General features: G+C 45.2%; 1 pseudogene; it reads right to left on the minus strand.

The window, feature by feature from the left end:
* Window positions 1-4,999: 4,999 nt before the first annotated feature.
* On the minus strand, window positions 5,000-65,410 carry LOC146821372 (MORN repeat-containing protein 2-like; annotated as a pseudogene).
* Between the last annotated feature and the right edge of the window lie 78,769 nt (window positions 65,411-144,179).

Raw genomic sequence — 144,179 nt, forward strand, 5'->3', positions numbered from 1 at the left:
AAGGGCCCTGGCTACACACAGGATAGGTCTGATCCACGTTTTTCTAACTCCTATTCAGTTACCACCTATTCAGTGGGAAAGTTATGTCAAAATTGTTTAAAACACTCAACACTAACGTCAGTAAAACAACATTTGTCGTTGCTATCAGGTGACATTGATTTGACAGACTTTATAAAAGGGCCTGCTGGTCCGAGATCGAAAAGATTTATTTATGCAGCTTACAACGAAATCTGGAAGCTATCCCAAGTTTAAGGGCAATAAACCAGGCTAATTTTGAAAAGGTACTTGCCGTTGTTAATAATAGTATTAACACACTTTCTTCCCGCATTTGCACATTGGATAATATTGTTTCATCTGTTGTTGATATTGTACAGGATGATGTTTCTGTTTTGTATCATGGTCAACATCAATTGCGTTCTGTTATGTAGTTTGCATGAACTTTACAAACGCTGAAGATGGGGAAAGTTCCATGGGATTATTTGAACGCATCATCTTTATTTTTGCCTTTTAACTTGACAGATAAACAACAGTTTATGTCCATGAAAGATGCTACATACACTCTTTTACATATTGAAAAGTTAGAACCTTTACCATTCTCTGTGGCCGAAACGGACTCTGCAGTCTGGCTCATCCTTGGGGTAATAGCCCTATCGTTTTCTTTGTTTAAATTTAGTTCATGCATGAAACATTATCCACTAGGCTGCTTTGAACCCCTGGGTACTGCATTCCTTCATGAGGTGTGGTCGTTACCATTCACAAACAGATGCCTACGGGATGAAAAAGAGGTTTACCTTACTGGGGAATCCTGCAATTCATACATGGGTCATTCCGGGTCATTCCGGAGTTTGCAAAAATATTCAGTTGCATGAAGCTTGTAAACCTTACGGAACCGAATCTTGCATGTGTTTTGAAGGGTAATCCAGTGCCAGATATTACACCTACTTTCACTCTGCTTACAAACGGGAGTTATCTGCCTTTAAATAATGAGGAATGCTGCGGCATGCTTGCTGGCATCCCTTACATTGTGTCAGTCTCACAACGTGTGGTTTGCTGTAAAAATGTACTTTTTCCACCCACACACGGGAGGCTCAATAACTCGATCTGGCCTTCCCTCCCGACCTTGAAGGCAGTCTTCAATAAGTTGAGCAGAGTCAGAGCATTGTTATCCCAAAAATAAGTTTCGCTCACATCTGCCCGTGAGACATTCGTCCTTCATGTAGCTAACATCCGGACCGAGGTGCAAGCACTTCTTAATACTGACCTCCCACTGCATTTCGGTGCTTGAATTCATACCATTTTCAATGCCTCGCATACTACAGGCTTGGCCCATCTTTTTAAAGTTGTGGGCTCTGGCCTTGTGTCTTCTTTCCAAACTATATTTGGTGTGATGCCAGCCTTTATTCATTCTATTTTTTCCAGCGTCTTCGGTGGTTTGCCACTGTTACTTGCCTTAGCTGGTGGAGTGCTGCTGTTAATTTGCCTACTACGAAATGGCTGCTCCTCTTGTGGTCCTACACAGCCCAGATCGGTTGCAGATGCTTCATAGCCGTATGCTTGAATGCTACGGTACTCTGCCCTTAGCCACACTGAGCGTGGCTTATGAATTATCCTTTTGTTTCACATACTACACTTGTGTGCAACCAGTCTTCACCTGCTTGGAATATTCATTTGAATGGGCACTGGATCTTTGCCTCTCCAATACGGTATTTCCTGCACCAGATATTGATCTGCTAATGAGTCCCTTATTGTCCCATGAGCAAGAGTGTTCCGGTGGTGGGATTATGGCTTGCGTGGCTGCGCATGGAGTTTTGGCGCAATGGGATATCTGTGTGGCTACACATGACTTTCTCCAACTGAGTTATATCGAGTATCGCACAAGTTGTCCTCTAATGGTGCTGGAGGCACCCATTATAGAAGAGCACATATGTTCGTTCTCTTTATTACACTGTATGGGGTCTCTTTTTTCTGGCAATAACAATGACTTCCTCTTGGAGGCTGTGGCAACTTACTGCTCATACACTCTAATGGATTGACTTGGCCTGCGCCCATCATCAGCCGGATTATTATTTTTTTTTTTGATGTTACCTTTTTACAAGATACTTTTCTGTTATTTGTGCAATATTTAAAATTAACTCTCTTTGTTGACATCTGAGGTCACATCACTGTTGATGCTCTTGATTCTTGCTCAAACTTCTTGAACTCTGTGTTCTCTACAAACCTCTGTCCGATGGCCTGACCAGGGGAGGGTGTAGTGAGGACATGGGATAGACTGCGGACATTGCTAAGTTAGCAAATGCTTGGCTGCCATTTTGCCGCTTTTTGCACGTGTTCCTACATGGTTCAGTTCTCGTAAATACTCTGCTTGCGCTTTTTCACATGAGAACTGTCTGTCTTTCACACATCTAGCTGTACACTGTGCTCCTCGTCTGCACAGTGTGTTCAAGGTCGAAAAACAATGTATGCTGTTGATTCACTTTGGTCAGTACCACGCCAGTAAACATAACATGGAACACAGCTGCGCTACTGAAACTCGGGTGCTTTTAATATGGCATTACATGCATGAAAAGGCACTGGAGAAAATCATTCCAACTAAGAAGACGTGTGCTTGTCCGGAGACGTAAAATCCTTGCATCTAACTTGGAGGTATGGGGTCCCCCTGCCAAAGCCTTGAGATCTTCTATTATTATAATAAACTAGCTCATAACACGGGGAGGGTGGGAAGGTGCTGTAGTCCTGTTTCCACTATCATTATAGTATGGTTTCCCCTTTTGTGCTTTATGAAATTGTAACAATGCTGATTATATTTTTCTTATGCATTCTGCTGCTAGTATTGGCTCGTGTACTGCATTATAGAGCACGTTAGTTAAAATAAACATTTTAAACTATACCATGTCTCTGTTTACTCACTTTGTGAACAAGTATGAGTGTTTGAACAGAGTGTCCTTTTTCCCGCGAGTCCTGAGAGGGTCGAAGTGACATGTTCTAGGAGGTCTAATCATTGGTAGCTTCGCTGTAGCACGGAGAACGAATGAGACACTATAGCTAGTCGGATTGGGGTTCTGGGCACCAAGGTGGGTTTTTTGGTACACCACTACACTCAGAGGTCCTGGTTTCCTGCGCATAGTTCTGTGTATGTGCAGAATCCCTGCAACAATTGTTTTCATTGATTCTGTCCAAGAAGAATATAGCCTTGAACAGGATGGCACAGGGGACACCTGATGAAGCAATGTACAAAAAAGGCCAAAGGCTGAGGTACACAGTACAGAGAGGTATAGAAGAAAGGGCAAGAAACAACAGGAGGACCTGGCAGACTGAGAATTAAAAGTGAATTATCTTCCTTTCCCGCCCATTGACATGATGCCCTGAGTCAACAGGCTGAGATTCTCTAAAGATGTTGTGTGATGGTCTCTGTTTGCATCCATATGTAGAGCTTTCTATTGGGATTAATTTTCTTTGTCTTCTTTAGGACTCTTTTAGACTTGGTTAAGGGATGCACATACAGGACATTCTATATCTGTAGAGGATTTTATAGTTTTGATACTTGTGAATAACATGTATGAAATGGAAATATCACACATTTAAAAAAAAATTGAAAACAGAGGAAAAGTGATCATGTAACACCAACTTTTAAATCACTTCACTGACTCCAAGTAGATCAAGATCCTGACCCTAATTTAAAAAGCTTAAAAGAGTAAAGATCTTTAGTACCAACAGAAAATGGAACTCCATTACTTGGTTAACTGCAATTCAGGTCCAGTAACTGAAGACAAATCTGTGAAACCAAGTCCAAAAGAAGCAACATGGGGCCAAACCTCTTAGACTAAAAGGCAGTTACCTAACTAAAGTTAGAGTACACTCCAGATACTCAATGTTCAAGCCTAGTGCTACTGACTGCACCATTAGTATTTTCCTCTCCTTTATACTTCTTAACTCAGGTGATCATAGTGTGCATTTCAAATATTAAGTGATGTTCATAATAAAAAGTATTGAAAAATAAAGCACATAAGGGAGGCCACAGTTCCACCAACATGTTTTCAACTTACAGAAAATGTTGAAATAAATCAAAGAGACATTAAAGGGCGTATGAACCACACTTAAAAGGAAAATGCAGTGACACAAAATACAAACACTTGATAAAAGTATAAGAATGTTAGTGCAATTTTGGGAACAGGAGACAAAGTCAAGAGTTTTCTGTAGGGAATGATATGCCTTTGGCTCTAGAGGAATGACAAAACCAACAAACTCAAATAAAATAAACATGATTTTTATCTCAATGCAGTCCTCATGTTCCCAGTCAAGAAGAAAGGAGTCAACTTACAGGTTTACCATGTGACATAAATGGAGGCATGGCAGGATGAGAAGCAGTGTCATATGACACAAGACAACATCTCAGCCAACACTGCAAATGGCCATTACCTCATCTGTACTTTTAAACAAATAACATTTAAAGCTAGAGTTTATGTTTAGACCACACATGATATGCACGTGTCCAGTTTTCCTATCACCCTAGTACTTTTATATTTTTCTTTTTTCTCCTGTCTCAGTCTTCCTACTTTTGTAATGTTAGCATATTTCACCATAAAACAATTCATTGTTCAAGATCATGCATAACAATGTTTAGGTAATAGTGGAGCAAAAGCAAAGATAACAAACTACACAACACATTGGTATAATTATGTTAACCACACTTTAATTTGCAATTTATGTTCACCAAAGACCACATTGTAAAACAGTGACCTAAAGTAATATAGAGTCTATCACAAACCATTTTCTTTAGTGAAAGATAACTTTGATGTGGGATGTCTACATTTCAATGCACAGTGTCTGCTTTCGATGCCTCAATTTTATTTATAATGTCCAGTGTCTGCATTTCAAGCTCCAGTCTCTTGCTTGATGCGTAGATTTCGAGGTTGGGCTCAATACTATTGTCTGATGTTTATCAAGCTTCAGTTTCAAAATCAAGGCACAATTTAAGCTTTATTTTGGTTTTGATGGAGATCTACATTGCAAGCTTCAGTTTCAGCCCCGGTGCTGCTCTCTTATGGAACATGCCTCTCCATTCAAGCCCCTGAGTATCAACAAAGTCCCCCTCTCCTTCCAATCTGCAAAAATAAAGAGACATCCTGTCTATTTACGTTAGGAGTTTGGTGTCTTTTAAAATGAAATGTTCACTGGCCAGTTCAGCATATTGTTATGTACAGTAATAATAAATGCAATAACCTTCATATATGCCAACATTAATCTCACAAAAACAGAAAAGTAGAGAGTTCCACGCATCAATCTTCACAAGCGACCTTTTTGAAAAAATTGACTTAAGTGAGTAGAACCATGCCTTTGTTGATTGTTCTTTTCACAGGTTTTAAATATTTCCCAGTCTATCTCAAGCTGTTTTCTAATTGTTTTCCTGCTGGTTTCAAATTATTTGAATTACCTGGAGTGGAAGGCTTCTTCCTGGTAAATCTATAAGTGGCAGGAGCAAACTTATTGACAGAATGTATGATAGCATGGTTCTTCTGATTATTGAGGGTTTTAGTAGAAAGTGGGATCAGAAACTTTGACAAGGCTTTAAGTTCTTGACATAGAAATGCTTATTAGTGGTTGTTGCATAATTTACATTGACCATTTCTCCTTATTGTGAAGGTTCAGCAGGGTAAAGTAGAATGCATAGCAGTCTTTTCAATTGAGTTTAACTGATTGCTAAGAATTATGATATTTGAATGAGAAAATATAAGATACAGGGTGTTACAACTGTAGTCAGTCAGTATGGACAGTGATTGAGAAAGATAATGAAGTAAGCAAGTTTCTTTTAGCTTTGAAGCAAATAGGTTTTTGCTGTTGTTCCTCTGGATATTGAGGTCTCCTAGGGGAACACTGACTGTTGTGAAACATCTTGGATGTAATGAGTTTGTTCAGTTTTCAAAAAGGGTAGCATTATGCTCTTGGGGATGGCAAATAATATGAATGAAGGCAAGCGGTATTGTGATCCAGTCTGATGATTACTGAAAGACAGTGGAAGTAGGAAAAGGAAAGGGAGTCACCTATTGTCACGAGCAGCTAGTGCAGGTAAAAACGGTGGGGCAGGGGAAGCAGTGGGGGATTCGACATACGACAACAAGAGAAACAAATAAAAAAAAAGAAAACCATGGTTTCTATTCTTTATAATGTAAGTTTCCCACATCATCATATGTCAAATCCCCATACCCCACACCCCTCCCCAACGCCCTTACCTGCATGGGCCACACCTGCATTTTGTGCAAATCTAGCTATGGTTGTGTATTAGAAGAGCAATGCTTAAACCATTTTTGAGGTCTATCTTGATGAGAATGAGAATAGCCATCTGCTAATAGGGTCAAACATGATGGTGGTGTTTGTGCACTGATGTTCAATGCCAGGAACATATGAACGCTGCTATTATTCTGTAATTTGTCTGTGGGATAGGTGGTGGGAGGGGGTAGTAGAAATCTTGGGGGAAATAATGTCAATTTGCTGTGTCTTGATGCGCCACAATATAATGTTGCTTTTTTCTAGTTTCTTCTTACTCACAATAAAAATAAAAATAAATAAATGGTGGTGGAGAAGAGGGAGATAGCTACATTTCGACAATGCATATGAAATCTAGACTGTGAGATGTAATGAGTTCAGTAATCTCACAAGTTTGTGAAGATCTTGTATTAATTAACATACATTTTCAGTTAATATCTTTGGAGAAAACAGTATGAAAGATGTAGGTGGCATCAGTTTGCATACGTAAGGCTATCTTTTGGAATACATTTGTTTCTTTATGGCCTCAAGGACGGGATGTGGGATCCTGAGTTTTTAGAAAGGTATAGATAGGTATTTTTGAAGGTAATAAAAGTGTGGGGAAAGGGTGTCAGGAGTCGATAAAGTCAATAAATGTGAAGTGTAACTAGTGAATGGGGGGGCGGAGCCAGCCACCATGCTCTGACTGAGTCGACCTCAGAGCACCTCTAAACCTGTGGCCTCCCTGGCCTCTTCCAGCAGCCTTCCTGTTTCTGAGGGAAGGACTTGAGGCACACTCTTGGACCTCTACGGTGCTGGTGATTGATGCTGTAAATTGGTGCCAGGAAAGCAGGAGTACCATCATCCCTAGAAGACAGCAGAATTTTAACATGGTGGCTTCCCTTGGAGACTGGGAGCCTCCCTGATCTCACCTAGAGTTGGGGTGAAGCAGCTCTTGGGAGGAATAGCTGCCCAGTCCTGAGAGTATTAACAGGGGGGGCAGTAGATATGGAGGCCCGCGACTACAGATGACCTCGGGAGTATGGCTCCTTGGACCCGCCCCCTTTCTCATCGGCACTACCCTGAATTGCTGAGACTGCAGTGACGGCTCTACTCTCATAGTGGGCGACACCCTATTCTCGCCTCCTGCAGTCCCAGCGGTGGTGCCTTTGTGCCTGAACATTGCTCCCCTCAGGAGTGTGATTTTGTGGGGCCAGTGGACTCGGGGCCTTCCCGCAACCGGGAACACTATTGAGTGTGATATTGCCTGGGCCCGTCCAATTTCCTCCCTGGCATGGTCCTGCAGCATGTCTTGTGTGCCTTGATTACTCGACTCCCTAGCGATTGCCAACTGCATGCACATCTATGACTAACACAGGGTGCTCCCTGATACCAACCCCTGTAGCAGATCCTTGCCTGCTGGGCCAGTGCTGGCACATGAATTGTAGATTGGATACTGTGGCCTATATTCTACAGCCTTGCAGGTATGCTGGTGGAGTATCAAGTTTACTTGTTTGGCGAGCTGGTGCCTTTTATTGTGGACTAATTTAGCTGACGTATGTACCTGTCAGCTATTTGGTGTTGGGACAGGCCTACTTGTGTGGAGGGTTAGGTTGCAATGTCGAGATATCTTGTGATGTTGCTGGTACTCTGGGCGGAGTGAGTCACTGATGACAATAGGACCTGCCTTGTTGCTACCTGCGATCCTGGAAGTGTATGACTGGTGACTTTGGGATAGCTGTGGAATTGGAGGGCCCAGGATGTTCTGGAGCTGCTACTGGGGACTACCTATCTGGGCTCGCCTTCTCTCTCCTGGTTGCTGTGGCTTGACTTTTGGTTGTGCACTAAGTCCCTTTACTGTTGTGCTACTGTGGGGGCTGTGACCCCTTACTGCACCCCTATTGGGATCTTAGCCTGGGACTTTCGTGCTGCATCAGAGCCATACTGGGAGGCAGTAGGCGTGCCAAGGATGACGATGCCACCAGCACCTCCCTGCAGGGGATCAGGCATGGCACCTGGTGGAGGCGACAGTGCCTACATGGACGACAAGTTTGATAAATTGCTGGCCACCATTGATGCATCAGGGGAGCACCTAGATGGAAAAATTGATTTCCTGTCCATGGACCTGGGTCTGATCCGTGAAGATTCGCTGAAGGTTTCACAGAGGGTCTTGGCCTTTTAGACCACGGTACAGTAATTTTCACCAGTAGTTCAGACAGCAGACCAACGTATTACTGCTCTGGAGGCCCCAACAAATCACCACCTTACCCGCTTGGATGACCAGGAGGCTCGGGCCAGGTGTAACAATGCCTGCATTGCAGGGTTTCCAGTCCCAGTTGAAGGGGACTCTCTTCTGGCCATCCTTGAGACCTGGCTGTAGGATATTTTGCCCCTGAGGGAATCTCCAACTTCCACGCCCTGAAACGGGTGAAAAGAGTCTCAGCATGTGAGCCCTGGCCCGGGGCTCCACTGCAGCCGCTGGTGGCCTGTCTTCTTCATTTTCTGGACCGAAATTATCTTCTGCAGCAGGCCCAGGCCCATGGCCCATTTGTGGTAGACAACCCTTAGGTGTCCTTGAGGCCAGATTGTATGTACAAATTCACATGCAGGGAGCGTCTTTTGTGTCAGTAAAGAAGAATCTGAATGAGCTGGGGCTCCTGTACTCTGTTCCTGGCCCACCTGGGGGCTCAATCGGAGGATAAGGTGCATTTTTCACAGACCCATCAGCGGCGTGGGACTGGATTGAATTGCACAACAAGGGTATGACACTTCCTGAGGCATCTGGGCCCAGCCACGCTCAGTGCCCCAGATGCCAGCGGTTCAAGCAGCGTGGAGCAACCCGCCCCTCAGGAACTCAGGTGGAGTTGGAACAATCTTGAGCAGCTGAGACAGCTGCTGCTCTATGGTCGAGTGGATAGATGGCCCGATCTGTGCCACCGGCGAGCTGTTCCACTGTGTCAGACTCTGCAAACTCTCTTCCCCCTGGCCTTGGAGAGATCTTACCAGGAGCTACTCCCCGGTCTGTAGAAGACTTGATTTGAGATGTTACTGCAATGCCTATGAAAATTCGCTTTACCTCATTGTTTTTTTTCAGGTTGTATGGCTCGCTAATTATCTATGATTGTTTCATTTCTTTACCTTTGTTATAAGAGGTTGATGAGGGGGCTTCTGGAACATTCTCTATTACCATACTGTCTTGTTGTGGTAAGTTCATACCTACTGCTGGCGGCTTATCTTCCTCTGTGGATCTGTTAGTCCCTTTGGCCCAATCTTTGTTTTTTGTGGGGGACCTCTATGTGGTGTTGTTTGGACAGGATGGTTGTGAGTCTCAGTCCTTGGGGGGTGGTGGGTATCACATTAAGTTGAAATTTTGTGTTAAGCTGTGTGTATTTTAGTATTCCAGCAACTATGTTTACAGTGTTGTAGTGTTGTAAGATTGGCACAGTGTTCAGCAGGGCTCCCCACAATTGTTGTGTTGATTGGCCTGCTTCAGCGGCTTCCCCCTCCCCTGACATGTCCTCCATGGCTCTGCATGTTAAAACACTAATGTGGAATGTACGGGGCCTTACTTACCCATCCGGGTGCTGTAATCTGCTGTCCTACTTAAAGCAGTGGGAAGCCCACATTGCTTTTTTTCCAGGAGACCCACCTTGCTGAGACGGAGGGCTACATTCTTCAAGGATGAGTTCATAGTTACTCTTATTGTGCTTTCTCTCGTGGTGCACTTTTATGGATTTAGCCAGGAGTTCCTTTCCGCTTGCATAGGACGATCATAGACCCAGAGGGTTGCTATGTTCTGGTGCTGGGGAGTTCGGATACAAGGTATATAGCTCTTTAAATGAGAACACGCCTAATGTGGACCAATCCACATTTCTTGTTTGTTTAGTGTCTCTGCTCTCGTAGATGATCCCCTACTGGAGGGTGGGGAGGTGGGACTTTCTTGCATGGAAGATCTGGGTTAATACCGCACGCACCTTCCTTTGCGAGGTGCACCTTCCTTTGCGGGGTGATGACACTGGCAGGTTGGCAGCAGTTACTGGTTTGTGGTCAAGCCGGTGGGACTTAAAGAATTGCGGCCGTATGCGTTACTCAGAGTCCTCCTATTGCTCTGGACTACAAGATCTCGAGGTGCATCTTGATCTGATTTATACATGTAAATCTTTGTATGGACAGGTGATGGTGCTGGAAAAACTGGCAAATACGTATTCCGTACTCACAAATTATACTGTCGGTCTGAAATAAACTAGGATCAGAATAGATACTGGAGAAACAAGAAAACAGGAGAAAAAACGGAAAAAGAATCCGAGGTAATTAAGGCAGGTATATGGAAACCTCCATTGAGGAAAAAGTTCCCATCACCCACCGAAGGTGGTTTCTCATCATTTGGGAACTGGGGGCATACACTGGAGTACCAATCACTCTGGGGATCGTAATGGTACCCTGGTAGTCCCAGGCAACCGTGCCAAATTGTTACCAACGGTGGAGTGAAGAAAGCAGTGCGAAAAAATATGAAAAAAAGCAAATGTGCGATTAAAAATGACTACCAAGACACGGTGTACTTTATTCTGGTGCTATCTTAGTGTCAGATTAAAAACAGTATTGACAGCTTAAACAAATAACTGCCAGTTCTTGGGTCTACATGTTTCGGCTTGAGGACATAGGAGTCCAAGCTCTCGTCAGGACCATGTAAACGCTACTGCAAAAACGTGATAATAAAACAAAAATTGTGGTTTTAAGACAGTGGCCTAAATCAGTGGTTAATACCCAGATACAACCTGATGAAGTCCTGTAGTTTATATAGGATCAGTTATAGGCATTGTCTGGTGATGAACCTTTAGAATCAAAGACAAAGAAGTATTCTAATAAAGGTGCTCTCCATAATCATGTTATTCAACAGTATAAATCTCTGATCAAGCAGTTTGTATGAGTAATTTCAATATAATATACACTTAATAGTGAATAAGTTATTAGAGCTATAAAATTATACCAATATACTTTATGAGACACACAGTGTAATTGACACCCGTATTCATGTGCACTTACCCGATAAGGAGTGGGTACGCACCTCGCCTCACCTGGCATCCGCTCAGGCCTTTATGAGGCACCGCTCTAAAAAGGAAATTTCAACAACAAGGTAAGTAATGCCTGGGGGCCAGGGAGACTCTCCTGACTCGGCTAACGGAGGCGAAAATCCTTTGATTGGTACTAATGGATACTAGCGCTAAAACCATGGCAGAAGGAACTAAAATGAACGACTATGAAAGCATCAATCCGAGTCAAACGGGTCTGAGAATCGTGGACAAGACAATGGAATAATGGCAAATGCTGTCAGGCTGTCTATTTTGCGAACCGTTGCGATCTAACACAGGTTTAAGAAATAACAGTGATAAAGCTCCGGTGAGGACCTGATGGGTAGTGTAATACTATCTAAAAGCACTATTCAGAGCAGGCTGACTGTTGCCAGACTGAACTATTAGCACTCAGCAGGATAGCACATATTGTTATCCAAAGATATAATCAAAAATTATAATCAAAAACCGCCAGAATGGCGGAGAGCAGCAAAATTCCCTTACCTGTCCGTCGGTACCCCGCTTCGAACGCCGAAGCTGGAAGGGGAGGTATCCGGCGGGCGGAAAAGGAGGAATTTTATAGGCTGTTGGTGTGCATGTGCCCGTTTCAACAGCTACGGGTCGCGCATATGGTCAAAAAGCGGAACAGTGTCTAGAACGGTTCCAAAGCTACCTGGGACTCGTAGTCAGGACAGGTTTGATCGAATGTTCGCAATAATGTTTTAAAATAATGTTTTAAAAAAGCTGCAATTGCGGACCTTATGAATTTGAATATGGCAAACTCATGAACGTGTGATAAAATAATGTAATTCTGATCAGGAGATCCGTTTGCACGAGAGGAACCTCAAAATAATACAGCAGTGAGGAGGCCGGGTGAGACCAAAGAAAAATGATTTCGTTGGCGGAAAAAACAAATAAACAAATAATGTCTAATCCTGGCCTACATGAATACACAAAAGTGCTGCAAAGGGATGAAATCCTATAAGAAAGTCCACGGGATATCATCGTTGAATCCCTGTTGGTCACTCTTGAGTCTAAAAACCCATTTTTGTTCTTTGATGAACAGAAAACGCTTAATGTCAGTCACATGAATAGGAATGAAAGGTTGTTCCAAAACCAACCTTTTTAGATCTTCAGGTTTGTGTTTCAGTTCCAAAAAATGGTTGGTAAGTTTCGTGGCCTGTCTGTTACGTCTGATGGTGCTTTTGTGCTCATTGATGCGCGTTTTGACTTTTCTAGTTGTCATGCCAACATAGCGCAGAGAGCAGGGGCATGTGATCAGGTAAATAACTTTCTCGGTATTGCAATTGGTGTGTCTTTGCAGTATCCAAGGTATACCTGTACCTATATCGACTGATTTCGTCATCTCAGTCTGTGGGCAGGCAGAACAATGGCCGCACGGAAAGTGGCCTTGGACTGGCGGTAAATTCCATAAGGTATTCGTCATACCAGAAAATCTGCTTCTAGGTCTGGTGTGTACGAGGTTATCGCGCAGATTAGACCCTCTCTTAAAGGCAAAAAGAGGGGGTGGAATAACCTCATTCCCTGTATTCAGTATGCGCCAATGCTTGCGCACCGTCTTTTGTACTTGATTAGACCATGTACAAAAAGTGTTCACAAAAGTCATTCTGGACAGAGGGGGCTTGGGCATGGGAGGTTCCAGGAGGGCCTCCCTGTTGTTGTTCAATGCTCTTTTGAATGCCTGTTTCACCAAACGTCTGGGATATTGTCTGTTACTCAGTTGTTTCGATAGATCCTCAGCATGGTGATTAAAGGTGGTAAGATCCGAGCAGTTCCTACGAATACGTAAGAACTGGCCAACTGGAAGGTTTTCACGAAGGGATCTGGGATGATGACTTATGAAACTGAGTAAGGAATTTTTGGATAGTGGTTTCCTATACAGTTCACACCCCAGTTTACCTTGATCAGGTACTATCAGGATGTCAAGAAATGGAAGGCGTTGTTTGTCGAATGCAATAGTAAAACGCAAAAAAGCATTCTTGGTATTGAGCCATGTGTGGAATTCAAGTAGTGAGGTCAAAGATCCTCTCCACACAACCAAGATGTCATCGATGTATCTTTTCCACAAGGTAATTTGTTCTCTGAAAGGGTTTGTTTGGATTAGTACATTGTTCTGCTCGAAAAGGTGGACATACAGATTCGCCAGGCTGGGCGCGAAAATGCTGCCCATCGATGTACCTGAGATTTGTAAATAGATGGTGTCTTCATACTTAAAGAAATTTTCCATCATAGCCAGTCTGGCACACTCCATGATGAAATGGACAGGTGTAATAGTGTCCAAATCTCTTGCATCTAAGAGGCTTCTGATGGCCTCTAGAGTTTCCATTTGTGGGATACAGGTGTAGAGGGATTCCACATCCAGACTGACCAAAAGGTCTGTTTCTGTATCGTAACTGATGTTTGGGAGCAGTCTGAGTACATCTTTGGTGTCCTGCAGGTAGCTGGGCATTTCCTTTACAAGTGGCCTCAGGAAGAAGTCCACGAAAGTAGAGAGCGGTTCTAATAAAGAGCCTATGCCAGAGATAATAGGCCGCCCTGGAGGTGGTCTTTGGCTCTTATGGATTTTGGGCAAGACGTAAAAGTATGGCATAACAGGATGTAAAGTTATGAGAAATTGCGATTCTTGCTCAGTAATCCAGCTGGAGGATTTAGCCTCTTCCACAAGATGGGTTATCTCCCTGGATAGCCGTGGAGTAGGGTCTGTGGTCAAGGGTTTGTATGCTGACCGGTCATCTAGTTGTCGAAGACACTCTGTCGGGTAGGAGGCAGTGTCCAGAATGACAATTGCGCCGCCCTTGTCAGCGGGTTTGATGGTTATAGTTTCATCGTTCGACAGGGCTTGTAGAGCTTTTTTCTCTCTGAGGGGCAGATTGTGGTATATTTTGTTCGGTCTGGTACTGATGTTGGTAATATCATGAATGACGGCTTGTTCAAAGACTCTCACTCGATCCGGTGCTAAATGTGCTGGAGGGTTGAAAGTAGATGGAACTTTCAGACCCGTGTTTCTGTCTGAAAGGGTTTCAGAGGAAGATGTCAAATCCTTGTCTTTGAAAAAGAAATGCAGACGGATTTTTCTGAAAAATTTGGCTAGCTCGCAGCGCAGTTGGAAAGGGTCTCCCACATTGGTAGGGACAAAACCTAGGCCTTTGTTGAGCACCGAGCATTCATCCGGTGTAAGGATTCTTGTGCTCAGGTTAACCACTAGCTCATTGTGTCCGTGCTTGTCCCTGCTTGTGGTTGTCCCTTCCTGCTGCGGGTGTTGGGTGGTGGTTGGTCTGCCAACCAATGAACTTGGGGCTGTCCTCTCCTTCTGCCCCTGTTGCGTCCACGGCCTGCTCCTAAAAAAGGCGGCTGCCCAAAGAAAGGGGGTTGTGGACCGAAGGGTGGTTGGGACTGCATGTAAGGAGGGGGAAAGGGGTAACCCCATGGGGCTGGGGGCCACCACGAGCCTCCTTGGTGATATGGGTTAGGCATACCTCGTCTAGGATTTGATCGGAATTGTTGTCCGTTCCCTCTTCTAGGTGGGTATGTATTGTTCTGTGTGTCTGAATCAGTGGAGTTGGTATCTGATCCTGACGAGGAATAGGTGGAACCATATCTTTTGCCTCTTTTATTAAATTCTGGTGGGACATACTGTTCACTAGTATAAGGGTAAACTTTCTCAAGGGAGAAACGCAACAAATCCTTCTTAAATTTTTCAATTTTGGTAAATAGGATTGTATCTTTGTGGTCCTTGCTGGATTTGTTTGTTTCCTCCATGTTTCTCTTAAATACCGTGCTGGATATGGTGGTCTTAATTTGCCCTTCCAGAGTCTGTATTTCTACAAGTATGGCATCTGCCACCCTTTTAGCCGTGTTAATGATCAAGATCAACCAATCGCGTGTGCAGCGCCACGCGATTAGTGACCAGTCCTTGATGAAGGCTTTGTCTGTGAGAAAAAGTCTAGGAGAATTAGTTACAATCAGACCCATAGGGGCACTATTGCTTCTGAGGTATTCAGTCATGATAGCCCCATGAATGAAAGTACGAGAGTGGGAATTCTTGAGGCTGAGCAAGGATTGCCAATCATCCTGTGTGTTATTTGTGACTGAAGGTAGGGTATCTATAATGCTTGGATTAGAACTAAGAATTGATTGTATGACATTGTCGTCAAAAGAAAGACCAGTGAATTCTGCCATGGTGAAGCAAAGCACCGCTGACCAAAGAGTGGAGGCGGTAAAAATAATCTACCCACTTGAGGGAGACTAGAAAAACAAGCGGGGACCCGCAGCCGTAGCTGCTCTAAATTGTGGCAAACAAGAAAATGTATGAGAGGGTCCAAGGGATCAATTTAAGGACCTACACAGTATAAATCCCCAAATCAAATACTGTACTCACAAATTATACTGTCGGTCTGAAATAAACTAGGATCAGAATAGATACTGGAGAAACAAGAAAACAGGAGAAAAAACGGAAAAAGAATCCGAGGTAATTAAGGCAGGTATATGGAAACCTCCATTGAGGAAAAAGTTCCCATCACCCACCGAAGGTGGTTTCTCATCATTTGGGAACTGGGGGCATACACTGGAGTACCAATCACTCTGGGGATCGTAATGGTACCCTGGTAGTCCCAGGCAACCGTGCCAAATTGTTACCAACGGTGTAGTGAAGAAAGCAGTGCGAAAAAATATGAAAAAAGCAAATGTGCGATTAAAAATGACTACCAAGACACGGTGTACTTTATTCTGGTGCTATCTTAGTGTCAGATTAAAAACAGTATTGACAGCTTAAACAAATAACTGCCAGTTCTTGGGTCTACATGTTTCGGCTTGAGGACATAGGAGTCCAAGCTCTCGTCAGGACCATGTAAACGCTACTGCAAAAACGTGATAATAAAACAAAAATTGTGGTTTTAAGACAGTGGCCTAAATCAGTGGTTAATACCCAGATACAACCTGATGAAGTCCTGTAGTTTATATAGGATCAGTTATAGGCATTGTCTGGTGATGAACCTTTAGAATCAAAGACAAAGAAGTATTCTAATAAAGGTGTTCTCCATAATCATGTTATTCAACAGTATAAATCTCTGATCAAGTAGTTTGTATGAGTAATTTCAATATAATATACACTTAATAGTGAATAAGTTATTAGAGATATAAAATTATACCAATATACTTTATGAGACACACAGTGTAATTGACACCCGTATTCATGTGCACTTACCCGATAAGCAGTGGGTACGCACCTCGCCTCACCTGGCATCCGCTCAGGCCTTTATGAGGCACCGCTCTAAAAAGGAAATTTCAACAACAAGGTAAGTAATGCCTGGGGGCCAGGGAGACTCTCCTGACTCGGCTAACGGAGGCGAAAATCCTTTGATTGGTACTAATGGATACTAGCGCTAACACCATGGCAGAAGGAACTAAAATGAACAAATTACCTTGTGGAAAAGATACATCGATGACATCTTGGTTGTGTGGAGAGGATCTTTGACCTCACTACTTGAATTCCACACATGGCTCAATACCAAGAATGCTTTTTTGCGTTTTACTATTGCATTCGACAAACAACGCCTTCCATTTCTTGACATCCTGATAGTACCTGATCAAGGTAAACTGGGGTGTGAACTGTATAGGAAACCACTATCCAAAAATTCCTTACTCAGTTTCATAAGTCATCATCCCAGATCCCTTCGTGAAAACCTTCCAGTTGGCCAGTTCTTACGTATTCGTAGGAACTGCTCGGATCTTACCACCTTTAATCACCATGCTGAGTGTTAGAAATGGCGATTTCCGGTTGGCTGAGGCTTGCGCCAAAGCCAGGCAGAAACCACCAGTCTAGTCAGGGCTGGGGAGTTACACGCCAAAGATAACCCCTGCTCACCCCCTTGGTAGCTTGGCACGAGCAGTCAGGCTTATCCCTGAGGCGATGTGTAAAGCGTTTGCGCGCGCACCCAGCAACAACACCCAAGGCCCACCACAAAAGAAACTCCACACAAGGTATTCTATAAAAATAGCCTTTGTATTATACACAACACATTAGATAAAAACACACACTTTACAATGTGCCCACAGGCACGGGCAGAATTTACAAGGGATTATGTACAAGACAGGGCCACCTGGACCACTGTCAGGAATTGGCACTTCTTAGCACAAAAATATATAAAATCACTGTAGCACGAAAATAATATGTATAGCACACAACCAGTACTTACTGGTATCGGGGAAGTACCACCTGCGTAACCCTAACTATCTTAGGAGACTGTCACGCAGGGAACTAGAACCTCACTAGCACCACCTGTACTAGGAGAAAGCAACAACCACCTACGTATCACAATACCTGTAGGGGTAAGAGAACGTTACACATGATGCAGGAAAACATTCAGAGGTGCAGAGCAAAGGAAACACATGATGCACAAAACATTCAGAGGTGTAAAAGCAACAATTGCGCAAGAACTCCTAGGAGCCACCACCTGTGGCAGTCCCTGGCCAACTGGCCTGGTAGGGGCTAGGACGCCCTGCGTTCAACAAGTCAGGGTCAAGGCTGCGCCGGAGGCACAGTCCAAAACTCCGAGGGCCCCAACCTAAACGATGCAGCTGCCCACTAAGTGCTGGGCAGCTGGAGAAAGTAAACGTGGGCACCACTGTGCCTGGAAAACAACTCTTGTCGCTCCCGTGGAGCCTCCCTGGGCTCTAAAACACGAACTGCCCTCTAGAGCCTCAACCGGCTCTGCACTGGTACTGTACTGCGACGTTGGAGCCTCGCTGGGCTCGCGAACACGTTGGGGCGACCCACTGCCTTCCGGGGCCGCCCTAGTATGCCCACGGGTGTCCCCCCTTCGTTGGAGTCACCCTGGACTCTGAGGAAATATAGCGCCCCCCGTTGGAGCCGCAACCGGCTCTGCACGAACAATGCCTTCTGGGAGCCTCACAGGCTCTACTACTCTCAGCCCCCGTCGTTGGAGCCTCACGGGGCTCGTGAGCACAGCCCCCTGCACCCCCCAGCAGATGCGCGGAGTCCCCCAGCCCTCTAGGCACTCACCGGCTGCTCGGGGGACTCCCGCGTCGTCTCCGCTCTCCGGGGAAGGCTCCGAGGCTTCTCTGCAACGCGGAGGGGCAGGCACCGACAATGTGCCTCGCGCCCCCTCCGCATCAGCTCCGGCCGCACTTCTCCTCTCAGTCCAGCGCGGGGTAGGCTCCCGCCTGGATCCTAACTTCTTCGACCGGGCTGCGACCGCGGTGCCTGGCAGGAGGCGGGGTAGGCTCCCGCCCTCCTGCTTCCTGTTCTGGGTGTCCCGGAGGCCCGCCCTCAACCCGCCTGACTTCCGGTTTCAGCCCGGGCTGCAGCGGTGATTTTCCCGGCGATAAGAGGGGTAGGCTCCCTCGCAATACACGCAAATAAGCGGGGTGGGCTCCCGCTATCAGGATCGCAGCGCGCCTAGCGCTACAAAGTAAACCAGCGCTCCCAGCGCTATAAAGGTGGCTAAGGTCAGGACGACAGCGCGCCCAGCGCTATAAAGTCCAGAAAGCGCTCCCAGAAGTCCTCCAGGTATCCAGGGGCTGGGCAGGGCCCAGGGAGGCAAGCCTTCCCCTGGGCCCCAGCAGCAGCATGCCCCTGGTAGATTCGAGTTTGGAACAAGAACAAGAACATTTTGTAAGGGGACAGAGCCCCTTTTTATACACGAAATCCCTTTGTTCTGGGTTCAGGGTGAGGGGGAAAACCAGTCGCAGCTGGTTGGAGAGCACCCTTGATGTGCTCAGCCCCTCACTCTATTCACTGGCAGGGCTAGGGTCATTAGACGCACCACAGGGGCCGGCGCCAGCATTGTGTGGGGGAAGCCCTGTCCTATTCAGGACCCAGGTACACTCCTCCCCAGCCATCAACATGCTACCTCCCCATTCACCACTGGGTGACTCCTCCTGACTCTGGGGAATTCCCTAGTCCGTCACCTGACCTCACCAGCCAATCATCAGACAAGCCACACATTTCAGACTGCACACTGAAGTGCCCACTTCTAGAAGTGGCACTTCCACACCAGGTACATGCACGCCGCACACATCAACGCGCAGCATTCACTCACACGAGTCCGCACATACCAAACACGGGCCTGCACACCCCACGCATCAGGAACTACCGGGACATCTACATTCCCCCATGCATTCCTATGGGAGGGCAGGCCAACCTCACAACACGCACGCACTTTACCCTGGGACACAGCGGTAAAGTGAGCAGAAACCCAAAATCACTACACCAAGTTACCAATTACAAGCAAAAAGTTTCGGGGGGAACCTGCCAGAAGGGCCAAGTCCAACACAACCCCCTTCCAGCCAAAACGCAGGGCAGACCAATCACCACCGTGATGGTCTTCCCTGCTTGGGGCGATAGAACACGGACGCAGGCCCGCACTGCAGGGACACTCTCCGGTTCTACGCCATTCTCAATCAACATGGTTCCATCTGAAAAAAAAACAACCGCAAAGAACTCAGGCCCAACTAGGCTACCCCACTGGTACTACCTAGTTGTCCACGGCCAGGACCAGGCCCTAGGCCACCCAGATACCACTGGTCCTTGCCAAACCCAGAGTGGGGGGTAGTAACCCCTGGCATACAAGCCATTCTCCACTCTCCCTCTCAGTGTAGTTCCCAACTACCACTGATCCTTCAACCTAGGGTCCGCACCCTCAGGCTGACCAGAGGTCACGGGCAAGAATGCCCCACCCTACCTCTACTTCTGGGGTTCCGCACCCTCCCAGGGAAGCACCCACCAGAACACAACTCTCCCACCAGTTTAGGACCTCTCTCCACCAACTGGTCTACCACCTGGGATCCAAGGGGTCAGAGGCGAGGACTCCCTCCCTCTGCACCCCCTTCCACTGTAGAGCAGGGTCTCTTCACCTAAGATGAGCCCCACCTGCCCTCAGGACTACAGCTGCCCTTACGTCCAGATCCGGAAACACCGACTACTGGCTCCCCAACCGAGGGACGTACCCTTTGGTCAGATGCCTGGCGAACCAGGACTTAACGAGGGTGACACATAACTAATGGGTCGTGTGACAGTCTGCCTGGCGCTGATCTCACGACCTCCTGTCCATCTGACAGTGCGTGCAGACCCCCCAGGACAGAAGTGGCGACACCACGGTCACTCAGTGGCGACTCAGCCATCCCGGCTGGTCCCTGACCTACTGGTTCCCACTGGGGAATCCCTCCCCCTCTCACCCCTCCCTCTGGACTTCTGCACCCTCCCAACTGGAGCGGTACCGCCAGACACCAGGACTACTGGAGTTCTGATTACAGACGCTCCACGCCCTCTAGACACTGGGAGATCCTCCTCAAATGACCTATTGGTACAGCCTAGGCCCCCGACCTGATGTTCCCTAAAGAAACCATCCAGGCCCTGACACTGGGTTTCGGGCACCTGGAGACACGCAGTCCCACCCACTCCTTCTCCGCAGAGACAGGACGTGAGCCCCTACACCGAGACCTAGCTGGGCTACTCTGAACCTCTTCCACCACGCTGGGCTGGAAGACACCTCAGCCACTACTTTTGGAATCACTCCCCAATGCAAGTTCCCTATCCCAGAGAACTCACACCCAATCAACCAGCAAGCTCCTTATTTCAGAGAACTCACACCATTCATCCACATACACACACCCCCCAGACTAGTAAGACAGTTTCTACCGCCCCTGATTTCTCAACCTGACCACCACGTGACACAGGTACCACTACCCCGGGAACTGGGAATGGGAATACATGCACTGGACACACATCTGCTGCCACCACTGGATCCCACCCTCTGGTGAATCCAGAAAACACAATGCACTAAGGGGGATGATCTACCCTCCCGAGCTAGGGACACCTAACTCACAGTGCACAAGAACCACATTTCCAAAGAAATGACATTTAAAAACAATAATCCCTATACCATGTGATTTATCTAAATGCAGAGTTTTGTAGTGCGGCCAGTTGCTGCTGCGGTACAGCGCAAACGCAAGTCCAAATCCCACCGCTGATCACCAATGTTAGAAATGGCGATTTCCGGTTGGCTGAGGCTTGCGCCAAAGCCAGGCAGAAACCACCAGTCTAGTCAGGGCTGGGGAGTTACACGCCAAAGATAACCCCTGCTCACCCCCTTGGTAGCTTGGCACGAGCAGTCAGGCTTATCCCTGAGGCGATGTGTAAAGCGTTTGCGCGCGCACCCAGCAACAACACCCAAGGCCCACCACAAAAGAAACTCCACACAAGGTATTCTATAAAAATAGCCTTTGTATTATACACAACACATTAGATAAAAACACACACTTTACAATGTGCCCACAGGCAGGGGCAGAATTTACAAGGGATTATGTACAAGACAGGGCCACCTGGACCACTGTCAGGAATTGGCACTTCTTAGCACAAAAATATATAAAATCACTGTAGCACGAAAATAATATGTATAGCACACAACCAGTACTTACTGGTATCGGGGAAGTACCACCTGCGTAACCCTAACTATCTTAGGAGACTGTCACGCAGGGAACTAGAACCTCACTAGCACCACCTGTACTAGGAGAAAGCAACAACCACCTACGTATCACAATACCTGTAGGGGTAAGAGAACGTTACACATGATGCAGGAAAACATTCAGAGGTGCAGAGCAAAGGAAACACATGATGCACAAAACATTCAGAGGTGTAAAAGCAACAATTGCGCAAGAACTCCTAGGAGCCACCACCTGTGGCAGTCCCTGGCCAACTGGCCTGGTAGGGGCTAGGACGCCCTGCGTTCAACAAGTCAGGGTCAAGGCTGCGCCGGAGGCACAGTCCAAAACTCCGAGGGCCCCAACCTAAACGATGCAGCTGCCCACTAAGTGCTGGGCAGCTGGAGAAAGTAAACGTGGGCACCACTGTGCCTGGAAAACAACTCTTGTCGCTCCCGTGGAGCCTCCCTGGGCTCTAAAACACGAACTGCCCTCTAGAGCCTCAACCGGCTCTGCACTGGTACTGTACTGCGACGTTGGAGCCTCGCTGGGCTCGCGAACACGTTGGGGCGACCCACTGCCTTCCGGGGCCGCCCTAGTATGCCCACGGGTGTCCCCCCTTCGTTGGAGTCACCCTGGACTCTGAGGAAATATAGCGCCCCCCGTTGGAGCCGCAACCGGCTCTGCACGAACAATGCCTTCTGGGAGCCTCACAGGCTCTACTACTCTCAGCCCCCGTCGTTGGAGCCTCACGGGGCTCGTGAGCACAGCCCCCTGCACCCCCCAGCAGATGCGCGGAGTCCCCCAGCCCTCTAGGCACTCACCGGCTGCTCGGGGGACTCCCGCGTCGTCTCCGCTCTCCGGGGAAGGCTCCGAGGCTTCTCTGCAACGCGGAGGGGCAGGCACCGACAATGTGCCTCGCGCCCCCTCCGCATCAGCTCCGGCCGCACTTCTCCTCTCAGTCCAGCGCGGGGTAGGCTCCCGCCTGCATCCTAACTTCTTCGACCGGGCTGCGACCGCGGTGCCTGGCAGGAGGCGGGGTAGGCTCCCGCCCTCCTGCTTCCTGTTCTGGGTGTCCCGGAGGTCCGCCCTCAACCCGCCTGACTTCCGGTTTCAGCCCGGGCTGCAGCGGTGATTTTCCCGGCGATAAGAGGGGTAGGCTCCCTCGCAATACACGCAAATAAGCGGGGTGGGCTCCCGCTATCAGGATCGCAGCGCGCCTAGCGCTACAAAGTAAACCAGCGCTCCCAGCGCTATAAAGGTGGCTAAGGTCAGGACGACAGCGCGCCCAGCGCTATAAAGTCCAGAAAGCGCTCCCAGAAGTCCTCCAGGTATCCAGGGGCTGGGCAGGGCCCAGGGAGGCAAGCCTTCCCCTGGGCCCCAGCAGCAGCATGCCCCTGGTAGATTCGAGTTTGGAACAAGAACAAGAACATTTTGTAAGGGGACACAGCCCCTTTTTATACACGAAATCCCTTTGTTCTGGGTTCAGGGTGAGGGGGAAAACCAGTCGCAGCTGGTTGGAGAGCACCCTTGATGTGCTCAGCCCCTCACTCTATTCACTGGCAGGGCTAGGGTCATTAGACGCACCACAGGGGCCGGCGCCAGCATTGTGTGGGGGAAGCCCTGTCCTATTCAGGACCCAGGTACACTCCTCCCCAGCCATCAACATGCTACCTCCCCATTCACCACTGGGTGACTCCTCCTGACTCTGGGGAATTCCCTAGTCCGTCACCTGACCTCACCAGCCAATCATCAGACAAGCCACACATTTCAGACTGCACACTGAAGTGCCCACTTCTAGAAGTGGCACTTCCACACCAGGTACATGCACGCCGCACACATCAACGCGCAGCATTCACTCACACGAGTCCGCACATACCAAACACGGGCCTGCACACCCCACGCATCAGGAACTACCGGGACATCTACATTCCCCCATGCATTCCTATGGGAGGGCAGGCCAACCTCACAACACGCACGCACTTTACCCTGGGACACAGCGGTAAAGTGCGCAGAAACCCAAAATCACTACACCAAGTTACCAATTACAAGCAAAAAGTTTCGGGGGGAACCTGCCAGAAGGGCCAAGTCCAACACTGAGGATCTATCGAAACAACTGAGTAACAGACAATATCCCAGACGTTTGGTGAAACAGGCATTCAAAAGAGCATTGAACAACAACAGGGAGGCCCTCCTGGAACCTCCCATGCCCAAGCCCCCTCTGTCCAGAATGACTTTTGTGAACACTTTTTGTACATGGTCTAATCAAGTACAAAAGACGGTGCGCAAGCATTGGCGCATACTGAATACAGGGAATGAGGTTATTCCACCCCCTCTTTTTGCCTTTAAGAGAGGGTCTAATCTGCGCGATAACCTCGTACACACCAGACCTAGAAGCAGATTTTCTGGTATGACGAATACCTTATGGAATTTACCGCCAGTCCAAGGCCACTTTCCGTGCGGCCATTGTTCTGCCTGCCCACAGACTGAGATGACGAAATCAGTCGATATAGGTACAGGTATACCTTGGATACTGCAAAGACACACCAATTGCAATACCGAGAAAGTTATTTACCTGATCACATGCCCCTGCTCTCTGCGCTATGTTGGCATGACAACTAGAAAAGTCAAAACGCGCATCAATGAGCACAAAAGCACCATCAGACGTAACAGACAGGCCACGAAACTTACCAACCATTTTTTGGAACTGAAACACAAACCTGAAGATCTAAAATGGTTGGTTTTGGAACAACCTTTCATTCCTATTCATGTGACTGACATTAAGCGTTTTCTGTTCATCAAAGAACAAAAATGGGTTTTTAGACTCAAGAGTGACCAACAGGGACTCAACGATGATATCCCATGGACTTTCTTATAGGATTTCATCCCTTTGCAGCACTTTTGTGTATTCATGTAGGCCAGGATTAGACATTATTTGTTTATTTGTTTTTTCCGCCAACGAAATCATTTTTCTTTGGTCTCACCCGGCCTCCTCACTGCTGTATTATTTTGAGGTTCCTCTCGTGCAAACGGATCTCCTGATCAGAATTACATTATTTTATCACACGTTCATGAGTTTGCCATATTCAAATTCATAAGGTCCGCAATTGCAGCTTTTTTAAAACATTATTTTAAAACATTATTGCGAACATTCGATCAAACCTGTCCTGACTACGAGTCCCAGGTAGCTTTGGAACCGTTCTAGACACTGTTCCGCTTTTTGACCATATGCGCGACCCGTAGCTGTTGAAACGGGCACATGCACACCAACAGCCAATAAAATTCCTCCTTTTCCGCCCGCCGGATACCTCCCCTTCCAGCTTCGGCGTTCGAAGCGGGGTACCGACGGACAGGTAAGGGAATTTTGCTGCTCTCCGCCATTCTGGCGGTTTTTGATTATAATTTTTGATTATATCTTTGGATAACAATATGTGCTATCCTGCTGAGTGCTAATAGTTCAGTCTGGCAACAGTCAGCCTGCTCTGAATAGTGCTTTTAGATAGTATTACACTACCCATCAGGTCCTCACCGGAGCTTTATCACTGTTATTTCTTAAACCTGTGTTAGATCGCAACGGTTCGCAAAATAGACAGCCTGACAGCATTTGCCATTATTCCATTGTCTTGTCCACGATTCTCAGACCCGTTTGACTCGGATTGATGCTTTCATAGTCGTTCATTTTAGTTCCTTCTGCCATGTTTTTAGCGCTAGTATCCATTAGTACCAATCAAAGTATTTTCGCCTCCGTTAGCCGAGTCAGGAGAGTCTCCCTGGCCCCCAGGCATTACTTACCTTGTTGTTGAAATTTCCTTTTTAGAGCGGTGCCTCATAAAGGCCTGAGCGGATGCCAGGTGAGGCGAGGTGCGTACCCACTCCTTATCGGGTAAGTGCACATGAATACGGGTGTCAATTACACTGTGTGTCTCATAAAGTATATTGGTATAATTTTATATCTCTAATAACTTATTCACTATTAAGTGTATATTATATTGAAATTACTCATACAAACTGCTTGATCAGAGATTTATACTGTTGAATAACATGATTATGGAGAACACCTTTATTAGAATACTTCTTTGTCTTTGATTCTAAAGGTTCATCACCAGACAATGCCTATAACTTATCCTATATAAACTACAGGACTTCATCAGGTTGTATCTGGGTATTAACCACTGATTTAGGCCACTGTCTTAAAACCACAATTTTTGTTTTATTATCACGTTTTTGCAGTAGCGTTTACATGGTCCTGACGAGAGCTTGGACTCCTATGTCCTCAAGCCGAAACATGTAGACCCAAGAACTGGCAGTTATTTGTTTAAGCTGTCAATACTGTTTTTAATCTGACACTAAGATAGCACCAGAATAAAGTACACCGTGTCTTGGTAGTCATTTTTAATCGCACATTTGCTTTTTTCATATTTTTTCGCACTGCTTTCTTCACTCCACCGTTGGTAACAATTTGGCACGGTTGCCTGGGACTACCAGGGTACCATTACGATCCCCAGAGTGATTGGTACTCCAGTGTATGCCCCCAGTTCCCAAATGATGAGAAACCACCTTCGGTGGGTGATGGGAACTTTTTCCTCAATGGAGGTTTCCATATACCTGCCTTAATTACCTCGGATTCTTTTTCCGTTTTTTCTCCTGTTTTCTTGTTTCTCCAGTATCTATTCTGATCCTAGTTTATTTCAGACCGACAGTATAATTTGTGAGTACAGTATTTGATTTGGGGATTTATACTGTGTAGGTCCTTAAATTGATCCCTTGGACCCTCTCATACATTTTCTTGTTTGCCACAAATACGTATTCCGCCCATGCTCCTATGCTGGGGACTTTCCATTGGTCCCCAACTGATCAGGCCTACTGTGGCCTCCTCAATCGGAGTGGAATGGTAAGCGATGAAGGTGATGCTTAGGGGGTACTGTATTTTTAGTAAGGTGTGGGTTTGTACTCAACTTCTTTCTGAGATCCGTAAGCAGGAGAAGGTGCTAGATAGGTTGTTTGGAGAAATGGAACTGACTTTGGAGGGTAGGTGTCGGCTGCTGGTAGAGCAGGAGAAGTTCTTTATGTTGGTAGAACGACCTTGCAGCATTGATTATAAGGCCTATCTGACTAGGGTACATGGGGAGCATGATAAATCAGGCAGAATGATGACCTGGTTTGCTCCGGAGGGCAGAGAAGGCTGTTCTGTGCGACAACTTCAGTATTCTTTGGGGCGCATTGTATCCACACAGGAGGTTAATGCAGTGTTTCTACAGCATTATCGTGTGTTATAGTGTTCTGGGTCTGCGTGTGTAGAGGCGGACATGTTAGACTATATCCTGGATTCCTCTCTGAAGGCTCTTGATTCAACGTTGGTGGGTCAAACGGGAGGAGACATCACTGAGCAGGGGGTACAAGGTTGCAGTTAAGGAGATGGCATGGTGTAAGATTCCCGGTTTAGATGGGTTTTCGATTTAATTGAATGTATGACGATACAACGCAAACAATTAAAACGCATGCCTTTACAACCCAGTTTTTACATCTCAACTTCCTTTACAACGCATGTTTTTACATCGCATGCCATCACAATGCATTTTTAGAAACTACATTTACAACGCATTTCATTACAATGCATACCATTACAACACATACCATTACAACACATATTACTTTTAGGGCAACAGTAGGGTAAGTGTTGGATAGTGTAGGGGTAACAATTACTATTCAAGCTCCAGTGAGTGCAACAGTAGGGTAAATGTTGGATAGGGAAGGGGTATAAATTACTATTTCCCATTACTTACCTTATGTTGCGTTATAATGACATGCATTGTAGTGACATGCGTTGTAATGACATGCGTTGTAGTGACATGCGATGTAATGGCTGCGTTGTAAAGGTAGTGCAATGTAATGACTGTGTTGTAAAGGTTGTTTCCCAATTTAATTTTATGCCCCTGTGCATCTGTTCTTTCGCCTAACTTGTCAAAATTCTTTAATGATTCCCGGCGGTGTGGCTGACTTCCGCCCTTGCTGGTTGAAGCTGCAGTTGTGTCATTCCCAAAGAAAGACAATGACCCACTTCTGCTTGATTCTTATCATCCCCTTTCTATGTTAAATGTTCATTATAAAATCTTGAGTAGAATATTAGCGACTCGATTACTTCCCCACATGTGTACTCTAATTCACCCGGATCAGTCTAGCTCCATTCCGATGCATAGCACCATGTCCAATATTTTATAGTTATTCCTGACGCTTCATTGTAGAGAATATATCCCTTCAGAGGTCACAGTCATTTCAGTAGACATCAGGAAGGTATTTGACTCGCTCCTTTGGGAATTTCTATATATTACTATGCTCAATATGGGCCTGGGCTTACCCTTTGGTAAGTGGACACGGCTGCTTTACACCAGCCCTCTGGCCAGGATTCGCACTAGTGTGCTGATCTCTGATGTATTTTCGGTCAAACGTCAAACTCAGCAGGGCTGCCCAATTTCCCCCTTATTATTTGCACTAGTTATGGAGCCCTTTGCCTGCACAATTCGCCAGGGTAATTATATTCATGGTTTGCACATTGCTGATAAATGTACATACTTGTCTTTGTATGGCGACGACATGTTGCTGTGTCTTCCGGGGCAAGATGGTGACCTTTTGGGAGAGATTGCTGCTTTGTCAGATTTTGGGGTTTGTTCGGGTCTTGCAGTTAAAGTTGTGCGTTTATTCTATGCAAGGAGATGTTGCCGAGCGCAGGCCTGTATCTTTGATGCTGGTGCTGTAATGGGTGTGAGATATGCTACCGTACCTTGGGGTGGCCAGTGTACCGTACTCCTGAATTGCTGTATAATGTGGAACTATGGGAGTGTGTTGACTGGGTTCCGTCAGGCTGTTGCCGCCTGGACCACGTTGTCTTTATTGGACCAGGCCGCGTTGGCCTCTCTAAGATGATCATGCTACCATGTTTACTTTATATTTTTCAGGGAGCGAGATACTTTTGCTTTACTGGGGTACTTCCCCTCATCGAGTAGCTCTTTGGAAGATGCGTTTACCTGCAATTGAAGGGGGCTTAGCGTCTCCTGATTTTGAGCTATATTATTTGGCGGCTCAGCTGCAGTGGGTGGCACGCTGGTGTGCCTTCCTCTGGGAGGGCGTGGGGTCTGCTGATTGAGTGATTGAGCCAATATTTTAAAGTTATAATCGACTCCACATCAAGATGTATGTCTCTTTATAAACGGGGGAGTCAATTTTGAAAGGTAAAGATTTAGTGAAGGTGGCGAGAGAGCAATTGATTTTGTGAAAATGTAAGAAATGATCATTTATTAACAAATTGGGAGTCTCAGATTAGTTGTCTCTTTAGTATGTGTGCTGATGATGTTGACTACATTGTTGTTCATGGTAAAGTCTGTAATCTACTCAAATGAAGTGCGCATGTTTCAAGGTAGCAAAAGAAGCTTAGTGAAGGTACTTTATGCAATGTACTGAGGTAGTCTTCTTTTTGAGAAATGGTGATTTACTCTAGATGTGGCTACGAGTTGCTCGTATAGAAGCTGAAGGTCATGAATCAATGTAAGATGGCAAATGAATATGGTGCCTGAGGGCACCTCCTGTTGAGATACAACTCACCTCTCTAAAAGCAAGGAATGTGTTGCTTGTAGGCTGAAGTTGCAAATAAAGAAACTTGTAAACCTATGAGTAGCATACCATCAAGATAGCCAACAATGACTGTGGATTAGTCAGTCCCTTCCAAAATTTGTCATTGTGTTGCAGATCCTATAGATGTGAGCCGTACTGTAAAGATGTTGACGTTTGAATTTAGTTACTCATTGAGTGAGGGTTATGCAATACCCAGTCCGCTTTTCTAGGACAATAAAGCAGTATAGTTACTTCTCTGTGAATCCAATTGAGTTACATTTCTATCTGAGGGCAATATATGTATATATTTATTATCTACTGCCGATAGCCAGTAGGTAGTTGTAGTTAGGACTAAAGTTTCCACAGGAAAAGCCTTTTTTGTTTTGTCAATAACATAGGCGCTGCTTGGCAAATCTTCGCAAACCTTTCCCAAAACGTCCATTTTTTAGGTTCAGCTGCTGTGTGGAAAGTTTCAGGGTGATTTGGCAAGTAGGGCCCGAGAAAATAGGGGGATCCAAAATGCGTTTTCCCCATTTTATGTCCAAGGGGATTTTTCATTTGTTGCACCCCTATTTCTCTGTCCTTACTGCATGGATCACCCCCAAACTTTCCATGACACACAGAACCCTGACACATTTTGGGGGAAAATTCATGAAGATTGGTCAAACGATGCCAAAGTTATAGGCAAATCAAAAAATACTTTTCCTATGGAATCTAGGTCCTAACTATAACTACCTACCGGCAACATCCAGTAGGTAATATATATATATATATATAAATATATATATATTACCTACTGGCGGTTGCCAGTAGGTAGTTATAGTTAGGACCTATTTTCCATAGGAAATCCGCAACATTCTATTCCCAATAAGTCTGGCGCCGGTTGACGAATCTTCGCGAAATTTTCCAAACTTTTGGCCAGCTCCGGTTCGCTCCTATCCTGAAACTTTCATGGTGATTCGTCAAGCGGGGGCTGAGAAAAAAGGGGGGTCCCAAAACGCGTTTTCCCCATGCAATTTCCCATAGGACCTATTGACGCAGCTACAGCCCGAACTGCTGAACGGAATTACACCAAATTTGGCAGAAAGGTAAGCCTTGGTTCAGAGTCGTGCCTTTTGCTTAAATGGTGTAAATCCGTCCAGTAGTTCCTGAGAAAATCAAAAGTAAAATCACATATATATCTGGGCGGAGCCTAACCACACATCTCATCGTGCGATCTGATTGGCTGTCAGCACTTCATCCAAGAAGTGTTGGCAGCCATCTTGGGACCAATATACATGATGGCACCTCATTAAAAAGCAATGCAGTTAATAGAAGGTTTTAAGACTTTAGTTACATTATAAATCATTTGTTGATGGTACCATACTCATTTTAGGAATTGTGGTATGTTCTAAGGTGATTTTACCATGTGAAAAAGCCTTCTGCTGGGATATCATGATTGTGTTTGAGAGAAAACTATTTTCACATGCTTTTCCCACAGAGGTTTGGAAGGTGATCTATAAGCTAAACTGAGAGCATATTTTCTGTAAATTCACATTATCTTTCTTAGTCATGTGAGAATGAAGTCTGACATTCTCAGTAAAACATGTACATCCAACAAGGGCAGAGACTGTCAGTTGATTCCTTTGTGTTCTACTGCAGCTTCCCAGAGTATTCCAAAGAACAACTAGAGCGCTAACACTCCTACTTATGATAAACGTATGGCACACCTGAAGCCATCTTGATTGGAATAAAGTGGTAACTCTTAAAACATTTAATTTAAAAAGGAACAAAATGAGGGGGTTCATTTTGCCATAGAATGTATGATTAGTGCTGCAGAAAGAAATATTAGGGCACATTTTGAGTGACTTCTCAAATCCTCTTCTATTTCATTAAAGAATTCTGACATGCAGACTGAAACATGCACTTTCAATACCAGCAGCAGACTTCCCTGATGAGCAGTAGCTTTACTACAGTGATCTAATGAGCAACTAGAGTGCTAACATTCTGAATTTATGGCAAATGTGTGACACATCTGAATGCCTTCTTCATTGAATCAAAGTAAAAAACTGACAGTATGCCTACTGAGGAGACTGTAGTAAATGAGGAAATTAGGAAACTTCATAACAAATCTCCCAAGATGGCCACCAGAGACAAAAGAGCCCAAATGTAGCACAAATATCACCGAGATGTAGCCCAAGTATAGCCCAATGACAGAAATCCCAGAGTGTTTTAAAGAACAACTAGAGCGCTAACAGTCTTACTTATGACAAAAGTATGGCACACCTGAAGCCATCTTGATTGGAATAAAGTGGTAACACTTAAAACATTTAATTTGCAAAGGAACAAAATGAGGGGGTTCACTTTGCCATAGAAATTATGATTAGTGCTGCAGAAAGAAAAATTAGGGCCCATTTTGACTTCTCAAATCCTCTTCTATTTCATTAAAAAGTTCTGACATGCAAACTGAAACATGCACTTTGAATCCAGCAGCAGACTTCCTGGTGAGCAGTAGCTTTACTACAGTGATCTAATGAGGAACTAGAGTGCTACCATTCAGAATTTATGGCAAATGTGTCACATCTGAATGCCTTCTTTTTTTTTTTTTTTTTTTTTTTTTTTGAGCTGACAGAAACTTTTTATTTTCATGTGATCGTTTACATGTTCTTAGAAAGGAGTTTAACGATCCAAAGAATTTAAATTAGCTCTGGATATTTTCCTGTTAAGATGTCACTGGTCTGTGACTTTTTTTTTTTTTTTTTTTTTTGTAAACCTTTATTGGTACATAAAGCAGTTACAAACCCGGGCCTGAAACCATCACAGCCGGCCAGTAGTACAGAGTCGGTCAGAGCAAATCAATCAAGCCATAAAAGTACAACAACCGGCCTCCCAAATGCCCCGTCGTAACTCAGGATATTATCGGTACCATATCGGCACCAGGATGAAAGAGGTTTCTTTTAGAGTTTTAGGAAGGAACAGGATCTGATGCCACACAATCCAATAATACAAAAGCAAGGGGTTACCACAGCTCAGGATATTCACAGGCAGGACTACTGCAGGCTGGACGTTGGCGTTGACGCACCTTAAACAGGATAAACAATAAGCTATACAATTCGCCCACATACAGATTTATGCCCGCTGCAACATAAAAACGTGATAGAAACATCCACCCCTGTAATCTGTACCAACAGGACGTATAGAGAGGAACCTGTTAGACAGTTCCCAAAAGAAGTAAAAAAAAAAAATAAAAAAAAAGGAGAAGAAATGAAAGGAAAGCCAAAAGAGACAAAGAATAAAAAAGAGGCCCTAGGAACATAAAAGAAAAGAGCAATAGTACCCCTCCCCTAACCCCCCACCCTGCACCTCTGCCAATGGCTACGGCCTCCCCCTTAACAGCGTGCCTGTCGCCCGGTATACGGAACCCGAAATATAGAAGAAAGGGGAAATATAAAAGAAGGAAATATAAAAGAAAAAGATATATTGGGGGGTTCCCCAGTACAGGCCCCCGGCCCCCCCGCGTAGCCTACAGGTATATCAGCGCTGTTGCAGGACATCCGAGGAACCCATCGAATCAGAACAGTAGTCGCCCCGCCAGCCCACCCAGTCACCCCCCTTTCAGCATCTGAGGGAAACAATCACCATTTTGTAACCCAGCCCCACCCGGCCATTATCAGAAACGTGTCCCAGTCCGCACAAGGCGTAGCCAACAAAGCACCATGAGTAGAATAGACAAGGATATCCAAAGAAGAGTAGGAGTTCTTCCAATACACCAGGACACGACACATTCCACAGCCGCTCACAGCCCACGACCGCCTCCCACGCAGCAAGACATAGTCCGGTTCAGGAAGAGTAGGCAGTTCAATTTATATGGGTTGCGCGACGATGTCTGCCACAAGGGAGAGGGCAATAAAGGAGTCCCCACAAGCCTCACATCCGATGGAATCCCCGAACACTCCATGTGTCCATGGACCAAGTTCCATTCCGAAGATGCCCTTTGTAACGATCGAGTAGACCCCAGTCACCAACGTCCACTCATCAGCAACGTGTAGGGTCCCGTAAAGACACCCATCCGGGCCATACCACAGATCGTAGAGGGAGTCACCGGACCAAGGCACACAGTGAAAATACCGCATCAGGCTCTCTCATACTTCCACTTATGCCGGGGTCTAATCGCCACGCGAACCAAACCCACTCGCTGTGCTGCCAAAACACGGGATGGGGCTTCCGAACTCCGCACTCCTTGGAAATGCGCATCGCCATCGCCTCGGGTGGGCAGGGTTCCATGAGGGTATCACTACCATATGGGGCGCACAGCATAAATGCCACCGGAGTTCACACCAGAGCCGCCATCATTTGTGCCATCCAGACGTCTCCCTGGTGGCAAACGTTGTGATAGCCATCTCAACTGCCCCCCGGAAGGTCTCATCTGCGCCACCCAGTGTGTCCGAACGACTCCAAATCGCCATACAGCAATCGGCCCCGATCAGCCGAATCGCGGGATACAGACAGCAGCAAGCGGGTCGTACCAATCTCCAGCAGAGAGACAAAGAGCTGCGTCACACGTCCACATTTAGCAAGGCAGCATTCGGGTGGGTGGGGGGGGGGCCCGTCCGGCATGAGGGGACGGCACTCAGCAACGGACGCTAGGTTGTTCAGGGTGGGTTCGAGCGCCCCCGCGGGTGACCGTTTTTCCCCGGCCGTTGTTGTTCCACTCACCGCCGGCTACAGTATCACGTGAGGTCCCGGCTCCAGGACCCGCGTAGGCCACACCGACCGGGAAGCATATCTCCGTCCCTGAAGCTCGGAGAGCCTCCGGAGTAACTCTCGGTGGGATAGGTCCTTCTCCGACATCCAGGAAAGTGTCAGCAGCGCTGCCCCGACAGCTAGATCAAGCAGCAAGAGGAGAGAGTCGACGGAGCCGGGAGCCCGGGCGGCCATCTTGGCCGCCGGCCTGGCTCCGCCCCCCCCTGAATGCCTTCTTGATGGAACCAAAGTAAACAAGCATTGCAAATGCAATAGGTCTCGCCCTCGTTTAAGTTAAAGCAATTCTGTTTGTAATTAGGTGGCTTTTTAGCTTTGCTTTTATTAGTGTTTTTCAAAATTTCATGTACATAACATGCATATATGTATATGTATGCATGCATTTATATTTGTATTTATATAGATATGCAGATTATATATATGTTTATATATGTATGTATATATATATATATTCACTGAAAAAACCATAGGTTTCAGGGGTGTTATAGTTAGCTGGACTTTTCACTTGTACAAAACCATTGAAATTCCCCTGTTATAGTTAGTTCAGCTAACTATAACTCGCGCGCCCGCAATGCACTGCTGATGACGTCACATATTACATCACTCATGACATGGTCAGTGACATCACTCATGACATCTCAAATGACATCACTGATGACATCATCCAGTGAATGTGTGTTTTTCCGAAAAATTTAATATGTTTTATATATGTATATCTCAAGGTCGATGGAAGAATAAATGGGTATATAAGTGTCTAAATGGATGATTTGTTTTTGAAAAATTGATTGTGTAACTGACTGATTAAGTGTATCATAGTGAATACATGGATTAGTGAGTAATGTTTAAATATGTAAATATCTGTATCAGTCTCTCACTTTGTGTATAAGTGGCTGCATGGGTTGGTGAGTAGCTACATGGGTGTCTATATAGGTTATTAGTTGGTTTTTTGAGTATCAGTCTGAGTGTCTGCATGGTTCGGTGAGGGGTATTACGTAGTGCATAGGTGCATGAATGAGTGACTCACTCTTTGTATGTGTTGAAGACAGCATGTGTGCAGGACTGTATGGGTGGATGAGTGTGTGTATGGGTGTGTTAGTGAGTGAATGACTGTCTCAATAGTGTCTTTATGAGTAACTACATATGTTTTAAACTAGTATATGTGACTATTGGTGTATATAAGTGAGTATATGTGAGAGTGAGAGATTGAAAGAGTTCCTGTATGAATAAGTATGTGTTTCTATAAGTGATTGTTTAAAAGACTAAGTATGTGTAAGTTTCCGTAGAAGTAAGTGTGGTGGTGTGTGTATAACTGTATATGCAAATAAATGTATGTTTGATTCTTTATTAGCATGAGTGACTATGTGTGTGAGTAACTCTATGGATGAGTGGCATTGTGTAACAGGATGTATAGGTGTATGAGTACATATGATGAGTGAATACATGTATGAGTGACTGTATAGGACTGTTGGTGAATGAGTGGATGTGTATGTGGATCTTAGAATTACTGAAGAGGTTGTTGTAACTGGTATTGGTATGTCCATTGTTTTGAAAAGTTTAGTCTCTATTTTTGAATGTGTGTATCAAAGATTATAGTAGGGTGAGAGGAGGTCTGCCACTCTATCACAAGGATGATGTCATCAGTGATGTCATCAGTGATGTCATTTGAGATGTCATCAGTGATGTCATGAGTGATGTCACTGACCATGTCATGAGGGATGTAATATGTGACGTCATCAGCAGTGCATTGCGGCCGCGCGAGTTATAGTTAGCTGAACTAACTATAACGGGGGAATTTCAATGGTTTTGTACAAGTGAAAAGTCCAGCTAACTATAACACCCCTGAAACCTATGGTTTTTTCAGTGAATTTCTGAGGTTTTTTAAATGCTAATTCCTAACTATAACGTGCCTGAAACCTATGGTTTTTTCTGTGAATTTCAAAGGTTTTTTAAATGCTAATTTCTAACTGTGCCTACAGAGATAGGACATGTGAAGAAAGAAGAAAAAATGCACAGAAAGAAAAAAAAGAAGTGCAGAAAGAAGCAACAGAAGTCCTCAAAGACGAAGAAAAGTGCAGGAAGAAGGATAACGTGCAGAAAGAACAAAAAGAAGAGCAGAAAGAAGCCTTGTTGCAAAATCATCCTGTACCCTCAACTTTTTCATACGGATACTGGTGGTAACTGAGTCTGACTAACCAGTCTTAGAGCCAGAGTATGTTAAAAGACACTTAGAATACAGTGAAAACACCTACATACACTAGGGAACATTATGCGTTGGGGTCCCCCTGTGATTAGCATGACCTTCTCTGTAAGCCCCTAGTATATAATAGGGCAGGGGGATTAAAACTACCTCTTAAAACAGGCCATAGGGCGTTTTTGCACACGTTAACTCAGGCCCCGTCCCCTCCCTTCACCACTGTGTAAACACGCCCTGTGTCCGTTTTTAGTTGGGAGATTAAGTTCATTTGAATCCTGAGGGTCCCTAGGGTCCAACTAGCCCACTAGGTACCTCCAGTAAGTGCCACAGAGCTGCGTTGCAGAGAGGTGTAAAAAGTGGCACGGCCTGGACCACCTCTCTGCAATGCAGCTCAGTGGCGCTTACTGGAAGCACTTGGTGGGCTAGTTAGCCTCCAGGGGCCCTCAGTATTGAAGGAAAATTATATCTCCAATTTAAAACGTGCCATAGTGCGTGTTTGCACACGTCACCTCAGGCCCCGTCCCCTCCCTTCACCACTGTGTAAACGCGCCCTGTGGCTGTTCTAAGTTGAGAGATTAAGTCCCCTTGAATCCTAAGGGTCCCTAGGGTCAAACTAGACCACTAGGTACCTCCAGTAAGCGCCACAGAGCTGCGTTGCAGAGAGGTGTAAAAAGGGGCTTGGCCTCAGAACACCTGTCTGCAGCGCAGCTCCCTGGTGCATACTGGAGATGCCTGTTGGGCTAGTTGGCCCTCAGGGACCCTCAGTATTGAAGAGGAATTAATTCCCCAACTTACAACTCGCCAGGGGGCGTGTTTGCAGAGTGCTGCAAGGAGGGGGCGTGGCCTCCGGCACGATGCCAGTCTTTTATTTATTTTAATTTTTTAAGAAGGGGGGCTGTGTGGTTCCCCTTCTTATTCTAATTTATTGGCCCTGATGACCCCATCCCCCAGGGCCAGCCTCCTAATTATATTTTTTTGACTCCAATCCCCAGGGCCCGCCACTGTTTTTTATTATTTTTAAAAATATATATTTATAGACACACCTAGGACATGCTGGACAAACCGTACGTACCTATCACCATGACAATTTGCGTGATATTCATTAAAAGGCGACTATGCATACAATGAATCCACGTGGAATGTATTTACACCACTAGTGAAGCTCTGACATGTCTGATGCCCTACCGTGCCTAATCCCGGTAGACACCCTTGTCGTTTATTTATACAAACATGGGTAGCTATTGACGGGCAAATTTAATACACATGCACACCAAGCCATTCAAAGGGGATTCGACAAAAATTCGACCAAAACTATGCAAGAAACCCCCCTCACGGTTAATAAAGCACACATCCACTGCCGGATGTGTAATACTTTTTATTTTACTCTCTGGAAAGGGGACGAACATCACTTGAGAGTCACAGCGCGCTCCTGGCAGAGCCCAATGCTGTGTTACACCCACCATTGCCTGCTGAGTGCCACACACCTCTGTGTTGTATTCCACTAGCTAGTGCATATGCTATGACACTCTCTAGCCCATGTGCACTGTAACACCACCCCGTAAATATGTCATGCCACACTTGTCTTCGCACAGGTTATATTGCCCCATCTAACGTGCCTTCCTCGATGCCTAAGTTATAACGTACCGTGCTATGCCATACATATTACAATCTGGGATCCATATCTTTGTCACAGTGCATATGCAACGTTACACTCCCCAGCACATATTTTATATTACAACTTTAGAGACTAGTTAGGTTACACAACACTGCCCTGTGCATATTACACTCCAAGGCGCATATCGCATAGCACGCGCTAGTGCCTGTGCTATCTCGCGCTCTCCAATGAATCTGTCATTGCGCACAATGTATTGCATATTATATTTCACGCCCGGTTCATCTTATTCACACTTTTTGGTGCATAGTTTATACCATACACTATATCTAGTTTTCATTTTCAATCGTGCTCTCAGGACTATGTTCTATATAACACTGTGTTCACCTACCCTTTTCACGGGCATTACATTTTGCGATAGGGGGTGGAGGGTCAGGGGGTGTTTCTGCCAAGTGAGCCCGGAGTCACAGTCACTAACGTCCTCTTCTTCCTGAATAAAAGTGAGATTATGCTGCATACTTGTTCATATTTTAAGTAGTTCGCACAGACACACGTTTTAAAAACAATAAAGTTCCTAATACCCGCCTTCTCTGAACAGTTAGCTTGCTGCCCCATCCCCCTCCTCCCTATCCTCTGTTGTGTGAATCCGTGGACTAGCCTCCTCCCTCCTGCCATGCATGGTCTGATGTGCTGCCACTGCCCTCAATTTAGTATGATGTACCAGTCCACTCCTCCTGCCCTCCATTACCCAATCTATTCCCCATCATTGACCTCCTGCTTAAACTCTGTGCTTAGCTTGCTGCCCCTATTCTCCTTCCCCCTGCCCTCCGATGTCTTTGTGCATGCCCCTGCTCCATCCTTTTTGCCCACCATGTTCCATGGACCTGCCACTCCTATCTACTCTGAGTGTTCTGTTGAGCTGCCACTCCCCTCCCACCTGCCTAGCATTGTCAGATGACTGTAACCTGTCCCTGCCACCTCCACCCTGCCTGTCCACATGCCATGCCCCTATCCTCTTCCTCCTGTCCTACATGGTCCATTGTACTGCCACACCCTTCTGCCCTCCCTGGTCTGTTGTGCTGCAACTGCTCCTCCTGCCTGCCCCGTCCGGTCTGTTGTGAGGCCCCTTCCCCTGAACTTTCTTGTCTGTGCACAGGTCCTGACCCTCCCTTCTATCCTCCATCGTCCTTTGTGCATGCCCCTGCACCCTCCTTCTTGCCCATCATAGCCATTGTGCTACCACTAACCCTCCCACATGCCATGCATGGTCTTCTGTGCTGCCATGGCCCCTCCCACCTTCCCTGTGTGGTCAGTTAGCTGCCCCTGAACCCCTCCCACCTTCCCTCCATGGTCTGTGTGTATGCCATCACAGTCTCACTGTTGCTCTTCATGGTGTGTCTTGCTTCTAGTGCCCATCCTGCCTGACCTCCATGGCTATCTTGCTGCTCCTGCCCTGCCCCCTTGCCCCCAGCCCTCTGTATACATGTGCAGACCCCTACTCCCTCCCTCCTGGCTTGTCTGTTCCATTGTAATGCCCCTGATCCATCCCTCCTGCCCTTTATGGTCTGTCATGCTGCAGCTTTCTCTCCTGTCTGTCCATTATGGTCCTGCCTCTTGCCCCTCTGTTCTCTGTTGTCCATGTGCATGGTTCTGTCCCCTCCCTCTTGCTTTCTATGGATTGTTGTGCTGCACTCCCTGTGTGGTGTATTGCACTGCCGCAAACCCTGATGCCTGCCCTGCAGGGTCAGTTTGGTGCACCTCTCCATGTCCCTCCTGTCCTCTGTTATCCAAGTCCATGTCCCTACCCCATTTCCTTCCATGATCCAATGTACCATACTTGCGAACATTTTGAACTTGGTAAGAGGGATAGTTTGAAAAAAAACTGGGGTATTGATTTTCCCCTTTGAGTTACATTGAAAAAGAGGAGATTGTAGACAGGAGACAGATAAAATAAAGCCCATTTGAGCTTAAAAACATTGGACGTTTCCTGTCTGAATCGGGTCTGTTGGCATGTATGGTTGTACTACCATTGCCTCTTCCTTCTGCCCACAATGGTCTATTACATTGCAACAGCCTCTCTTGCAAGTCCTGTATTGTTGGTTTGTTGCCCCTGCCCCCCTTTCCACTGCCCTCCATAGTCTGTTGTGCTGCCACGGCCCTTCCTGCCTGCTCAGTGTGGTTAAATTGTTGCCTTTGCACCCTCCTACCTGCCTTCAATTTTCAGAGTCCATGCACCTGGCCTCTGCCTCTCAACAGTATCCTAATGAACAACTAGATTGCTAACATTCTATATTTATTACAAAAGTGTGGAACGCCTGACGTCATCTTGATGTAATCAAAACTGTAATACCTAGAGCATTTCCTTTGGAAATTACATATATGAGAGGGTCTTATTGGCATCAAAATTATGGTTAGTGCTCTAAAAGACTAAAATAAGGACATATTTTCTGAGTTTTCAAATAGCGAGAAAGCACTTTTAAATATTTGTTACCTTTATGTTTTTTTATCCAGTTGACCACTTGATTAAATGTTGCACTTAGGGGAGAGGATGTGGTGTTACTTCCAGAACTGCAGACTTTGCAACTGGGGAACCAGGTTGGAGTTTCTGCTTCAGCTCGACATTCTGTGATTCTGGTCAAATCACTTAGTCTCCCCATGTCTACAACCAAAATGAATTTGTTCTTGTGTGATGTAACCAATGCTCATGTAAAGCACTCCAATACCTGACAAGTCTGCACTATATAACACTGCAAAAACACAAAATAATAAGTGTTTTGCACACTTCTGTCATTGGGCTATATTTGGGCTACATCTGGGTGATTTTGGGCTACATTTGGGCTCTTTTGTCTCCGGTGGCCAACTTGGGAGATTTATTTGTTATGAAGTTTCCTAATTTCCTCATGTACTGCAGTCTCCTCAGTAGGAAATGCTTTCAGTTTTTTACTTTGATTCCATCATGAAGGTATTCAGATATGTCACACATTTGCCATAAATTCTTAATGTTAGCACTCTAGTTGCTCATTAGATCACTGTAGTAAAACTAATGTTCACCATGGAAGTCTGCTCCTGGTATTAAAAGTGCATGTTTCAGTCTGCATGTCAGAATTTTTTAATGAAATAGAAGAGGATTTGAGAAGTCACTCAAAATGTGCCCTCATTTTCTTTCTTCAGCATTAATCATAATTTCTATGGCAAAATGAACCCCCTCATTGTGTTCCTTTTGAAATTAAATGTTTTAAGTGTTACCAGTTTATTCCAATCAAGATGGCTTCAGGTGTGCCATACTTTTGTCCTAATGAAGACAGTAAGCGCTCTAGTTGTTTTTAAGAACACTCTGGGACATTCTGTCATTGGGCTATACTTGGTGATATTTGGGCTACATTTGGGCTCTTTTGTCTCTGGTGGCCATCTTGGCAGACTTATTTGTTATGAAGTTTCCTAATTTCCTCATTTACTGCAGTCTCCTCAGTAGGAAATACTTTCAGTGTTTTACTTTGATTCCAAAGGCATTCAGATGTGTCACACATTTGCCATAAATTCAGAATGTTAGCACTCTTTTTGCTCATTAGATCACTGTAGTAAAGCTACTGCTCACCAGGGAAAACTGCTGCTGGTATTGAAAGTGGATGTTTCAGTCTGCATGTCAGAATTTTTTAATGAAATAGAAGAGGATTTTAGAAGTCACTCAAAATGTGCCCTAATTTTTCTTTCTGCGGCACTAATCATACTTTTTATGGAAAAATGAACCCCCTCATTTTGTTCCTTTTTAAATTAAATGTTTTAATAGTTACCACTTTAATCCAAACAAGATGGCTTCAGGTGTGCCATACGTTTATCATAAGTATGACTGTTAGCGCTCTAGTTGTTCTTTGGAACACTCTGGGAAGCTGCAGTAGAACACAAAGGAATCAACTGACAGTCTCTGCCCTTGTTGGATGTACATGTTTTACTGAGAATGTCAGACTTCATTCTCACATGACTGAGAAATATAATGTGAATTTACAGAAAATAAGCTCTCAGTTTAGTGTATAGATCACCTTCCAAACCTCTGTGGGAAAAGCATGAGAAAATATTTTTCTCTCAATCATGATATCCCAGCAGAAGGCTTTTTTACATGGTAAAATCACCTTAGAACATACCACAATTCCTAAAATGAGTATGGTACCATCAACAAATGATTTATAATGTAACTAAAGTCTTAAAACCTTCTATTAACTGCAATGCTTTTCAATGAGGTGCTATCATGTATATTGGTCCCAAGATGGCTGCCAACACTTCTTGGATGAAGTGCTGACAGCCAATCAGATCTCAGGATGAGATGTGTGGTTAGGCTCCGCCCACATATATATATGATTTTACTTTTGATTTTCTCAGGAACTACTGAATAGATTGACACCAGACCTGAGGACTACCTCTCTGCCAAATTTCAAGTAATTCTGTTCAGCCGTTCGGGCTGTACCTTGGACTAAAGGTCCCTATGGAAAATTGCATTGGGAAAACGCGTTTTGGGACCCCCCTTTTTTCTCAGCCCCCGCTTGACGAATCCCCCCGAGACTTTCAGGGTAGGAGCAGAGCGGAGCGCCCCACCTATTTTGAAAATTTCGCGAGGATTCGTCAACCGGCGCCAAAGTTATTCCAAATAGAATGTTGCGGATTTCCTATGGAAACACGGTCCTAACTATAACTATCTACAGGCGACCGCCAGTAGATAATATACATACAAATACATATATATAAATGCATGTGCATATGTGTGCGTGTAGAGAGAGGTAGAGAGAGGTAGAGAGGTAGAGGTGTAGAGGTAGAGACGTAGAGGTAGAGAGGTAGAGAGTAGTAGAGAGAGAGGTAGGGAGAGGTAGAGAGGTAGAGAGTAGAGGATGAGTAATAGAGAGTAGACAGTAGAGAGAAAGTAGTAGAGAGAGTAGCAGAGAGTGAGTAGGAGAGAGTAGTAGAGAGTGAGTAGTAGAGAGTGAGTATTAGAGAGTGGGTAGTAGAGAGTAGTAGAGAGTGAGTAGTGGAGACTGAGTAGCAAAGAGAGAGTAGTAGAGAATGAGTAGTAGAGAATGAGTAGTAGAGTGAGTAGTAGAGAGTAGTAGAGAGAGGGAGTAGTAGAGAGTGAGTAGTAGAGAGTGAGTAATAGAGAGTAGTAGAGAGAGAGTAGAAGAGAGTGAGTAGTAGAGAGTAGTAGAGAGTGAGTAGTAGAGAGTTAGTAGTAGAGAGTAGTACAGAGTGAGTAGTAGAGAGTGATTAGTAGGGAGTAGTAGAGAGTGAGTAGTAGAGAGTAGTAGGGAGTGAGTAGTAGAGTGAGTAGTAGGGAGTAGTAGAGACTGAGTAGTAGAGTGAGTAGTAGAGTGAGTAGTAGAGAGCAAGTTGTAGAGAGTGTGTAGTAGAGAGAGAGTAGTAGAGAGTAGTAGAGAGTGAGTAGTAGAGAGTGAGTAGTAGAGAGAGTAGTAGAGTAGTAGAGAGTGAGTAGTAGAGAGTGAGTAGTAGAGAGTAGTAGAGAGTGAGTAGCAGAGAGAGTAGTAGAGTAGTAGAGAGTAGTAGAAAGCGAGTTGTAGAGAGTGAGTAGTGGAGAGTGAGTAGTAGAGAGTGAGTAGTAGAGAGTGAGTAGTAGAGAGAGAGTAGTAGAGAGTAGTAGTAGAGAGTGAGTAGTAGAGAGAGAGTAGTAGAGAGTAGTAGAGAGTGAGTAGTAGAGTAGTAGAGAGTGAGCGGTAGAGAGTAGTAGAAAGTAGTGGAGTGAGTAGTAGAGAGTGAGTAGTAGAGAGAGTAGTAGATAGTGAGTAGTTGAGAGTGAGTAGTAGAGAGTGAGTAGTAGAGAGTAGTAGAGAGTAGTAGAGTAGAAGAGAGTGAGTAGTAGAGAGTGAGTAGTAGAGAGTAGTAGAGTGAGTAGTAGAGAGGGAGTAGTAGAGAGAGAGTAGTAGAGAGCAGTAGAGAGTGAGTAGTAGAGTAGTAGAGAGTGAGTGGTAGAGAGTAGTAGAGAGCAGTAGAGTGAGTAGTAGACAGTAGTAGAGAGTGTGTAGTAGAGAGTGAGTAGTAGAGAGTAGTAATAGAGAGTAGCAGAGAGCAGTAGAGAGTGAGTAGTAGAGAGTGAGTAGTAGAAAGTAGTAGCAAGTGAGTAGTAGAGAGTGAGTAGTTTAATTTAAAAGGAATACAATGAGGAGGTTCATTTTGCCATAGAAATTATGATTAGTGCGGAAAAAAAAAAATTAGGGCACATTTTGAGTGACTTCTGAAATCCTCTTCTATTTCATTAAAAAATTCTGACATGCAGACTGAAACATGCACTTTCAATACCAGCAGCAGACTTCCCTGGTGAGCAGTAGCTTTACTACAGTGATCTAATAAGCAACTAGAGTGCTAACATTCAGAATTTATGGCAAATGTGTGACATATCTGAATACCTTCTTGATGGAATCAAAGTAAAAAACTGAAAGCATTTCCTACTGAGGAGACTGCAGTAAATGAGGAAATTAGGAAACTTCATAACAAATAAATCTCCCAAGATGGCCACCAGAGACAAAAGAGCCCAAATGTAGTACAAATATCACCCAGATGTAGCCCACATGTAGCCCAATGACAGAAGTGTGCAAAACACTTATTTTTTGTGTATTTGCAGTTTTATATAGTGCAGACTTGTCAGGTATTGGACTGCTTTACATGAGCATTGGTTACATCACACAAGATCAAATTCATTTTGGTTGCAGACATGGGGAGATTGAGTGATTTAACCAGAATCACAGAATGTTGAGCTGAAACAGAAACTCCAACCTGGTTCCCCAGTTGCAAAGTCTGCAGCTCTGGAAGTAACACCACATCCTCTTCCCTAGGTGCAACATTTAATCAAGTGGTCAACTGGATAAAAAAACATAAAGATTACAAATAATTTAAAAGTTCTTTGTCGCTATTTGATAACTCAGAAAATATGTCCTCATTTAAGTTTTTTAGAGCACTAACCATAATTTTGATGCAAATAAGACCCTCTCATATATGTAATTTCTAAAGGAAATACTCTAGGTATTACAGTTTTGATTACATCAAGATGACGTCAGGCGTTCCACGCTTTTGTAATAAATATAGAATGTTAGCAATCAAGTTGTTCATTGGGATACTGTTGAGAGGCAGAGGCCAGGGGCACGGACTCTGAAAATTGAAGGCAGGTAGGAGAGTGCAGAGGCAACAATTTGACCACACTGGGCAGGCAGGAAGGGTAGTAGCAGCACAACAGACTATGGAGGGCAGTGGAAAGGGGGCAGGGGCAACAAACCAACAATACAGGACTGGCAAGAGAGGCTGTGGCAATATAATAGACCATTATGGGCAGAAGGAAGAGGCAGTGGTAGTACAACCATACATGCCAACAGACCCGTTTCAGCCAGGAAACGTCCAATGTTTTTAAGCTCAAATGGGCTTTATTTGATCTGTCTCCTGTCGACAATCTCCTCTTTTTCAATGTAACTCAAAGGGGAAAATCAACACCCCAGTTTTTTTTCAAAATCTCCCTCTTACCAAGTTCAAAATGTTCGCAAGTATGGTACATTGGATCATGGTAGGCAGGAGGAATTGGGGTAGGGACATGGACTGGATAACAGGGGACAGGAGGGACATGGAGAGATGCACCAAACTGACCCTACAGGGCAGGCATCAGGGTTTGCAGCAGCACAATATAACACACAGCGCATGCGGGACGGGAGTGCAACACAACAATCCATAGAAAGCAATAGGGAGGGGACAGGACCATGCACATGGACAACAGAGAACAGAGGGGAAAGAGGCAATGGTAGGTAGCTGACCATAATGGACAGACAGGAGAGAAAGCTGCAGCATAACAGACCATAAAGGGCAGGAGGGACGGATCAGGGGCATTACAATGGAACAGACAAGCCAGGAGGGAGGGAATAGGGGTCTGCACATGGAAACAGAGGGCTGGGGGCAAGGGGGCAGGGCAGGAGCAGCAAGATGACCATGGAGGTCAGGCAGGATGGGCACTAGAAACAAGACACACCATTGAGAGCAACAATGAGACTATGATGGCATACACACAGACCATGGAGGGAAGGTGGGAGGGGGTCAGGGGCAGCTAGCTGACCACACCGGCAAGGTGGGAGGGGCCATGGCAGCACAGAAGACCATGCATGGCAAGCAGGAGGGTTAGTGGCAGCACAATGGCTATGATGGGCAAGAAGGAGGGTGCAGGGGCATGCACAAAGGACCATGGAGGAAGGGAGGGTCAGGACCTGGGCACAGACAAGAGAGTTCAGGGGAAGGGGCCTCACATCAGGCCGCGCGGGGCAGGCAGGAGGAGCAGTTGCAGCACAACAGACCAGGTAGGGCAGAAGGGTGTGGTAGTAAAATGGACCATGGAGGACAGGAGGAAGGGGATAGGGGCATGGCAAGTGGACAGGCAGGGTGGAGGTGGCAGGGACAGGTTACAGTCATCTGACAATGCTAGGCAGGTGGGAGGGGAGTGGCAGCTTAACAGAACACTCAGAGTAGATAGGAGTGGCAGGTCCATGGAACATGGTGGGCAAAAAGGATGGAGCAGGGGCATGCACAAAGACATCGGAGGGCAGGGGGAAGGAGAATAGGGGCAGCAAGCTATGCACAGAGGCTAAGCAGGAGGTCAATGATGGGCCATAGAATTGGGCAATGGAGGGCAGGAGGAGTGGACTGGTACATCATGCTAAATGGAGGGCAGTAGCAGCACATCAGACCATGCATGGCAGGAGGGATGAGGCTAGTCCATGGATTCAGACAACACAGAATAGGGAGGAGGTGGATGGTGCAGCAAGCTAACTGTTCAGAGAAGGTGGGTATTAGGAACTTTATTGTTTTTAAAATGTGTGTCTGTGCGAACTACTTAAAATATGAACAAGTATGCAGCATAATCTCACTTTTATTCAGGAAGAAGAGGACGTTTGTGACTGTGACTCCGGGCTCACTTGGCAGAAACATCCCCTGGCCCTCCACCCCCCATCGCAAAATGTAATGCCCATGAAAAGGGTAGGTGGACGCAGTGTTATATAGAACATAGTCCTGAGAGCACGATTGAAAATGAAAACTAGATATAGTATATGGTATAAACTATGCACCAAAAAGTGTGATATAAGGTGAACCGGGGCGTGAAATATAATATGCAATACATTGTGCGTAATGACAGATTCATTGGAGAGCGCGAGATAGCACATGCGCTAGCGCGAGCTATGCGATATGCGCCTTGGAGTGTAATATGCACATGGCAGTGTTGTGTAACCTAACTAGTCTCTAAAGTTGTAATATAAAATATGTGCTGGGGAGTGTAACGTTGCATATGCACTGTGACAAAGATATGGATCCCAGATTGTAATATGTATGGCATAGCGCTGTGCGTTATAACTAGGGGTGGGCGGAATTTGCGTAATTGCATTACGCAAATCTCCGCGAAACGGTAAAAATTCTCCGCGAACACGCAGAAATTCCGCGAACACGCGAAATTGCTTGTTCGCGGTGCTTTTTTCCTGTTCGCAATTGCTGTTTGCGTGTTCGAGGAGAAATATCTCGCGAACATGCATTTTGAGAACGCGAACAAGCAAAAATTTCGCGAAATCGCGGAAAGCAGACTTTTGAGCAATTTTGCGTTCTCCGCGGAACGCGAAATTACGCAAATTACGCAAATTCCGCGAGCGGAACGGAATTTGCCGCCCAGGCCTAGTTATAACATAGGCATCGAGGAAGGCACGTTAGATGGGGCAATATTACCCGTGCGAAGGCAAGTGTGGCATGACATATTCACGGGGTGATGTTACAGTGCACATGGGCTAGAGAGTGTCATAGCATACGCACTAGCTGGTGGAATACAACACAGAGGTGTGAGGCAATCAGCGGGAACTGGTGGGTGTAACACAGCATTGGGCTCAGCCAGGAGCACGCTGTGACTCTCAAGTGAGGTTTGTCTCCTTTCCAGAGAGTAAAATAAAAAGTATTACACATCCGGCAGTGGATGTGTGTTTTATTAACCGTGAGGGGGGTTTCGTGCATAGTTTGGTCGAATTTTTGTCGAATCCCCTTTGAATGGCTTGGTGTGCGTGTATATTAAATGTGCCCATCAATAGCTACCCATGTTTGTATAAATAAACGACCAGGGTGTCTACTTGGAGAGTACCCACTGGCGGGGGCGCCGGGATTAGGCACGGTAGGGCGTCAGACACGTCAGAGCTTCACTAGCAGTGTAAATACATTCCATGTGGATTCATTCTATGCAGTCGCCTTTTAATGAATATCACGCAAATCGTCATGGTGATAGGTACATACGGTTTGTCCAGCATGTCCTCGGTGTTTCTATAAATATATATTTAAAAAAAAAAAAAAAAAAAACAAAGGCCGGCCCTGGGGGATGGGGTCCCCGGGGCCATAAGTGGCATGAGGAGGGGGGCAACGCAGCCCCCACCTAAAGAATTTTTTTTAAAAAAGGCCCTGACCCGGGGCCGATTAAGGCCTTGGGAGGCCAAATTTATTTTTTTCAAAAAAAAAAATTAGGGTGCAGGCCCAGGGGGATGGGGTCCCCTGAGCCAGTAAATTAGAAAAAGAAGGGGGGCCACACAGCCCTCCTTCTTAAAAAAATAAAAGACCGGCATCGCGCTGCAGGCCACGCCCCCTCCTTGCAGCACTCTGCAAACGCACCCCCTGGCCAGTTGTAAGTTGTAATACTGAGGGTCCCTGAGGGCCAACTAGCCCAACAGGTATCTCCAGTATGCGCCAGGGAGCTGCGTTGCAGACAGGTGTTCTGAGGCCACGCCCATTTTTACACCTCTATGCAACGCAGCTCTGTGGCGCCTACTGGAGGTACCTAGTTGGCTAGTTTGACCCTAGGGACCCTCAGGATTCAAGGGGACTTAATCTCCCAACTTTAAAAACGGCCACAGGGCGTGTTTACACAGTGGAGAAGGGAGGGGACGGGGCCTGAGGTGACGTGTGCAAACACGCCCTATGGCGCGTTTTAAGTTGGGGAAATAATTCCCCTTCAATCCTGAGGGCCCCTGGGGGCTAACTAGCCCACCAGGTGCTTCCAGTAAGCGCCACTGAGCTGCGTTGCAGAGAGGTGGTCCAGGCCGTGCCACTTTTTACACCTCTCTGCAACGCAGCTCTGTGGCGCTTACTGGAGGTACCTAGTGGGCTAGTTGGACCCTAGGGACCCTCAGGATTCAAATGAACTTAATCTCCCAACTAAAAACGGCCACAGGGCGTGTTTACACAGTGGGAAAGGGAGGGGATGGGGCCTGAGGTGACATGTGCAAACACGCCCTATGGCGCGTTTTAAGTTGGGGAAATAATTCCCCTTCAATCCTGAGGGCCCCTGGGGGCTAACTAGCCCACCAGGTGCTTCCAGTAAGCGCCACTGAGCTGCGTTGCAGAGTGGTGGTCCAGGCGGTGCCACTTTTTACATCTCTCTGCAACGCAGCTCTGTGGCGCTTACTGGAGGTACCTAGTAGTCTAGTTGGACCCTAGGGACTCTCAGGATTCAAGGGGACTTAATCTCCCAACTTAAAACGGCCACAGGGCGTGCTTACACAGTGGGGAAGTGAGGGGACGGGGCCTGAGGTGACGTGTGCAAACACGCCCTGTGGCACGTTTTAAGAGGTAGTTTTAATCCCCTGCCCTATTATATACTAGGGGCTTACAGAGGAGGTCATGCTGATCACAGGGGGACCCCAACGCATAGTGTTCCCTAGTGTATGTAGGTGTTTTCACTGTATTCTGAGTGTCATTTAACATAGCACTGGCTCTAGGACTGGTTAGTCAGACTCAGTTACCACCAGTATCCGTCTGAAAAAGTTGAGGGTACAGGATGATTTTGCAACAAGGCTTCTTTCTGCTCTTCTGTTTGTTCTTTCGGCACGTTATCCTTCTTCCTGTCATCAGTGATGTCATGAGTGATGTCACTGACCATGTCATGAGTGATGTAATATGTGACGTCATCAGCAGTGCATTGCGGGCGCGCGAGTTATAGTTAGCTAAACTAACTATAACGGGGGAATTTCAATGGTTTTATACGAGTGAAAACTCCAGCTAACTATAACGCCCCTGAAACCTATGGTTTATTCAGTGAATTTCTACGTTTTTTTAAGTGCTAATTCCTAACTATAACGTGCCTGAAACCTATGGTTTTTCAGTGAATATATATATATATATATATATATATGTATATATACACACACACACACACACACACACACCCACACACACAGATCCCGTTTCTCTCCACACAATTTTTAGGGCAAAAACAGATAAGGACCACAATGGTAGGTGCTGGTTTTAATCTTTAATGGTGCATATCGCCATGGCGCGTTTCAGCCCCTCCTCGGGCCTTGATCACATATATATATTTATATTTATATACATACATATACTCCAGTCTTCCACTCATATAGAGAGAAAATCTCAGATGCTTCTGTATGCTGAATGCTTCAATTTAATGACTTTTTGGCGCATTTCAGCATTACAACTTGCTCACGGTCACAATACAAAAACCAGAATCTTCAGTGTTATAATAGAATACAAAAGAGAAAAGGACTCAAACCTACACATATGCAAAAGACAGAGCAGCTAGGTCGGCCATCTTTGAACAGAGAAAGTACCATAATTTTCTCCAAGAAAAACATACATCCTGGGTAACATCCAAGTGTAAATACAAAATTATTCGAATATTGATTGAAATTTGGTATATAATATAAATAACCTTTTTCTTCTCCATGATTCCTTATACCACAAAGCTTGTTGGAATTAATACGTTGTTACATACATGCACAATCTTGTCTTAGGTTCATAACTACTTGATGTCAATACTAGTTATTTTGTTAATTTATAAACAACATGCATGACAATACAGCATCAAACGGATTGTGCCCAAGTGGGAAAATAATGCCAAATTACATTGTTAACTTTGATCTAAATATACATGCATTGCCAATGTTAGTTCCACAAACTTTCTGAGTAAGAACAAAGATTCCAATATTATACCTCATACCAAAATTGCACTGATTGTCTCCTCCATAGGTTCTCTATTATAGAACACCTCACTCTTCATAGATCACTATTTGAGACCATTTGTGGTAGGCTTACCTGCCTTTAATTCGGCGGTAGTCGTGCTGGAGTGGCGGCTCCCAATGAAAAAAAGAGAACCGTGGGATTCTGCGCATCTCTATTGTTTAGCCCCTGGATGGGCCAGGTCCCGAGGGGAAAGCGACCATTAATGTAAAGTAATGGCGGGGTCTCATGGACCCCTGTGCCCTGGGGACCGCCACCTCCCTGGGCTATTTATCAAATTAATGTGGGGGAGGCCTGTATGGCCTATCCCACAGACCCAGGAACCAACACCTCCCTGGGGCTAATGCAAAAGAAATCAGGGGGGCCTCACGGACCCCCCCAGGCCCCACCACCCTGGCCAAATAACCCCCCAAATAACGACCCCCTTACCGGCTGTTTTCGGCCTCAGGGACCGCCACCTCTGCGGGGCAGCCCCTAATACAAGAAAGAAGGGGGATGCAGGTCTTCCCTTCTGGAACCGTAGATGGCCCTGGGGACCGCCACCACCCAGGGCCGACTCCTGTTATGTCCTGGGATGCTCAAAACCAGGCCTAGCTGTTTGCTGTGGCTTGGCGAAAGCTTTACCGCTCCCGCCACATCACAGCAAATGCTCGGCTGCCAGCAAACGAGAGCTCAGAAATGCTCTTGCTTGCTGTAAGCGTAGAAGATTTGTTTTCATACACAGGGAGCTGCATGTTTAGCAGCTCCCTTTGTTTGAAAGCAATGTTGGATCCCGCAAGAAGCAGGGAGCATACAGCAACCGCGGGGCCTTCAGTCCCATCCATCAGTCCCAATGGAGAGTGGGTGCCCTGGGGGGACCCAAAGAAAGATGACCAGGACCCCAGGACAGGGGTCTCTGGACCCGAATTAGGCCCATGGATGGGGGTCACGCAGCCCCCTCCCCAGTTGCAATAGCCGGGCCCCAGGGGATGAGGTCCCGGGACCAATATCTGCCTGGTGAGTGGAGCTGTGCAGCCCCCTCCCCTATTACAAGTAGTCAGGCCCCAGGGGATGGGGTCCTTAGGGCTGAAATAAGCCCATGGAGGGCCCAAATCCCCCAGTAGTATTTAATTATTTTTTAAAGGCTGGATCCCAGGGATTGGTTTCCCGGGGCTGAAATCAGCACAGGGAGAGGGGCTGAGTGGTCCCCCTTCCACTATTGCAAGTAGGCCAGGCCCCAGGGCCTAGTGCCCTCGGGCCAATAACGGCTCGGGGAGGGTCCCCTCCCCAGTAGTATTTAAACATTTTTGAAAAGGTCAGTCCCTGGGGAGGGGCGCATGATTCCCTCCACAAATGTAAACAGGCCGGGCCCCTGAGGGATGGGATCCCCAGTCCCTAAATCGGGCCAGGGAAGGTGGGGCAATGTGGCCTCCCTATCCTAATAAACAAAAAAAAATGTTATAGACCAGCTCAGGTGAAGTCACCTGAGGCCCAGGCCTCTTTCTTTACCACTCCGCAAAGGGGCCTTCTGGCGCAATACATGTTGGGGGATGAAGTACCCTTTGTTGCTGAGGGCACTAAGGGGCCATTAACCCCTCCTGTTACCTCCAGTAAGTCCCACACAGCAGGATTGCTGAGAGTTCATTGGAGGCCCTGCTCCCTTTCTCAACCACGCTGGAAAAGTACCTCCTAGCGCACTACTGGTTGGGGGATTAAGTCCCCTTGGATGCGGAGGGTCCTTGGGGGCCAAGAACCCCTCCTGTTACCTCCAGTAAGTCCCACACAATGGGATTGCTGAGAGCTGGTCAGATGCCCTGCCCCTTTCTCCACCACTCTGCAAACGAGCCTCCTGGTGCACCACTAGTTAGTGGATGAAGTTCCCTTGGATGTGGAGTGTTCGTGGGGGCCAAGAACCCCTCCTGTTACCTCCAGTAAGTCCCACACAGCGTGATTGCTTAGAGCTGGTCAGAGGCCCCGTCCCCTTTCTAGACCACTCTGCAAATATGCCTCTTGGCGCACTACTAGTTGGGGGATAAAACCTCTTGGATGCTGAGGGTCCTTGGAGGTCAAGAACCCCTCCTGTTACCTCCAGTGAGTCCCACACACCGGGAATGCAATGGGTGGGCCGAAGGCCCGGCTCCCTTTCTACACCACTCTGCAACTGTAACTACTAGTTAAAAAAACATAGAAATTCACTAAAAAAACAAAGGTTACAGGGACATTATAGTTGGGAAATGGAATTTAAAAAAATATATAAATTCAGCAGTTATAGTTACCGGAGCTAACTATACCGTACACCCTGCAATGCACTGCTTAAGACCTCACATATCACATCACTCATGACATGGTCAATGACATCACTGATGGTATCACTGACGACATCTCAAATGACATCACTGATGACATCATACACAGAACCACTCACACATCTACTTACTCCTCCATACAACCTCTTATATGTACACTCACACACCCACACACACAAACACTCACACATACCCATTCACAGACCCATGCCAGTACTCACACACCCACTCACTTCTCCATAAAGCCACTCACACAATCATTCACTCACTCATTAAGCCACTGATACAACCAGTCACTTACTCTCCCAGCCACTCACATAGCCATTCATTCATCCACACAGCCACTTGCACACAGACTTATTCACCTATACAGCTACTCATACAGCCGCTCAACACAGCCACTCACTCACCCATACAAGCACTCAGACACTCCCTCACACATCACACCAGCACTTACATACCCATTCATACATCCATACAAGCACTCACATATCTGGTTGCTCACCCATAATCACACAGACACTCACTCACCAATACAACCATTCACACACAAACTCACTTAAGCAAACACTCACTGAAAGAGCCACTCACCCATACAGCCATTGACACACTCACGCACTCAGCAACATAGTCCCTCACACACTCACTCACCCACCCACTCAGCTACTCATATACCTACCTATACACCCATACAGTCACTCAAATACCCATACAGCCACTCACACACCCACAAAATCACTCACACACTCCTTCACACACCCATACAACCACTCAGATACCCACTCACACACCTATAGACTTAATCAGAAATCCACTCACTCACTCATACAGTCACTAATGCATGCACTCACATACCTGTATAGCCACTCACACACTGATACACAGTCACACACCCACTCAGATCACACATGTTAGAGGTAGTATCACTCATTAGTAGCACAACTAGTATGCTAATCTAACTTTTGTAGTAGGTTAGTATATATGTGAGTAGATGTATGGGTGTATAAGTAGGTGTGTGAGTAACTGTGTGGGTGAGTGGGTGTGTCAGTGGTTGTATGGGTGAGTGAGTGGCGGTGTGAGTGGCTGTATGGGTGGGTGAATGGATGTGGAAGTGACTGTATGGGTGAGTGAATGGGTACCTGAATGGTTGTATGAGTGAGTGACTAGCTGTGTAAGTGGCTGGGTAAGTGAGTGAGTAGTAGTTTGAGCTGCTGTTTGGTTAAGTGAGTTGGTGTGTGAGTGGCTGTATTGTAGCATAGGTATCTGTGTGAATTGATGTATAGGTGAGTGTGTGGATGTGTGAGTGCTTGTTTGGATGTATGAATGGGGATGCTTGTTGTTGTGTGGCTGTGTGAGTGAGTGTATGAATGCTTGTATGGGTGAGGGAGTGGCTCTGTTGAGAGGCTGTATGGGTGAGAGAGTGGATGTGTGAGTGGCTATATAGGTGAGTAAGTGGGTGTGTGAGTGGATGTATAGGTGGATAAGTGGTTGTGTGAGTAGCTGTATGAGTCAGTATAGCGCTCTGTGAGTGGCTGTATGGGCAAGTGACTGATTATTTGAATAGCTGTATAGGGTCAGTGAGTGGATGTGTGAGTGCCTGCATGAGTGAGTGAGTGGTACAGCCTCGCAGGAAGTCCTGGTGAGAGGAGAGAATTTTGACTGCCACGGCTCGGGAAGACAGAAAGCACAGTGAACAAGAAGCGGATGTAGCGGAGAGCCCGCCAGTAGAGGCTGAGATAGGAGGCATCAACAGGGCAAGTAACCCCAGGGGCACACGCTTTTGGGGCGGTCAGTTCCTCCGCTGCACGCCCCCCCAGCGGGCACTTTGTTCACAGCGAATCTTGCCAAGTGATATCCTGAATTCCCTCGGCACAGCAGCTCGTGATGGGGCGCATGCGAGCCAAAATGAAGCAGGGACCAACGCGAACTGATGCGCTGGACTCTCCGCATATGAGGGAGGACGCCGAAATTGAGCCAGCATCTGCAGCGCTGGCAGCCAAAATGGATTCCTCCCTCGCAGCTGTGGAGAGAATAGGGACCGCGCTGGAACACACCAGGACGTCCCTGGAAACGCGGATCGACAAGGTCACATCTGACTTTAAGCTTCTGCATGCGGACCACCGAAAACTCACTGACAGGGTTGCCGCTCAAGGTCAAGTGCTCCAAGATCTCCAGCCGGTTACCCCCAGTCACACAGCTGCATTACAAGATATGATGGAGCGGATACATGCCCTAGAAGATAGGGCGGAGGACACGGAAGGGCACTCGCACCGCAATAACATCAGAGTGGTGGGATTGCCGGAAGGTGAAGAGGGTAGGCGCCCTGAACAGTATATGGAGTGCTGGCTGCGAGACTTACTTCCAATGGGAACACTGTCAAATCAGTTTGCGGTGGAGAGAGCCCACCGGGTGCCAGCCCAGAAGCCTCAGCCAGGAGCCAGGCCACGTCTGTTCCTGTTCAAACTCCTCAACTACAGGGACAGGGACGCGGTACTGCGTGAGACCCGGAAAATGGAAGAACTATCAGTAGGTGGCAGCCGCATCATGCTTTTCCCTGATTACACCGCCCTGGTACAACGCCGTAGAAGCAATTACATAATGGTGAAGCGACAACTTCGAGAGCTGGAGCTCCCATACTCCCTACTGTTCCCCGCCAGGCTACGAGTGGTAGCAAAGGGTAAAACAAATTTTTTCAACTCACCTGCGGAGGTATGGGACTGGCTGGAAGAGTTGGGTCTTTGGACGGGGAAGCGGCCCCCAGATCTGGATAACGGAGAGGCTACTGACAGGAGAAGCAGGCGTCGACCACGCCGCAGGGCACCTCGCGGAGCAGCGGCCAGAACGGTGGCCCCAAGTCCAGAGAGGATGAGAAAGGAGCGGCAAGAGGTACTGGAAGCGGTCACAACTCTTGGTACTCCGAACAGCCAAGCCTATCGGGAGCCTTCTACGCAACGCACGGTGGTGTCGAGTGGAGCGTCGACGCCATCGACCGCATTTTCTGAAGAACTTGGTATGCCGGTGGTTACTCCGCAGACGGCGGATGAAATCACTGGATGAGAAGACCGATAATGCAAACATTGTAGACGTCTGCCTCACTCAAGTACTATACTGAGGGCTGTATTGGATTGTGTGGGATGTGGAAGGGGCGGGAGGGGGACTGGCGGGATATCGTGTGGGTTTCCTGGTGGGCTGCCGTTCGGGCTCTGCCCTGCTTAGGTCAAAACGCCTGGGGTGTCCTCGAGGGGTGGCCCTTACCCACATGTAACTGCTCCACGTGGGCGCTTGAGGGCTGTAGTCTTAGCAAGCTGGGATAATGGGTTCCCGAGTGGCGCACCGTATGCCTGGGAAATGAGGGGGATGGTCACGGCGGATTGCTTATTGCGCACACGCCCCGCAAGGCCACACACTGACCTAGCCCCCTTTTTTTTCCACATGCATGGGCACATAGTTTGGACGGATAGCTTTGAGATGTTCACCCTGTATGTTCTGTTTTTACTAGTTCTTCAGTTGTTCTGGTTACCACAGACCGGCTTACATGTACCCGGGCGTGCCCGGTACTTACAAAACGGCACCCCACCCCTGGCCTCACAGCAGATTACACACCCTAGCAATAGCAAGAGTTAATATAATGCATGAAAAGAGATGGCCCGCACTTTGCAGGTCATCAAACGAGTTGCACAGCCGCATGAACATAAGAGTTTCAATAATACACATTAAACCAGATTACTCCAAATGTTTTTCCATTTTATTCCATATTTTGTCCAAGTTTCTTTGTCACGCCAAAGTAGCGAAATTCCTTTGTACTTGTGCATTTATTTGCTACATGATTGCCACTCCAGGCATGAGCGTTGTACGAATCTCGGGTCCTCCAAATTATGCATACAACATCATACCCAATGCATTTCGGTAACAACCTTCGTCAGGGGTATCTAAGATATAAAAATATTCATGTGTAAGTCACTTATTAAATTAATTAGCACTAGACATGATTCAAACTAACAAATGAATGGATGAAAATGAACAACCCACTTTTAATCTAAAAGAACTCCCAAGCAACAAAAAACCTGTTATCCCCCCAAAAAGCAACTATACTCATTGTGTTCTAATATATTAAGAATCTATCACAGAGATACCATCAAACATATTTTTAAACATATTTTTGTGCACCTTAAACCGTAAAGCTGCGTAATGTCATTTTTAATCCTCCCTAGTCTCGTAACGTACCTAATCTTCTAATTCTTCTACCTCAACACATCACGCACTCTTTGGTTGCAGACATCATTTTTAACTCCCCTATTTGATCGTTATTTGACATTATCTAGCTTACTTTCGTAATCGATGTTAATCTGCTGCATAACAACCTTCCTCTCTGTGTCAAACTTCCGTTTCACCAACCAGCTTAATCCTGCTCAGTTTAAGGTTACATGTCCCACCCACCTATAAAACCTTGGTGCAAACCATCACGTGTTCTGATAGCTCCTCCCCAATCACACCCAGTGCCCGATTCTATCAGAAACATTTAAAGTAAAAAAAGCAATACTTGACATGAAAAACGATCCACAAAATAAGACAAACACTCCCCCTTCCCTATACTAAAATACAGATTGTGAAACTTTTATCTACTATGTGGATATCCCGATGTTTGTTAAATAAAGTGACTCATTTGTAATCTTCCAATCCTCAATGTCGTCAATTTAGTAGGCAGTCTCTGGCGTGACCTTCATGTGATCTGTTTTTATCCAATTTAATCATTTCGGGGTGCTGAACAGGTTGGAACGGTTAAGTACGATTCACAAGACATATTCCTGGCGCACACCCATTATTAAGGTTCCTTTTAAACTTTTTTCAAATTTAGCGTGCAGCACTCGTGTGTGCTCCGTTCCGTGTGCACACCGTATATGAATGCATGATTCTGTTGTATGCATATTTTGGAGGACCTGAGATTCGTACAACGCTCATGTTTAGGCCTGGAGTGGCAATCATGTAGCAATTAAATGCACAAGTACAAAGGAATTTCGCTGCTTTGGTGTGACAAAGAAACTTGGACAAAATATGGAATAAAATGGAAAAACATTTGGAGTAATCTGGTTTAATGTGTATTATTGAAACACTTATGTTCATGCGGCTGTGCAACTCGTTTGATGATCTGCAAAGTGCGGGCCATCTCTTTTCATGCATTCATATACGGTGTGCACACGGAACGGAGCACACACGAGTGCTGCACGCTAAACTTGAGAAAAGTTTAAAAGGAACCTTAAAACATTAATAATGGGTGTGCCCCAGGAATATGTCTTGTGAAGAGTTAATATAATCACATGTAACATACGCGGTATGCACACACACGCACGGAGATACTCCATATTCGCTTAGCTTCAAAGACACTCAGTTGGTATTGCCTTATTACAGGAGACACACTTAACACAGCTGGAGCTCGACCGACTGCGTAGGCGCTGGAGGGGCCAGGTGTACGGCACTGTGTACTCCGCACACGTTAGGGGCACACTCATTTGGGTGAAGGCAGGCGTCCCATTTGCTAGCACAGACACGGTAGTAGATCCGGTAGGTAGATACACCCTGGTGCACGGAGTGCTTAACGGGCAGCACATATTGTTGCCATCCATCTATGCTCCAAATACCTGTCAAGTGACATTCCTGGCGCGGCTATCGCAGGTGTTGACTCCGTATACTGACCTCCCCTGCCTACTGGGCAGTGACTTCAACTCAGTACTCGACATTCATTTGGATAGATCCTTCCAACCCCCCGCACCGGGTGACGTCTGCGAGGTCCAACGCACTTGCGGACTGGCTCTCGCACTGGGCACTGCTGGATGTGTGGCGGGTCCTCCACCCAGTAGACCGTGTTTACTCCTATTACTCCGCTAGGCATTACCTGCATGTCCGACTGGACAGGGTGGTGGGGTCCCAGTGTCTACTGCCGTTAATCGAGGCTCCGGAATATTTAGGTCGGACATATTCCAATCATAACCCCTTGCAGATCCACATCAGCTGGGAAGCCGATAGGCCCCCTATACCCACATGGCGCCTACAGCCTAATGCGTTGGAAGACCCCGAGTTCCGCTCGTCACTGGGGATGGCAATCCTGACATTCTTCTAACTTAACGAAGGCACGGCAAGTAGCGTGCTGGTGGAGTGGGACGCCCTCAAAACAACAATCAGAGGTCATTGCTTAGGTGCCACCTGGAATGTGCGGAAGCAACTGTCGGTGGCTATTACTTGCCTTGAATCCCAATTACTGCAATTCGAAAGGGGGGGAGAAGGGGGAGGTAGACAGGTGAGCTGCCTGGAGGACCTTCGGGCGCAACTAGCGGAGCTATTAGAGCGGCTGCGCTGCCATAACTATGCAGCACATACAGCCCGCACACACGCTACAGCAGACAGGGCGGGCCGCTTACTCGCTTGGCTGCTGAGGCAAGATAATACCCGTGCTCCGATTGCGGCGGTACGCACAAGGCAGGGAGATATGGTGTATACACAAAGATAGATTCACAAGGTCATGGTGGACCACTATACACAGCTGTACCGCTCCCAGGTCCATTGTTCGGATCTCGAGCTAGGGGGATTCCTGGAGAGGATCCAGTTACCTGTAGCTTAGGGCGAGCACCAGGAGGCGCTTAACAGCCCCCTCACCCTAGAAGAGATAGGAGAGGCAGTTGCATCCCTGGCATCCGGGAGAACACCAGGGCCGGATGGCCTACCGGCCGAATTCTACAAAGCCTATCAGGAGTCCTTGGTGCCGCAATTACACGCGCTCTACTCAAAGGCACTGGAGAAAGGCACGCTTCTCCCTTCGATGTGTGAGGCGTATTTGGTGTCCCTGCTGATGCCAGACCGAGATCTTGGGGTCATATAGATCGCTGACGCTTCTTAATGCCGATTATAAAATACTCGCCAAGGTCCTGGCGGAGCGTTTGGTGCCAGTGGTCTCAGCCCTCACCCACAGTGACCACAACGGGTTTGTGCCTAAGCGGAGTACGTCCCTGAACTTGCGGAGATTCTTTAGAGTTGCGGAAGAAAGCATTAAAGAAAGGCCAAAAGCGGGTTGCCTAATGTTGGACCTGGAAAAGGCCTTTGATTGTCTGGAATGGAGGTACTTATCGACGCTGTTGCAGCACTATGATCTGGGGGCAGAATTTTTACAAATGTTAGACCTCTTATATAGAAACCCCACGGTACAGGTGAGGTTGGGCCCGTACATATCTGAAGCAGTACCGGTGGGCAGGGGCACTAGGCAGGGGTGCCCACTATCGCCACTCCTGTTCGCATTAGTGATTGAACCGCTGGCGGCGGCACTTCGCGCTCTGGTGGGAGAGGGTATACCGCTGGGGGACGCAATGCATCAGGTGTCATTATATGCGGATGATCTGCTGTTGTACGTGAGGGATATCGAGAATATCCCAGCCCAGCTGGCCCTTATGCTGCGGGATTTTTCAGCTGTCTCGGGGCTTCAGGTAAATGCCAGCAAATCCTGTCTGTATGCGTTCGGAGGGGGAAGACAAGATCCGAGATACACTCTTAACGGAACGCGAGTGGCGTGGAAAGAGGGCACCTTCCGATACTTAGGCATACAGATATACCGTCAACCGCAGGACATTTTTGACAGAAATTTGGGTAGAGCTGTTACGGCTATCAAGGCACAGATGCGTTTCTGTGGCACATTGCCGCTGACAGTCACGGGTAGGGTGGCATTGTCCAAAATGGTGATCCTTCCCAGGCTATTGTACTACTTTGCCAACCTGCCAATATATATACCAGCGGCCTTTTTTGCTGCGTTCTCTAAGCTGCTCCGAGATTTCATCTGGGGGAGTAGCCGCCACAGGATGTCACTGGCGAAATTATATCTACCCACGGATCAGGGGGGACTGGCGGCACCCTGCTTCGAGCATTACTACTTAGCAGCGCAGCTGCAATGGATAGCCCGCTGGTTTGCAGATAAAGGTCGGGACGACACGGCGACTGTGCTGCCCCCATACTCTCTGGAGCGGCTTCTCACGCTTTTTCATCCAGCTGTCAAACACGCGACACCAGCGCCACTCCTCCTAAAGGTGGCGTACAAATGTTATCGCAGAAGTCTATTTATCACCAGAACTCTGATACCTTACGCACCTGCGTTACCATTAGAGGGCTCCCCCAGTGGGGTACGGACACTTACTCCTCTAGCCTTGACATGTTGGAAGGATGCGAACATACAGACTCTAGGAGATTTGTACCGGGATGGCTCGTTGGCATCGTACGACTCGTTGGTGGAGGAGGAGGGGCTCCCGCCAGGGCAATTCCTTATGCACCGCTCATTAGTGGCAACTTTGACCGCTATATGGGGGGACATGTCCACAGAGCCAAAGCAAAATCTTACCATACAGTATCTCCACGTTATGGGACGAGGTAGGCATCTGGTCCGCTGGTTTGCAGCGTCTCTACGCACACATGGAGGGATCACATTATAACCACTCCGACACAAATGGGAGACTGATCTAGGGAGGCCATTAGAAGACAGGGAATGGGAACGGGTATGGAAGGGACCAGTGTGCATCCCCAGGAATATGAGGCTCCGACAGATTCAGTTGTTTATCATACACAGGGCATACCTTACGCCGGAGGCTATCAACAGGTACTTCCACCGAGTAGATGCAGTGTGTCCCAGATGCATGGAACCTGGGATGGGGCTTGTCCACATGCTATGGAGCTGCCATAGGATATACACTTATTGGCGCATGATCAGCGAGCTGCTACATATAAGTACCGGTCGTAGCTTGCCCTTTGAATGGGAGGTATATCTACTGCACCAATTTCGTAGAACCCCGGTCACGAAGGTGACATCCCGGTTTCTGGATCTGTGAATAACGGTTGCAAAACGGTTGCTTACCAAAAGATGGAAGGCGCAGGACCCCCCCCATGTGCAGGCGCGGAGACACTTGCTCTATGCCTGGGCCAGGGCAGGAGGGACCGCCATTAGAAGGGAGGAAACGTTGGAACTAAGGAAGGAACCAATAGCTGCTCAATGGGAAGGTCTACTCCAGGCGCTCCAGAGGGTTGAGGAGGAACATACGAGGTGACAACCTAAGGGGAGAGGCGTGGGTCCAGGGTAGGCACTGGAGTCTGCAATCGGGTGTGGCCGTGTTGTTTTATATTTTATGTTTCATGTTCCATGCATGTATTGATTTCGCATCACTATCAATGGAGAAAAGGATAAGTGCCGCTATAGGGGGATAATAATCTATCAGTCATGCTGGACGAGGTTACTGGGGAAGGCAAGATGAGGGGCGGAATGGGGACACCATCACTAGCGCCGGTCTGAGTTGGGATCGTTGGGATTGTTGGGGGTTAACTGTTTTAATTCTGCTATGTTTGTTTGGAAGTCCATATGGCACTAACGGAAGGACTTATACACTTGACTCTCGACACTAAGCAGTTCCCGAACAGGGATGTATTCCAGATACAGCAATAACTGAATGCTATTCTTATGTTTAATCTGGTGCGGCGGCTGTGTCTTGGACGGGTATAAGACCCAACATGTATGCGGGGAGAACCTGTACTTATTGCGTTTAGATGCCACCATGTATGGAGTGTACACAATTCATGATAACTTTCAAGTGTCTGTAAATCTTCGAAATTTCAATAAATAAAAACAGATCTAAAAACAATTTTTTTTAAAATGAGTGAGTGAGTGGTTGTGTGGGTACTTGTATGGATGGATCTGTAAATGGATACGTGAATGGGTGTGTGGGTATGTGTATGTGTGTATAAGAGGCTGTATAAGGGTGTGAGTGGTTCTGTGGATGATGTCCTCAGTGATGTCATTTGAGATGTCATCAGTGATGTCACTGACCATGTCATGAGTGATATAATATCTGAGGTCATAAGCAGTGCATTGCGGAGGCGTAAGTTATAGTTAGCACAGGTAACTATAAATGCTGAATTTCTATGGTTTTGTTCGAGTGAAATCTGAGCCTAACTATAATGTCCCTGTAACCTTTGTTTTTTTTCAGTGAAAATATCTATCTATATATATATATATATATATATATATGCACCAAATCCTACGAAAGGAGAGTCGACGCCGTGTCGTTCAGCTAGTTCTCTTTATTGTCAGCTGGTGATGTTAGACGCGTTTCGCCTGTCCTGCAGGCTTGCTCACTTAGTGAGCAAGCCTGCAGGACAGGCGAAACGCGTCTAACATCACCAGCTGACAATAAAGAGAACTAGCTGAACGACACGGCATCGACTCTCCTTTCGTAGGATTTGGTGCATATTGGGACCGAGTCTCGGAGGTCCGGAACGCCGACGCGCCCTTCGGTCTGGAGGAGGTGGGATTACCGAGGCACTTGTGGATTATATATATATATATATATATATATATATATATATATATATATATATATATATATATATATATATATATATATATATATATCCCCCCTATATATATCCCCCACAGATAGAAACTTAACTCTATTGGATTCACAGAGAACTACCTATAATGCTTTATTGTCCTAGTGATGGGGACTGGGTAATGGATGATCCTCACTCACTGAGTAACTAGATTCAAACGTCAACATCTTTACAGTACTGCTCACATCTACAGGATCTAGAACACAATGAAGAATCTTGGGAGGGACTACCCAGTCCACAGTCTTTGATTCTATCTTGAAGGTAGGCTACTCATAGGTTTACAAGTGTCTTTATCTGCAACTTCAGCCTACAAGCAACACAAGCTTGCCTTTAAAGAGGGTAGTTGTATCTTAACAGGAGGTACCCTTGGGCACCATATTCATTTGTCATCTTACATGGGTTCATGACCTCCAGCTTCTATTCCTACAAGCAACTCGAAGCCACATCTAGAGCAAATCACCATGCCTCAAAATGAAAACGACCGCAATACATTGCATAAAGTCCCTTCACCAAGCATCTTTTGCTACCTTGAAATATGCGTGACAACTTTGTGAGTGTTAGCACACCGCACATTGGTTTCTCGCAATATTGCGGTATTCCAGATTCAAACCCACAGCAACATTGGGCAAAGGACACACAATAATAATAGATCCAAATGCAATCCCCAAAGGACTTTTTCTCCATAGATGTTGGAAGGTTCATTAATGTAAAAATCTAATTTGGGAATAAGGAGCACATCAGCTTTTGAATTTATCCACAAGTGAGCACCATCACCTAGCTGGGAGGCTGCTCAAGTCTACAGAGTCTAAGGGGAACTCCCTGGGAAAACTGTTGGATCAATATTACTTCACCTTTTAATATATGGGTGTCCGACTTAATCTCTGGTATTCAAAGGGTGCTCAGCAAGGTAGTCGAGTACAAGAACAGTATCACATCTTCTGATTTTCAATATAGAATGGGAAAACCCAATTCATTCATAAAGTCAAACCATTGTAAATTCGTAAATCTAGTTGCTAGAAGTTGTTTTGCACTGACATTGCCACAAAAATGCTCCTCTGCTCTATAAAGAAAATACAAGGAGGGAGAATAACCTAGTCGTTCATGACTTTCGTTTTCATACTTTTAGGCAGGGGTAGAGTGCAGTCTCTGCTGAAGTAATGCCAGGATCACATTGGCAGGAGGTTACCAAGAGTAATGAGGACCCCCAAAAACTGAGGTGTGAAAATGATGTAGTAGATCTAAGCATGGTCTTTGTACAGGTTAGGGCAGTCGAATGGCTCAAGTTTGAAAATAAGCCAACCAGCACGCACAGGTGCAGTAGGAACTCAAGTAACAAAAGAAAGATACTTGTAAAAAAGTCAAAATGAACTCTTTGAGATATAATCTGCCTTGTGAACATCACTGATTACGAGTTAGGAGACCACCTGGGATACCTGCGAAGATTCACAAAAGTAAGATGCCATTTAGCCCACTTAAATAAGACCCAAAAGTAAGGAATGAGGTTGGAGCACAAAGCAAAAGTCTACAATAAGCAGAGGCATGAAGCCGCTGTCCTCTTTTACTAGATGATGATAAAGGCAGCTAGGCTCTCTGCAAATGGGAGTCTTAGAGCATGTAGCAGTATATATTCTTTTACGTACTTGTTCTCATTAAAATTGCCTATGTACTTTGCTCCATTGGGAAATGTGTAGGTCCCTCTTCCATGAAATTTGTTGTCCTTAAATTCGCCTTCATAAACCGCTCCTGAAGGATGTCCAAGTCACCCAGGGCCATTCATCTATATTAAGGAAAAAGGATAGGAAAACAGCTTCAATAAATCACTTTAAATCATTCGTATATATGTCTGAACTTCTACACAATATCATTCGCAAGTAAATTCAAGAAAGTAGTAGCAAATTTATGGCCAAACTCAGATTTTGTGGACACTTCTTCAGATGCTCTGGAGCATTCTTAGTAAAGCTGGTACCGCATGTGCATTAAAGAGTCTTTTAATAACAGAAGAACCCTCTGTACCCCTAGGTAGCATCCCCCGCATCAATATTTAACTATAATACTGAACCAGGTTCAAAGAGAATGAATGATGGAAACAGAACCAGAACCAAAAGCAAAGACCTAAGAAGAGATGTCATTAAGAGGGGTATCTGGGCTATCCAGGAAATCTGCACCACATCTTGAGGGCACTGCATAACTTGTATGATGTGTCTGTCCTGAGTTTACATTTAATGTCACACAAAGTTTGTCCAATTAGTTAGATATAGTAGTCAAAAAGGAAATAAAGAATGAGTCATTCCATTTCTACTTAAGCTACAAACAGAAGGGTAAACTTTGTTGTGAATATTCTAAATGTGTTTAGATCACCAGTCACAAACCTGTCCTATGGCAATCTGGTAGATGTTACAAACGTTCAAAGGTAAGTGTTCACAACAACCTTGCCTTCAAATGCCTCCTTCCAGTCTGAATAGATTAATGAATCTTACATCATGTCTAGGAACATTGTGAGGAAAAAGTACATTCACTGAGCTGCATCACACCCAGTATAGAACTTCAATCAAATGCTCGTAGGGTGCTCAACGTGTCCATGGTCGAGAAATATAAAAGTATTTCTAGCATTAAGTGATATGGGGTTTTAGTACATTAATATAGACATTGGTACAAGTGTACAAATTAGACTAAAGTTTCTTTTGATGTTACTCACCTCCCTACCTCCATTGAAATTATCAGGATATTAAGGAAATAGCCATTCGTTGTAGGACTTCCTGAATTTGTTATGGTTAGCCTCGCTAAGCAAATCCCAAATTAGAGCTCGAGAGATTGGATTGCCAGACATAGAAAATTGTTACTAGGCAAAGTGCCAATATGGTACCAAAGTCATCATCTTTGTGTTGGCCTGAAAACTCACTGAATGGTATCTATCCCTTCCATCCTGTACGGGACTATTCTTACATGGAGCACTTCCATCCTATTCCCAAAATATGATGCTGAATAAATGACGAGAGGTTTGTTTATTTATTTACTAATGTTTGGTTCAAATAGCATCAACAGTGCCACAAATCTCTCTCTCATGCACCAATTTATTTTGTCATACTTACTGCTACCCATCATGACATCACAATCCATAATTCACCGGGAATCAACTTTACCTTAACTTGGTCACGCAGTTACTGGGAATGACAGTATGAAAAGATCTTTATGGAAAATAATTATGACACTTTCTAAAAAGAGGGGGACGAGGCAGAGTATTTAAATTCTGGTCTAAGAAATGTAGTAAAAATTACTTTTCTGGAAATCAAAAAAGATCTCATAGAGTACGGTGTTTAACCACAGTAGTTTGCAGATAGTCAGAGGGCTATTCGTCCTGCTGTAGTGGAGAGCCAGTAAATGGAAAGGCAAAACTGAGTTTACAATAAAAGGAGAAGCAGCATAATGGGGGTCGAGTTCAGGGCACCATCAACTAGCGAGGTAGAAAAAAGACAGGGCTAAAGGAATTGCAGGTACGGAGGAAGCAGCAACCAAGTGCGATTATATTTTATTTTTATTTGATGCGTTTTTATATAGCGCGGACTTTACCCGAAGGTGTCAGAGCGCTTCACAATAAAGGAAGTAAAAACAAACTTTTGGACAGCAGATGATTCTTGTGATTCTATGGTGCATGCACACAAAGACATGCAGTGTATCACAAGGACAATCCTCTACGCCCAGCGGTACCAGGGCCAGTATTCGATATGTGTACAATGTGCAGTGGGTCTCATTTAGTAAGCTGAAACCCCATACATTGTTTGGGGAATCCATCAATCCATGCATTCATTCAACAATCCAGAAATGAGTTATTGGTTAAATTATATATAAATAAAACAAACGACTAAGAGGGTTTCTGTTGCTGGACTATATTCTCCAAAATATATGCAATAGTCAGCATGACAATATGTACAAATTGCCGACGACGCAGTGCTCACGTTAGTGCATAAATATATAAGACATATACACAAGACACTGTGCAGACCCGTTGATTCAATACATGATTTTGAAAAGGTACGATTGTAAATCATTGCACATTCATGTTGATCACACTTGACTTGAGATGCAGGGGGGGGGGGAATGTCAACATTTCTACCCTAAGTGATTAAAAGGGTCTGTTCAGATCAAAGATTACAACACTTACCCATGTTAAGCAAACACTGATTTGGCTCAATTGTGTAGAAATATGGAATAATCCTCAGAACCCTAACACGAGGGTCATTACAAGTATAAAAGCTTTTTACTTAGTCCAAACAGGGGAAAAGGCATTGATAACAGCTGTCTTAGGCCTACTGAGTATCAATTATTGTCCCCATAAATTATCGGTAGCTTGATAGAACTAGGCTGATAGACGGCATTCGAGATCGCTATGAATACTATGGGGCCGATTAGGATGAGTCCGTCCGTCACCCTAGCGGTGTTGGGACCGGCCGCCAGTGGAGTGGTGGTCCCGCACCTGCAATTAGGATGCCACCGCCACCGTGGCGGTGGCATCCTCCATTCCCAGGATTGTGGCGGGCGGTGCCTACAGCACCGCCCGCCACAATGCTGGGAATACACTGTGTGCATTGTCATGCACAAGGTGACAGGCACCGCGAGGTGCCTGCCACCATGTCCATGACAATGCAGGGGGGTACCATAGGTACACCCCATGTGCACACCCCACCCCACCCCCCCAATACCCTGCTGGCCCGCAACGGGCCCCCGAAAGCAGACTCCGCATGGCTTTCCATGGCGGGGTCTCCGCCATGGAAAGCCATGCACCGCTGCCCATGCTAATATGGATGGCGGTGTCTAGCAGACACCGCCACCATATATAGCCCCTTTTCCGCTTGGTCGACCGGCGGAAAACCAGCGGATGGTCTTTCGTCCGCCGGGGTCCCCCCGCCACACTAATATGGCGGGGGGAAATGGGTGGCGGGCGGGGAAGGATGTAGGGCGGATCGCCACCGCCATGCGGGCAGTGGCAATCCGCCCTAAATTCTAATCGACCCCTAAGTAAGACAGGCTAGGAATCCTCCCACTGGGTTTTACTAATTGTCTTCAAAGCCATCCACTGTCCTCGGTCTAGAGAACCATCGCAGACCTTTTCTTGAAGTCGGTGCTATCAAGGAGTCAGCAATTATTTAATAATTGGCCACATCATTTCTTGTACCAGCTGGTGAGGTTCTTGCCTTCTGTCTGGCAATTGGCAACTTCCAAAACCAGCACAGTTGGTTCCTAAGATAGGCAAAAGAGGACTGGCCAGCTTGGAAATGGAAAGTCCTCTTTTGCAGTTTATTCTGCTATAACACACCTTTTTGGGCGGTTCCTTGCACAATTCCCAAATATTTCTGTAAACATTAATGGCATTTAGGTAGGACACACAAAAAACCCAAAGACCATTCAGCACATGGTTCACCAGCTTCTGAAATATAGCTGGGTGTTCTTTAACTTGAAGGGCACTGCTAGATACTGATAAAGGCTCTCCGGTGTGGACAATGCAAATGTCTTCTTGGCTCCAGGCGCCAGGGCGATTTGCCAATTGCCACCTGTCAAATTAAATGTATAGAGGTACCTTGAGTCTTCCAGCTTATAAACACGCTTGTTATTTATAGGATGGGCATCAATCATCGTAATAGGTTTGAGATCCCTGAGAGTCCCCAAAGACATGAAGTTCCATTCACTCTTGCGTTGATACTTCCACAACTGGCGAGCCTATGGACTGTAATAGTGCTAAATGACTCCCATTCTCAGCATCTCTACTTTTATGCACCATTGGGCACGGTTGGAAAACCTGTAAATTTGGCTCTTAAATGTCCCTTGCGCCGCAATCACATTTCTTCCAATTAATACACAATTGAGTTTGGACACAATAATATAGCCGATGAATCCGATGAGATGGTCGCAGAGAGTAATATAGTTTTGTTTGATAAGAAACCACTTAATCCTAAAACAATAACCCTAGAGGCCAAACTATTACTTAGTTAGACAAACAGGGGAATACATTCAATTAAGTCTTTTGTTATTTAAAATACTAAAAACTCCAAAGTCACTGCACAAACTACATAGTGTTGTCTTTGCCAGGTAAGGTAGTGTCCTGACTCATCAGATAAGGCTACAAAGGGGCCCAGATGTCCTTTGGCTTAGCATATTGTGGGAGAAAGGATACATAAGTGTCTTTCATGTCATGACAGAAAATCAGATATTTCAACTGGTCATGGAAGCAAGGACATAGACCTCCTCCCCAACCCATCACTATACATCTCGTTGCCAAAAGTAATATAACTGCGGTACACTGGAGCAGAAGGAATGTCGCGTAAATTACCCAGTACAGCCCTCAAGGGATGGCACAAGGGCCTCCTTATCAGAGGTAGCAAAGCAAAGATCATTTGTCAGAAATTCTCCACCAGAGAGCAGCCCGAGGAAAGATGAAAAAAACACACTTCTGAAACGTAGCAGTGCCAGCATCTGGTGTCATCCTTCAAACGCTTTTCAGCTAATCCTTGGGTGTACAATAGACTTCATGTAGAGAGTAGAATCTGAAATGTACTATTCCACACCTTCTGTTGCTGGAGAGCTCTCCAGGTTGAGCACAGCAAAGAGCCCACTGTCCATCAGGAATTATGGGCTCTCTGCCCATTTCCCATTTGCCTTTAACCACTATTGTGAAATGAACGGTTTCATCCTGCATGGACTAATACAGTCTGGCTTCCAGGAGCAAAAGAGTAACAAGCTGAAAGGGTTGTGGGGAAACTACGGATATAGGACTTAACATGCAGCTCAGAGTTGGTATTGCAGAAACATGTCAAGCGGTGGGCTATGTGTGCTCTCCATAACTGACGGTAGGTTTAAAATCCCGCCTTCAGAGAAGATATCACCCAGGATTCTGAAGCCCAACTTCGATAGTTGAGTTTTGACTTTTGAGTCAAGGGAGGGCATGAGAGGTTGTCAACTACAGGCCAGATTGAGGGTTAAAGAGTTACTGTTCCTGCGCTCTTGATTATGCTCGTCCAAGTCCAACCAGTGCAGGCCACCGAGAAAAAAATCTCAATGGCTGCTATCGGGGCAACATAGGATCACAAACAGAGGGTAAGGGTATGTAGCATAAGCTTTGACTGCCAGGTGGTGGTGGGTGGAACCAATGTGCCTGAGCATAAAAATATAATTTGAAGTCATGTGATGTAAATCTGCATATGCTGTAAGGTAAAGTTAAAGTTGTCCACCAAATAAGAAGTTGTTCCACGGCCCAAGCTAGTCTGATCATTAGAGTTCTAAGTGAAGAATTGACAAGCTAATGAGTGAGGAATATTGAGGAAGAGCATCTGCTGCAACATTTGGATTGTAGAATGGCGTAGCAGGAGTCTTGAAAATAGCAATGTCCATAGAGTATGAGGAGTATGAAGCAAGGGATGTGTGAGTGTTCCATCTGCACACCAGTTGCTTCTCCGAGTTCCTGGTGAGATGAGTTTCCTTGAGCAGTGCCACATTAATGCTATGGTCGATGTAAATATGCAAAGACTTGCCTTGCTTTATGCGGGCAATTTAGTCCACAGATAGTCCAAGTGAGAAACTGAAATGTTCACTTTGTATTGTTATCTTGCATTTGAATATGTTTAAATATGTTTAAATCTGACACAAATTTCCATGTAGTCGCAAAAACAGGTGATTTTGGGTCCTTGAACTATGGAAAGGAACAACAAATCCTCTAAATCCCTCCTAACTATTAGTGTGTAATCATAAACAGTGAAGAAACTCTTTCCAATTTTTCAGAATAAACTGTTCATCAATATTCCACGCATCAATCAGGAAGCACAAACTCCAACCGCACACAAGGAAAGGGCAAGACTAAGCACTCTGGCTAGTGTAGAAGCGAGGGGCCCAGCTCACCCTCCATCAGGGAATAGTCCACCTACCGCTTCCCAGAAAACAGGGTGGCAAGTGCGAATGCCCCGCCTTCAATCCCGCTTGGACAACTGCAACACAACACTTAATGGAGGCCATGAGACAAGGATACCACCTACAACGGACAACTCCCTGGAGGAACATCCTTTCCAATGGGCGCACCAGTCTAACCACTCTAATCAGAACACTCAGCCGTGAACATTGACCAAGCTCATATCGGAAAACATGCAAACCGTCACTTTGACAACAACATCATGGTATTCACACCAGAATACACTTCTCGTGGGAGCATGACACTCTAAATAGGGTAAGTATCCTGCAAGTTTTGCAGCACATCCAGGAGCTGGCATATTACAGAAGAGACAACCTGATACAGGTACAATTCAAAACCCTGAGTGCAACACTTCGAAAGAATCAACAACAGCCACCTGAAAAAACAACGCTCTTGCCCAAAAGATTCTATCAGAAATGGCTCAATTGGCTAGCTGGAGGATCCGGGAACAGGCGCCAGAACAAGAAAGGTACCTGCACATGCTGTTGGGATGCTCCAGTACAAAGATAGAGCAACAGCAAGAAAGGAACATAATAAGAGGTATCCTCTCAGTCCCATCCAGCAACGTCTTTCCTAACCTGAAAATACAGTGCGCTTTCTCTCCAAAGAATCCTATTGCAGCACGCAGAATAACTGCTGACCCGCAAGCTTCACACCACACAAGCAACTGGGGCTGGCTAACTGCCAGCCTGGCAGGAATGCTCTAAACCCATTCCTAGGATTCAGGGATCAAATCGAATGACATCGCACACTAAAGCATCAGCAAAGCCTCTACTTATCATATCATGGAATGTATTCAGGCTCAAGTCTACCATAAACAACACTGAAGCTTTGAACTTTATGCAGAGGAGTGACCGGCTAGGTCTACAGGAAACCTGGATAGTCACAGTTACTCATTCCGGGCTTTGCAGAATTCCAGCATCCGGACAAAAACACCAACTTATTTGGTAGACCATATGGAGGTCTGTCCATCTACATTAATTTGGCACTAGCAGTAACTGCAGTAAACATCCACCTAATTACGGATATGGTACAGGCCGTATTACTGCTAGGCTGAAAGCTGAAGGGGCACACAACTCCTATTCTGCTAATAAAAGTGTACTTCAACTGTAGGATCGGCAAGATGAGAGAACTTGTAGGGACCCTGAAGGAAATAATTCACACCTACCCCACAAGTGAGACAATAATAACTGGTGACTTTAATACCCGCAACATAGGGGCCAAGTACCCGCATAAACTCCCTGTAGATCACGTAGGCAACGTCTTACACACATTTCTTAAAACACATCAATTGAAGTCTGTTAGATTTGGGGGTCTCTAGTTGGCACAGGTAGGTACTTGTGACAAATAGGGACCCTTGCCTCTAGTCAGGGTAAAGGGGTACACTCCTAAAATAATCCCTGCTCACCCCCTTGGTAGCTTTGCACGAGCAGACAGGCTTATCTCAGAAGCAGTGAGTAAAGCATTTGTGAACACATACAGTACTCAAGTGACAACACTACAGATGGACACCACACAAGTTTTATATAAAAAATAAGTATTCTTTATATAGATTTATCACAAGACCATAAAAAACAAAAATCCACAATACTGTTACTTTGGCTTAGTTCTTTTTAGATCTTAAAATGCGACACTTTGAGTCAATGTACATATACATGTGACACGCAGGGCAGCGAAAGTGTTGCAACGGTGGTGATGCATTGATTCCTTACTGCGCTTCCGGGGCGGTGCGGTGAGCAACGCCGTGATGCAATGAAATTTTGGTGCAAAGAAATAAAGATGTCGTCTTCTTTGATGCGGCACGCTTCTCCAATGTTGCGAGAAGTCTCGAATCGATGCGTCAGCTGCAGCGGCGACACCCTTGTTCCGTGATGCAACGACAGCGGCTTTGGCAGCGACACTCTTCTCCGATGAAGCGAGACGCTTCCGCTCGATGCGACAGCGGCAGCAGCGACACCCTTGTTCAGTGATGCGACGACAGCGGCTCCGACGGCGGCACGCTTCTCCTTGGATGCGAGGTGCTTCTGCGGTGCAATGCGACAGCTACAGCAGCAACACCCTTGCTCTGTGATGCGATGGCAGCGGCTGCGACGCGCTTCTTCTTCGGTGCGAGACGCTTTCAGCTCCTTGCGATACACAGTCCCTCAGAAGGCCCAAACAACTGAAGGCACTTCCAAAGAACTCTTGGGGAGCTGGGGGTTGAAGTCTGTTGTCCCTTAGACTTCAGCAGAAGGCAAGCTCTTCTCCAAAGCCCTTGGAGATCCTTCACAAGTTGAATGAAAATGCACACAAAGTCCTTTCTCCTTCTTTGGCAGTCAGGCAACCACTGCAGGCCAATCCCCCAAGCAGCACTTTAGCTTAGGGATAGTCTCTCCTTAGTTTCTTCTGGTTCCTCTCCTCAGCAAAGGTTTCTTGTTGTTGTCCAAAAGTGATCTAATTCTCTGGGGCTTGGGACCCCTCATGTATACTAAGTTTCTCTTTGTTCTCTGAAGGCAGAGAGGCCTTTGCCTAGTCCAAACCAGTTCTGGTCTGTCCTGGAGCACTTTGTTTACATGACTCCTTCTTTCCTTTCAGAGAGCAGGGCAGAGACATCAGACACACCACAGGAGGTGGAGCCAGCATTGTGGAGGGAAGGCACAGCCCTATGCAGGTCCCAGGTGCAACTTCTCCCTCCCATCTAGATACAGATCTCTCTATTCACCACTGGGCTGACTCACCCTGTCTCCTGGAATCCCCCAGCCTTGTCACTCAAACTCCAGACAAGGAATACACAGCCTAGCAGAGGCAGGTTTGAATGGTTAGAGAAGAAAATACCTACTTTCTAAAAGTGGTATTTTCAAACACAGAATGTTAAAACCAACTTCACTAAAAGATGTATTTTATCATTCTGAGTTCAGGCATACTAAATTCGAATTTCCACCATATTCCCTGAGTCAGTTAGGATTATAGGATGTAATAATCAAACTGCCCATTCTGGCCTATGGAGAACATGTAGCCTTGCAATAGTGAAAAACGAAAATGGCTGTAATTCACTATTAGAACATGCCACACACACCAGGGCATGTCCTACCTTATACTTACAATGCACCCTGCCCTTGGGCCTACCATAGGGGTGTCTGATATAAAGAAAAGGGAAGGTTTAGGGACTGGAAAGTGGGTGCACTTGCCCAATCAGCATGACAGTACCAGACGGAACGCAGGCTCTGCAATGGCAGGCCTTAGACACACTTTTACAGGCTGCTTCTGTGGGTGGCACAACCAGTGTGCAAGCCCACCAGCAGTGTTTGGATTACCAGCCCTGGGCACTCCTGGTGCACTGTACTAGGGTCTGACAGGTAAACCAAACCAACCAATCATGGAATCACTAATTCATACATCAATTTACAATAGGGAGCACTTGCACTGTGGCACTGGACAGCGGTGGCACAGTGCCCAAAGCATCTAACACCAGCAAAAACACATGAGGCAACAGCAAAAATGGAAGGGAGACCCAGGCCAAAGTGCCAGGTCTAACAAAGTCAGAACAAGACGATCTCCCATCCACAATAAGGCCAAAGTCATACAAAAACTCCTCAACACTGGACTACATGTTTATGAGCAATCGCTTCGCGGACCAACTCTCAGCAGCAGTCCAGTGTTCATCTTCAACTAACCACTGTAATATCCTTGCAGCCACTTAGCCCCCATATTCCAAACACTCTGGGCTACCCCACTGTGGAAGACATTCACACACTTCTCCGAAGAGATGGGAATAAAAATCGATACCTTGTGTCTAGCAGATTGGAAAAGCCACTGGCAGTCAAAGAACATTAATTGTTCTGGTGTGAATTCATCCTCACGATGGCTACTATTATCAGCACTCTTGCACCAACTGCTTCAAGGAAGACCAGCCAGCATGAACCTGGTGGTGCTACCTCTGTCAACGCTACAGCGTGAAGGTGAAAGAGACCAAAATAACTGTGAGGCAGGCAGCCTGCCCCTATAAACGTATGGGGATGGAGGAGCTTCACCTCAAATTTGAAACAAGAAAATTACACAACATGTGTGTATGGCAGCACAAAAAACAATACGAAGACTGGCAACGGCTACATGTTTGCAAACTCCTGAAAGTTAGGCTGAATTCTAGAGGTATGTCAACAACCTCAACGGGCACCCCCATGACAGACGCAACGGTGTCCCAGCTGACATATGGATCAAGCATGTCCAAACACTCTACTGCATGTCCTCCTCCAGGGTCAGTGTAGCCAACTGTCCAGCACCATGTGACAGCACAGCGCAAGACCACCCGCACCCTAAAAACAGGGTATGGCATACAACTAGCCCACAACCAACTCCAACACACAGGGACTGCAGTCACATGCCTAAAATCCTCACGAACATAAGGTGGAACGAGGCCCTGACCCGAACAGGCCCACCTATTTAAGGAGGCTTACGCATTCTGGGCCTCCCTTCTCACTGCTCTTTATCAGCAAGGTAGTGTAGATGCCACAGACCTCGAATCTTGGAAGGGTTCGATTCTACACCCTATACTCAAAAAGGGACATAACACAGATCTGACAAACTACAAAATGATTGCGCTGCTGGACACTGAAGTCAAAGCATATGTAAGCCTACTATTAAACGATCTAGACATCTGGGCCAAAGGACAAGGCATTCTGGCCATCTATCAATCATGCTTCAAGGAAGGGTCTTCTAATATGGATAACATTATAACCTTAGCTTCCTTGGTCGAGCAGGCCACCCAGCCGAATAACCACCCCCCTTTGCATGCTTTGTTGATTACTCTGCAGCTTTCAACAGCGTGGAAGGAACATTCTCTGAAACAATTACAAAACTGTGGGAATCCCAAAAAAGCCCCCGGACGCCATAGCAGCCCTTTATTCCCAAACATGGATCAAACTCAAGCTCACCCAAAACCCAGAGACTGCTAAAATGTACACGGACCAAGGCCTTAAACAAGGATGCGTCCCTGAGCAGTGCTTTTTAACTTGTACACCACCGACCTAGGAAAACTGCTAACGTGCTTGCACCTAAAATCAGGCAGGAACGGCTGTTTCTGATGCAGTACGTTGACAACATGATCCAAGAATGCCACACAGAAGTGGGAATGCAGAGAGCCCTTGATGCATTAAATGCTTATAACATCACCAACAAACTAGTGGCAAACTAAAAAGATAAAGGTCATCATATTTGGCCATTACCCCAATACGCAAAAGTTGCAGTGGAGATTGGGAAGCTTGAAAATATGGTCTGCTCCCAACTGTAACTACTTAGGGGCGTGGTTGCTAGCAACGATAAGCTCGAGGTGCACGTCACACGCCCAGAAGAAAAGGGAAAAGAGGTGGCCTATGCCTTGTGCAAACTTCACTCCACTCTACACATCCTTACGGCCGTGGCCATACGGAAGGTAATTAGAGCAAAACTGTAGGAAGCTGGTTCTGTATATACTATACCAAAGTATAGTGTGCACAGAGTCCAGTTGATCCCCAAAGGCTTACAGAGGCAAAAGTAGATAATACCTTACTCTCTATTTGTGGTAGTTTGGGTGAGCAGTAAGGCTTTATCAGAGGGTAGTGTTAAGCATTTATTGTACACACTGAGGCAGGAAATGATGTCACACACTAAAAAACTGAACTCAGACCAATAGTTTGTAATAAAAAATATTTCTTTGTTGTATTTTATTTTATGGAACCAAGCAGGACTTGTTACAGGTGACTAGTATTGTACTTTTCAAGACAGGTAGTTCATAAGCAAGCTGGATGAATAATGACTTTTCTCACAGGATTGTAAAATGTGCAAATACAGTTATAATTACTTATGGATTACTTTTTAGATTACTTTAAGGATTACTTTTTCTGCTCTGTGACATGCCTAGATATTACATTGGGACATGTCCTGGTTAAAAGGTAAGTAAAACAGTTTTTCTCAAAACACAGTAGGTTTCCATACAAAACAACCTCAACAGATGTTTTTCAGAGGAAAACAGTCAATGCAATCCTATGGAGAAAAAGAGGGTTATCGCTGTGCAGGTAATTAAACGGTCTTGAGGTTTGAGTTTTGGGGGTTAGAAAAGGATTCTCCCAGGGTCAAGGATGCACTCAAAAAGCACCCTCCACGGCACTAGCGTGGCCGGGTGCAGAGTGTTGAGGCCCAATGTTAGCCTGTGGGGCTAGGGGACCCTCATTTGGTGGCTGCTTCCGAGCAAGCCATAAGGTTAAGAAAGCAAAGCTCCTGGGGTTAAGCTCAGGGAAAGGGGATCCAAGTTAGCACACAAGGTGCACCCACAGCGGCATAGGGGCGGCCAGGTGCAGGGTGCTGGATCAACGTTGGGAGCCCTCTTGGTTTCAATGGGGAAGTTCCAGTCGGAACAAACACTGCAGACTCGGGCACGAAGGTCTTCTGGAGGTGACCACTGGCTAGAGAGGTAAGTTGGGAAGTAGGGGGATGCTGGGACACCATCGGTTGGGCCACCTGAGGCCGTGGGGCATCAGGTGCAAGGGTGCCTTTTGGTGTCTGGTTTTCCTTACCGGCTATGGTCGGGGACGGCCCTACAGCTGGTGACTGTAGGACTCGCCGGGAGGCTTGAGGTAGGTCGGGATCGCCGGTGAGATCTCCTCGTGGTGTTGGGCCACTCAAACTTAGGCCGTGGGCGTCAGGTGCAGAGTGGTTCAGACTTGCGGATCTGGCCAGGGCCAGAGTCTGGTTCATTGAGCAAGTCCGGTGCTCACGGGAGACAAATTCTGTGTAGGGAAGGCAGGGCAGGTCCTCTGGGTTCTGTGGGGCTGCTGGCTGCAGCACACGCTGGGATTCTGCTGGAGCAGATCGCGGTCAGGACAGGCTGGTAGGGCTGGGGCCAAGGCAGTTGGTGTCCTCCTCTTCTTCCGTCAGCACAGCTCTTTGGTCCTTCTTCTTCTTGCTTGTCTGAGGAGACAAAGTTTGTGGTTGCTTCTAAATAGTACATTTAGTGGTGTTTCAGGTAGGTACAGGTCGGGACCAATGGGTCCCTTCCTTGGGGTGGGTACGCCCCTATTATACCACCTTCCAGTAGGAGGGGGCATAAGCCTCACTCTGGTTGGCTGGGTCTCCCTATCTTCAAGATGGCAGGGACAGAGTTGTGCTTCGCCTCGCCTCCCCCACCCCTCAGAGTGGGCAAAGGTGGGCACACATCTCCCCCTATCTTGGTTTTCCTGCCGATTCTCCCTACAAAGTGGGAGTCAGAACCGGTGGGGGCCCGTTTGCTGGGAGCAGCAAATGGCTGGGACAGCTCCAAAAGGCAGCAAGCCTTTAAAGCTTCCCCTTCATGGACCCTGCCCATCCTGGGGGAGGAGGCTTGGCACCTCGACCCAGAATGTGCTTTGTTTCAGGACCCCGAGAGCAGGAGACTCTCACCCCAGGGGTCCAGAAACATGTCTGGTGGTGACAGCTGGCGAGCAGCTACTCAGCCAGGACACTAGAGTTAGGTCATTTTTCAGGGGCACTCTCTAAGATGCTCCCGAGTGCATTTGGCATTAAATCCCACACTGGCATCAGTGTGGGTTTAATGTGCTGAAAAGTTTAATACCAAACTTACCAGGTTTCAGCAAAGCCATTATGGTGTTGGAGAGTTCGTAATGACAAACTCTCAGACCATATACTCTTTATGGCTTTGCTGCACTTACAGTATCTAAGAATGAACGTAGGCACTGTAAGGGTACAGGGCTCGTGCACCTGTGGTATAGTGTACCTTGCTAGAAGGGTGGATTATTTATACCATAGGCAGTGGGTTGTAGGCTAGCACACAGGTATGTGTGCCATGTCGACTCTTCACTTTGCTTTGCACCAAAATATGCAGCCTGCAATGGCAGTGTGTGTGTGCAAAGGTACAGGGCCTCTAAGGGTGGCCTAATATGTGCTGCAGTACTTAAGGGCCTTCCCTGGTCACAGTGACCTTGGTACCTATGGTACCTTTTACAAGTGACTTACATGTGGCTAGAAAGTTGCCAATTGGGTGTGCAACAGTACAATTTTAGGGAAAGAACATAGGCCCTAGGTACCTGGTTGGCAGGAACCCAGGGCACACTCATTCAAAAGCATCAGGCAAAAAGTTGGGGGCGACCATGCAAAAAGGGGCACTTTCCTACACAACCCCCCAAACAAAAGAGCATGAGACTATGCTTTCCCTAGAGAATCTTCATTGTCTAAGTGGAAGAACCTGGAAAGTCCATCTGCATTGGAATGGGCAGTCCCAGGTCTATGTTCCACTGTAAAGTCCATTCCCTTTAGGGAGATCGACCACCTGAAGAGTTTGGAATTTTCACCTTTCATTTGCATTAGCCATTTGAGAGGTCTGTGGTCAGTTTGAACTGTGAAGTGAGTATCAAACAAATATGGTCTCAACTTTTTCAGGGACTAAACCACAGCAAAGGCCTCCCTCTCAATGGCACTCCAACGCTGCTCCCTGGGGGGTAACCTCCTGCTTATAAAAACTACAGGCTGGTCTTGGCCATCATCATTGATCTGGGATAGGACCGCTCCTATCCCTAGCTTAGAGGCATCAGTCTGCACAATGAACTGGTTGGTGTAGTCTGGAGCATTGAGAATTGGTGTCAAAAGATTCTTGACATCTAACTGTCCAGTTTATCTTCTTGGGTGTTTTCTTGGCGGTGAGTTCTGTGAGGGGTGTCACAATGGATTCATATCCCTTCACAAACCTCCTGTAATACCCAGTCAAGCCATCAGCATGGATATGTCAGCCCTGTCACAGAAAGGTTTTAGGCAGTTCACATGGATCACCCTTTTGGGCATCATGCTTGTGCCCAGGTCCACCAAGTAGGTGACCTCACTTTTTTTTCTAAGATGGGGTAAGATCCACTCCATTTGTACTGGAGGGCCCTTGGAGCCACAGGCTCCAAAACCCATACAGTTTGCCCTGGTTGGAATTCCACAAGTGCAGCTTTTTGGTCATTTCAGTGCTTCTGGAGCTCCTGTCTGACCTCGAGATTCTTGAAAGCTTTTTACATGTACTCTGCCATTCTGGACCTTAGACCAAGCACATAGTCTACAATATCCTGTCTAGGTTGTTGAAGAGGGTTCTCCCAACCCTCTTTAACAAGACAGAGTGGTCACCTAACAGCATGGTCAAACAGAAGTTCAAAGGGGAAAACCCTACTCCCTTCTGAGGCAGCTCCCTGTAGACGAAAAGGACGCATGGCAAAAGGACATCCCATCTCCTTTTCAGTTTTTCAGGCAGTCCCATGATCATGTCTTTCAATGTCTAGGTAAACCTTTCAACCAGACCATTGATTTGTGGATGAGATGGTGTAGTAAACTTGTATTGCACTCCGCACTCATTCCACAAGTATTTGAGGTATGCAGACATGAAGTTTGACCCTCTGTCTAATGGCACCTCCTTAGGAAACCCTATCCTGGTGAAGACACCAATGAGGGCCTTGGCTACTGCAGGAGCTGTAGTAGTCGTAAGGGGAATTACTTCAGGATACCTGGTGGCATGATCCACTACCACCAGTATATATTTGTTAGCTGAGGCTGTGGGAGATTTAAGTGGACCCACTGTGCCCACACCTACCCTTTCAAAGGGAATCCCCAACCACTGGTAGTGGAATTAAGGGAGCCTTCAGGTGTCCACCTGTCTTGCCACTAGTTTGGCATATGACATAGGAGCGGACAAAGTCCTTTAATTTCTGGGACATCTGGGGCCAGTAGAAATGGCTGACAAGCCAGTCCCAAGTTTTGGTCTGGCCTAGATGCCCAGCTAGGGGGATGTCATGAGCCAATGTGAGTAAAAACGTTCTGTACATCCGAGGCACTACCACTCTCCTAGTGGCACCAGAGTTAGGGTCTCTGGCTGGCCTCAGTATACAGGAGTCTCTCCTCCCAATAGGCTCTGTGGGTTTCCCTAATATCTTCCTTTTCCTGTGCAGCAGCTAGCTGCCTCAGGCTTTCAAGAGTACTTAAACTGTGCATTAGGAAAGCCAATTCTCAAACAGATCCTAGTCGCACGACTCATGGATCTCCCAATCAAATACATTACGGCTTCTGAAAGTCACTAGCAAATATATGGGCACGAAAACTATGTCACTCACAAGAGGAATCCTTGGCTCATCTGATCTACATTTGTCCGGTCCCCTTAAATGCATGCCGCACTTTAATAAAGCCAATTTTTCTAAACACATGCAGTAAGGCCAAAGATGTCCTCTTCAACCTGGAAACCCCAACGGAGGTGGTAAGATTCACCAAATTCATTGAACAATCGCAAACGCTGCTAAAATCAATCAGTCACTCATAAACTTTATTGGCACTTTTAACCCCTATCTGAACCCAGGTGGATAAAGAAACACTGACACTGAGGGGCAAACAGCACTCAGCACTTTAACTTACGACACAAACCAGAAGGGCCCAAAACTTGTTAACATCGACCGAGGACCCGGTCATGCAACCAGATGTGAATCATGGACTATTTTCTAAAATCAGCACATCACACCTTAGGGGCCCCGCCACTAGGTTGGCAATCCGTAAGACCTTAAAGCACAGTCCATGTACTTACAACGGGCACTTTGCACTTCTGATTCTGTCATCCATCCCGGGTGCCCGAAATTGTCATAAGCACGGGCCCACCCGACTGGCTTCTTTTGACATTTCTGACCCCGAGTGAGATTCTTTTTTTTTTAACTCTTTTTTATTGAATTTATACAGTTATACAGCAGGCATCAAAGACCATCACTTTTTTAAACAGTTAAGTAGATTGCAAATCGCTTTCACCCATATCAAATTCAACCCTCAATAGCCCATCACATTTCTTCGTCATTTACATCTATGGTATTCCCTTCTTCACTGGATCTATTCCTTCAGAGGGAGGGGGAGACACAAATATTGCCCTGATGGGCGTTCCATTTACCCCATATCTGGTCCCACTTCTGGGGGCACCCCCTGCTTTTGTAGACTTCTTTTTCTACAATCATACACCAATCCATGTCCTGTTTCCCCTCCTCTAGAATTGGTTACTCATCTACACTCCACATCCGAGCTATGTTTCGTTTTGCGATTATCAGTCCCATAGTGATCCAAAGTTGCTCCATACAGGTCATGTCGGATGCCTCCCATATATTAAGTATACATAGTTAAGGGGGATAGTTGAAGGGCTCCATCACTAACGTCTTTCATACATCCGATTATGGCTTCCCAGTATACCCTGACAGCAGGGCATTCCCAAAGTGTATGGTAGAAAGTACCAACCCCCCTACACAACCTTCTGCACCCTGCCTCTTCTCTCCTTCCCATTTTAACCAGAGCGGCACAGGACATGTATGATCTATGAAGTATTTTTTGGTTGAATTAATCTCAGCCACCATGGTACAGCTACTTCATGTGTATAGCGCATCCCGCCAGCCCTCTTCCTCCAGGATTCCTATATCTGCCAGCCAGGGCTCATGAAGACACTGAAGGGGTCTAGTAAGTGTTTTTTTTTTCTAGTGGTGAGGCCATCAGTATTTCCTCCTCAGCTTGAACAGCTGCCCTTAAAGCATGCCTTATTTGTAAATATCTAAATGTTCTCCATCAGATAGTTCAAATTATTTCTGTAGGTCAGTGAATGAGATTATTTTCCCTCTTACCCACATATCACCCACGTTTGATATGCCAATAATATCGCATTTATCAAAGCCCTGGTGCCCATCAGCCACCGATCCATACGACAGGATGGGTCATCCTGTGTGTAATGTATCCACTTATTAATGGCCGACTATTGTGCTGCCCAGTAGTATGCTCGGATGTTAGGCGGAGCACTCCCCCCGTCATACCATCCCCTAACAAGTTTATGGCATGCAATACGAGGTGGCTTTCCGTCCCAGAGTAGGGTTCTAACTTCTCGTTCTATTAAGTTAAAATATGTTTTGGGGACTTTGTATGGTGTGCTTTGCAAGGCATACAAGAAACGAGGCAGCACCATCATTTTGAATAGCGCCACTCTCCCCAGTAGGGACAGCAGCAGCAATCCCCAGTGTTGCACATCTCCTCTCAGAATGGGTTAGTGGGCCCAGGAGATTACGTTCCAAGAAAAGTTTAGGGCTAGCCGTGACGAATATCCCCAGTTAGCAGAATACCTCTGTCACTACCGCTGATTTACATTTGGATGGCAGGACTGGTGCTGGGCCATGCAGGAGGTAGATCACAGACTTAGACCAGTTAATGGTATATCCTGAGTATTTTCTGAAATTGGAACATATCTGGAGTAACCTGTTAATGAAGGACCTTGGGGACGCTACATATAACAGTATTTTGTCTGCATAAAGGGAGATTTTGTCTTCCCAGCTGGCTGTCCAACGTAATCCTCGGATTAAAGGAGCTCCCCATATCCAGATCACCAAAGGCTCGAATATTATTGCAAATATTATTGGTGACAGCGGACAACGCTGTCATGTCCCTCGACCCAAGGTATTCCCTAAACTCCTCTATCATGGCCGAGGCTACAGGAGAGTAGAGTTGTGTAAAAAAGGCTGCAAAAGCCTCTGTTATGGACTGCTGATCTCTCAGCAGTTCACCATTCTCTCCTCATTTTCCAGCGATCCGCCCGCTCTCACCTATCTGATCAAGCAAGCAGTTTACCTGCATGGTCTCCATGTTCATATATTCTATATTGTGTCGCCCGGTGCTTATCCCTAGTCGCCTCTGTTGTTAGATTCCTATACTCCAGACACCTACGTTCCAGTGTATGTCTGGCTGCCTCATCTTGCGTGTGCATAACTGCCAGTTCCATGGTTAAAATATCTTGCTCCAACTCCTTGAGTTTTTTTCTCTTCTATTTCCTGTACCCCACCATGAGGGAGAGTGCATGTCCCTTTAACACCGTCTTGTAAGTCTTCCAGATCGTTTGAGGAGATTGGACTGACCCCATATTTTCTTTAAAATATCCGTCTGTGGTTTTAATATGTGGGATTTTAAGCTACCAAGGATTAATTGAGATAGTTCTATGTGTTGGTGTGGTTTCCAATACATATTTAGCCCATATTGGGGAGTGGTCCCAAATACTCCTAGCCATGTGTCTTACTTCTATGAAGTGGTGCTTCTTGTCGGCCAACGTCAAAACGTGGTCAATTCGAGACAGGCTGTTGTGTGCTCCTGAGTAAAATGTGTATTGTCGTGTTTGGGGGTGGGCTTCGCGCTAGACAGCCACCAATCCCAAGGCACCCATGAAGTCAGCCACAGTGGTTTTAGTGTGCAGTGTGTTTCTAGGTGGGAATCTACCTATCTGGTCACATAATGTCATATTTAAATCTCCTCCTGTCACTAGCTCCCCTCCCGGCATGTCCAGGATCATCTTTCTCATTACAGGTAGAGCCATGCTGTGCAGCGCCGGGGGTACATAAGCCGACATAATGTTAACACATCTACCCACCCAAGTGCCGGAAACTGCTGCAAAGCGGCCCAGTACATCTGTGCAAAAGTGTGCCACAATAAAGGGACATTTTTTACGCATGAGTATCCCTGTCACTCTAAACCCTGAGGTAAAGCCTGAGTGTGCAATTAGTTTATAGCCCCACCTATTGAGTGACTTACAAGTGTTCCAGACTAGGTGAGTTTCTTGAAGTAGGACCATATCTGGTGCCTGATGTTTTATGTATTGGAGCACTATTCCCCTCTTGAGTTTGTCTCCTAGCCAGTTGACGTTCCAAGAGAGTAGTAGAAATGACGTCTCAGACCCCCCCTCACCCCACAGTTGATTTGTCTGTCGCTGGTGTACTTTCCATCCTTGGCAGTGGGACTCGCAGGACGGGGGCATCTACTCTGTTTGACTTTTATGTGGGTTCGCTTGAATTGCTTTTCCTGGTATGAGAAATGTGATATTTTAGGTATTAAAAAGTGTAGTCTTTTTTTAACAAGAAGGGGAACTACCTGTTGTTTCCCCTGAATAATGCAACATGAACTACTTCTAAACCCCAAAACCTAATAGTAACCCCCTCCCTGCCTCCCTGCATGACGGCGCTTGAACTGCCCACCTCTCCAACATTGCAGGGTGCCCGTCGCCCTCCCTGTTTCAGAAGAGACGTGGACCTGTTCGCTCCCCGAATTCACAACAACTAGGCATGATGCATTCAATTTGTAAGGGTTCAATCGTAGTATATACTCAGTCATTTTTGCTTTGATGGTGCTGCATGAAAGAACCAACTCTCCATGTGTTACTTATTAACATTTGATGATGCTCAGTGCAGTCCATTTTCCACTAGTCTATTCTCGAATGGTCCAGAAAAATTCAGTTTACTCAGAGTTATTAGCTTTCTTTAGCTGCACGGTCGTGAGTATTGTGGTACAATGTACTATGTGCCTTGGAGCAGATCTTCGTTGGCAGGAGTCCTCTGGGATCAATCCGTTTTTGAGATTTCACCGTCCGATGCCTGCACCTGTCTGGGTTGTCCAGATCACCTACTCTCCGCCATCCCTCCAGCAACTAGTAGACTGCATCCCTCTTGGTGAAAAAACACAATTTGCCCTCCGCCTCTACCCTGAGCTTAGCAGGGAACAGCATTGTGTATTACAAATCTTTCTCTCGGAGGGCCTTTTTGACTTCCAGAAAGCTGCATCTCTGCTTCTGCACCTTCATTGTGAAGTCCAGAAATAAAGTTATGGTGTTATTTTCGTACTTGAGTGGTAGGTGCTACAAGCAGTTTATGAGCAGTTTATAATATGACATCCCTGTCCCTAAAGTTGAACACGCGAGCCAGTATTGGCCTAGGGGGGAGTCCCTGCTTCGGTTTACCTCCTGGAACTTGGTGTCCCTTTCAATAGAAAAGTAGTTGGAGAGATTCCGAGGCTGCAAGTGATTTACATTTACCTCTTCCACGAAGAGGTCTGCAGCGGGCCCCTCACTCACTGTGGTACCCCCAAAATTCTGACGTTGTTCCGTGTCGACCTACCCTCATAGACGAACATTTGTTTAACCAGGATTTTGCTGGTGGCTTGCAGCTCACTGACTTGTTTTTCCAAAGCCTTTGTATCTGTAACAAAGCCATGGGTTACTTGTTCCACCTCTTTTACCCTGGTGTCCATTTTCCTCAGGGTACAAAAGGGGGTGGTGATGGACGGAGCATCAGAACCAATCAAACATTCACACCCAGTCAACAGATCTAAGTTTGATCCATCACCGTTCTTTAGCCCACTCTGCCACCCCAGTTCAGACATTGCCATATGCAAATCAGTCTGACCCTGTGCCTCATGGGAACAGTCTGGCCCGAACTGCCAAGCCATGCCTTCCCTGGACCGGAAACAAGCTTCCTAGGACCGGTTTCTGCCATTTCAGCCATCTTCAGCCAGGCTTGCTTGAATCCAGTGGCAAAGTGAGCAAGGGACTCACGTCTGAGCATACCCTGCCAACTTATGGCGAACAAAGCGGTACAAAAGGGGGTGGTGATGGACGGAGCAGCAGAACCAATCAAACACTCACACCCAGTCAACAGATCTGGGTTTGATCCATCACCGTTCTTTAGCCCACTCTACCAACCCAGTTCAGACATGGCCATATGCAAATCAGTCTGACCCTGTGCCTCATGGGAACAGTCCAGCCCGAACTGCCAAGCCATGCCTTCCCTGGACCGGAAACAAGCTTTCTAGGACCGGTTTCTGGCATTTCAGCCGTCTTCAGCCAGGCTTGCTTGAATCCAGTGGCAAAGTGAGCAAGGGACTCACGTCTGAGCATACCCTGCCAACTTATGGCGAACAAAGCGGTACAAAAGGGGGTGGTGATGGACGGAGCATCAGAACCAATCAAACACTCACACCCAGTCAACAGATCTGGGTTTGATCCATCACCGTTCTTTAGCCCACTCTACCAACCCAGTTCAGACATGGCCATATGCAAATCAGTCTGACCCTGTGCCTCATGGGAACAGTCCAGCCCGAACTGCCAAGCCATGCCTTCCCTGGACCGGAAACAAGCTTCCTAGGACCGGTTTCTGGCATTTCAGCCATCTTCAGCCAGGCTTGCTTGAATCCAGTGGCAAAGTGAGCAAGGGACTCACATCTGAGCATACCCTGCCAACTTATGGCGAACAAAGCGGTAGAAAAGGGGGTGGTGATGGACGGACCATCAGAACCAATCAAACACTCACACCCAGTCAACAGATCTGGGTTAGATCCATCACCGTTCTTTAGCCCACTCTGCCACCCCAGTTCAGACATGGCCATATGCAAATCAGTCTGACCCTGTGCCTCATGGGAACAGTCCAGCCCGAACTGCCAAGCCATACTTTCCCTGGACCGGAAACAAGCTTCCTAGGACCTGGTTTCTGGCATTTCAGCCGTCTTCAGCCAGGCTTGCTTGAATCCAGTGGCAAAGTGAGCAAGGAACTCACGTCTGAGCATACCCTGCCAACTTATGGCGAACAAAGCAGTACAAAAGGGGGTGGTGATGGACGGAGCATCAGAACCAATCAAACACTCACACCCAGTCAACAGATCTGGGTTTGATCCATCACCGTTCTTTAGCCCACTCTGCCACCCCAGTTCAGACATGGCCATATGCAAATCAGTCTGACCCTGTGCCTCATGGGAACAGTCCAGCCCGAACTGCCAAGCCATGCCTTCCCTGGACCGGAAACAAGCTTCCTAGGACCGGTTTCTGGCATTTCAGCCGTCTTCAGCCAGGCTTGCTTGAATCCAGTGGCAAAGTAAGCAAGGGACTCACGTCTGAGCATACCCTGCCAACTTATGGCGAACAAAGCGGTACAAAAGGGGGTGGTGATGGACGGAGCATCAGAACCAATCAAACACTCACACCCAGTCAACAGATCTGGGTTTGATCCATCACCGTTCTTTAGCCCACTCTGCCACCCCAGTTCAGACATGGCCATATGCAAATCAGTCTGACCCTGTGCCTCATGGGAACAGTCCAACCCGAACTGCCAAGCCATGCCTTCCCTGGACAGGAAACAAGCTTTCCAGGACCGGTTTCTGGCATTTCAGCCGTCTTCAGCCAGGCTTGCTTGAATACAGTGGCAAAGTGATCAAGAGACTCACGTCTGAGCATACCCTGCCAACTTATGGCGAACAAAGCGGTACAAAAGGGGGTGGTGATGGACGGATCATCAGAACCAATCAAACACTCACACCCAGTCAACAGATCTGGGTTTGATCCATCACCGTTCTTTAGCCCACTCTGCCACCCCAGTTCAGACATGGCCATATGCAAATCAGTCTGACCCTGTGCCTCATGAGAACAGTCCAGCCCGAACTGCCAAGCCATGCCTTCCCTGGACCGGAAACAAGCTTCCTAGGACCGGTTTCTGGCATTTCAGCCGTCTTCAGCCAGGCTTGCTTGAATCCAGTGGCAAAGTGAGCAAGGGACTCACGTCTGAGCATACCCTGCCAACTTATGGCGAACAAAGCAGTACAAAAGGGGGTGGTGATGGACGGAGCATCAGAATCAATCAAACACTCACTTTTTTCTCAGGTCTGCGCGTATCAGGGTGATTTCCGTGGATACCACATCTATGCGTGATTCTAGAGAGGTGCGCATGCTGTGATGGCAACCATTATGTCCTGCAGGGTGGGGGTGCCCTGTTACGCCGATGTCTTCTGTGCATCTTGCACTTGGTCTGATTGATTGATTGTCCCTTCTTGGTTCTTTTGCCATGAGAATTTGTCCAATTTTGGCTAATGTGAGTCACGCCCTCCTTTACCACCCGACATTGCCATAGTGCCTTTGAAGGGTCGGAGTAGTGACGTTGTTGTTGATGTGGACATGGGCGTAGGAAGTGTGGGGGACGCGGGGGATATATCCCCCCCAGATTTTGGAGTGGGGGGGACACGGGGGACAAGGGTGGGGGGGACGAGGGGACAAAGGAATTTCCCCTCTCCCTTCTGTTATCGCAGGGCCATTAGCACGCGAAAGCGCTACCTAATGGCCCTGCACTTGACCTGCCTGGAGTCAGAGGCCACCCGCCCTCTGCCTTTTGTTATGCTGCAGGAAGGCTCAGCCGTTCTGGGAAGGGGAGAGAACGGAGAAAAAATAAACGCTGTCTCTTTTCCTTCATGGCAAGGACCGTGTCCACTACTCCTGATCTGCCTATGGCGGCTGCCCTCCTCTCTTTATTCCTCCATCTCTTTCTGTCTCTGTCTCGCTCCTGCTTACGTGCTGATTTCAAGAGGCAGCTCTTAAGGTGCTCTCTCTTGCCTCTCCTTTTCTTTATTTGGTCCCCTGTGAAATTGATCCAAAAAAGGCTGATCACTTTGGCTGTAAATGTCCTCATTTTCTGACCGTTTTCTATTGAAAAGAAAAACCTCGGAATGGAGAGAAAAAATAGTTAAATACCTAAATAAAGCAATACAGAGTGGACAGCAGACAGGCCAGACTGTTATTTACACCCACACACATTAGTGCCACTTTACAGAGTTTGCCAGTGAAAGCGCTACTTTCTTTTTATCTTCTTTCTTTGAACAACATTGTTTTCCCAGGGTGGGTAAGTGCGCCATTCCTAAAGGAACTGCAATACCTGGTTGATGGGTAGAGTGGAAACGTTTAATATGATCGTTTTCAACTTTTTAATTATTTTAGCTTATAAAATGCGGCTCTGTGTTTGGGGATGTGGTCTTTTTTAAACCAAACTGCATACATTTTGAAAGGATATAAGCAATGGACATTGAAAGGGGTCCCTTCCTGGTCCTGTAGCCATGTCTTGAACTTTTCAGGCAAAATCACTTACTGATTTCTGAATAATGAGTTTAAAACCGTTAAGGTAACCATGTTTTTTTCTGATTACAGTTCACATGCTTTGCTTATTCTTGCATTCCCTATGAGTGTTTACTTTCTCCAGGGTGTTATTCATTTTTTTCAGGCAGCATTTTACTGTTGTCTAGTGCATAATTTGAATTTAGTCGCAGCACAATTGAGTTGTGCTGAAGGCAGTGCGAGTTTCTCTCAGTGGGGCAGTATGGTGTTCAGTGTGGGAGAGAATGTGGCACTCTGGCCAGAGCTGCTGAATTTGGAACTGGAGAACCATGTTCAGACCTTCATGACCAGTTCACCATACCACACTCCTGACAGAGCTTATTCTGATGCTACACCTTAGAAGGCCCGATAGACCTTAGAAGCCCAGGTGTCTTAGCACCCGCAGGTGGACCTGTCCACCACAATCCATACTGCAGTTCACTTCCAGTCTTACGAGCAGGCATATGAAGAAGCACATCCTAGATCGACAGGGAATCTGTCACTGAGGTCACAAGACCCTTGAGGCCAGTCCACCTCACCCATTGGTACCTCCATTGGCCTTTTTCCAGCACTAGCAGTGCAACTTGCCAGGGGATGGCAATGTAGGATTTGCATGCACACCAAACTTAGGGGGTGATTATAATGGCAGTGGGACCGCCACGTCACTCCGTCGGTGGCGGTCCCACCGCCATTGGTGACTGCATCACAGCCCGCCATATTTCAATGGCGGGTGGTTACCTGGCGGTCGGAAAGACCAACCACCACGCACCCGACGGGCTTCTTGAGCCCGCCGGTGTGGTGGAGGGGCTCGTGGTTCCTACAATGCTGGTGGTGCCTACCATGCACCGCAACAGGGATTACGATGTCCCTTACCCGCCAGCTTATCAATGGCGGTTCACCTGCCATGGAAATGCTGGCGAAAGGGACATTGGGGGCCCGTAGCAGGCCCCTTCACCCCTGGCCCCCAGACATGGGTCCTGGGGGGCATCTATGATGACCCACAACATATCACTGCACCATGTGGCAGGCACCGATATATTTAACATGTTCCTTTTTTTTTTACTTTGCGGCGGATGATGCAGCCAGCAGCACCTGCTGCAATGTAAAAGATAGGCACTGCGAACACCGTAGTGGCAGACGCATTGTAATGCCTATCGTGGGGCCTTCACCTTGAAGGCCAGCGGTCCCATTCCCCGATTCGATGGCGGTGGTACTGAAGTCCACCTGCCATCGTAGTCAGCCCCTAAGTTTGCATTTTATGAATATGATTCAGCGGGAAATAAATTGATGCTTGCAATTTAATTGACTTTGGTTGGCCTCTTATCTATGAGATTTCCCTGTTGAATGTGCCTTTACATTATAAATTTTCGGTTGTATGAATTGATTGCATACTACACTCTCCTACAGGTATTAACTTGAGTGTCATTAGGAGTGTCTGGGACCAATTGTTTTCTTAGGAATTGTTTTCTTTACTAACCTTTGCAAAGGGCCCTAAACTTCACAGCAACACAAGTCACATTTCTTTTAGTAATTTGGGATCCGTTTGAGCTACAAAATTGTTTTGGAGGAAATCGTTAGATTATGCAGCAGATGATGTATTATGTGGCAAATATGATACAGCCATAGTTAAGTGGAAAACATTTTTCCACTTAATTTTGCCCCAACATTGTAGTTGATCAATTTGTAAGTAACCCAAACCCAAAAGTCGAGTTTGGGCACAATTTGCATTTTAAAAGCAGCCCTATAACACAGGGCTACTTTTAAACTGACCTCAGGCTTCAGCAGTGCACACATGCAAGCGCAGAAAGGGCTGCTGGCCTCTAAACTGCCATGCCTTATTATATTCTAGGGACTTAAAAGTAGTTCTAATCCCCCTGCCCTATTATGTACTAGGGCCTTATAGGAGAGGTCATGCCAATCATAGGGGTACCCTAACCCATAGTGCACCCTAGTGTATGTAGGTGTTTTCACTGTATTTTTAAGTGCCTCTTTCAGAATAGCACTGGCTGTTTAGGCAGAGGCCAGGGTCAGTCAGTCAGGTACCACCAGTACCAGTCAGCAAAAAGTTGGGGAGGGCCCAGGGCGGCTTTGCAACACTAGAGAAACACAAACTCAGAATGTAAAACATAACACCATGGTTGGGGGGTTCTCTTCAATAATCAGAATTGATTTCTATCCTAATGAACCCATTTTCCAACATTAGGATAGGGAAAGACTGGGGAAAAATCATAACTTTCTAATCTATACATTGAAGTTTTTATGCAGCTCTTTGATGACGGTTAATAGCTCACTGTTCAATGTTAGGATTTTAACTTATAAACTTCAAATACCAAAAGAATATCTCAGACAAAAGCAGTAACTCACTGACCTTTTGAACTAAAACTTTCACTAGACAAGCTTTCGATCTCTCTCAAAAAAAGAACATTAATCACCAAAGTTATCTTCACATTTTTATTGTTGCCTGAAAATTGCTGGAGACCAGGAATGCAGCAGCAGGTACTTTTCAAACCATAATGCACTTGCAAACACGATGCCCCCACCCTAAGTCAGTGGCCTTTGTTTGCTTTGTGCATTAAGATGCAAGATTCATATATATGGTTTTTTTAAACATTTGGTCTCATTACTATATGAATGTAAATAACAATAAAGCATACATGCAAACTGTGACTACATGCCTGCTTTTCTCAATATTTCACTTCGAAAGTATGCAATTGTATTTGTTTAACGGGCGGTGATTTGTATAGGGTCACTGGAAAGTGCACAAGGTTGTCCCTGTCCCCCCCAGAATTTTAGTGTCTCCTACACCCCTGGATGTGGAGCCTTATGGTAATCACAGCCGCCTGCCTAAGGAGAAATTCCCTCGCCGCCTGTCATTTTTCCCCTGCCGTGCTCTCACACCTCTGTGGTTGTCGCCAGCGCGCTTATACCTTAGGGCAACAGTTACTGTAGTGGGGTGTTGATTCTGTGTCTCTGTACTCAGTTTCTTATTCTTATGCCCGGGTTTTTAAAGGTTGTATGTGGGCTGCACGAAGCCACCATCTCACCGGTTGCCCACAAGCGCGCCTTGCCCTGATTTCCACCGATGTGTCGCGAAGATTCAGGTGTGGCCTGCCCTCATCCACTACCGGCCCCCAGCACTTTCTCCTCCCTGGCCCGCAGGGCTTGTCCTTACCTGGGTACTGAGTATTCCTCTGCACCCTCCTCTCTTTTCCGCTCTCTCTTACGGGCGGAGTCGTTGGCAGGCTGGACTCGACAGAGAGCGTTACAGTGCTCCGTTGTCGGTTTTGGGACACTGGGCTTCTTCGATCGGCCGTGATACAGTGGGGGGCGAAGAGCCTGTCCCGACCGTCACCCGCGAAATGTACCTGTGGTCAGGCCAGGGACGGAGCAGCCTCACTGGGGCAAACACTGACGGCTCACTCAGGCCGCTAGTCGCAGCGGACTCTGTTCGCCTCGGCTGAGCGGTTCTTTTTCGGCAGCCTCGATTCCTCAATGCTTCTGTCCCAACCCAGGCAGATTTTTGTCATCATGCCATAGGATAAGTGTCTGATTTATGGGGGATGGGAAGTAGGGAGCCAGGGCAGCGTTAGTGTGCGGCCATCTTCTTCCCCCGTGTGACATGTTTGCACTTTAGCATCACTTTGCTCTTTGCCAGCCGTCTGACAACTTAAATGCACAGACTGCTTTTTCATCAGCACTCTGCACTTCAGAGACTCTGTGCGTTCTGCCGGCAGAATTGTATCTTACTGCATGTAATGGGTGATGAATTTGGTTTTATCAGTATTTTACATGTTGCAACATTTTGTAACAATTTTAATTAATTGAAACAAATACAGAATTATTATCTTACTAGTGCATACCTTCCCACTGAGAATACCCCTCTAGCACTGAACCAAATCTGTGTATCCCTTTAGAAGACTGAGGGCGCATTTGCAAAAAGAAAAACAAACAGAGGATGCTATGCACATCAGGGAATCAAGGCCAAGAATAATGTCCCTACCAACCAGGGAAAGTGGCTGGGGAAAAATAGCAGGCAATGCATTATTGGATTCCGTATTTGCAGTGGTGTTGTAAGGTGTAGCAAAGAGAATAACATAGATCGCTCTAAAATTCAGTTTAGGGCATTTGCATTTCTACAACCTAGGCACCGTAACCATGGCAAACAACAGAGAACCAGGTCCCATAGCCGAATGGAACACATAACAGTCTGTTGAGCCTGCTATAGCCTCAGTCTTGCATTTGGTGTCATAGTCGGTGATAGGGTTCTATGAGAGGCACAGTCCACATATCACGCGTTATCAACTAAACAAGTCAGCAAATGAGAGAACACAGAAAAATCTATAGTCTGTAAGGATTCTGTTAAATAGGGCACAAAAGTAGCATATCATCGGGTAGTATAGAACATAGTATATTCAGATGATAGCATTGTTGCAGAAATAGGACGCAGTGTCACTGAGACATAAAAAGCCCCAATCAACTCAATCAAGTTGACATGCTAGGGAACTCCCTGAATGCTTTTCCAGGAAGATAGCTGTCTGCGTGGGGTCAGAGGAGATATGTGGCTTCCCCTGTAATGGGATCTTTCAGTGGACCAGGACAGATTATTGCCAAGGAGATATTGGCCAGTTGGAGCTTTTTTTTTACTGTTGTGAGCGCTCGTCTGGCATCTTGCATAGCCAGAGTAAAGTCTAAGAAGATGCAGATAGTAGAGCCTTTGTTTACCAGATTGTGCTGCTTGGGTGCTAAATTTTATTTGCCGTGTAGATGTGCCAGGTGAAGGTCTTGGCACCAGAGAAGAGTGTACTGTTCCAAAATAAACAATGGTGAGAGAGTTGAGCTATCAAATAAATACATTAGCAGAATTTTGTTTAATGTCTTTCTCTCTCCAGTGTCTATTGACTCTGGCACTCCTAAAATACACGCTATTTCGCTTTGAATACGCTTCCAAATCCTCTTTCCGGCTTTGGTTTACTCCAGTACCTGCTTCTTATGCAAGAATGTTTTTGTTTTTAGTGGCTGGTTAATCTTTGATAGGCCTGGGCTAAAATTTCGTTCCGTTCACGGAAATTGCGATAATTTGACATTTTCGCGTTCCGCGGAAAGCGCGAAAATGTCAAAATTTCCGCATTCCGCAGCTTGGCGATAATTTGTTTCTTGCTCGCGCTGTAAAATAATACATTCTCGCGCGCGCGCGATCGCCTTACCTGAATCCCTGCGTTCGCCGACAAGTTTTCTTGATCCGGTTGCGTTCTCCATGAGATGTTGTATTGTCTTTAGCCATTTGCGCTGTCTCGCGGCAGTTCGTGCCCGCAGTGACGTCATGCGTCGCGCGATCACGTCTTTCTTCTCGCGATCATGCACCGCGAGACAACTGAAAACATGATGGCCGCGCCCGCGAGCAACCACATGGGTAAGTTGGCGAGCCGCCACCATGCAGAAAATCTCGCCAACATGCGGGAAAAAAACTTCCGCATCTTCGCGATATTTCCGCGTGTTTGCGATAATTTTTAACATTTTCGCGATAATTTGCGAAAGTGGATTTCGCAAATTCCACCCACCCCTAATCTTTGATATCTGCGATGCGCCGTTGAGTATTGTAATTGAGGGCAGATTGCTGATCTAAACGCTCCCACATGTGCTCCATTTGAAGCTGAACAGAGTTAATCTTTCCAAACAAGTCTGGCTTTTTTACATGTTTAGCAGTAGTTGTTTGACCTATGCCTTATCCTCTGCCGGATGATCTGAGTATGCAGAATCTATCTGGGACTGTGGCTCAATATTGGCAATTTTTTCAGGGCATTTCAGATCAAAGGAGGGCTTGTCCTGCTTCTGGTATCCCCTACCGATAGTTACACAAGCTCAGATGTAGCTGACCCTTTGAGGGCTAACAGTAAAGGTCATCCACAGCAAATCTCACAGTCTATAGTGTTTAGCAAGAGTAAAGCCTGGTATCAGAAGACTTATAATTCAGCCCATCTGGAGTCACCTAGAGGACCTCCCAATAGCATGGCCAGCATGGACTTTACAGGTAAGATTGCGCCGAACGGGGTAGAATTCAGGTCCAAAACATAGTGAATTATTTCCACAGGCGCCACAGAGACAATCAGTAGTGCAAGCTGCAGGGACGTCTCAACCAGCCTTACGTAGGATCCCAGTCTTAGAGCCAGTCCCTTCAGTGCACACCAAATGACACCAATTGACCTGAGGGGAGAATCCACAATCATGTCTGGTGTGGCCTAATTGTGACCTCTCTGTAAGGATAGCCAATGAAGACAGTGGGGCCAGTACATGCAGTGAAAGCCTTAGTATCCAGAAAGGGGCAACCCAGGGGCATGACAAAGGTATGACATCATGTTTCAGTGAGTAGTGTTAGCAAATCCACCTTTTATGGGGGAAGAGCAGGTCCACTGATGACACCAATCATTCAATATGGAGCTAAGCTGGAATCAGTGTGGAGCAGTACATTTCAGTGACTATGATTGTGATCTGGGTGAGTTCTGCAGTAGTGTTAGCAGGGCTCTAGTGATGTGCTGCACACGTTGGAGAGCGGGGAAGGGAATTAGGAAGGGAATGCGGCGGTGAAAACCAAGAACAGTTCTTAAATTTACCCATTGGGGCTTGAGTCATGACTGGTGACATTGCAAGAAGTGACATAGCCAGAATTGGTGTCACAGCCAGTTATATAGAACTGAAAAGCCACTGTACGTTCACATTTGTAAAATACAGCATGTGACTAAATTCAGAATGATGTCAGGCACAAATACAAACCACTACACCACACCACAGGACAGTGCACCACAAATCTACTATTATCCTAGCTAGAACCTTTTATCCATATGCCTCTTTTCTACATCTTCGTGTCTCTGGAAAGTTTTTACTTTGCACTCCTCGTATTACCACTGTTTCTTTTGGCGGCATCCTTTTTCCTACAGTGCTGAAAAATGAATACCTACCCATTCATTTCTAGGGGCTTGGAGGCCCATAGGAATGAATGTGAAGACATTCACTATTAGCGATTCGGTATTACCGAATCGTTAATAGCGGGAGCACTTTCAAGGGTGCCAGGGTGTCAAAAGGACACCCTTTTGCACCCCTGAAATGTGCATGTGTGCACATGTGGCGCACATACATGCCCTAAGGGCATGAATGTGTGCCACATGGCACTTAACAAAAATGTTATTTTTTAAAGGAAATCGGTAATTACCACCAACTTGAAGTTGGTGGTAATTACCGATTTCTTAAGGCTCAAAAGCACTCTTTAATGTGCTTCCTACATTGCATTTAAGGAATCAGTATTACCGATTCCTTGAATACAAGAGCAATAAGGAATCGGTATTTACCGATTCCTTATTTACCGACTCCTTACCTACATTAGGAATGGCTAAAAACCGGTCGGTAACGCTGAAATTTACCAGATTTCGGCGTTACCTTCCGGTATTTAGCCACCTACATCTGGCCCCTAGTGGCTAGTTGAAAGGTAACAATGTGCATGACTATGATGGGATTTACAAATTAATCATGAAAGAGTATCTATTGAGTAATTGTTATCAAGAGAAATTACATGAGTTCCTGGTAGACCTAGGTTTACACTTTTTTCCTCCAGAGTTGGCGAAGAAAGCAGAACTGGGTCAAAACAAGGCTGACCAAAACGACCACTGGTGGGGGTGACCAAAAGAAAGAGATGAAAAAGACTCCCCAAGGGAACGAATGTGGCGAAAAAGATAAAAACTAAAATGAGACTTCTAAAGGCCCCCAAAAATCTGTACAAGAGGTTGGGCCCTCAAACAATACACAGTCTACGGGAGGGTAGCAGGGTAAGAACGGGGATCCCAGAAAGGCATAGTGCTTTAATTGAAAGGCTAAAGGGCATCACACTAAGGACCATAGTTGTCCCAGCAAAGAGTCCCCCTAGTGCACCTGGAGTAACTGCAATGGTAAGTCTCCAGATGGGATCCCAGGTGAACCCTAACCATGTCAGCAAGCCCATTGAGGCAATGTTAGTATCAGTGGGTGGTGTGGATATAGATACCCTAGCTGTCTGGCCCATTAACATGAAACAATAAAGACAAAGGTGTCAGGATTCCAGTCACAGCTCACCTCTCTTGACTATCACAATATACCGGCATGGCTCATATCATCTCTTCCAACACTTATGAATGAACAAACGTCTTGTACCCTGACTTTTGGCCATATTACATGCTGTTGGTAATAACTAGCTGCAGCTGGCGTTCCCCAGTTTATTTGAAATGGCTTAATAGCTTTTACAAATGTGTTACCATGCATATGCAAGGTCAGGTTTCCAGCGCCACTGAAACGTCCAGAAAATCCACCAGAATAGGCATCAACCAACCGGCATAGATGACCACAACATGAATTTTTCTAAAGACAGACCTCATCAAATTAATCCCCTGCACCTGTTCCTTGCTATAAGCAATTAGAATGCAACCGATGTGAACATTCTAAAACAGCCTCTAGAAGACAGCCTCATCAAATTAATCATCTGCACCTGTTCCTTTCTATAAGCAATTAGAAAGCGACCTTTGTGAACATTCTAAAGCACCTTCTAGAAGGCAGCCTCATCAAGTTATTTATCTGCACCTGTTCCTTCTTACAAACAATAGGAATGTGACCTTTCTGGATGTTCTAAAGCAGTCTTATTTAATTACTGTCCACACTCCTCCCCTTCGCTTAGCCTTCGCCTGCCACTTACCTATTTCCCAGCTTCCAGGACTCTGTCTTGCCAGCTCCTTTGAACCTTTCGCTTTGACCTCACCTCAAAGAACGTCCTGCATTAGTCTTGCACCTGGATGGGAAAAAAAGCAAGAAGAAAAGGAGAGATGCATTAACACACTTGATTTTACTACATGCTGAGCTCATTCGCAACATTGTGCTGCAAACAAAGGTAACCAGTGTTTTTGTTCAACTTATACATACTATTGGCAGGGCTCTGCCAGAGAGCACTTGGGTGAAGCTAACCCCATCCACATTTGCTTACTGATTTGATGTTAGAATCATACTCACTACAGGTTAAAAAATGTTGATAAAGGAGCCTCTAAAGACAATCTAAATGAAAATAAAACAGCAACAAAATGAACGGTTGGCTGAAATTTGAAAAGCTTTCATGGGGTGATACCTTGAGAGATACAGCTAATACTAGACTAAAGCCTTATTATTTGTCTGTTTATAGGTACCATATCTGCCGGTATCATTCATCAGACTGGTGTGAATGCCTACTACAGTGTTTCTGTTGAGTAGACAAGCCACAGCATCTTTGACTCTACACGCTCTCTCCATTTTAACCCCCTTCTCCCTGGGATTTGCCATTGGATTTTGTAAATGAAGGACAAGTCTCAGGAGGATTCGGGAAATAGGGTCGCTGCCCCATTGGAATCATTTGGGATACAGGTAGGTGGCTTATAACAAACAGACTCATATAAATGGGATCAGAGTTGAAACACTGAGGGTTACAGGTACAAGTGTTACCATGGTGACTAAAAGACTGGTATCCTCAGAACAATACCTGACTGGTGAGACATTCACAATCCTCAATACTGATAAATAGCAATGGTGTCCTTAGAATGGGGAAGGGTACTGCCCAATGAAGGGAGCGGTATCCTCTGCAGTTCCTTTGGAATGTCTGCTGGGCAATGATCTGGAGTCCTCAGCTTGGGTTTAGGTTGAAAGAAAGACCCATGCAGCTATGCTGGGTACACCTGAATAGGTGTGTGTATAATCAAGAGAACAATGCAAAACCCAGGATGAAAAAGAGGAGCTGGAGCCTGGAATAATGGCCCAGCCCACCAATAGAAAAGGCAAGAAGTCTGGGAAACCAGCTTCTGAGCAAACACCAGACCAGGTCCCCTGGCTTCAGGGAGTAGACCTGACAGAGAAATTAGATGTGAGAGGAAACTTTAATCAAGCAACATGTTCTTATAAATCAGGGCAATTCAACGTGAAACTTAATAAATAACTTACAGAATTTGCATTGAAACAAATGTGACCGGCTTATGGAGGCCGCTTTAGGGATGTGACACAGTGATATGTTAACTGTATTTTAAATGCTTCTTGGGCAAAGGATGTAGTTGAAATAAACGTATGAATGTAGTTAGAGAAAATCTCCTAATTGGACGCTAATGATTTTATGAAAATACTAACGTACATAACATGGCAAATTCCTTATTTTAGCCTGAGTCATAGACCTGAATCTGCAGTACATTTTTAAATGTTCTTGTTTCTGAAGCTAATGCTTAGATTCTCATGTGAGTTTCGTAGAATGTTATTTGTTCCCATGTTTGCATTTCAGATGGACAATGTTTGTTAGTGAATAGTAGGGGCATTGTTCCATTAGATAAGTTGCTGAGTGAAGGAGTTACAGTTAGCTTGGCCTGGTGAAAAGATAAAGTGGAGGGAGGTGCTTTCACTCAGGAGAAAGAGGAGACCAAGAGCGAACTGCTGCATAGGGGCGTACTGTGAAAGGTATCGACGTCATGGAAAAGTTTCATGGCTGAGCCTACTGCAGAGTACATTTGAGAAAAGCATTATGGGACATTTGTTGGATTTAACTTCGAGTATATGATGCATAGTAGAGAGGGATATACAACCCATTCCTGCTTACCTTCTTGACAGAGAGCACCTGAGTGCTAACTTTCTACCTTTCCTGTTTGTGGCTTCATGCTGCGGACCCATTTGATGGTGGAGTGACTGCTTAGGAAGGCTCTACCCTCTGACTCCTTTTCTCTTTTGACTCTTTTGCCTAAATGCTAATTTAGGAATGCCACCTCTAGAGTTAGAGTAGGGATAGATAGAATCAAATGCTTTATACCTAAAAAAAAGTGCTGATGCAGGGAAACCTTAACTTTTGTTTTCTGTGTTCTTTCATAATAGTCATAGAACTAGTTGTTCTTTTGTTTTGCACCGGGCGAATATTTTCAGAAGATTTGGATTCCTTCGGTTTCCCCTGTATTTTTATACCCTCATGTTAAGATTTGTGTATGTCCAACTATTTTTGAATCTTTAATAAATTTGACTAAACTTCATTTGGTTGTCGATAAGAGTTATTGCACACCCATTATTGGGTTACACTTTGTCTTAAATTAACTTACAAAATTTGACTCCCCTTTACGCTTTCATGCTGCTTAAAAGAACCATCGGAAGACCGACATTGGAGCTGAACTGAACAAATGGGTCCAGGCCCTTTCAGTTGGTTGCAAATTCAGATGGTTAGCACATGAAGCAAGGGGAGAATCTGGAACCCAATCTAGAACAGTCTGGAGCCCTGACTTAAAAAGTCCCCAGGTAGAGCCCTAATGATTGAGAACTGGAGAGGACGAAGTTTGGTGATTTGCGGTGAGAACAGCATTGATAGGAGGTGTGAGTATTAATAGGGGTGTGTGGAGAGTGTTAGTTTGCAGTGATAATGTAATTGTATAATGTCTTGCGGAATTGTCATGAGAATTGAGTGAAAGTGGTCGTCGGGTCCGATGTGGCCCAAGGAGTTGATATAAGTTTGTCTGGTCCCGAAGTAGCCTAAGACCCTGGGATATTTTAAAGGTGTAGAAGACACTGAGATTGTCTGCTGAAGAGTTGAGGGGTTTGGTGTGAGATGTAGTTGACTGATCCACCTAAGATAGGGACCTTTGTGTGAATGGGACGATTGTGATTCATGTAGTGGTTCTTTTTGTGCAGAGGGTAAATTGTACCTATTCGGGTGATTCCCCACTGGTTGTGGTTTCACTGTAATTGCATATTCTTGTATGAGTGTGTCTATTTTTTTAGATAGGCAGAGAATTGCAGATTATAAGATGATTGTCTGAGTGAATTCGTACTGAGAAATTGTGAAGGAGGGTGAGCTGCAGCGAGGAGTGAGGGTGACCTCAGATTGTGTTGGCTGGGATAGGTTGGTTGGTGTAATACCACGCTGGGATTGTTTGACAATTGTTTATTACATCTGAGGTGTTTAAGATCGCATCGTCGTACTATTTAATTTAAATTGCATTTGGATTGTTGAGATCTCAAAAATAGGCAAAATCATACAATATTTTAGGGTTCTGTGAGACATATTTAGAGGGAAGAGGGCATTAATACAAGGGTGGGTGAAGAAGCATCATCGGAAGACACACCGGCTTAATATGTGGCAACAAATGTAGGACTCCATACTATTATATGGCTTCAAAATTGGTACAAGATAACTGTGAAATGGGTGCATTGTTGTTTCCACACTATGGCACTTTCAAGTTGAAGATGCTTGCCCAGTTGAGGGGAGTGATGTTTGCAATGAAACCCATACCTAGGCCTACACAGTTTGATGTGCTTGATACATGGATGGATGTGTAGGAGAGTAGGATCTGCTTCACATGTTTACCACCACTTTTTGCTGGTGTTTCACTGTTTTTTGACTTTAGTCTGGCTGGGACCCTGCTGTTCAGGGCCCCAGCCTAGCTGCTTCCTCACTAAAATGATTCCATGTACTTTAGGTACATTACAGATTGGATCTGAGGTTCCCTTATAAGTCCCTTGTATATAAAACACAAAGGGTTCAGCGCTATAAAATGTACATATGTTATTCCAGATTCATGTTTCCAATCATAGAATAAAGTATTCAAGAGTCTTCATTTCTTGATAAAATAAATTTCTTCTTTATTTCTCTTTAAAAAGTTTTCTTTATTTTCAAGAAGCCAGAGATCATAGCCAACGCGTTTCGTCTCACATCGAGACTTCTTCAGGGCTATTCAGATTAAAATGAAAGAAATACATTACAAATCCAAAATTTGAAATTTTACATCTTTCACATATACAAAGCACAAATGCAACACAATCAGGATCACAAACAGTACAATTTCACAACATAAGGATCATGATTAACTAATTTCCACTTAAGGCATTCATGACCTGTAGAATCCATTGTAACAGTTTTTCAAAGACAAGAATTAAAAATTGTTTTTAAACTCAATTATAATAAAAAGATTTTTTTATCAAAGAACAGGAATTAAGAAAATGTATGTGCAAATGGTCATAAGCATACCTTGGCAGTAAAATATTGCGTGATCCCATCAATATGTAATCGTTTCATGTGTTCTGGACTTCATCAAAGATTCAGAAGCTCTATACAGTACACAGTATCTATAATAATAGATATATATAAGCAAATTAGGAGTTTCTGTCAGTTATTTATATATATATTTTATGAGCAAGAGAAACCATCACATATTTCTAATGTCTATATTGTAATACCAGTAAAATATCATCTCTGTGTCAACAAACATAGTCTCAAGCAGTAGGTAACGAGGCAAAGAACAGGAGAAAATCAACATTAACCAGATGTCTCTATTTGGAAAAGCAGAAAAAACCGAGAAACCCAAGTTAGAGAAACAATTAGAAATCATTTCCTAGTATTCCAGTACCATTGTACTCAATATATTACGATAACCAATTTTTTATGCGTCGTTTGTAAGTCAACATAATAAGAACTGTTAAATATCTAGATAGCAGTCAACATTGTAGAATAGCATTGTAGTTAAACAAAAGTATTGTCGTCACTCATATAAGTGCTTTAGTCACAATTAAAAAAGACTACTGCAACATCACTTTATATTCATTGAATTGCAAATGCTTTTCACTAGAATGATAGTTTGACCTTTTAATATACATCAATATCATGCGTCAATGTGGTTTAGCACATAAATTAGAAGGACAAATCACGACATGTTGCTTATAATATGTCCAATGTCTAAGGCATTTCACTATATCACTTCTATATTAGATGTTATTACATGTCTGTCTATCATTGTACAATGTCTGGTCTGGGTGTGAGCAGCGTCGTGCCTCTAACATACGGTTGGTCAAAAAGAGAAAAAGTAGTAACTGATGCAGTGCCAAGCTATATTGAATCTGCGGCAAACATCTATCCGTAACGTCAGTAAGGAGCACAGTAGAATAAATCATAATACGTATTCAATATGAAACCACACCGATAAAGTCCCATATTACGTCTAAGCTGAGGCGGACATCTTTGAGTTCCTCCACCTAGGTCACGACACACTAGGTCATGCGAATACCAGTGACCACATTATGTATAGGCATTTAGCATCGTCTGCATTTAAATACAACATTTTTTTCAAAAAACACAGACCGTCAGAAAACCGAAGTTTATAAAGTCAGCAAACATTGAAAAACATTAGAGAACAAAACAAAACAAAACAACCTCGAAAACTTTTGTCCGTTGCGAGACATACTAACAATCACACATGAATTTAGACTCACCCCGAATGGCACGGTAGCCCACGATGTATATCCTTCGTGTTGTAGATGTGAAGACGAGCAATTGCAGCCGCGTCTTATTTTAAAATACCCACCCGGAAGTGTCAATTAACAAAAGTTTAGAAAACGGACAAAACTTAAAATTGAAGTCAGGCAACATCGCAAGACGATCCTAGTATCGCGGCCATTTTTGACTTGCTCAAAGAACGTGTGTCAAAATTTATATATTCGCCAAATTATGCTTCCCGTTAGGTCTGAAGATTACTAATTTTAGTTACTGTTCTCGATCTACATGTTTCTTGATTTAATTGCATAAGTTTTACAATAACGGCAATTTATTTTTTTGTTTTTTTGTCGCGGTGATGCTTGTTTATTATCCTTATTAGGCATTTTTTATAAATCATATTATGGTTGGTCAGCAGTAATAAACAAGCATCACCGCGACAAAAAAACAAAAAAATAAATTGCCGTTATTGTAAAACTTATGCAATTAAATCAAGAAACATGTAGATCGAGAACAGTAACTAAAATTAGTAATCTTCAGACCTAACGGGAAGCATAATTTGGCGAATATATAAATTTTGACACACGTTCTTTGAGCGCGTTACCAAGTCAAAAATGGCCGCGATACTAGGATCGTCTTGCGATGTTGCCTGACTTCAATTTTAAGTTTTGTCCGTTTTCTAAACTTTTGTTAATTGACACTTCCGGGTGGGTATTTTAAAATAAGACGCGGCTGCAATTGCTCGTCTTCACATCTACAACACGAAGGATATACATCGTGGGCTACCGTGCCATTCGGGGTGAGTCTAAATTCATGTGTGATTGTTAGTATGTCTCGCAACGGACAAAAGTTTTCGAGGTTGTTTTGTTTTGTTTTGTTCTCTAATGTTTTTCAATGTTTGCTGACTTTATAAACTTCGGTTTTCTGACGGTCTGTGTTTTTTGAAAAAAATGTTGTATTTAAATGCAGACGATGCTAAATGCCTATACATAATGTGGTCACTGGTATTCGCATGACCTAGTGTGTCGTGACCTAGGTGGAGGAACTCAAAGATGTCCGCCTCAGCTTAGACGTAATATGGGACTTTATCGGTGTGGTTTCATATTGAATACGTATTATGATTTATTCTACTGTGCTCCTTACTGACGTTACGGATAGATGTTTGCCGCAGATTCAATATAGCTTGGCACTGCATCAGTTACTACTTTTTCTCTTTTTGACCAACCGTATGTTAGAGGCACGACGCTGCTCACACCCAGACCAGACATTGTACAATGATAGACAGACATGTAATAACATCTAATATAGAAGTGATATAGTGAAATGCCTTAGACATTGGACATATTATAAGCAACATGTCGTGATTTGTCCTTCTAATTTATGTGCTAAACCACATTGACGCATGATATTGATGTATATTAAAAGGTCAAACTATCATTCTAGTGAAAAGCATTTGCAATTCAATGAATATAAAGTGATGTTGCAGTAGTCTTTTTTAATTGTGACTAAAGCACTTATATGAGTGACGACAATACTTTTGTTTAACTACAATGCTATTCTACAATGTTGACTGCTATCTAGATATTTAACAGTTCTTATTATGTTGACTTACAAACGACGCATAAAAAATTGGTTATCGTAATATATTGAGTACAATGGTACTGGAATACTAGGAAATGATTTCTAATTGTTTCTCTAACTTGGGTTTCTCGGTTTTTTCTGCTTTTCCAAATAGAGACATCTGGTTAATGTTGATTTTCTCCTGTTCTTTGCCTCGTTACCTACTGCTTGAGACTATGTTTGTTGACACAGAGATGATATTTTACTGGTATTACAATATAGACATTAGAAATATGTGATGGTTTCTCTTGCTCATAAAATATATATATAAATAACTGACAGAAACTCCTAATTTGCTTATATATATCTATTATTATAGATACTGTGTACTGTATAGAGCTTCTGAATCTTTGATGAAGTCCAGAACACATGAAACGATTACATATTGATGGGATCACGCAATATTTTACTGCCAAGGTATGCTTATGACCATTTGCACATACATTTTCTTAATTCCTGTTCTTTGATAAAAAAATCTTTTTATTATAATTGAGTTTAAAAACAATTTTTAATTCTTGTCTTTGAAAAACTGTTACAATGGATTCTACAGGTCATGAATGCCTTAAGTGGAAATTAGTTAATCATGATCCTTATGTTGTGAAATTGTACTGTTTGTGATCCTGATTGTGTTGCATTTGTGCTTTGTATATGTGAAAGATGTAAAATTTCAAATTTTGGATTTGTAATGTATTTCTTTCATTTTAATCTGAATAGCCCTGAAGAAGTCTCGATGTGAGACGAAACGCGTTGGCTATGATCTCTGGCTTCTTGAAAATAAAGAAAACTTTTTAAAGAGAAATAAAGAAGAAATTTATTTTATCAAGAAATGAAGACTCTTGAATACTTTATTCTATGATTGGAAACATGAATCTGGAATAACATATGTACATTTTATAGCGCTGAACCCTTTGTGTTTTTTGTGCTTATGATAGGACTTGTTCCTAAATAAGGAGTATAGAGGGGAGTACTCCTTGGTTCGTTGCGCTATTGTGTGGACTCAAAGACACCTGTCATTTGTTGGGTGCGGATTTTTATAGCCTCTGCCCTCTTTCTATTGTGTTTAAGTCCCTTGTATATGGTATACTATGTACCCAGGGCATAGGTACCCCAGAGGCCTACCAGGGGCTGAAGCATGTATTATGCCACCCCTGGAAAGCCACCCAAAATGACACCACAGGTCTGCTACTGCAGCCTGAGTAAGGTGGTGCATGCACCCCTTACTGAGATATAGGTTCGCTATATCTCACCATATACTGCACATACAAACCTATCAGTCACCCCTATGGCAGGCCTTATCAATCCTGAAAGCAGGGTGCTTGGTTATATGTGAGGGGGTGCCCAGGCATGAGCTGAGCCCCTCTGCAGCCTTCGGAATCTCTTCTCCGGGGTTGTCAGTAGTGCAGCCTGACCATATAGCGCTTTTTTAACTTCCCTACCTTCTTTTCTTTTAAAAACTGCTAAGAATTGTACTGTATTGCATTTATTGTCTGTTAAAATGGAAAAACGCATCTTTCAACCGATCGCTGCTCAATCTCCCCTGCACCTCTCCACCCCGCGGCATCAGCCTATCGGCCGGCAGGAGGAGAAGTGGAGGCGGGGCTTAGGTTTCAAAGCTGACCTCAGCGCGGGAGCAGGCACTCTTGTTGTATTGTTGCCACGCGGACCTCGGCTGACAGCGCTTTTTTAACTTCCCTACCTTCTTTTCTTTTAAAAACTGCTAAAAATGGTACTGTATTGCATTTATTGTCTGTTAAAACGGAAAAACGCATCTTTTAACCGATCGCTGCTCAATCTCCCCTGCACCTCTCCACCCCGCAGCATCAGCCTATCGGCCGGCAGGAGGAGGAGTGGAGGCAGGGCTTAGGTTCTAAATGACGACCTCAGCGCGGGAGCGCAGCGGACACGCGCAGCGGGCGCGCCGAAGGCGTGCCAAAGGCAAGCCCGTCCGCGCCCGTCCGCGCCCTGACGGGCCCTGGGGCTCGGCCTTATGCTAATCGTATCTCATACTTGTCCCCCGACCTTCGACTCCTAGCTGACTTCACTGCTCCACTCAAACAGTCTACCCAGAAGATCCCAATGGACAACACTCTCTTCAAAACACTTTCTATCCCACCCACTTAATTTCTTTCTATCCCTGCGTCCTCTGACCCCCTTATAGCCAAATCCTTACCTTTGCACATATTCTACCTCAACACCCGTTCCCTGGTTAAGCACCAGCTTGATGTTTTCCTTTTATTGTCTTCTCAAAAACCGGACATTTTCCTGGTCACCGAAACTTGGTTAACCGAGGATTCTGCCCCTGACATCTTGGCTTATAAGGTAACAGTGGTTCTGTCGGGTGAAAGTATTGCTTTTCGCATTAGGCTTAGTCACACGGTATTCGAACACTATACAATGATTATTAGACTGGAAACAACACACAGGACAGTTCAAATGCAAAGTAAATTCTTTATATATGAATTACGTCATTCATATATGTATACATCAATATTTCACGAGTGGCCGTCAGGCAATGGTGTGATGACACAAGTGACACAGTGAATAATAAGTGCTCGGTGACAGTGTGCGTGATATGTACAGTAGTTTAAAATCGAAATTATTCGAAAGTGGCCAGGGGGGTACAAAAGTAAAGCTGCGCAATGGAAGAGTTCTTTTTTGGCGCAGATTCTATGCGAAGGTCCACGGAATAGTCGACGTTTCAACCCTAGTACTGCACTCTTGATAGGTCAGTGCGGGTCTTCATCAGGACTTGAATTAAGCGTGACGGCCTGTGAGTAAAAAGGGGGACTAAATCAGGTGTGTTGACACTAGAAAAGGAACCATGGATTGAAGGTGGTAGATGACTCACCTCAAAAAGACAAATTTAAATCTCAAAATGGTCTAGGTCTATGGAGTAGGTGAGTATCCGGCATGTGTCTCAGGATAGGGTTCACTCCAACGGTCTATCGTGTAGATGGGCCTGTAAACAATTACAACCTTTATAAATATGAGAATGTGTGTGTGTTACAACGAACAACAAGATAGGGGAGCCTAACTTGCTCACCTATGTTAATTGACTCAGGGCTCCATCGTTGTGTCTAGTGGTGGCGGTATCTAGAAGATAATGAATAACCGGGGTTTCAGCGAGAAAAAACAATTGCATATTTGCCGTATGATTGGCTGGACTGGCGCGCGGTTGACGCTCACCTATGAGCTTGCGAAGTGCTGTCTATAATCCAGGCCCTTCTATCTCCTTAGTGTGGGTAAAATTGGCTTCTTCAGACGAAATTTACTGTAAAGAAGCAAGGTTCAAGTTTAGGTTAGATTGCCTTGGATCCGAAGGGACAAGGTCTGTGAGTGAACGAGATTGCTTAGGGATTCCCAATAACCTTATTCGGAAGAACGAACAGCCGGCCTGTGGGTCCTGGCTCGTATGATTGAATCGGCAAGGGAGTCTGCGGTGAGTCTGCATAAAAGCCTAGTGCGGCGTGCGCGTGGACGCCGAGCGCTGTTGGTTGCTAGGCAACGCGTTGCGCTAACGTCAAAGGACAAGTTGTCATGGTGACAGAGTGCAAATACGTCATCTGGGGGATTCTATGTGTCAATTGGTGAACCCTGAGTCATGCGAAGCGCGAGCGTCCACGGACGTCACTGCGCGTAATGCGTTACCATTTTAACAAGGAGTATCATACGTTACCATCGTAACAATGTAAACAAAGAGTGTCATCTCTGGAAATCCCATACGCCGATAGATGCGACGCTAGTGATGCGTGGCAAGAGCGTCAGGGAACGTCACTTGTTGAGGTGACCAAGTGAATGTTAATGTCGAAAGTAGTGGAATCAATCCATCAAGGGCGCAGTGTGTAGGCACATTTAAGGATCGAAGTGTACAGTGATGTTTGGCATGTACGGAGATCGATGTGATTCTGATCTATGAACACTTAATTAAGCAGTCAGCATGGGTTTAAAGTCTCCATGCACAGTAAAATTAAAAGAATTCAGTGATTTGTGCTACATTGTGCGGTTCATAGCAGTCATGCACATTACATAGATAAGTTCAGGGACTGGTAAACAGTACATCAGTACAGAAGTCAGACAGTTTTAAATATACAGAAATTGGGGGGGGAAAGGAAATTACACAAAGTGACTCCAAAGTATGAAAGATTCCGGCAATAGTAATTTGGCTATGGTGGCGATCAAAGTAGGCCCATTTGTTTTGAGATCTCCTCCATCTCATTCAACCCGTTCTGGACCGAGTTAAGTAAATGGATCCATCTACACTCCTTGTAGTTCAGTGACCTCGCAATTGACCCACCCCTGTTGCTAGGGATAATCTTTTCAAGTACCCACCATGTGATGTTATTGGGAGAATGATTGTGTGAGGCAAAATGCTCGACCATAGGGGCCCCATGTACCTTACATCTTAACCTGCTCATGTGCTGCAGAATTCGTACTTTCACTTTCTGAGTCGTTTGTCCCACATATGTAAGGCCGCATGGGCATTGAATGGCATAAATAACATTCATGCTGTTACAGTTGGTAAACTGGGAAAGTTTGTATGTTCTACCAGTATTTGTGAATGTAGTTCCTTCATAGCATACGTCACACGCCTTGCATTGCCCACATTTGTGATGTCCAGATACAGGTGCCAGCCTCAAGAGGTCCCTGAGGTCAGGTTGTTTAGGTGTGTCCAAGTAGGCATTCACCACTGAATCCTTAATGTTTTTTCCTCTCTTGAAGGCGAATGTGGGGTCTTGTGATATTTGTAGTTCACTTGCGACCAGGTTCCAATATTTCTTTACAACCTTCTTTATTTCATTGCTTTTGGAGTTAAATGTAGTCACACAGACTATTTTGTCTGCCCCTGGTTGTTTTTGGTTAGTCTCCAACAATTGTTCCCGGGGGCAGTACCATGCCCGTTTCTTTGCCCGTTTGAGTAGGCCTCTTGGATAACCTCTCTCTCTGAGTCTGGATACTAGTATTTCAGATTCCCTAAAGTAGTCTGTCCTTCTTGTGCAGTTCCTCCTCAGTCTGAGGAATTGGCCATAAGGGAGGTTGTCTCGCAGGCTGCGTGGGTGATGGGACTGGTATTTGAGTAAAGAGTTTCTTTCCATCGGTTTTCGATACAGATCACAATATAGCAGATTATCTTGTGAACGGAATGTTAAGTCCAGAAAATCAATTGCTTCGTTATTGCTTGTCATTGTGAACTGGATATCTGTAGATCTCATATTTAACCAGGCAAAGAAGTTATTCAGCTCCATGTTGTCCCCATTCCAAATCATTATCACATCGTCTATATAGCGCTTCCATACTGTGATGGCATTCAGGTATGGGTTGTCCAGGCTATATAAATGTTCCTCTTCGTAATGGTCCATGTACACATTCGCTAGACTTGGGGCATATGTGGCCCCCATAGCCACGCCCTTGCACTGGTAATAAAATTGTTTTTTGAAGGTAAAGTAATTCTTTTTCATGGCAATATCCAGTAAAGAGATCAAGAAATCAGTGGGGATCCAGTGCGGTCTTGATCTGGAGTCCAATGTGTTTCTGATGATTTCCAATGCGGTGTCTTGAGGAATAGAAGTGTATAGGGAGGACACGTCAAGTGTGACCAAGAGCTGAGTATGGGGATCAAATGCCTGTCCTTCTAGCATTTGGATGGCATGTGTCGTGTCCCTTATGAATGATTTTGTTTTTGACACGAAGGGTTGTAAAAAATAGTCTATAAATTGATTGAGTGGCTCAAGAATTGAGCCACATCCCGAGACAATGGGTCTTCCAGGTGGCTTCTCCAATCGTTTGTGTATTTTAGGTAAGGTGTATATGGTCGGTGTTCGAGGGTCTTTGTTGTTGAGGAAATAATATTCATGCTGGCTTAGGAATCCTTTTGAGAGACCTCCTTTGGTCACTTTTTCTATCATGGATTTTAGGAGGGGCATTCGAAGGCGAATGTGGGGTCTTGTGATATTTGTAGTTCACTTGCGACCAGGTTCCAAAATATTTCTTTACAACCTTCTTTATTTCATTGCATTTGGGGTTAAATGTAGTCACACAGACTATTTTGTCTGCCCCTGGTTGTTTTTGGTTAGTCTCCAACAATTGTTCCCGGGGGCAGTACCATGCCCGTTTCCCCCCCCAATTTCTGTATATTTAAAACTGTCTGACTTCTGTACTGATGTACTGTTTACCAGTCCCTGAACTTATCTATGTAATGTGCATGACTGCTATGAACCGCACAATGTAGCACAAATCACTGAATTCTTTTAATTTTACTGTGCATGGAGACTTTAAACCCATGCTGACTGCTTAATTAAGTGTTCATAGATCAGAATCACATCGATCTCCGTACATGCCAAACATCACTGTACACTTCGATCCTTAAATGTGCCTACACACTGCGCCCTTGATGGATTGATTCCACTACTTTCGACATTAACATTCACTTGGTCACCTCAACAAGTGACGTTCCCTGACGCTCTTGCCACGCATCACTAGCGTCGCATCTATCGGCGTATGGGATTTCCAGAGATGACACTCTTTGTTTACATTGTTACGATGGTAACGTATGATACTCCTTGTTAAAATGGTAACGCATTACGCGCAGTGACGTCCGTGGACGCTCGCGCTTCGCATGACTCAGGGTTCACCAATTGACACATAGAATCCCCCAGATGACGTATTTGCACTCTGTCACCATGACAACTTGTTACGTCCTTTGACATTAGCGCAACGCGTTGCCTAGCAACCAACAGCGCTCGGCGTCCACGCGCACGCCGCACTAGGCTTTTATGCAGACTCACCGCAGACTCCCTTGCCGATTCAATCATACGAGCCAGGGCCCACAGGCCGGCTGTTCGTTCTTCCGAATAAGGTAATTGGGAATCCCTAAGCAATCTCGTTCACTCACAGACCTTGTCCCTTCGGATCCAAGGCAATCTAACCTAAACTTGAACCTTGCTTCTTTACAGTAAATTTCGTCTGAAGAAGCCAATTTTACCCACTAAGGAGATAGAAGGGCCTGGATTATAGACAGCACTTCGCAAGCTCATAGGTGAGCGTCAACCGCGCGCCAGTCCAGCCAATCATACGGCAAATATGCAATTGTTTTTTCTCGCTGAAACCCCGGTTATTCATTATCTTCTAGATACCGCCACCACTAGACACAACGATGGAGCCCTGAGTCAATTAACATAGGTGAGCAAGTTAGGCTCCCCTATCTTGTTGTTCGTTGTAACACACACAAATTCTCATATTTATAAAGGTTGTAATTGTTTACAGGCCCATCTACACGATAGACCGTTGGAGTGAACCCTATCCTGAGACACATGCCGGATACTCACCTACTCCATAGACCTAGACCATTTTGAGATTTAAATTTCTCTTTTTGAGGTGAGTCATCTACCTCCTTCAATCCATGGTTCCTTTTCTAGTGTCAACACACCTGATTTAGTCCCCCTTTTTACTCACAGGCCGTCACGCTTAATTCAAGTCCTGATGAAGACCCGCACTGACCTATCAAGAGTGCAGTACTAGGGTTGAAACGTCGACTATTCCGTGGACCTTCGCATAGAATCTGCGCCAAAAAAGAACTCTTCCATTGCGCAGCTTTACTTTTGTACCCCCCTGGCCACTTTCGAATACTTTCGATTTTAAACTACTGTACATATCACGCACACTGTCACCGAGCACTTATTATTCACTGTGTCACTTGTGTCATCACACCATTGCCTGATGGCCACTCGTGAAATATTGATGTATACATATATGAATGACGTAATTCATATATAAAGAATTTACTTTGCATTTGAACTGTCCTGTGTGTTGTTTCCAGTCTAATAATCATTGTATAGTGTTCGAATAACGTGTGACTAAGCCTAATGCGAAAAGCAATACTTTCACCCGACAGAACCACTGTTACCTTATAAGCTTACTGCCCAGGTTCTGAGGGATACTGGGTCACCCCATTATTTGTTTAGAGATAATTGCGTCAGCAGACACCAGTCTGAATGAGAAATTGGCGAAAATTGAGAGATTAGAGAAGAAGTTAATCAGAGCACGCCTTCACGGGCATGTATTGACAAAATATCTCCAGTCTAACATAATTCCCAAAGGCCTACAAGTACGCAATGAGCCGGCTATATTCATAGATATCCCGAAATTCAGAGAAGGATTCAGTTACGTAGCAAACAACTGCTCCAGGCATTGGATGGTCCTTGGGGTGGAAACAGCATTAGAATATGTTAAAAATCTAACACAGGAAATAGAGAACCTTAAAAAGGAACTGATTGACGATACCTCCCTTACCAACGCCAGGGAAGCATTAGAAAGAGCGGAAAAGACACTCTCTGAATTCAACACCATCACTCTGAATAGGAAGCTAGATAAGTTATCCAAAGATATAAGGAACTACGATAAAAGCATCACATATCCATATTTATCTGACGACTATTACCAGCAAGATAGTCAGGGTTTCTTCAGCAATAGAAGTCGACAGGGACCCAGAAGATTTTACACCTTCTCAAATTCCTCTGTGGGGAGTGGTTCAGATACTGAATCTGACGGACCTCCCTCAAACCCACAAACCAACCAGGGTTCACGTTTTTTAGGAGAGGGCTACCGCCAAAACAACAGGGGCGGAGGGAGAGCCCAGAACTGGGAGAGACCGAGAGGATGGAACAGGGGGAGGAACACCCAGCAAGGCACATCACGAGTCCGGTTCTACCAACCGGAAACACACGGGGAAATTTCTACACGGAGGCAAACTTACAGATGGTAGAGGTTCACACACCCTTTGTCCAGTCTCCTGATCTATCTGGGACTATTCCACAACCTACACCCCATTTGATTGAAGCCAACATCATGCTCCCAAGGAATCAGAATAGCACTAACTTATCAGATCCAATCATCAACCTATCAAATCACACCATGTCCCAGGCTGAAAAAGATGTACTTGCCAAAGGACTTTCTTTTGTCCCTACAACCATCCCAGACTCTTTTCAGATCAAAATTTAGCTGCAACGCTTCTTTCGCAAAATCAGGTTGAAGTACTATTTTAGCAAAAATACCTACAACCCTGTACCTGCTGCTACAGGATTTAGACCCATCTCAACTTTCACCCCAGGGGCACATATGGTGAGTGATAAAATACTTGCATATGAGAAGATTGTACTCGAAGAAACTATGCAAATTGTGGCAGCTAGGAAGTACATAAAATATAACATCAGCAAAGAAGAAAAAAGTGCCTTACGTTCCTTGAGCGACAATAAAAACATCGTGATCAAGTCAGCTGATAAGGGCGGTGCAGTGGTACTACAGAACATAGACGACTATGTAGAGGAGCTTGAACGGCAACTAGGAATGGAGGATAGTTACCAACCTACCCCACGTGACCCTATGCCCCTCCTAAAATCCATGATAGAAAAAGTGACCAAAGGAGGTCTCTCAAAAGGATTCCTAAGCCAGCATGAATATTATTTCCTCAACAACAAAGACCCTCGAACACCGACCATATACACCTTACCTAAAATACACAAACGATTGGAGAAGCCACCTGGAAGACCCATTGTCTCGGGATGTGGCTCAATTCTTGAGCCACTCAATCAATTTATAGACTATTTTTTACAACCCTTCGTGTCAAAAACAAAATCATTCATAAGGGACACGACACATGCCATCCAAATGCTAGAAGGACAGGCATTTGATCCCCATACTCAGCTCTTGGTCACACTTGACGTGTCCTCCCTATACACTTCAATTCCTCAAGACACCGCATTGGAAATCATCAGAAACACATTGGACTCCAGATCAAGACCGCACTGGATCCCCACTGATTTCTTGATCTCTTTACTGGATATTGCCATTAAAAAGAATTACTTTACCTTCAAAAAACAATTTTATTACCAGTGCAAGGGCGTGGCTATGGGGGCCACATATGCCCCAAGTCTAGCGAATGTGTACATGGACCATTACGAAGAGGAACATTTATATAGCCTGGACAACCCATACCTGAATGCCATCACAGTATGGAAGCGCTATATAGACGATGTGATAATGATTTGGAATGGGGACAACATGGAGCTGAATAACTTCTTTGCCTGGTTAAATATGAGATCTACAGATATCCAGTTCACAATGACAAGCAATAACGAAGCAATTGATTTTCTGGACTTAACATTCCGTTCACAAGATAATCTGCTATATTGTGATCTGTATCGAAAACCGATGGAAAGAAACTCTTTACTCAAATACCAGTCCCATCACCCACGCAGCCTGCGAGACAACCTCCCTTATGGCCAATTCCTCAGACTGAGGAGGAACTGCACAAGAAGGACAGACTACTTTAGGGAATCTGAAATACTAGTGTCCAGACTCAGAGAGAGAGGTTATCCAAGAGGCCTACTCAAACGGGCAAAGAAACGGGCATGGTACTGCCCCCGGGAACAATTGTTGGAGACTAACCAAAAACAACCAGGGGCAGACAAAATAGTCTGTGTGACTACATTTAACTCCAAAAGAAATGAAATAAAGAAGGTTGTAAAGAAATATTGGAACCTGGTCGCAAGTGAACTACAAATATCACAAGACCCCACATTCGCCTTCAAGAGAGGAAAAAACATTAAGGATTCAGTGGTGAATGCCTACTTGGACACACCTAAACAACCTGACCTCAGGGACCTCTTGAGGCTGGCACCTGTATCTGGACATCACAAATGTGGGCAATGCAAGGCGTGTGACGTATGCTATGAAGGAACTACATTCACAAATACTGGTAGAACATACAAACTTTCCCAGTTTACCAACTGTAACAGCATGAATGTTATTTATGCCATTCAATGCCCATGCGGCCTTACATATGTGGGACAAACGACTCAGAAAGTGAAAGTACGAATTCTGCAGCACATGAGCAGGTTAAGATGTAAGGTACATGGGGCCCCTATGGTCGAGCATTTTGCCTCACACAATCATTCTCCCAATAACATCACATGGTGGGTACTTGAAAAGATTATCCCTAGCAACAGGGGTGGGTCAATTGCGAGGTCACTGAACTACAAGGAGTGTAGATGGATCCATTTACTTAACTCGGTCCAGAACGGGTTGAATGAGATGGAGGAGATCTCAAAACAAATGGGCCTACTTTGATCGCCACCATAGCCAAATTACTATTGCCGGAATCTTTCATACTTTGGAGCCACTTTGTGTAATTTCCTTTCCCCCCCCCAATTTCTGTATATTTAAAACTGTCTGACTTCTGTACTGATGTACTGTTTACCAGTCCCTGAACTTATCTATGTAATGTGCATGACTGCTATGAACCGCACAATGTAGCACAAATCACTGAATTCTTTTAATTTTACTGTGCATGGAGACTTTAAACCCATGCTGACTGCTTAATTAAGTGTTCATAGATCAGAATCACATCGATCTCCGTACATGCCAAACATCACTGTACACTTCGATCCTTAAATGTGCCTACACACTGCGCCCTTGATGGATTGATTCCACTACTTTCGACATTAACATTCACTTGGTCACCTCAACAAGTGACGTTCCCTGACGCTCTTGCCACGCATCACTAGCGTCGCATCTATCGGCGTATGGGATTTCCAGAGATGACACTCTTTGTTTACATTGTTACGATGGTAACGTATGATACTCCTTGTTAAAATGGTAACGCATTACGCGCAGTGACGTCCGTGGACGCTCGCGCTTCGCATGACTCAGGGTTCACCAATTGACACATAGAATCCCCCAGATGACGTATTTGCACTCTGTCACCATGACAACTTGTTACGTCCTTTGACGTTAGCGCAACGCGTTGCCTAGCAACCAACAGCGCTCGGCGTCCACGCGCACGCCGCACTAGGCTTTTATGCAGACTCACCGCAGACTCCCTTGCCGATTCAATCATACGAGCCAGGACCCACAGGCCGGCTGTTCGTTCTTCTGAATAAGGTAATTGGGAATCCCTAAGCAATCTCGTTCACTCACAGACCTTGTCCCTTCGGATCCAAGGCAATCTAACCTAAACTTGAACCTTGCTTCTTTACAGTAAATTTCGTCTGAAGAAGCCAATTTTATCCACACTAAGGAGATAGAAGGGCCTGGATTATAGACAGCACTTCGCAAGCTCATAGGTGAGCGTCAACCGCGCGCCAGTCCAGCCAATCATACGGCAAATATGCAATTGTTTTTTCTCGCTGAAACCCCGGTTATTCATTATCTTCTAGATACCGCCACCACTAGACACAACGATGGAGCCCTGAGTCAATTAACATAGGTGAGCAAGTTAGGCTCCCCTATCTTGTTGTTCGTTGTAACACACACAAATTCTCATATTTATAAAGGTTGTAATTGTTTACAGGCCCATCTACACGATAGACCGTTGGAGTGAACCCTATCCTGAGACACATGCCGGATACTCACCTACTCTATAGACCTAGACCATTTTGAGATTTAAATTTCTCTTTTTGAGGTGAGTCATCTACCACCTTCAATCCATGGTTCCTTTTCTAGTGTCAACACACCTGATTTAGTCCCCCTTTTTACTCACAGGCCGCCACGCTTAATTCAAGTCCTGATGAAGACCCGCACTGACCTATCAAGAGTGCAGTACTAGGGTTGAAACGTCGACTATTCCGTGGACCTTCGCATAGAATCTGCGCCAAAAAAGAACTCTTCCATTGCGCAGCTTTACTTTTGTACCCCCCTGGCCACTTTCGAATAATTTCGATTTTAAACTACTGTACATATCACGCACACTGTCACCGAGCACTTATTATTCACTGTGTCACTTGTGTCATCACACCATTGCCTGACGGCCACTCGTGAAATATTGATGTATACATATATGAATGACGTAATTCATATATAAAGAATTTACTTTGCATTTGAACTGTCCTGTGTGTTGTTTCCAGTCTAATAATCATTGTATAGTGTTCGAATACCGTGTGACTAAGCCTAATGCGAAAAGCAATACTTTCACCCGACAGAACCACTGTTACCTTATAAGCTTACTGCCCAGGTTCTGAGGGATACTGGGTCACCCCATTATTTGTTTAGAGATAATTGGTGCAGGTTCCTACCTGCGAGGGTTTTTACTCTCATTTAATGTTTTTGGACAGATTTTCAATTTTTTCTATTGTGAATTTTTTCTACTGTGCATTATTTTGTGGTTTGTTCTAGTATGTCTGAAAGAGAAACACTGTCATATAGTGAAGACTATATTGCCAAATTGATACATGACCAGGGAGCCTCTGGATTTCTACTAGGGTCTGATAGAGCGTCAGCAGACACCAGTCTGAATGAGAAATTAGCGAAAATTGAGAGATTAGAGAAGAAGTTAATCAGAGCACTCCTTCACGGGCATGTATTGACAAAATATCTCCAGTCTAACATAATTCCCAAAGGCCTACAAGTACGCAATGAGCCGGCTATATTCATAGATATCCCGAAATTCAGAGAAGGATTCAGTTACGTAGCAAACAACTGCTCCAGGCATTGGATGGTCCTTGGGGTGGAAACAGCATTAGAATATGTTAAAAATCTAACACAGGAAATAGAGAACCTTAAAAAGGAACTGATTGACGATACCTCCCTTACCAACGCCAGGGAAGCATTAGAAAGAGCGGAAAAGACACTCTCTGAATTCAACACCATCACTCTGAATAGGAAGCTAGATAAGTTATCCAAAGATATAAGGAACTACGATAAAAACATCACATATCCATATTTATCTGACGACTATTACCAGCAAGATAGTCAGGGTTTCTTCAGCAATAGAAGTCGACAGGGACCCAGAAGATTTTACACCTTCTCAAATTCCTCTGTGGGGAGTGGTTCAGATACTGAATCTGACGGACCTCCCTCAAACCCACAAACCAACCAGGGTTCACGTTTTTTAGGAGAGGGCTACCGCCAAAACAACAGGGGCGGAGGGAGAGCCCAGAACTGGGAGAGACCGAGAGGATGGAACAGGGGGAGGAACACCCAGCAAGGCACATCACGAGTCCGGTTCTACCAACCGGAAACACACGGGGAAATTTCTACACGGAGGCAAACTTACAGATGGTAGAGGTTCACACACCCTTTGTCCAGTCTCCTGATCTATCTGGGACTATTGCACAACCTACACCCCATTTGATTGAAGCCAACATCATGCTCCCAAGGAATCAGAATAGCACTAACTTATCTGATCCAATCATCAACCTATCAAATCACACCATGTCCCAGGCTGAAAAAGATGTACTTGCCAAAGGACTTTCTTTTGTCCCTACAACCATCCCAGACTCTTTTCAGATCAAAATTGAGCTGCAACGCTTCTTTCGCAAAATCAGGTTGAAGGACTATTTTAGCAAAAATACCTACAACCCTCTACCTGCTGCTACAGGATTTAGACCCATCTCAACTTTCACCCCAGGGGCACATATGGTGAGTGATAAAATACTTGCATATGAGAAGATTGTACTCGAAGAAACTATGCAAATTGTGGCAGCTAGGAAGTACATAAAATATAACATTAGCAAAAAAGAAAAAAGTGCCTTACGTTCCTTGAGCGACAATAAAAACATCGTGATCAAGTCAGCTGATAAGGGCGGTGCAGTGGTACTACAGAACATAGACGACTATGTAGAGGAGCTTGAACGGCAACTAGGAATGGAGGATAGTTACCAACCTACCCCATGTGACCCTATGCCCCTTCTAAAATCCATGATAGAAAAAGTGACCAAAGGAGGTCTCTCAAAAGGATTCCTAAGCCAGCATGAATATGATTTCCTCAACAACAAAGACCCTCGAACACCGACCATATACACCTTACCTAAAATACACAAACGATTGGAGAAGCCACCTGGAAGACCCATTGTCTCGGGATGTGGCTCAATTCTTGAGCCACTCAATCAATTTATAGACTATTTTTTACAACCCTTCGTGTCAAAAACAAAATCATTCATAAGGGACACGACACATGCCATCCAAATGCTAGAAGGACAGGCATTTGATCCCCATACTCAGCTCTTGGTCACACTTGACGTGTCCTCCCTATACACTTCTATTCCTCAAGACACCGCATTGGAAATCATCAGAAACACATTGGACTCCAGATCAAGACCGCACTGGATCCCCACTGATTTCTTGATCTCTTTACTGGATATTGCCATGAAAAAGAATTACTTTACCTTCAAAAAACAATTTTATTACCAGTGCAAGGGCGTGGCTATGGGGGCCACATATGCCCCAAGTCTAGCGAATGTGTACATGGACCATTACGAAGAGGAACATTTATATAGCCTGGACAACCCATACCTGAATGCCATCACAGTATGGAAGCGCTATATAGACGATGTGATAATGATTTGGAATGGGGACAACATGGAGCTGAATAACTTCTTTGCCTGGTTAAATATGAGATCTACAGATATCCAGTTCACAATGACAAGCAATAACGAAGCAATTGATTTTCTGGACTTAACATTCCGTTCACAAGATAATCTGCTATATTGTGATCTGTATCGAAAACCGATGGAAAGAAACTCTTTACTCAAATACCAGTCCCATCACCCACGCAGCCTGCGAGACAACCTCCCTTATGGCCAATTCCTCAGACTGAGGAGGAACTGCACAAGAAGGACAGACTACTTTAGGGAATCTGAAATACTAGTGTCCAGACTCAGAGAGAGAGGTTATCCAAGAGGCCTACTCAAACGGGCAAAGAAACGGGCATGGTACTGCCCCCGGGAACAATTGTTGGAGACTAACCAAAAACAACCAGGGGCAGACAAAATAGTCTGTGTGACTACATTTAACTCCAAAAGCAATGAAATAAAGAAGGTTGTAAAGAAATATTGGAACCTGGTCGCAAGTGAACTACAAATATCACAAGACCCCACATTCGCCTTCAAGAGAGGAAAAAACATTAAGGATTCAGTGGTGAATGCCTACTTGGACACACCTAAACAACCTGACCTCAGGGACCTCTTGAGGCTGGCACCTGTATCTGGACATCACAAATGTGGGCAATGCAAGGCGTGTGACGTATGCTATGAAGGAACTACATTCACAAATACTGGTAGAACATACAAACTTTCCCAGTTTACCAACTGTAACAGCATGAATGTTATTTATGCCATTCAATGCCCATGCGCCTTACATATGTGGGACAAACGACTCAGAAAGTGAAAGTACGAATTCTGCAGCACATGAGCAGGTTAAGATGTAAGGTACATGGGGCCCCTATGGTCGAGCCTTTTGCCTCACACAATCATTCTCCCAATAGCATCACATGGTGGGTACTTGAAAAGATTATCCCTAGCAACAGGGGTGGGTCAATTGCGAGGTCACTGAACTACAAGGAGTGTAGATGGATCCATTTACTTAACTCGGTCCAGAACGGGTTGAATGAGATGGAGGAGATCTCAAAACAAATGGGCCTACTTTGATCGCCACCATAGCCAAATTACTATTGCCGGAATCTTTCATACTTTGGAGTCACTTTGTGTAATTTCCTTTCCCCCCCAATTTCTGTATATTTAAAACTGTCTGACTTCTGTACTGATGTACTGTTTACCAGTCCCTGAACTTATCTATGTAATGTGCATGACTGCTATGAACCGCACAATGTAGCACAAATCACTGAATTCTTTTAATTTTACTGTGCATGGAGACTTTAAACCCATGCTGACTGCTTAATTAAGTGTTCATAGATCAGAATCACATCGATCTCCGTACATGCCAAACATCACTGTACACTTCGATCCTTAAATGTGCCTACACTCTGCGCCCTTGATGGATTGATTCCACTACTTTCGACATTAACATTCACTTGGTCACCTCAACAAGTGACGTTCCCTGACGCTCTTGCCACGCATCACTAGCGTCGCATCTATCGGCGTATGGGATTTCCAGAGATGACACTCTTTGTTTACATTGTTTCGATGGTAACGTATGATACTCCTTGTTAAAATGGTAACGCATTACGCGCAGTGACATCCGTGGACGCTCGCGCTTCGCATGACTCAGGGTTCACCAATCGACACATAGAATCCCCCAGATGACGTATTTGCACTCTGTCACCATGACAACTTGTTACGTCCTTTGACGTTAGCGCAACGCGTTGCCTAGCAACCAACAGCGCTCGGCGTCCACGCGCACGCCGCACTAGGCTTTTATGCAGACTCACCGCAGACTCCCTTGCCGATTCAATCATACGAGCCAGGACCCACAGGCCGGCTGTTCGTTCTTCCGAATAAGGTAATTGGGAATCCCTAAGCAATCTCGTTCACTCACAGACCTTGTCCCTTCGGATCCAAGGCAATCTAACCTAAACTTGAACCTTGCTTCTTTACAGTAAATTTCGTCTGAAGAAGCCAATTTTACCCACACTAAGGAGATAGAAGGGCCTGGATTATAGACAGCACTTCGCAAGCTCATAGGTGAGCGTCAACCGCGCGCCAGTCCAGCCAATCATACGGCAAATATGCAATTGTTTTTTCTCGCTGAAACCCCTGTTATTCATTATCTTCTAGATACCGCCACCACTAGACACAACGATGGAGCCCTGAGTCAATTAACATAGGTGAGCAAGTTAGGCTCCCCTATCTTGTTGTTCGTTGTAACACACACAAATTCTCATATTTATAAAGGTTGTAATTGTTTACAGGCCCATCTACACGATAGACCGTTGGAGTGAACCCTATCCTGAGACACATGCCGGATACTCACCTACTCCATAGACCTAGACCATTTTGAGATTTAAATTTCTCTTTTTGAGGTGAGTCATCTACCACCTTCAATCCATGGTTCCTTTTCTAGTGTCAACACACCTGATTTAGTCCCCCTTTTTACTCACAGGCCGTCACGCTTAATTCAAGTCCTGATGAAGACCCGCACTGAGCTATCAAGAGTGCAGTACTAGGGTTGAAACGTCGACTATTCCGTGGACCTTCGCATAGAATCTGCGCCAAAAAAGAACTCTTCCATTGCGCAGCTTTACTTTTGTACCCCCCTGTCCACTTTCGAATAATTTCGATTTTAAACTACTGTACATATCACGCACACTGTCACCGAGCACTTATTATTCACTGTGTCACTTGTGTCATCACACCATTGCCTGACGGCCACTCGTGAAATATTGATCTATACATATATGAATGACGTAATTCATATATAAAGAATTTACTTTGCATTTGAACTGTCCTGTGTGTTGTTTCCAGTCTAATAATCATTGTATAGTGTTCGAATAACGTGTGACTAAGCCTAATGCGAAAAGCAATACTTTCACCCGACAGAACCCCTGTTACCTTATAAGCTTACTGCCCAGGTTCTGAGGGATACTGGGTCACCCCATTATTTGTTTAGAGATAATTGGTGCAGGTTCCTACCTGCGAGGGTTTTTACTCTCATTTAATGTTTTTGGACTGATTTTCAATTTTTTCTATTGTGAATTTTTTCTACTGTGCATTATTTTGTGGTTTGTTCTAGTATGTCTGAAAGAGAAACACTGTCATATAGTGAAGACTATATTGCCAAATTGATACATGACCAGGGAGCCTCTGGATTTCTACTAGGTTCTGATAGAGCGTCAGCAGACACCAGTCTGAATGAGAAATTGGCGAAAATTGAGAGATTAGAGAAGAAGTTAATCAGAGCACGCCTTCACGGGCATGTATTGACAAAATATCTCCAGTCTAACATAATTCCCAAAGGCCTACAAGTACGCAATGAGCCGGCTATATTCATAGATATCCCGAAATTCAGAGAAGGATTCAGTTACGTAGCAAACAACTGCTCCAGGCATTGGATGGTCCTTGGGGTGGAAACAGCATTAGAATATGTTAAAAATCTAACACAGGAAATAGAGAACCTTAAAAAGGAACTGATTGACGATACCTCCCTTACCAACGCCAGGGAAGCATTAGAAAGAGCGGAAAAGACACTCTCTGAATTCAACACCATCACTCTGAATAGGAAGCTAGATAAGTTATCCAAAGATATAAGGAACTACGATAAAAACATCACATATCCATATTTATCTGACGACTATTACCAGCAAGATAGTCAGGGTTTCTTCAGCAATAGAAGTCGACAGGGACCCAGAAGATTTTACACCTTCTCAAATTCCTCTGTGGGGAGTGGTTCAGATACTGAATCTGACGGACCTCCCTCAAACCCACAAACCAACCAGGGTTCACGTTTTTTAGGAGAGGGCTACCGCCAAAACAACAGGGGCGGAGGGAGAGCCCAGAACTGGGAGAGACCGAGAGGATGGAACAGGGGGAGGAACACCCAGCAAGGCACATCACGAGTCCGGTTCTACCAACCGGAAACACACGGGGAAATTTCTACACGGAGGCAAACTTACAGATGGTAGAGGTTCACACACCCTTTGTCCAGTCTCCTGATCTATCTGGGACTATTCCACAACCTACACCCCATTTGATTGAAGCCAACATCATGCTCCCAAGGAATCAGAATAGCACTAACTTATCTGATCCAATCATCAACCTATCAAATCACACCATGTCCCAGGCTGAAAAAGATGTACTTGCCAAAGGACTTTCTTTTGTCCCTACAACCATCCCAGACTCTTTTCAGATCAAAATTGAGCTGCAACGCTTCTTTCGCAAAATCAGGTTGAAGTACTATTTTAGCAAAAATACCTACAACCCTGTACCTGCTGCTACAGGATTTAGACCCATCTCAACTTTCACCCCAGGGGCACATATGGTGAGTGATAAAATACTTGCATATGAGGAGATTGTACTCGAAGAAACTATGCAAATTGTGGCAGCTAGGAAGTACATAAAATATAACATTAGCAAAGAAGAAAAAAGTGCCTTACGTTCCTTGAGCGACAATAAAAACATCGTGATCAAGTCAGCTGATAAGGGCGGTGCAGTGGTACTACAGAACATAGACGACTATGTAGAGGAGCTTGAACGGCAACTAGGAATGGAGGATAGTTACCAACCTACCCCACGTGACCCTATGCCCCTTCTAAAATCCATGATAGAAAAAGTGACCAAAGGAGGTCTCTCAAAAGGATTCCTAAGCCAGCATGAATATGATTATTTTATTTATTTTTTATTTATAGCATTTGTAGAGCGCTTCTGCAACCCTACGGGCATCCTGGCGCTGTGTACATATTGCTGAAAATACTGTGCATCAGAGGAGGGGGATAGTATAAAGTTCTGGTGAGATTAAACTTTGGGGAAGAGCCATGTTTTCACCTTTTTACGGAAAGCCATCAGTTCGTCTGTTTTCCTGATGTCGATAGGCAATTTGTTCCACAGATGGGCTGCGGCTATGCTAAAAGCTCTGCCACCATAAGTGGCTTTCCTGATCCTGGGTATGCTTATCAGGTTGGAAGATGAGGAACGGAGGGACCGTGTGGGTATATACCATTTGAATTTCTTTTGAAGTGGTCGGGGGCCCATTCCGTGTACTGCCCTAAAGACAATACAGAGGGATTTAAAGCAGATCCTTTGATGTACAGGTAGCCAGTGAAGATCGGCTAGAGCGAGGGTGGTAGAGGATCTTCGCTCTCGGGAGAGTGCCAGCTTCGCTGCTGCCGCCTGGATGCTTTGCAATCTGGAGATCAAATAGGCCGGGGATTCCAGAAGCAGAGCATTACAGTAATCCAGGCGGCTGAGAATGGTGCTCCTAACTATGGTGGTTCTGACCTGCGCTGGTAAGAGGGGTAGCAGCTTTCGCAGTCCTCTCATTAAAGCAAAGCAGCTACTCATCTGCTTGTTGACATTGGTCTCTAAGCTCAGACAGTCGTTAAAGCTGACTCCGAGATTCTTCACTGATTTCACTGGGGCTAATGACTCCCCCGAGTCCAAGGGCCAGAAATCGGTGGGTAGACTTCTGGTAATTCTGCCAACTGCGCAGTGCATTATTTCCGTTTTATCACTATTAAATTGTAGTGAGTTCTGGTTTAGCCAGAGTGTCATTTCTGCCATACAGGTATGGAAAGCCGTGAGTGAGTTGGCCTGGGCACCATCAAGGGAAATCATCAGCTGCGTGTCGTCCGCATAGTTGATCACGCTAATACCGTGGGCCTTGATAATGCCCAACAGGGGTTGCATATATATATTAAAAAGTATCGGACTGATTGCGGACCCTTGTGGGACGCCATGTGGGACTTTAACAAATTCCGACTGATATGGAAGGATGGCTACTGCCTGCCATCTGTCTTTTAAATAGGAGTGAAACCAATCGAGCGCCACTCCGCCGATTCCAATGTTTTTTAGTCTTGTCAGCAGGATGTCGTGGCTCACCGTATCGAAAGCGGCGGACAGGTCCAGCAGAATCAGGATTGCTGATTCCCCCCTGTCCGCCCTCATTCGCAGGTCATCCAGAACTGTCAGCAGAGCTGACTCGGTTCCGTGAGCTGGTCTGAAACCGAATTGCTCCTCTTCCAGGATGTTGTTGGTTTCTAGGAAGAGGGCAAGGGATCTGCTGACCCACCGCTCTATGATCTTTATAGGGTATGGCAGGAGCGATATAGGACGGTAGTTTTTTTGCAGTTCGGGTCTAGATTAGGTTTCTTTAATAGGGGGGTAACAACCGCCAATTTCCATTCTTTTGGTACTGTGCCAGAAATGAGGGATTGATTGCAAAGCTGTTGCAATACTGGGAAAAGGTCATCTCTGAACTCCTTTACTATTTTGTGAGGCAAAGGGTCCAGAGGGGACCCTGAGGTTGTATTAAGCGCAGTTTTTGTGAAGTCTTGTTCTGTAAGGACTTTAAAATGTTCTAAGGTAGCCTTTGGGTTGGGTCGTCCTGCGTTGTCTTCGCTCTTTTCCCTATTCTCGGGGTTACTAATATCCTGCTTAGAGGTGATGGAAGCACCCTTCATTCCCTCAATGATTTTAGTGATTTTTTCCTGAAAGAAGGAAGCTAAGTCATCGCATAATTCTTGTGAGGGCTTAATTTGACTGTTCGCACAATCCGGATTGGATAACTCTCTGATTATCCTGAAAGTGTCACGGGACTTATTAGAGCTGTGGAGTAGTAAGTCGGCGAAATAGTTTGCTTTGGCTGCGATGATATCTATTTTATATCTTACAATGGTTTGTCTCCATATCAGTTTCTCCGGCTCCGAGTAATTTTTTCTCCACATCCTTTCGGCGTTTTTACAGGCTCTTTTCAGTGCCTTCAGGTTATCCGTGTACCAGGGCGCGGAGGGTCTTCCTCTTTTCCTGATTACTTTCAGGGGTACAGTATCGTCGAGCTTTTTGGTTACTTCTTTACACAACGTGAGATAGTTAGTGGTGATGTCGTTCTCTGGGTTGAACGAATTCCCAATGTGATGGAGATTGAACTTTCCTTTCTCTTTCCTTTTTAGCAGGCCTTTCCAATCGCGTCCAATAAAGGATCTGCTCTGTGTATTAGTAGGTCCTGTATTAGTCAGGGTGCGAATGTTGAAAAGTAGGAGGTGATGGTCTGACCAATCTACTGGGAGCGTTGTTCTCATTGTAATAAGATCCTCTGCAGCAAATATTAGATCCAGTGTATTTCCCTGTTTATGTGTGGGGGTAGTTATCCACTGTTTCAGCCCTAAGTTTTCCCAAGAATGGGTGATATTATGATTTCCTCAACAACAAAGACCCTCGAACACCGACCATATACACCTTACCTAAAATACACAAACGATTGGAGAAGCCACCTGGAAGACCCATTGTCTCGGGATGTGGCTCAATTCTTGAGCCACTCAATCAATTTATAGACTATTTTTTACAACCCTTCGTGTCAAAAACAAAATCATTCATAAGGGACACGACACATGCCATCCAAATGCTAGAAGGACAGGCATTTGATCCCCATACTCAGCTCTTGGTCACACTTGACGTGTCCTCCCTATACACTTCTATTCCTCAAGACACCGCATTGGAAATCATCAGAAACACATTGGACTCCAGATCAAGACCGCACTGGATCCCCACTGATTTCTTGATCTCTTTACTGGATATTGCCATGAAAAAGAATTACTTTACCTTCAAAAAACAATTTTATTACCAGTGCAAGGGCGTGGCTATGGGGGCCACATATGCCCCAAGTCTAGCGAATGTGTACATGGACCATTACGAAGAGGAACATTTATATAGCCTGGACAACCCATACCTGAATGCCATCACAGTATGGAAGCGCTATATAGACGATGTGATAATGATTTGGAATGGGGACAACATGGAGCTGAATAACTTCTTTGCCTGGTTAAATATGAGATCTACAGATATCCAGTTCACAATGACAAGCAATAACGAAGCAATTGATTTTCTGGACTTAACATTCCGTTCACAAGATAATCTGCTATATTGTGATCTGTATCGAAAACCGATGGAAAGAAACTCTTTACTCAAATACCAGTCCCATCACCCACGCAGCCTGCGAGACAACCTCCCTTATGGCCAATTCCTCAGACTGAGGAGGAACTGCACAAGAAGGACAGACTACTTTAGGGAATCTGAAATACTAGTGTCCAGACTCAGAGAGAGAGGTTATCCAAGAGGCCTACTCAAACGGGCAAAGAAACGGGCATGGTACTGCCCCCGGGAACAATTGTTGGAGACTAACCAAAAACAACCAGGGGCAGACAAAATAGTCTGTGTGACTACATTTAACTCCAAAAGCAATGAAATAAAGAAGGTTGTAAAGAAATATTGGAACCTGGTCGCAAGTGAACTACAAATATCACAAGACCCCACATTCGCCTTCAAGAGAGGAAAAAACATTAAGGATTCAGTGGTGAATGCCTACTTGGACACACCTAAACAACCTGACCTCAGGGACCTCTTGAGGCTGGCACCTGTATCTGGACATCACAAATGTGGGCAATGCAAGGCGTGTGACGTATGCTATGAAGGAACTACATTCACAAATACTGGTAGAACATACAAACTTTCCCAGTTTACCAACTGTAACAGCATGAATGTTATTTATGCCATTCAATGCCCATGCGCCTTACATATGTGGGACAAACGACTCAGAAAGTGAAAGTACGAATTCTGCAGCACATGAGCAGGTTAAGATGTAAGGTACATGGGGCCCCTATGGTCGAGCCTTTTGCCTCACACAATCATTCTCCCAATAGCATCACATGGTGGGTACTTGAAAAGATTATCCCTAGCAACAGGGGTGGGTCAATTGCGAGGTCACTGAACTACAAGGAGTGTAGATGGATCCATTTACTTAACTCGGTCCAGAACGGGTTGAATGAGATGGAGGAGATCTCAAAACAAATGGGCCTACTTTGATCGCCACCATAGCCAAATTACTATTGCCGGAATCTTTCATACTTTGGAGTCACTTTGTGTAATTTCCTTTCCCCCCCAATTTCTGTATATTTAAAACTGTCTGACTTCTGTACTGATGTACTGTTTACCAGTCCCTGAACTTATCTATGTAATGTGCATGACTGCTATGAACCGCACAATGTAGCACAAATCACTGAATTCTTTTAATTTTACTGTGCATGGAGACTTTAAACCCATGCTGACTGCTTAATTAAGTGTTCATAGATCAGAATCACATCGATCTCCGTACATGCCAAACATCACTGTACACTTCGATCCTTAAATGTGCCTACACACTGCGCCCTTGATGGATTGATTCCACTACTTTCGACATTAACATTCACTTGGTCACCTCAACAAGTGACGTTCCCTGACGCTCTTGCCACGCATCACTAGCGTCGCATCTATCGGCGTATGGGATTTCCAGAGATGACACTCTTTGTTTACATTGTTTCGATGGTAACGTATGATACTCCTTGTTAAAATGGTAACGCATTACGCGCAGTGACATCCGTGGACGCTCGCGCTTCGCATGACTCAGGGTTCACCAATTGACACATAGAATCCCCCAGATGACGTATTTGCACTCTGTCACCATGACAACTTGTTACGTCCTTTGACGTTAGCGCAACGCGTTGCCTAGCAACCAACAGCGCTCGGCGTCCACGCGCACGCCGCACTAGGCTTTTATGCAGACTCGCCGCAGACTCCCTTGCCGATTCAATCATACGAGCCAGGACCCACAGGCCGGCTGTTCGTTCTTCCGAATAAGGTAATTGGGAATCCCTAAGCAATCTCGTTCACTCACAGACCTTGTCCCTTCGGATCCAAGGCAATCTAACCTAAACTTGAACCTTGCTTCTTTACAGTAAATTTCGTCTGAAGAAGCCAATTTTACCCACACTAAGGAGATAGAAGGGCCTGGATTATAGACAGCACTTCGCAAGCTCATAGGTGAGCGTCAACCGCGCGCCAGTCCAGCCAATCATACGGCAAATATGCAATTGTTTTTTCTCGCTGAAACCCCGGTTATTCATTATCTTCTAGATACCGCCACCACTAGACACAACGATGGAGCCCTGAGTCAATTAACATAGGTGAGCAAGTTAGGCTCCCCTATCTTGTTGTTCGTTGTAACACACACAAATTCTCATATTTATAAAGTTGTAATTGTTTACAGGCCCATCTACACGATAGACCGTTGGAGTGAACCCTATCCTGAGACACATGCCGGATACTCACCTACTCCATAGACCTAGACCATTTTGAGATTTAAATTTCTCTTTTTGAGGTGAGTCATCTACCACCTTCAATCCATGGTTCCTTTTCTAGTGTCAACACACCTGATTTAGTCCCCCTTTTTACTCACAGGCCGTCACGCTTAATTCAAGTCCTGATGAAGACCCGCACTGACCTATCAAGAGTGCAGTACTAGGGTTGAAACGTCGACTATTCCGTGGACCTTCGCATAGAATCTGCGCCAAAAAAGAACTCTTCCATTGCGCAGCTTTACTTTTGTACCCCCCTGGCCACTTTCGAATAATTTTGATTTTAAACTACTGTACATATCACGCACACTGTCACCGAGCACTTATTATTCACTGTGTCACTTGTGTCATCACACCATTGCCTGACGGCCACTCGTGAAATATTGATCTATACATATATGAATGACGTAATTCATATATAAAGAATTTACTTTGCATTTGAACTGTCCTGTGTGTTGTTTCCAGTCTAATAATCATTGTATAGTGTTCGAATAACGTGTGACTAAGCCTAATGCGAAAAGCAATACTTTCACCCGACAGAACCCCTGTTACCTTATAAGCTTACTGCCCAGGTTCTGAGGGATACTGGGTCACCCCATTATTTGTTTAGAGATAATTGGTGCAGGTTCCTACCTGCGAGGGTTTTTACTCTCATTTAATGTTTTTGGACTGATTTTCAATTTTTTCTATTGTGAATTTTTTCTACTGTGCATTATTTTGTGGTTTGTTCTAGTATGTCTGAAAGAGAAACACTGTCATATAGTGAAGACTATATTGCCAAATTGATACATGACCAGGGAGCCTCTGGATTTCTACTAGGTTCTGATAGAGCGTCAGCAGACACCAGTCTGAATGAGAAATTGGCGAAAATTGAGAGATTAGAGAAGAAGTTAATCAGAGCACGCCTTCACGGGCATGTATTGACAAAATATCTCCAGTCTAACATAATTCCCAAAGGCCTACAAGTACGCAATGAGCCGGCTATATTCATAGATATCCCGAAATTCAGAGAAGGATTCAGTTACGTAGCAAACAACTGCTCCAGGCATTGGATGGTCCTTGGGGTGGAAACAGCATGAGAATATGTTAAAAATCTAACACAGGAAATAGAGAACCTTAAAAAGGAACTGATTGACGATACCTCCCTTACCAACGCCAGGGAAGCATTAGAAAGAGCGGAAAAGACACTCTCTGAATTCAACACCATCACTCTGAATAGGAAGCTAGATAAGTTATCCAAAGATATAAGGAACTACGATAAAAACATCACATATCCATATTTATCTGACGACTATTACCAGCAAGATAGTCAGGGTTTCTTCAGCAATAGAAGTCGACAGGGACCCAGAAGATTTTACACCTTCTCAAATTCCTCTGTGGGGAGTGGTTCAGATACTGAATCTGACGGACCTCCCTCAAACCCACAAACCAACCAGGGTTCACGTTTTTTAGGAGAGGGCTACCGCCAAAACAACAGGGGCGGAGGGAGAGCCCAGAACTGGGAGAGACCGAGAGGATGGAACAGGGGGAGGAACACCCAGCAAGGCACATCACGAGTCCGGTTCTACCAACCGGAAACACACGGGGAAATTTCTACACGGAGGCAAACTTACAGATGGTAGAGGTTCACACACCCTTTGTCCAGTCTCCTGATCTATCTGGGACTATTCCACAACCTACACCCCATTTGATTGAAGCCAACATCATGCTCCCAAGGAATCAGAATAGCACTAACTTATCTGATCCAATCATCAACCTATCAAATCACACCATGTCCCAGGCTGAAAAAGATGTACTTGCCAAAGGACTTTCTTTTGTCCCTACAACCATCCCAGACTCTTTTCAGATCAAAATTGAGCTGCAACGCTTCTTTCGCAAAATCAGGTTGAAGTACTATTTTAGCAAAAATACCTACAACCCTGTACCTGCTGCTACAGGATTTAGACCCATCTCAACTTTCACCCCAGGGGCACATATGGTGAGTGATAAAATACTTGCATATGAGAAGATTGTACTCGAAGAAACTATGCAAATTGTGGCAGCTAGGAAGTACATAAAATATAACATTAGCAAAGAAGAAAAAAGTGCCTTACGTTCCTTGAGCGACAATAAAAACATCGTGATCAAGTCAGCTGATAAGGGCGGTGCAGTGGTACTACAGAACATAGACGACTATGTAGAGGAGCTTGAACGGCAACTAGGAATGGAGGATAGTTACCAACCTACCCCACGTGACCCTATGCCCCTTCTAAAATCCATGATAGAAAAAGTGACCAAAGGAGGTCTCTCAAAAGGATTCCTAAGCCAGCATGAATATGATTTCCTCAACAACAAAGACCCTCGAACACCGACCATATACACCTTACCTAAAATACACAAACGATTGGAGAAGCCACCTGGAAGACCCATTGTCTCGGGATGTGGCTCAATTCTTGAGCCACTCAATCAATTTATAGACTATTTTTTACAACCCTTTGTGTCAAAAACAAAATCATTCATAAGGGACACGACACATGCCATCCAAATGCTAGAAGGACAGGCATTTGATCCCCATACTCAGCTCTTGGTCACACTTGACGTGTCCTCCCTATACACTTCTATTCCTCAAGACACCGCATTGGAAATCATCAGAAACACATTGGACTCCAGATCAAGACCGCACTGGATCCCCACTGATTTCTTGATCTCTTTACTGGATATTGCCATGAAAAAGAATTACTTTACCTTCAAAAAACAATTTTATTACCAGTGCAAGGGCCTGGCTATGGGGGCCACATATGCCCCAAGTCTAGCGAATGTGTACATGGACCATTACGAAGAGGAACATTTATACAGCCTGGACAACCCATACCTGAATGCCATCACAGTATGGAAGCGCTATATAGACGATGTGATAATGATTTGGAATGGGGACAACATGGAGCTGAATAACTTCTTTGCCTGGTTAAATATGAGATCTACAGATATCCAGTTCACAATGACAAGCAATAACGAAGCAATTGATTTTCTGGACTTAACATTCCGTTCACAAGATAATCTGCTATATTGTGATCTGTATCGAAAACCGATGGAAAGAAACTCTTTACTCAAATACCAGTCCCATCACCCACGCAGCCTGCGAGACAACCTCCCTTATGGCCAATTCCTCAGACTGAGGAGGAACTGCACAAGAAGGACAGACTACTTTAGGGAATCTGAAATACTAGTGTCCAGACTCAGAGAGAGAGGTTATCCAAGAGGCCTACTCAAACGGGCAAAGAAACGGGCATGGTACTGCCCCCGGGAACAATTGTTGGAGACTAACCAAAAACGTCCAGGGGCAGACAAAATAGTCTGTGTGACTACATTTAACTCCAAAAGCAATGAAATAAAGAAGGTTGTAAAGAAATATTGGAACCTGGTCGCAAGTGAACTACAAATATCACAAGACCCCACATTCGCCTTCAAGAGAGGAAAAAACATTAAGGATTCAGTGGTGAATGCCTACTTGGACACACCTAAACAACCTGACCTCAGGGACCTCTTGAGGCTGGCACCTGTATCTGGACATCACAAATGTGGGCAATGCAAGGCGTGTGACGTATGCTATGAAGGAACTACATTCACAAATACTGGTAGAACATACAAACTTTCCCAGTTTACCATCTGTAACAGCATGAATGTTATTTATGCCATTCAATGCCCATGCGCCTTACATATGTGGGACAAACGACTCAGAAAGTGAAAGTACGAATTCTGCAGCACATGAGCAGGTTAAGATGTAAGGTACATGGGGCCCCTATGGTCGAGCCTTTTGCCTCACACAATCATTCTCCCAATAGCATCACATGGTGGGTACTTGAAAAGATTATCCCTAGCAACAGGGGTGGGTCAATTGCGAGGTCACTGAACTACAAGGAGTGTAGATGGATCCATTTACTTAACTCGGTCCAGAACGGGTTGAATGAGATGGAGGAGATCTCAAAACAAATGGGCCTACTTTGATCGCCACCATAGCCAAATTACTATTGCCGGAATCTTTCATACTTTGGAGTCACTTTGTGTAATTTCCTTTCCCCCCCAATTTCTGTATATTTAAAACTGTCTGACTTCTGTACTGATGTACTGTTTACCAGTCCCTGAACTTATCTATGTAATGTGCATGACTGCTATGAACATCACAATGTAGCACAAATCACTGAATTCTTTTAATTTTACTGTGCATGGAGACTTTAAACCCATGCTGACTGCTTAATTAAGTGTTCATAGATCAGAATCACATCGATCTCCGTACATGCCAAACATCACTGTACACTTCGATCCTTAAATGTGCCTACACACTGCGCCCTTGATGGATTGATTCCACTACTTTCGACATTAACATTCACTTGGTCACCTCAACAAGTGACGTTCCCTGACGCTCTTGCCACGCATCACTAGCGTCGCATCTATCGGTGTATGGGATTTCCAGAGATGACACTCTTTGTTTACATTGTTTCGATGGTAACGTATGATACTCCTTGTTAAAATGGTAACGCATTACGCGCAGTGACATCCGTGGACGCTCGCGCTTCGCATGACTCAGGGTTCACCAATTGACACATAGAATCCCCCAGATGACGTATTTGCACTCTGTCACCATGACAACTTGTTACGTCCTTTGACGTTAGCGCAACGCGTTGCCTAGCAACCAACAGCGCTCGGCGTCCACGCGCACGCCGCACTAGGCTTTTATGCAGACTCACCGCAGACTCCCTTGCCGATTCAATCATACGAGCCAGGACCCACAGGCCGGCTGTTCGTTCTTCCGAATAAGGTAATTGGGAATCCCTAAGCAATCTCGTTCACTCACAGACCTTGTCCCTTCGGATCCAAGGCAATCTAACCTAAACTTGAACCTTGCTTCTTTACAGTAAATTTCGTCTGAAGAAGCCAATTTTACCCACACTAAGGAGATAGAAGGGCCTGGATTATAGACAGCACTTCGCAAGCTCATAGGTGAGCGTCAACCGCGCGCCAGTCCAGCCAATCATACGGCAAATATGCAATTGTTTTTTCTCGCTGAAACCCCGGTTATTCATTATCTTCTAGATACCGCCACCACTAGACACAACGATGGAGCCCTGAGTCAATTAACATAGGTGAGCAAGTTAGGCTCCCCTATCTTGTTGTTCGTTGTAACACACACAAATTCTCATATTTATAAAGGTTGTAATTGTTTACAGGCCCATCTACACGATAGACCGTTGGAGTGAACCCTATCCTGAGACACATGCCGGATACTCACCTACTCCATAGACCTAGACCATTTTGAGATTTAAATTTCTCTTTTTGAGGTGAGTCATCTACCACCTTCAATCCATGGTTCCTTTTCTAGTGTCAACACACCTGATTTAGTCCCCCTTTTTACTCACAGGCCGTCACGCTTAATTCAAGTCCTGATGAAGACCCGCACTGACCTATCAAGAGTGCAGTACTAGGGTTGAAACGTCGACTATTCCGTGGACCTTCGCATAGAATCTGCGCCAAAAAAGAACTCTTCCATTGCGCAGCTTTACTTTTGTACCCCCCTGTCCACTTTCGAATAATTTCGATTTTAAACTACTGTACATATCACGCACACTGTCACCGAGCACTTATTATTTACTGTGTCACTTGTGTCATCACACCATTGCCTGACGGCCACTCGTGAAATATTGATCTATACATATATGAATGACGTAATTCATATATAAAGAATTTACTTTGCATTTGAACTGTCCTGTGTGTTGTTTCCAGTCTAATAATCATTGTATAGTGTTCGAATAACGTGTGACTAAGCCTAATGCGAAAAGCAATACTTTCACCCGACAGAACCCCTGTTACCTTATAAGCTTACTGCCCAGGTTCTGAGGGATACTGGGTCACCCCATTATTTGTTTAGAGATAATTGGTGCAGGTTCCTACCTGCGAGGGTTTTTACTCTCATTTAATGTTTTTGGACTGATTTTCAATTTTTTCTATTGTGAATTTTTTCTACTGTGCATTATTTTGTGGTTTGTTCTAGTATGTCTGAAAGAGAAACACTGTCATATAGTGAAGACTATATTGCCAAATTGATACATGACCAGGGAGCCTCTGGATTTCTACTAGGTTCTGATAGAGCGTCAGCAGACACCAGTCTGAATGAGAAATTGGCGAAAATTGAGAGATTAGAGAAGAAGTTAATCAGAGCACGCCTTCACGGGCATGTATTGACAAAATATCTCCAGTCTAACATAATTCCCAAAGGCTTACAAGTACGCAATGAGCCGGCTATATTCATAGATATCCCGAAATTCAGAGAAGGATTCAGTTACGTAGCAAACAACTGCTCCAGGCATTGGATGGTCCTTGGGGTGGAAACAGCATTAGAATATGTTAAAAATCTAACACAGGAAATAGAGAACCTTAAAAAGGAACTGATTGACGATACCTCCCTTACCAACGCCAGGGAAACATTAGAAAGAGCGGAAAAGACACTCTCTGAATTCAACACCATCACTCTGAATAGGAAGCTAGATAAGTTATCCAAAGATATAAGGAACTACGATAAAAACATCACATATCCATATTTATCTGACGACTATTACCAGCAATATAGTCAGGGTTTCTTCAGCAATAGAAGTCGACAGGGACCCAGAAGATTTTACACCTTCTCAAATTCCTCTGTGGGGAGTGGTTCAGATACTGAATCTGACGGACCTCCCTCAAACCCACAAACCAACCAGGGTTCACGTTTTTTAGGAGAGGGCTACCGCCAAAACAACAGGGGCGGAGGGAGAGCCCAGAACTGGGAGAGACCGAGAGGATGGAACAGGGGGAGGAACACCCAGCAAGGCACATCACGAGTCCGGTTCTACCAACCGGAAACACACGGGGAAATTTCTACACGGAGGCAAACTTACAGATGGTAGAGGTTCACACACCCTTTGTCCAGTCTCCTGATCTATCTGGGACTATTCCACAACCTACACCCCATTTGATTGAAGCCAACATCATGCTCCCAAGGAATCAGAATAGCACTAACTTATCTGATCCAATCATCAACCTATCAAATCACACCATGTCCCAGGCTGAAAAAGATGTACTTGCCAAAGGACTTTCTTTTGTCCCTACAACCATCCCAGACTCTTTTCAGATCAAAATTGAGCTGCAACGCTTCTTTCGCAAAATCAGGTTGAAGTACTATTTTAGCAAAAATACCTACAACCCTGTACCTGCTGCTACAGGATTTAGACCCATCTCAACTTTCACCCCAGGGGCACATATGGTGAGTGATAAAATACTTGCATATGAGAAGATTGTACTCGAAGAAACTATGCAAATTGTGGCAGCTAGGAAGTACATAAAATATAACATTAGCAAAGAAGAAAAAAGTGCCTTACGTTCCTTGAGCGACAATAAAAACATCGTGATCAAGTCAGCTGATAAGGGCGGTGCAGTGGTACTACAGAACATAGACGACTATGTAGAGGAGCTTGAACGGCAACTAGGAATGGAGGATAGTTACCAACCTACCCCACGTGACCCTATGCCCCTTCTAAAATCCATGATAGAAAAAGTGACCAAAGGAGGTCTCTCAAAAGGATTCCTAAGCCAGCATGAATATGATTTCCTCAACAACAAAGACCCTCGAACACCGACCATATACACCTTACCTAAAATACACAAACGATTGGAGAAGCCACCTGGAAGACCCATTGTCTCGGGATGTGGCTCAATTCTTGAGCCACTCAATCAATTTATAGACTATTTTTTACAACCCTTCGTGTCAAAAACAAAATCATTCATAAGGGACACGACACATGCCATCCAAATGCTAGAAGGACAGGCATTTGATCCCCATACTCAGCTCTTGGTCACACTTGACGTGTCCTCCCTATACACTTCAATTCCTCAAGACACCGCATTGGAAATCATCAGAAACACATTGGACTCCAGATCAAGACCGCACTGGATCCCCACTGATTTCTTGATCTCTTTACTGGATATTGCCATGAAAAAGAATTACTTTACCTTCAAAAAACAATTTTATTACCAGTGCAAGGGCGCGGCTATGGGGGACACATATGCCCCAAGTCTAGCGAATGTGTACATGGACCATTACGAAGAGGAACATTTATATAGCCTGGACAACCCATACCTGAATGCCATCACAGTATGGAAGCGCTATATAGACGATGTGATAATGATTTGGAATGGGGACAACATGGAGCTGAATAACTTCTTTGCCTGGTTAAATATGAGATCTACAGATATCCAGTTCACAATGACAAGCAATAACGAAGCAATTGATTTTCTGGACTTAACATTCCGTTCACAAGATAATCTGCTATATTGTGATCTGTATCGAAAACCGATGGAAAGAAACTCTTTACTCAAATACCAGTCCCATCACCCACGCAGCCTGCGAGACAACCTCCCTTATGGCCAATTCCTCAGACTGAGGAGGAACTGCACAAGAAGGACAGACTACTTTAGGGAATCTGAAATACTAGTGTCCAGACTCAGAGAGAGAGGTTATCCAAGAGGCCTACTCAAACGGGCAAAGAAACGGGCATGGTACTGCCCCCGGGAACAATTGTTGGAGACTAACCAAAAACAACCAGGGGCAGACAAAATAGTCTGTGTGACTACATTTAACTCCAAAAGCAATGAAATAAAGAAGGTTGTAAAGAAATATTGGAACCTGGTCGCAAGTGAACTACAAATATCACAAGACCCCACATTCGCCTTCAAGAGAGGAAAAAACATTAAGGATTCAGTGGTGAATGCCTACTTGGACACACCTAAACAACCTGACCTCAGGGACCTCTTGAGGCTGGCACCTGTATCTGGACATCACAAATGTGGGCAATGCAAGGCGTGTGACGTATGCTATGAAGGAACTACATTCACAAATACTGGTAGAACATACAAACTTTCCCAGTTTACCAACTGTAACAGCATGAATGTTATTTATGCCATTCAATGCCCATGCGCCTTACATATATGGGACAAACGACTCAGAAAGTGAAAGTACGAATTCTGCAGCACATGAGCAGGTTAAGATGTAAGGAACATGGGGCCCCTATGGTCGAGCCTTTTGCCTCACACAATCATTCTCCCAATAGCATCACATGGTGGGTACTTGAAAAGATTATCCCTAGCAACAGGGGTGGGTCAATTGCGAGGTCACTGAACTACAAGGAGTGTAGATGGATCCATTTACTTAACTCGGTCCAGAACGGGTTGAATGAGATGGAGGAGATCTCAAAACAAATGGGCCTACTTTGATCGCCACCATAGCCAAATTACTATTGCCGGAATCTTTCATACTTTGGAGTCACTTTGTGTAATTTCCTTTCCCCCCCAATTTCTGTATATTTAAAACTGTCTGACTTCTGTACTGATGTACTGTTTGCCAGTCCCTGAACTTATCTATGTAATGTGCATGACTGCTATGAACCGCACAATGTAGCACAAATCACTGAATTCTTTTAATTTTACTGTGCATGGAGACTTTAAACCCATGCTGACTGCTTAATTAAGTGTTCATAGATCAGAATCACATCGATCTCCGTACATGCCAAACATCACTGTACACTTCGATCCTTAAATGTGCCTACACACTGCGCCCTTGATGGATTGATTCCACTACTTTCGACATTAACATTCACTTGGTCACCTAAACAAGTGACGTTCCCTGACGCTCTTGCCACGCATCACTAGCGTCGCATCTATCGGCGTATGGGATTTCCAGAGATGACACTCTTTGTTTACATTGTTTCGATGGTAACATATGATACTCCTTGTTAAAATGGTAACGCATTACGCGCAGTGACATCCGTGGACGCTCGCGCTTCGCATGACTCAGGGTTCACCAATTGACACATAGAATCCCCCAGATGACGTATTTGCACTCTGTCACCATGACAACTTGTTACGTCCTTTGACGTTAGCGCAACGCGTTGCCTAGCAACCAACAGCGCTCGGCGTCCACGCGCACGCCGCACTAGGCTTTTATGCAGACTCACCGCAGACTCCCTTGCCGATTCAATCATACGAGCCAGGACCCACAGGCCGTCTGTTCGTTCTTCCGAATAAGGTAATTGGGAATCCCTAAGCAATCTCGTTCACTCACAGACCTTGTCCCTTCGGATCCAAGGCAATCTAACCTAAACTTGAACCTTGCTTCTTTACAGTAAATTTCGTCTGAAGAAGCCAATTTTACGATTATAGACAGCACTTCGCAAGCTCATAGGTGAGCGTCAACCGCGCGCCAGTCCAGCCAATCATACGGCAAATATGCAATTGTTTTTTCTCGCTGAAACCCCGGTTATTCATTATCTTCTAGATACCGCCACCACTAGACACAACGATGGAGCCCTGAGTCAATTAACATAGGTGAGCAAGTTAGGCTCCCCTATCTTGTTGTTCGTTGTAACACACACAAATTCTCATATTTATAAAGGTTGTAATTGTTTACAGGCCCATCTACACGATAGACCGTTGGAGTGAACCCTATCCTGAGACACATGCCGGATACTCACCTACTCCATAGACCTAGACCATTATGAGATTTAAATTTCTCTTTTTGAGGTGAGTCATCTACCACCTTCAATCCATGGTTCCTTTTCTAGTGTCAACACACCTGATTTAGTCCCCCTTTTTACTCACAGGCCGTCACGCTTAATTCAAGTCCTGATGAAGACCCGCACTGACCTATCAAGAGTGCAGTACTAGGGTTGAAACATCGACTATTCCGTGGACCTTCGCATAGAATCTGCGCCAAAAAAGAACTCTTCCATTGCGCAGCTTTACTTTTGTACCCCCCTGGCCACTTTCGAATAATTTCGATTTTAAACTACTGTACATATCACGCACAATGTCACCGAGCACTTATTATTCACTGTGTCACTTGTGTCATCACACCATTGCCTGACGGCCACTCGTGAAATATTGATGTATACATATATGAATGACGTAATTCATATATAAAGAATTTACTTTGCATTTGAACTGTCCTGTGTGTTGTTTCCAGTCTAATAATCATTGTATAGTGTTCGAATAACGTGTGACTAAGCCTAATGCGAAAAGCAATACTTTCACCCGACAGAACCACTGTTACCTTATAAGCTTACTGCCCAGGTTCTGAGGGATACTGGGTCACCCCATTATTTGTTCCTGACATCTTGGCAGCACTCCCGGCTGATTATTACATCCTGCACTCCAATAGGTCTTCAGGCAAGAGTGGTCGTGGGGTTGCTGCTATTATTAACAAAAATTTGAAGGTTGCCCCACTCCCCCCCCTTGCTTTGCCGGAAACTGAGAACGTTGTTTTCAAACTTGACACCAACTACGGCTCCATTGTTTTTGCGCATATTTATCGCCCCCCTCAGGTAATGTCCACCTTTCCTGCATTACTCAGCGAACTAATGGCTGACCTTCTTACAAATTACTCCAACGTCCTACTAGTAGGAGACCTAAACTATTGGTATCTGGATCCCCGGGGTGGTCCCCACGCCACAGAACTCTCTGAGTTGCTTTCCAATCTTAATATGACCCAACATGTATTAGCTCCTACTCATGAAAAGGGGCATATCTTGGACCAAATTTGGTCTTTCAACTTCAATATCTCAGCACCTTCAATCTTACCCTGTATCTGGTCTGATCATCACTTGCTAAAATTCACTGCCTCCATTAACGCTAGGCTTAAAGCCCCCCCTACTATAGGAGGAACGACTAGGAAATGGAGGGCACTCAACGAGTCACACTTCATCTACACCCTGTCTAGCACTGCCCCCACGTCCAACCCCGACATTAACATCATGGAAGGAAATATTTCCAACTGGTTACTCTCGGCCTCCAACATTCACGCTCCCCTTACCAAATTTTCCCGCGCCCGTCACTCAGATGCTCATAGATGGTTTTCGGCAGAGCTAAAAGAACTGAAACTTGCGCTCCGCCAAAGGGAGAGGAAATGGAGGGCTAGATACTCTATGGAAGACAAATTGCTTTTTGGACAGGCTCGCAAAGAGTCCAAAAAAGTAATACTGAAGACTAAGGCTGACTACTTCTCAGCCAGAATTCTTAATGCCCAGAACAAATCAAAAGAAATTTTCACCATCGTGCACGTTCTATGCAATCCCGAGCGCACACGTCCTACTCAGGCTCCGATTCAAGAGCTATGCAATTCCCTTAATAATTACTTCTTGGACAAAATCTCAGCCATCAAAGCCAGCATACCGACTAGGACTCGCTTGGACTCTTTGCCCAGCGGACCTGTCAACTCTTCAACTCTATCTTTTTTTCCACCCATCTGCCCTCAGTCATTCTCGGACCTGATGACCCGTGTTAAATCTGGGTCCCCAAACGACTGCTGTCTCCCTCAAGTCATGAAGCTCGCTCTTACCAACCTTCCTCAGCATGTCCTTCCTTTCCTTAATCAATCTTTAGTACAAGGCATGGTCCCCTCAGCCTTTAAGAACGCTATCGT

This window comes from Triturus cristatus, chromosome 6 (assembly GCF_964204655.1).
Source record: "Triturus cristatus chromosome 6, aTriCri1.1, whole genome shotgun sequence".
Lineage (NCBI taxonomy): Eukaryota > Metazoa > Chordata > Amphibia > Caudata > Salamandridae > Triturus > Triturus cristatus.